The sequence below is a fragment of the Citrus sinensis genome, chromosome 8 (assembly GCF_022201045.2).
Source record: "Citrus sinensis cultivar Valencia sweet orange chromosome 8, DVS_A1.0, whole genome shotgun sequence".
In the NCBI taxonomy this organism is placed as follows: Eukaryota; Viridiplantae; Streptophyta; class Magnoliopsida; order Sapindales; family Rutaceae; genus Citrus; species Citrus sinensis.
Genome location: NC_068563.1, coordinates 12,125,202 through 12,269,380, shown reverse-complemented (window position 1 = coordinate 12,269,380; position 144,179 = coordinate 12,125,202). Strand labels below are relative to the sequence as shown.

The 144,179-nt window shown below is 36.6% G+C and overlaps 2 protein-coding genes and 1 long non-coding RNA gene across 5 annotated transcripts; 2 read left to right on the top strand and 1 right to left on the bottom strand.

Moving 5' to 3' along the window:
* The first annotated feature begins 22,748 nt into the window (after nt 1–22,748).
* Nucleotides 22,749–23,885, top strand: LOC127899224 (uncharacterized). Its single transcript, XR_008051209.1, has 3 exons — nt 22,749–22,841; nt 22,964–23,127; nt 23,600–23,885. It is a non-coding gene; the product is annotated as an uncharacterized LOC127899224 (long non-coding RNA).
* A 53,081-nt stretch (nt 23,886–76,966) lies between these two features.
* Nucleotides 76,967–139,922, top strand: LOC127899148 (uncharacterized). 3 transcript variants are annotated; one of them, XM_052432195.1, is made up of 2 exons: nt 76,967–77,254; nt 134,486–137,292. In XM_052432195.1, the coding sequence occupies exon 2, from the start codon at nt 136,318–136,320 to the stop codon at nt 137,179–137,181; it is 864 nt and encodes a 287-aa protein (XP_052288155.1). In that variant the 5' UTR covers nt 76,967–77,254; nt 134,486–136,317; the 3' UTR covers nt 137,182–137,292. The 3 variants fall into 2 exon arrangements, 2 of the variants coding, with proteins under 2 accessions (XP_052288155.1, XP_052288156.1); XR_008050982.1 differs by lacking the exon at nt 134,486–137,292 and adding an exon at nt 139,811–139,922.
* Nucleotides 115,820–121,509, bottom strand: LOC102625268 (uncharacterized). Its single transcript, XM_006478506.4, has 10 exons — nt 120,995–121,509; nt 120,243–120,312; nt 119,280–119,404; nt 118,848–118,956; nt 118,650–118,713; nt 118,502–118,557; nt 118,254–118,361; nt 117,073–117,222; nt 116,450–116,620; nt 115,820–116,282 (listed from the first exon to the last, which is right to left on the bottom strand). The coding sequence occupies exons 1-10, from the start codon at nt 121,228–121,230 to the stop codon at nt 116,049–116,051; spliced, it is 1,323 nt and encodes a 440-aa protein (XP_006478569.2). The 5' UTR covers nt 121,231–121,509; the 3' UTR covers nt 115,820–116,048.
* Nucleotides 139,923–144,179: the final 4,257 nt, after the last annotated feature.

The window sequence follows — 144,179 nt, the reverse complement described above, 5'->3', positions numbered from 1 at the left end:
GTGGTCCCTCCTGTAAGCATCCAAAGCTCTCCAAAACTTTCTTCCAAAAGCATCCTCACTCTGGTGATACGGACCCAGATGAGACCGAAAGCTCATCCGAAGACGAGTACATGAATCTCCGCTCTCCGTAAAGTTGTTTGTCTTGTTGCTTTCAATAAAGTAGTTTGTCTTGTTGTAATAATTACGTTTTACTTTATGGTTTTGTCTTGGCTTGCCTTACGCTTTGGCTTTTGCCACTTGTAAAAGTCTTTGTACGCATGCTTTAGCTTTTGTCCATTTGTCAAAGTCTTGATCGGTGGGCTTGGCTTTCTCAAAAGGTGTGCTATCGGTCATGATCACTTAAGAAGTCATGATCTAGGTTGTCGTATCTTTACTTTTGCTTTTGAAAAACAAGATAGGGGTCGTGTCCTATCTTCCCTGAGAATTCTCCTATATAAAGAGTTCTCCCCTCCTTTGTAAGATATAGAAGTTTGAAAGAAATAAAACTCGTGTTTTTTCTTACAACATGAATCCCTAAAACTCTTCTCTCTCTCTGCAAATGAAGCTCTAAGAAAGAAAAAGAATAAAGAATTAAATTTGTTCATTTTGAAAAACCTAAGGAAGTATGCTCTGCACTTGCCTTTTCTAAGGATCCTGTGCATCAGAAAACTTTTGATCATTTCTTATCTGGTTTGGTACCCTGTTTTAGACTAAAGGAAAGTCTGTTTTGGGTTGTATAACCCGAGAAAAATGTTTTAAAAGTTTTGCGAAAGTATATCGGCTGGAAACCCGAGCTTGCGGACTACTGGTCCTAAGAACAGTCTTAACTGTTGTAGTTCTGGTATAACAACGCCACGTACTTTACCCTAACTGACAACAAAAAAGATGCACCACATGGAATTCAAGAGGAACATCATGAAGAAACAAATGTAGAGCAAAATGAAGGTACTTCTCAAACACTCCCCAAGGAGTGGAGGTATGTTTCTTCTCACCCTAAGGATGTAATTTTAGGAGATCCTTCACAAGGTGTTACAACTAGATCATCTCTTAGGAACACATGTGAGCATGCTGCATTTATTTCTCAAATTGAACCAAAATCCTTTGCGGATGTGGAAAATGATGAATCTTGGATTATGGCAATGTAAGAGGAGTTGAATCAATTTGAGAGAAACAATGTGTGGAAATTAGTTTCTAATCCGGAACATCAATCCATTATAGGCACTAAATGGGTATTTAGAAACAAAATAGATGAATTCGGTGTGGTTGTAAGAAATAAAGCTAGATTAGTGGCTCAAGGATACAACCAAGAAGAGGGAATTGATTTTGATGAAACATTTGCACCTGTAGCTAGACTAGAATTTATTAGAATGGTCTTAGCTTTTGTATGTCATAAAGATTTTATTTTATATCAAATGGATGTCAAGAGTGCTTTTTTAAATGGTTATATTATGGAGAAAATGAAAAATTTCCAGATCATGTGTATAAGTTATCTAAGGCATTGTATGGACTAAAACAAGCACCTAGAGCATGGTATGATAGGCTTAAAAACTTCTTGTTAGATAACAATTTTTCGATGCGAAAAGCATACACAACTCTATTTGTTAAACATAAGAACCAAGATATACTTATTGTTCAAATTTATGTTGATGACATTATTTTTGGTTCTACTAATGAATTGTTGTGTAAAGAATTTTCATCTTGTATGAGCAAAGAATTTGAGATGAGTATGATGGGAGAGTTGAAGTACTTCCTTGGACTCCAAATCAAACAAAACGAGGAAGGAATTTTCATAAATCAAGCCAAGTACGTGAAAGATCTACTCAAAAGATTTGGCTATGACAATGGAACGGCAAAAAGCACTCCAATGAGTACTACCATCAAGCTGGACAAAGATGAGAAGGGTAAGGAAGTTGATATCAAGACATATTGAGGTATGATCGGATCCTTACTTTATTTGACTGCTAGTAAGCCTGATATTATGTTTAGTATATGCTTGTGTGCTAGATTTCAATCTTGTCCTAAAGAGTCACACATGCTTGCTGTCAAACGAATTTTTTGATATTTGATTTGCACCATTAATCTTGGCCTTTGGTATCCTAGGGGAACTCATATTGACCTAACTTATTATTCAGATGCCGATTTTTCCAGATATAAGGTTGATAGAAAAAGTACTAGTGGAACATGTCACTTCCTAGGTCATTCACTTGTCTCTTGGTTGCTGCTGGTAGTTGTTGTGCACAAATTCTTTAGATGAAACAAATCCTTAAAGACTATGGTGTTAATCTTGATCAAATACCTATCTTGTGTGACAACACTAGTGCTATTAATCTATCCAAGAATCCCATTCAACATTTGAGGACTAAGGATATAGAAATTAGGCATCACTTCCTTAGAGATCATGTTCAAAAAGGAGATGTTGTGATTAAATTTGTTTCTACTGAAAATCAACTTGTGAATATCTTTACAAAACCTCTTAGTAAAGAGCATTTTATAAAGATAAGACATGAGCTTGGAATGATGAATGTTGCATCTTGAATTATGATTTGTTGATTAAGTTAATATGTTTGTTATTGTATGCATTTATGGTTCATGCATTGAATGACTTATTGAAAAGTTTTAAATCACAAAATGGTTAAAAATTGATCAATTTTTAAGCCAAAAATAAATTGGTGTGTATAATACAAGTATAAGAGCTTGCTAAAATCCAATTAGAGGCAAAAAGTTTTTCAAGTCTAAACCGGTTACCGCTTCCTCTCCACCGGCCAACCATTTTCTTATTGATTGCTCTCTGGACAAATTTCGAATAACCAGATGTAGCAAACCGGTGAGCCAGATTAGCTTTGGTTGCTCTCGGGTCAACTTTCGGATAACTGGATTTACCAAACCGGTAAGCCGAATTTGCTTTATAAAATTTCTGGAAGAAAACCGGTCAACAAGTTAGAAAACCCGGAAAGCCGGATGCGTTTTGGAGCTTACTGGACGAAAATCGGTCATTCGGTTATGAAATCCAGAAAATCAGATTTGCAAAGCTCATTCTCTGGCTCAAAACCGGACAGCCGGTTAGCAAACCCGATGAGCCTGTTACGGCTTTACTCATTCTGTCCACTAACCAGCTAACTGGTTAGTGAAATCCGGTTAGCCAGATTCGCGGTTTTTAAAAATTGTTCCTCTTCTCTCTTTCGGTCAACCGGATAAGCTTTCTCTCTCTAAAGCCGCTTATTCCCTCTCGTTTTCTCTCCAAAATCCATCATTTTCACTTGTTTTTTTATGCAAATCGATCCATTAAACTTGTTTCCCATCTGTTCTTATGCCTAAAATCATCTTTCAAATCCATTTTCAACCTAAAACGAAATCAAATCTAGGGTTTAGCCGAATTCTTCTCTCTCTAAATTTCTTCTCTTAAGTTGTTTTTTATCCAAATTACCTCCCAAAATCTCTTTCAATCCTCGTTATCTTCCTTCTCATTGCTCTTTTTAACTTCAAATCAATCAAAATCTCCACATCAAGCTCATGGCTGGTTCGAAGAAAAGGCAAAGAACCGGTTCAACAAACCAATCGGTCACGGCAAGTAGGGAGCACCTTCAATCAATCCAATTTTGAGTCTTCACACTTTCAGGACAACCAACATTTAGCCAAACGGTTTCACCAAAGCTTCAGGACTCGTGAAGTATTCAATACATTTTATGTTTTACCGGATTGGATTAATACTCTCAATATTAACCATAGAAACTTATTTCAATTGTTGGGAGATGTTGGTTGGATTGATGCACATATGGACGTTTCCGCGGAGAACAAGACTCGAGTAATCACCAATGATGGAGGAGTTATGATTGATTTTGATGTTTCCTTGTTAAGCTCTATCCTAGGATCATCCGATTTTGGCCTAGAAATGTTTTCGCCTAGGAAATCTCCTAAACTTGATAGTTATGTTCATGTTGACGTCGTTCATAATATTTGTCGGCGTAATGATCTTTCTGTTGAAGACTGCACCATTCGTTTCCGTACTCAGTGTCTTTGTCTTCAAACTCGTATTTTGCTTCGCTTTATTCAGTCCATTGTTCTTCCTAAATCAGGGCATTTGGATGAGGTTTCCCATATGGATGTTGCTTTGATTGATTGTATTCTTAGACGTCGTCCGGTTAACTTGGGATACACCATCATCCGAGCCATGTTGACCAGACCTGCTAATGTGCTCATAATTTATCTATTATTTTAATGCTTCCATAACTTAATTTTATGTTAAATTATGTTTTATTATGTTAATTTTATCTTAATTTTTATATTTTCTTATTTTAGGTACAATATGGGATTAAAAAAGAATAAAATCGGAACATTCAGGAGGAAATCAACTTGAAGGAATCAAAAAGGGAAAGAAATAAAGAGAAATAATTGGAACAAATCACAAAGGATTTAATTTAATTAATCATTAAGCATGCATGCACGTGAGGAAGCATTGGAGAATTCACTTACAAAGAAAATATGGCAAGTCACGTGATGGATTACATAAAGCATTGACAATTGATTCACGTGCATGGGCTTAGAAAGTGGGTTAGATGTTTTTGTTATTTTAAATCCTTTTGATTTACGGATTGGGAAGCCGCAGAATTTAAGAAGCTAAGAGAGAAAAAGCTAAGGATGGAAAACAAAGAAGGCAGCTGCACAACAACTGAAAATTGGAGAGAAAACCAAGAGCAAGAAAAGAACAAGAGAAGTCGCTGTAAATCCGGGAGCAACAATTTGGAGAAGTCAATCGCAGAGATTGGAGAGAGATAGCTTCTTGAGTTTTTCTTTCTCTCTTTTCTATTATCTTGCTTGAATTTTTCCAATTAAATTAATGGATTCTCTTTATATCCCCATGAACTAATTTATTTTAATAGGGCTATGATGTAGCCTAACTATGAAGATTTAATTCCATAAATTTATGTTATTTTTAATTTATTATTCCATGGTTGAGTGTTCATTATTGTGCTTAATGCTTTTAAATATCTGGCCAATATTTGAATGATTTGAGGATACATAATGAGACCGAGAAGAGATTTATGTATTTTTGCTCTGTGTAATGGATGCCATGAATTGAACGAAAGACAGAGATGTGCCAACGTGATTCGTGCAGTTTTATCTAAGAATTTCCATAGAGCTTAATGAATCTTTTCATATTTAAATTCACATAAAGATATAGTAGGCTAATATGTGAAGATATTTTTTATATTACTCGAGAGAGGATATTGAATAGATTAGGGAAATTCACTGTCAACATGGATAATAAATTTTAATAGCATAGATGGAGGATTAAATTGGATTGGTTATGGAGAAATCGGATGTCCTAGTGTTTTAATCTCTTGGTATTTTCTATTATTGCCTACATCTTTATTTAATTATTAATTATTTTATTTTAAATCTCAATTCGCTTATTCGATTGTTCAAATAAATTAGGGTTAGAATAATTTCGGTAACTAATAGGATATACAATCTTTGTGGGATGATACTCTACTCTTATATTACTTGTGCTGACTAGTACACTTGCTAATTTACGCATCACCTGCCTTGATTACCCGCTCCCTTCTATATGGTCACTTCATTACCCGAATCCTTAAATATTTTGATGTATCGCTTCAAGAACCATCGTGTAGACCGGCTAAGGGTATAGGGGATGACACTGTATTTGGCTTAGGTTTTGAGTGGAGTAATGGCACTTGGGTAAAATTCACTGAAAACAAGTTTACTTTTCTTGCTCCGAGTGATGATCGGCCACTCAACGATGTGGTTCCTGCTAATCAACTTCCTGTTTTCTCACTCTCATTTCGGGGCCACATAAACGCCGAGATCCTCCTGTGATTGCTTCAGCTCCTGGTGCCTCTGCATCCGCTACATCACCTCCACAGCCTCCTACCTCTAAAGAGGTTACTCTTCAGCAGCTTATGGATGAGGTGCGGACATTCTCTGTGCGGCAGACTGAGTTTCAGCACAGTAAGAGCAGCAGCTCATTCATGGACAACGGTTCCTCTTTGAGCACTTCGGCATTCCGTATCCTTACTCTCCTCCACCACCACCATCCTCACCACCTCAATAGTCTCTTATGCTTGTATTTGGACACACCTACATTTCATTTACTGCTTTATGTACTTTTATTTCCGATTTTATGGATGGTTGTTATATTGTTGGATTATGTATTTGTTTTGGATGATATGGATCTGTTTTGACTGATTGTTATGTTGTTTTCTTATGATTTGGATATTTTTGAACTAATATGCTTGTATTGAGTTTTTGATGATTGATAGGGGGAGCTTTTATTCTTTTTTATGATGAAAGGGGAGAATAATATAATATGTGTTATAAAAATATGCATGTATGCAGGGGGAGCCTTTTTAAATAATTTTCGAATCAATTTTTTAACCTTGCATTGATTAAGGGGGAGCTTTTCATAACTAAATTAAATTTTTATAATGTGTTATGTCATCATCAAAAAGGGGGAGATTGTTAGCCTATATGGCTATAAATATTGATTTTGATGATGACAAATCACATGTGTTAATTAAACAAAGATTTATGAATTGTTCTTTTATAATAAGAAAATGATTTTATGAAATTAACGTGTTTTGGAAGCGAATTTTGAAGATTAAATCCACCCACATTCGAAGGCAGTGTAAATCCTATTACAGCGGACCAATGGTTGCGAACCATGGAAAGAATGATAGAAGTAGCCAAAGTGCCAGAAGAAGAAAATGTCACTTGTTTCTTCTTTATGTTATGAGGAGCGGCAGAATACTGGTGGGACTCAATTAAACGAATTCATAATGAAGAAACAATGCAATGGGTGAAATTTAAAGAACACTTCTATAACAAATACTTTTTAGAGACTGTTCGCTAAACCAAAAGAAGAGAGTTTGTTTATTTACAACAAAGAAGGATGTATGTGCTAGAGTACATCCGAAAATTTGATGAGCTCTCTTGATATGCTCCACATATGGTTGCAACGGAAGACTTGAAAAAGGACCACTTTATGCAAGAATTACGTAAAGATCTCGTAAAAGACTTAAAGGTGGCTGGAGTTCATGATGTTTCCTTCAACGATCTCATCGATCGAGCCATGGTAATTGAGCAACCAGATGAAGAAAAGAAGTCATAAGTTTCTTGGGTTTGGCTAGATACTACCGAAGATTTGTGGAAGGTTTCTGATAGCTCTATGAAAATACATTTTGCATAAACGTTCATTTTAATTTAGTCTTACTAAATTTTGCTTGATTTAGAGTAATTCGTGCTCAAATTGTGTGCTTAATTGTAGGTGTCCTGAAACTTATTTTGCACAGAAGGATTGCTGTTGCAACAGGCTCGCAAAAATGAGGAAGAATATGGCTGATACGAATCCCACAATGAAACTTTCAATCCTACGCTTAATTTGTAGTTTCAACTTCCCAAGAAAGTTCTAAACAGATTTATGGCAAACAAAAACCTTGACCCAATGCTTAAGAAAACATGAACCAAAGGTATAGAGAAGGGTATTGACGCCACACTCAAGAAAAAGATGAGAAGGTGAGTGATAAGTCTAAATTTGGAACACCACAAGAATGTAAATTCTTGATAAGTTCACTAGTTCTCAAAAGAACCAAAGAAAGAATAATCTTTCAAATTCAAAATAACATTAATCTCCTTACATACCAAGGTTGCTGAATTTAAATAGGCTAAAAGGAACCCAAGATCCTAAAAATACAAATGGAAACATTGGAACAACCCTCCAAGTAAGTTTGTCAAAAGATGTTTCAAAAGTCTTCACCAACCCACCATGATCAATGCTATCTTTGACAAACTTAATGCTAGCCTACTATAATTAATGCTATCATTGACAAACTTAATGTTAGCCCACCATCATTGATGGTAGACTTACCTTACACATTGACAAGCTTGAAACAAAACAAACAAATAAGTTGAAAAACAAAGGATTCGTTGAAAATCCCAAGTCTGAACAAGCTGTAAAGAATTGGTCATAACTCCTTCTAGAGAACTCCAAATCCAGCTCTGTAAAATTTATTGGAAAGCTAACTTAATTATCTTTCCAACGGTATATAGCTTGCATTTTAATTCTGGCTCAATCAATACAGTGTTTATTCCGAATTTGACCTTTCTGCATTTGATACAACTTGTGTATTTGGCTGCCCAATGACTTGAATAATGCCCACAATGCCTTGTCTTCTCTTCAAGCCCAATTCATGATGTCTTGCATCTTGAATTGCATTTTCAATCCATATTTTCTCAATTAATCCATTTAAAGCAGCTTGCATCTTTTTGGCTCTTGCTCTTGTAATTGGGCCTCCATGAATGTGCAAAGGATCACTTGAAGTTTTAATGGTCCCTTGATGGTTCTCATCAATGGCTATATAAGAATTGAAACAAAATTTAGAACAATGTAGTGCTGTAGCCGTTGCTGGAGCAGCCATTACTGTAGCAATCATGGAACAATGACAGAGAAAATTTAGTGCGAGATATGTGCAGAATCAAGATCTGCAGTTTCCTAATCTGACTTATGCGTGCCCTAGACTTCTGTTTACCCTAGTTTTCAGATATAAAAAGAGCATGCATCATATGAAAAAGGGCGGCGAATTAACATTGAAGCAATCAAAGGGAAAAGGAGAACAAAATCAGAATTCATGGAAAAGCAAGTCTGCACCAGTGAAGATAAACCAACAGAACTATTGTGGATTCAATTTTCATAGTTCTTTACTTTTTCCTTTACTTACTCTTTGATTGAACCGATGTATTTCATGGCTGATGTTTTGCTGTTTGTTTTTTCTTTTTCAAAGTATGAACTAAATTGATTGTAGTTAAGTGACAAACAATCTAAATGAGTTTTTGACTGTTCTTATGAATTGCTACAAGATTGTTGTAGCAATTATTATAATCATTAACTGGCAAGCACAAAATGCCAGAGCACAGAATGATAGTTTGTTGCATATCAATTAAAAAGTTGAGAAAATCCGTTTATGAACTGAACAGATTGAGACGAAAGTTGACTCCATTACTGCACAGATGCAGTAGATCCATCACAATCTTCAATCCATAATTTTGAGGGCAAGATTCTGGTGATATCAGCATAGGACTTTTCAGAGTCACTAGTGGATACTGAAGATTCTGTGTTAGACTCAGTATGGCTGTTGGAAATGGCTAGATTTGAATCAAAAGTTTGAGCAGAAGTTTGATCATCTGGAGTAGATGATGGATCTACGGTGTGGGCACTATACTGGTGCATGGGTTCTTTGTCTTTGGACTGAGTTTGAGGTTGGGATTGAGGTGGTAGTGGAGGTGTGGGCGGTGGGGACTGGTAGTAAAACCTAAAATGTTTCTTTTAAGGTTATATTACCCAAAACTGACTTTCCTTAGTCTTTAAAACAGGGTACCAAACCGTTTAAGAAATCATCATAAGTTTTCTGATGCACAGGATCCTTACTGGAAGGCAAGTGCAGATCATACTTCCTTAAAGTTTCAAAATGAACAAATTTAATTCTTTATTCCTTTTTTTTTCTCTAGATCTTCATTTGCAGAGAGAGAAGAGAGTTTAGAAATTCATAGTTTTATGGAAACACACGAGAGTTTTTTTTCTTTGAAAACTTCTATCTTACAAACGAAGGGAGAATCCTTTATATAGGAGAATTCTCGGAGAAGATAGGACAGGACCCCTATCTTTTACAAAAGCAAAAGTAAAAGACACATCATGACAGCATTAATGATTACAAAGGACAAAGTGTACTTTAATAATTATACAGGACAAAACCATAAAGGAGAACATAATTATTACAACAAGACAAACTACTAAAGCAAGCCTTAATAATTATACAGGACAAAACCATAAAGGAGAACATAATTATTACAAGAAGACAAACTACTAAAGCAAGCCTTAATAATTATATAGAACAAAACCATAAAGTAGAACATAATTATTACAACAAGACAAACTACTTTATGGAGAGCGGAGATTCATGTAGTCGTCTTCGGATGAGCTTTCTGTTTCATCTGGGTTAGTGTCACGGTTGTATTTTGGGAAAAAGGTTTTGGAGAGCTTTGGATGCTTACAGTGGGGACCACGGCAAGGTGGATAAGGGCAATCTCTTCGGTATCCCGGCTTAGGGGGTGATGACTGGGACTTGGGGCTTGGCATCTGAGTGGCCTTGTCAACTTTGGAGGGTTGGGATGATGATCGGAAATTGGTATGTTGTGGAAATCAAGGTTAGAGGGGTTTCTGGTTTTGAGAGTCTAGATAGCATATCAGGGATAAGGTTCTGGGACCCCTTTATATGCTTAACCAAAAAATCGTATTTGGAAAACCAATCTTTTAATCGGAGTAACATCTTTTTTGGGACAGTTTTACCTTTGAAATTGAGAATATTGGGGAAGGCTGAATTGTCCAGTCGGATGAGAAAATGATGTCCAATAAGATGATACTCAAATTTTTTGATGCCATTCTTTACCGCTAAGATTTCTTTGAACACGCTATGGTAATGCTTCTGTGTGTCAGAAAATTGTCCACTAACGTAAGCGATAAAGTATTCTTTGCCGTTGATTTCTTTAAGAAGGATGGCACCCCATGATTCATCACTTGCGTCTGTCTGCAGTATGCGCTTTCCATCAGTAATTAACTTTAAGGGAGGCTGATTTTGCACAATTTGCTTGAGGGTAGTGACAGCAGTTGTGTGGTCAGAATTCCACTATGGGGGCTTCTTTTTCAATAGAGCCGAGAGGTGGTGAGTATAACTGTCCACATGCGGGATGAAGTCTCTGATGTAATTGATAATGCCGAGAAACTGTTGAACTTGCTTTTTAGAAAGTTACTGATCTAGAAAGTGAAGCAACTCTTGGGTAATGTGCTTTCCTGACTGATAATGGCCGTTCTTTATGATCATACCAAGGAATTCAATGTTATCCGTGGCAATGGTGTTTTTCTTGGCAGACAACATGATTCCATGACTTTGGACAATATCATAGAATTGAGTTAACAGCTGGTGATGTCCATCATGTGATCCTGAAAAAAGCAAGATATCATCAATGTAAATTAATGCATGATGCAGTATAGGTTGAAAGATTTTGACCATGGATTTTTGAAAAATTGATGGGGCAGTTTTGAGGCCGAAGGGGAGGACTGTCCATTGATAATGGGCATTTGGGATACAAAATGCAGTTTTGTAACGCTCCGAGGGTTCAATGCCTAATTGCCAAAAACCTAATTTTAAATCAAATTTGGAAAAGATCTGGGCATTTTTAAGAAAAGTAAACATACTTTGTCGTCGGGGCAAAGGAAATTTGTCATCTTGCAAAAACATATTTAGGGGCTGATAGTCAATGACTAAGCGTTTCTTTCCTCTGACAATTTCAGAATGTTTTTCAACATAAAAGGCTTGGCAAGCCCATTGAGAACTTGTGGGCTCGATTAGACCTTGGGCTAACAGTTGTGAACATTCTTTTTGGGCTAGGAGTAAGTCAGAAGGACTCATTCCTGGATAAGTAGCTTTGGTCAGGTTAATGTCTTCATTGAGTTTGAAAGGTAACTTAATGAAGAAAGACGGGTTTTTCCACAATGGAGTTGGATGGGTGAACTCATAATGGGACTCTGGACAGAAATGCAAAAGATGGGATGAAATATCCTGGTAGGACTGGGGAGTGTTAGACAAATTGTAGAGTTTCAGAATGTCTGTGAATGGTTTGAACATGGACTTGACTCGGATTCCAGTGGCAATGATTTGGAGGTGTGTGATTTGGTGAAGTATGTCAAATCCTAACAAGATATCCTTATTAGGAAGGGTTGAACCAATAACCTTGGTCCAAATGACACAATTTGGGAAGATTTGAATACCAATGGGTTTGTTGGTAATCAAAGAGGTAGTGAAAAATTTGCCATTAACGGCCCTGAAATTTTCTTCGTACTTTGTCCAGTATTTAGGTGGAAGGATATTGGGGTTTAACATGCTGAGTTGGGCGCCAGTATCTATGAGACCAATTGCTGGAATGGACCTTTGGAATTTTGAGGGCAAGATATGGAGTTTGATGGAGGGTATAAGAACAGTAGTGTCAAGGGACAGTAATTGTTGGTGGAAGATAACTTGAGACACATCACTGTCTGAGTCATCAGAGGAATTTTGTAATGCGAACACGGTTTCATCATTGGGTTCATCTTGCTCAGAGAAATAGAATTCTAGTTCATCCGTCACAGGAGAGTAGTCTGTAGTGGCTTGAAGATGTTCGACTAGCCGGATGGATTTCTCTCGTTTGTTGGGACAATCTTTAGCATAATGACCTTTCCTCTTGCAGATGAAGCATCTGCTTGATGATTTTCGTTTGAATTCTCTGGAGGAAGATGATTTTTTTCTAAAGAATCGGTAGGGCTTTCTGGACCCGCGGGGTTTGGATGAAAATTCTAGATTTTTGAATTTCCGAAAATGCCTTTTCTTCTTAGAACTGCAATCACAATCCTTTTTCTTTTTACATTTGATCTGCAAATAGGGCTTTTTGCAGGCACTCCTAAATGGGTCGTTATCTCTCAGCAGGTCTTTGAAAAACTATTTCTGCTCGCAAAGTTTGTCAAGGCATGTTTTGGCAATCTGGAAGATTTTGCCAAGAGAGATGTTGTCAAGGATGAGATTGGAGGTGGTGAGTTGCCGTTGTATATCGGGTTGGAGCTCTTCTAGAAGGGAAGCCAGGAAGACATGCTTTAATGTTGGCTCATTGAAGCCATTAAGCTTATAGAACAGCAAGGACATTCGTTTGTAATGAAAGTCAAGATCCTTAGCATTGAGTGAGCAGCATTTCATGTTGAGATAGTCTCGTCGTGCAGCTTTAAAAACTGTAGAGGGGTCTCCAAGGAATTGATCATGAATAATCGCAAGGGCACTTGAGACTTCTGGTAATTGAACAAACTGTAATTGTCTGTATTGGCCTAAAGAATCAAACCAATCTCTTAGAGCACCCGTAAAACGAGTAGCAAATTCTCTAAGGACTGATTGAGTCGTTGCTCCTGGCCGTAGCATTTGGAGATCAATCCAAGCAGACATTTCAGTAAGTCTCTCGCGCCATTTATGAGATGGAAGATCATCAAATGTGAACCATGGACCATTTGACGATTTTTGACTTGTTAGACCGGTCTGGGCTTGGGCTGGAGGGGGTTGGTGTGTTGCAGAGAATTCAGGTATGCCTTCGTCAACTTCTGAAGGAATATCAACATATGGTTATGTGTGAGAGGTTTGGCCGTGATCAGGTTGGGCCATCAAGATTCTGGTGATATCAGCATAGGACTCTTCAGAGTCACCAGTGGATATTGAAGATTCTGTGTCAGACTCAGTATGGCTGTTGGAAATGGCTAGATTTGAATAAGAAGTTTGAGCAGAAGTTTGATCATCTGGAGTAGATGATGGATCTACCGTGTGGGCACTATACTGGTGCATGGGTTCTTTGTCTTTGGACTGAGTTTGAGGTTGGGATTGAGGTGGTTGTGGAGGTGCGGGCGGTGGGGACTGTTGTCCAGGAATGGACATGGATGGCTGATGAATTTTGACGGGACATGGTTGAGGTTTAGGCTTTGGTTTAGGTTTAGGTGGTGGTGGTAAGGGATTGTCTCTGAAAAGGGCATGAGTCATGCCAAATAACTTGGAAGGGTCATACTGTTTGATGGGGGAAAGCATAGAGGCAAATGGATGATAAGTTGGACCTATGGAAGGGATAGGAGGCGATGTGGTAAAAAGGGTAGGTCTTTGTTTTTCAAATTCAATTTGATCAAGCTCAGCTTTTAAGCGTCTGATTTCCCTTTCTTTTTGGTTAAATTCTGGGCCATAGTATCTTTGAGCAAGCATGGTTCGTAACTCTGAATCGAGTTGAGTAATTATGGATTGAAGATTGTGGTGGACCTACTGCATCTGTACAATAATGGAGTCAACTTTCGTCTCAATCTGTTCAGTTCGTAAACTGATTTTCTCAACTTTTGAATTGATATGCAACAAAGTATCGTTCTATGCTCTGGCATTTTGGGTTTGCCAGTTAAGGACTAATTCAAAAGGTTTGGGAGGTTCTAGGTGGCCAGTTGAGGTAATAGCTGAAGGGATAAAAGGTTTGGATACCACATTTCATTGGGAATCTGTGTGAGTTTCTAATGGGGGAAAGGAGGAAGAGTAGGCTGAAGAGGTAGAAGAAAACATCATAAAAGCTATTAGTTGTACGATAGGTGTTGAGTTTGGGATGGGGGATGGAATCTCAGGTTTGCAATGCTTTGCAATCCATTTGAGTTCTGTTTTGTAGATGGGTAATGGAGCTGGTGGAGGTGGAAGATCTCTTGGTGATTTGGGTTCACAGTGTTGACATGAGACTGGAGGTTTTTTCTTTACTAAATTGAAGTTTAGTAAAGGAACCATTTTACTCTAATAGCTATTATTATAATCATTATTTCGGTTGACCACCTATTTAATGGTTCAAGTTAAGATAGAGCCGCAAAAGGGCATGTCTTAGTGGAAATTGTTGGAGTAATACTTGATCTTAATTTAAGTTTCCTGGACTGAGATTACTTGAGTCCCAAAAGGGCTATATTTGAGTTAAGATTTGTGAAGAACTGGACATAGGAATGCACCTTGTAGGGTAGAGAGAGTATATGCTCATAATGCCATACCATAAGTGGGTTAACAACTAGTCATTGTTAGAGTGCTTAAGGGTATGAGAACTGATGGTTCTGTTCGCCTTCAGTTCAAACCTCCTCCTTCTGCCCCTGCCGAACCTTCCCGATTATCCTTTACCTGCTCCATGGTCCAACCTGTTGACATCATTCCAGAAGTCCTTCCTTCTGGCAAACCATTACCCATTATGTCCTTCACCTCCCAAGGTACTCCTGTTTACCCAGACAAAATTGATGGCCATTTCTTATGGGATGTTCCCGGCTCTGGCCGATGTGATCCCGGCTGTCCATGTAATGATGATGAGGATGATTATTCTTCCAGATCGAAAAAGAAGAAAATTATCTATCCTGCCTGCAAATTATATTTGCCCGAAGATGATGATGATGAACCCGATTATCCACCTCCTTTGCCACTTTACGACAAAGGACTTCAGTGGATCCAGAAACATCAGCCCAGATCATGCAAACCAGTCCGGTCCTCGGCTGGTCTTCTACCTACACCTCCTATGGTGTCCTGCATGATGTTCTCATCTGCCTCTGCCTCAGATTATAGTTCTGAGTACCCGCCTCTTGAGAAACGCTCAGACCAAAAGCACCAGGTTTGGAGCAAACCATTTGTCAACTCTCCTATTTCCTCCAGTGGACATCTTGAAGAACCCAAGCCTTTTGAAGCAGTCCTTAACTGGCAAACTCAGAATGCCAAAGTCCAGAATGCTTCTCTTACTTCCTTACACTCTAAAGTTGATCAGATCGCTCACAGATCCTCTGCTGTTGAAACAAGGGTTACTTCCCTCTCAGACCAGTTGACCAATTTGTATAATAGTCTTCATACTAAGGTTGCACAGCTTGACCGTGACCTTCGAGCCATGATTGCCCGCGGTGATAATTCTCATGAGTTCACCCGAAAAGAGCAAGAAATCAGACAGCTTCAAGCTGAAATTGCCAGAATTGATGCTGACAACCAACGGCGTCAAGCAATTCATACTGCTCCCCTATCCTATTTTCCCACAGAACCATATCACCCTCTCGGGTCCTTTTTCCCTACTACTCCAAGGGATTATACTCCTGAGAAAGTCTTTCCCATGACCTACCACTTGAACCCTCAACCTGCAAAACCTAAACCTCGACCTCCTCGACGCCCTGTTCCACCTCCTACAGTGTCTATCCCTCCTCCAGTTCGTCCTATGTATTCAAACGCATGTCTGCCCTGTTCCATAAAATTGGTGGTATCAATGACCACACCCTCAAGCATGTCTTCTTGTCTTCTTTGCCTGAAGAATTACAACCTGAAATCCGTCGCCAGATTGCTAATGCCCAGCTCGACATCAATAATCTTTCTCTTGGCCGTCTCTTCCAGCTGGCTTTAGTGTCTCTTGATTACCTCTGTGATCAGAAGAAATTCTTCCGAAACCTCATAAAAGACAAAGAAGGATTCCAAACCGCCTGCAAGAAACCCTACTTGGAAATCAAGTGCAAAGACTCTAAGCATTGTACTTGTCCCTCCACGAAGAAACACCACAAAGTCAGGTTTCACAGAAAATCTTCCAGAACTCCACAGTCACGCCCATTCCCTAGGCGTCCCAAAAAGATTCGGTACTTCAGAAGACGACAACCTTCTGAGATCCTTGACCGACGAAGAACAAAGAGCAGATGCTTCATTTGCAAAAAGCTCGGACATTTTGCTAAAGAATGCCCTAAAAACCCTAAGCGGTCTCAACGCTTAGTTCAACAGCTTCAATCCTTACATCAGTTCTCTCCTGATACTGACCAAATTGAGTTTTTATACTCTGAACAAGAAAGTCCTGATCCGGATACAGTTTTTGCCCTTGGCACTTCTGATTCAGATTCAGATTCAACTTCATCTACTGAACCAGAAGACTATTCCCCTGTCTTCCACATCCAGTCAGTACCTTCATCCTCCACTCAATTGTCAGTTCAACCCATTCCTTCCGTCAAAATCCAAATCCTGTTATCCAAATACAGTCGGCCCATTCCTGCTATTGCCTTCATAGACACTGGCGCTCAGCGCAGTATTTTAAACCCTGCTATTTTGCCGCCTGAAACCTGGATTTCAAATGAAAATCATTTCCGTGCTGCTAGTGGAAAATTGTTTTCTACAAAGCTCCGCACCAAGTCTAGAATTGGAATTCAGCTATTCCCAAAGCTCACAGTTTGGACCCATGTAATCGGATCTAGCCTACCTGACAAAGATCTTCTTCTTGGGTTTGATATCCTATTCCAAGCCCAAAAGATTCAAGTCCTTCCTACTGGTCTCAGATTCCAGTCCATGTTCCAACCATACACAGACCAGCTCAAACTCTATCATTTGGCCCAGTCCCCTCCTGATTATCAGTCTATTTCGGCCCAGTTATTAAGGTTTTGTCCTCCAAATCATTTGGCCTTTGCCCATCCACATCCTCTGTGGAAAAATCCAGCCCATTTCGTTAAGCTCCCTTTTAAGCTTAACGAAGACCTTAATCCTACCAAAGCAACCCATCCGGGTATGCCTCCTTCTGAGCTTCAGTTAGCCCAAACAGAATGTGCAGAGTTACTCGCCCAAGGCCTCATTGAGCCCACAACTTCTCCGTGGGCCTGCCAAGCCTTTTATGTTAATAAACGTGCCGAAACATTACGGGGTAAAAAGCGTCTTGTTATTGATTATCAGCCTTTAAACCAGTTTTTACAGGATGATAAATTTCCTTTACCTCGAAAAAATTCCATCTTTACCTACCTCCAAAATGCCAGAATATTTTCTAAGTTTGACTTAAAGTCTGGGTTTTGGCAGCTGGGTATTGACCCTGCTGAACGTTATAAAACTGCATTCTGTATTCCCAATGCCCATTACCAATGGACCGTTCTTCCCTTTGGTCTCAAAACTGCACCATCCATTTTCCAAAAAGCCATGACCCAAATCTTCCAGCCCCTCCTTCACCATACCCTTGTTTATATTGACGATTTACTTCTGTTTTCAGGTACTCCAGAAGAGCATCAAGTTTTACTCCAACAGTTCCATGATATCATAGCTCACTACGGTATTATGCTTTCCGACAAAAAGAGTACAATTGCCACAGATACCGTAGAATATCTCGGTATGCAGATAAAGAATGGATTCTATCAGCCTGGACCCCACATTGCACAAGAATTACTCCACTTTCCAGATAAGGATTTCACAAAGAAACAAGTCCAACAGTTCCTTGGCATCATCAACTACATCCGCGATTTCCTGCCTCATGTGGACCAGCAGACCAGTATACTTTCTGCTTTACTAAAAACGAATCCTATCTCTTGGGATTCCCGTCACACTACAGCTGTCCAGCGGCTAAAGCAGATAGCCCAGAATCCACCACAACTCAAGATCATGACAGATGGCAAACGTATCCTACAGACTGATGCTTCAGACACATCATGGGGAGCCCTGTTGCTTGAACAGATCGACAAAAAGGAATATCCAATCGGACATGCTAGTGGACATTTTAGTCCAGCCCAGCAGCACTATCACACGATCTACAAGGAGATTCTTGCCGTAAAAAACGGCATCAAAAAGTTCGAATACCACCTCCTTGGCCATAGATTCCTGATCAGATTGGATAATTCCTCTTTCCCTAAAGTCCTCCAGTTTAAAGGTAAAACGATTCCCAACAGCCAGTTACTTCGGTTGCAGGAATGGTTTTCCCGATATGAATTTGATGTTGCACATATAAAAGGACAAAAGAACCTCATTCCAGATTTCCTATCTCGCATTCAGACACCTGCCTCTCCAATCTTCTACACTTCCCCAGTCTTCCCGATCTTCATGGCTATTAGATCTACTGCTACCTCTCTGCCTTCTAAGGCTCTTACCCAAAAGACCTTCCCACGGCCTGTACAAACTTTTCCTTCCCTCTACCGCCTTCAGGAGTTTGCTAAACAATTTCTTTTCCGCTACTACATGAAAGCTTTCTTCCTTGAAGAAAACCCTCACAACCAGTTCCTCACTTTTCATCCCGAGAATCTCTTCCTCACCGGATTCTTCATCCCCTCTGTCCGGGATATCAGTGACGATGAACTCTGGTATTTCTGGTGCTTAACTGCACTCCATGCAACTCAGTTAATCATCCCCTTAGCCTACACAGTCAACACCCTCAATAATCCTTCCAAGGCTACTTCTCTGTTATGGACTCTGTTAGAATGGTTCTCTCCTATTCCTCAATGGAGATCCCAACTCCAGCAGCTTAGTCACAACCATCATCTTTCCACCATCCCTTCTCATGAAGCTGAAAAATTCACATCCGTGTTCATAGTTCACCGACCATATTTCCGTCACCCAGAGACAGCCGCCTTCTTTGCTCAACCACAAATCAGCCACTACCACACAACCCCTCATCCCAGCACACTGGATCAAGACCCCATGTTCAAAAAGGCTCTCATGACTCATCTCCTGTCCTTAAATCATGTTCCTCCACCACCACAAGACATCATCTCCAGTTCTATTGGACCTCGTCATGACATGTTCATGGTACCTAATCCTTCTGGTTCTAGCAAAGGTATTATTATCAAAGAAGAACGTCCAGATACTCCTCCACAGATTTACTACCAGGATTCTCAGGATCCTGAAGATGACTTTTTACCGCTCAGTCAACTCCTCCAAGAGTTTCAGACTCCACCAGAACAAGGCCAGTCATCACGAGTCATTTCACAATCTGAGCCCATCATCACTCATCCACCATCACAATGCAGATCTCTCTGCATTCCCGGGATTGTCCATGCTAAAGGATGTCCTCAGTATGATGGCCCTACTTATCTAGAACAGTGCACCTTATTCTGTGAACCTCATGGAGCCAATTGCCACAAAAGCTGCGTCAACTACCGCAGATTTGAATCCAGCTCCAGCTCAGATGATTACGGGATGAATCTATCCTCTCCGTAATCTCCGCCGCATGTCTTGTCTTTTATGTAAAAGATACAGTTAGGGGGTCCTGTCCCTACTTTACTTTATTAAAGTAGCTTTTATGTCTTGTCTTTTTATGTAAAAGATAAAGTTAGGGGTCCCTGTCCCTACTTTACTTTATTAAAGTAGCTTTTATGTCTTGTCTTTTTATGTAAAAGATAAAGTTAGGGGTCCCTATCCCTACTTTACTTTATTAAAGTTGTTTGCTTTTTGAAAAGATGAGGGTCCTGTCTCACTTTTCAAAATTTGGCTTTCTCCCGTTGTAATCCCTATATAAGGGAGCCTCCTCTTAGTTTTTCACTAAGGAAGAGGTGCGCCTTAAAATAATATATTGAGTGTTCTATTATCCATGTCTCTCTAAACTCCTCTTTCTTAAGTTCTATGGAGCTCTGAAATAGATAAGAAAAAGAATAAGGAAAATTTTAAAAACGAGTTTGTTCAAAACCAAGTTAGTATGCTCTACACTTGCCTTTGTATGAAGGATCCTGTGTATCAGAACACTTGAGACGGTCTTTAGCTGTTTTCTTATCTGGTTTGGTACCCGTTTTAAGCTAAGGAAAGCTGTTTTAGGGTTGTATAACCTAGCAAAGAAAACTGGTTTGAAAAGTCTCAAGTTAACGGAGTGGTATCAGTTGAGGATGCAAAATAATTTTGCCCAATGCTGTAGGAATTGCTGTAGCAACTGGTGTTAAATTAGACAAAACAGTTAGTCCATGAAGAGAGTTTGATCACTCAGCTACCTCATTCCCATTGAATTCTTTTTATTACTCATTGATTTGTTTTATTTTTGTTTTTTATTGTTTATTTCGGTAGTAATTATCGTGATTGCTGTAGCCTTTCTAGTAACATCAATCCATGTGGAGACGATCTCGAATATTCATCACTTTATTACTTGTTATGTCCACTTGCACATTGACATCAATAGCAATTGAGTTAAAAAAATAATCAACAGTTTCTCGAAGATCGCGATGCCACTGACCCAGTTGACAAAGAAAAATGCTAAGTTTGTATGGACTCCAGAATGCAAGAAAAGCTTTGAAGAACTAAAATGACGACTGATTACTACTCCAATCCTAACGATTCCTAACAGCTCTGAGGAATTTGTCATCTATAGTGATGGCTCCAAAAATGGCATAGGACGTGTCCTCATGCAAAATGGGAAAGTCATTGCATATGCTTCCAGGCAATTGAAGGAATATGAGAAAAATTATCCAACGCATGATTTAGAGTTGGCAGCGGTGGTGCACGCATTAAAAATATGGCGTCACTATTTAATGGGGGCGCATTATAAGATTTACACTTATCACAAGAGCCTCAAATACTTCTTTACACAAAAGGAGTTAAATATGCGACAATAGCATTGGCTAGAGTTTGTCAAGGACTACAATTGTGAAATAAACTATCATCCTGAAAAAGCAAGAGTGGTAGCAGATGCACTAAGTAGAAAGTCAAGCTTGTCAGTTTTAAGGATTCTACCTAGGCCATTACAAGATGACATATGCAAAGCAAAAATCGAGCTAGTAGCAGGAAAATTAGCGAACATGACACTTCGTTCAACTTTATTAGAAAAGATTAAAGAGGGGCAAGAAAACGATTCCTACTTGAAGAACTTGAAGATAGAAGCCAACTCAAAGGATATGTCGTTTAAAAAGTCAGAGAGGGGAATCATCTTGTTCAAGGACAGGATATGTGTGCCAGACAATAAAGATATAAAGAAAGAAATTCTACTTGAAGCTCACACAACTCCATATTCACTTCACCCTGGCACAACAAAAATGTACAAAAACTTAAAGAAACATTATTGGTGGCCAGGAATGAAGAAGGATATAGTGGAGTTCGTGGCAAAATGTCTCACTTGTTAACAAATCAAAGCGAAGCACCAGAGACTAGTAGGATTTTTACAATCTAATCAAATCCCTCAATGGAAATGGGAAGAAATCATGATGGACTTCGTTGTTGGTCTTCCAAAAACTACCAAAATGCATGATGCCATTTGGGTGATTTTCGATTGACTTACAAAGTCTGCTCACTTCTTGCCTATTCGAATGACGTACACCATGGACCAACTTGCAGAAATATATGTAAAGGAGATAGTAAGACTACATGTTGTGCACATTTCTATTATTTCTGACCGAGATACAAGGTTTACTTCGACATTCTGGGAAAAGTTACATAAGGCTATGGGGAAAAGATTGAAGTTCAGTACAACATTTCACCCTAAAAAAGACGGCCAATCAGAAAGAACAATTCAGACACCTGAAGATATGTTGCGAGGATGTGCTATCGACTTTCAAGGATCATGGAGCAAGTATATACCATTAGTTGAATTTTCCTACAATAATAGTTACCAAGCAACATTCGACATGGCATCGTATGAAGTTCTATATGGTAGAAAATGTAGATCGCCTCATTTGAAGTGATTGAGAAAATAGGTAAAAGAATGTAGGCAACTCAAAGTCGACAGAAAAGTTATGCCGATAAAAGGCGAAGGCCTTTGGAATTTCAAGTTGGTGATAAGGTATTTCTAAAAGTTGCCCCAGTAAAAAGATTGATGAGATTTGGGAATAAGAGAAAATTAAGCCCAAGGTTTATTGAGCCATTTGAAATACTCGATTGTGTCGGGAATGTTTCCTACCGACTTGCCCTCCCACCATGTGCTAGATTACAAGCCTCTTCAACCAGAAGAAGACTTAACATATGAAGAACGTCCAATTCAAATTCTTGATAGAAAGATAAAAGAGTTAAGGAACAAGAAGATCCCTTTAGTCAAGGTACTATGACGAAATAGCTCGGTGGAGGAGGCAACATGGGAGCGTGAAGAAGAAATGAAGAATAAACATCCTGAGCTATTCAATAAGTAAATTTCAAGGACGAAATTTTTAAAAGAGAGGAGGAAATTGTGAGGTATAATTTTCTTAAATATAGTATAATTTCCTTTTAAGCTAACAAGCCCCTTGAGTTTATAATATTTAATTTTAAGGAATAATGACATAAGCAATGACATCAGAAAATGATGACGTAAGCGATGACATAAGCGATGATGTAAGAAGAAGTGTAGAGAAAGTTAAAGAATTCTAGAATTTAGTAAGTTATTTATGAAGGTTAATCTCAACCATTGATCAAGAGTTATGGTGGCAAAATCTTAGTCATCCATTAGCCTTAAGAAATTCTATAAATAGCCCCACCACCTCTCATTTGCAAATGCAACCTAGAAATTTCATTCCCTTATATTCTAAGTCATAATAGCAAGAGTAGAGGAATCCTTAACTTAAAAAGATTTAAAGAAGTAAAGATCAAGCGGTAAGTAACATTTCAACTGCAACGTAAGGACAAAATTATTTTTATACTTAAGTTCAATTTTAACAATCCCTTTATATTATGATGGCTATTATAGTGTGATTAGTTATATTCTAAATCGTTAGATGGGTCAGCCCTGCCGCCTACTATGTGATGCTATGGTCGACTCTGCCGCCTAATATGTGATGCTATGGTCAGCTCTGCCGCCTAATATGTGATGCTATGGTCGGCTCTGCCGCCTAATATGTGATGTCATGGTCGGCTCTACCGCCTAATATGTGATGCTATGGTTGGCTATGTCGCCTATATTAAAGACTCTTATTTTTAAATAATGTTGTGTATTAATTTTGCTATGCATCGAGGAATTTCAAACGTTATAAGTTGCATTGGATGCATGCATATCATGGACAACATTATGAAGAAGACGTTTCAAAAAATGAATTTATGAAAAATAGGAAGTTGTACTACCAGGTGGGAAAGTTCTAAGGAGGGCAAGCCGTCAAAGCTAAGTTGAAAGAAATCTTTTGGGGACGGCGATACGTAATGCCCAAAAGATCAACTAATGAGGCCCAAGGGCATATTGTTTAGAGAGTAAAAGTGCTAGCCTTGTAGTGCAACATAACTAGGGCCCAAACAAAATTGTTTGTATTTTCTAAGTTTATTTTAAGAGCTTAATATGGTCATCCATACGCATCATAATTTATACATGCATCAAAGTGTTATCTTACTGAGTATTAGCTCACTAAGTCCTTACATTGTAGGTAACGATGAGTAGGGCAAGCTGGCGCCAAGTCTTAACTAAGACGAAGTGCATATGGGCATAACCGACCTTGGGATTTTATGATGGGCTCAACTTTGTGTTAATAAAAATAAGTATCTTAGCTTTATGTAATAATTAAGTTTTTAAATAAACTAAGAAATCTCTATATGACTCTTAGTTTTCTGTAATAAAGTTTTGTTGGATTGTGCTAAACTTTTAGAATTCGTAATTATATTAAAAGTAACTGTGTTTTTAAGCATTTTTTTAAGTAAATAATATAGTGGAGTGTTACATTCAATGAGTTTAAAAAACTATACCAGATCATGTCTGTGGCTACAGAAAGTGGGTAGTGTTATTGAACTAATTGGTCTGGTGTCAATATAACCATCCCTCTAACTTATGTAAAAAGTTAAGGGTTCATGGCTTTTTGTTTATGGAAATTTGAACTCTACTGATCCAAATGACAATAATCCCATACAAGCTTTATTTCAATTACCAGAATTTCACTTATTTTGGTAGTTGGTAATATTATATTTTTTTTTATCTAATTTAGTTTTTTATGTAGATATCTGGTTTTCTTCCCTAATTTGGCTCAAGTCCAAGTAGTAATATTGAGTGGGCACATACTAAAATGTTAAAGCTTGACATTGTCTCTCTATTCAGTAGAACAACATTTTAAGAACTTGGACTTATTCTACGTGGCAAGCATGAATTTCGTCACTGCATCTGCAATGTCTTTATTTAGCCATCCTCATTTTCACCTATTTCATGTGCAGTTGCTACATCTGAATTGAAAACTAGAAAGAAGACCAGACTATCGAACTTGCTACTTGGTAGCTTAGGTCCTAGAAAATATGTGGCTTCTTCCTTAACGATTACATCACAATCTTCTGTATTGATTACCTCTTCCAAGCTAATACTTCACACTTCTCAACAAATTGCTAAGAAAATCAGTTTCTCAATAGACTTTGGCTCTCTTGAATATAATCCTTTCTCCATTTTGATGTTTTCGACAATTAAAGTCTCCAATATAGCAACCTCAAGCATGATTTAGCCAGTCTCTAGTTCTTAAAGAAGGTATTTTTCCCAACAAAAATGTCTTTGCCTTCTTAAACCGAGTTTAATGCTCTTTTTATGAGTTTCATAAGTAATGCTCACAAAGTTAGTGTGAAGTGAATTACTCTTTAGACTCCCTCTTTTGATTTTAATTGAAGAGTTTTTTCCTTATTTTAGGGTACAGTGAAAAAAATTCACACTACAAGAAATATTACCTTTAACAACCATTCAAAAATGCTGCAAAAACACAATTACAAGATTTATAAAAAAGTCATAATGAAGGATGCAGTAAATAACATCAAACTTTTGTAACCTTTTTCAACTATCGTAAGAAATCCTGCATAAAATAATAATAACGACATTATTAAAATGTTGTTTCCTAGGCCATTTGCTATATGAGTAAATTGCTACAAAAATTAGTAAATAAATATGGAAATCTGCTGCCATACTCAAGTGTAAACTAAAACTCTTGCCATTAACCTCTTGCCAGGTTAATGTTTTTTTTTCCCTGACTTGTAAGATTCAAGTATGTAGTTTTTTGGCCTACTCAAACAGAATGTAGTTTTTTGGCCTACTCCAACATAATGTAGTTTTTGGGCCAAGCAACTGTGCTTCCAATTGCATCACTTATAACATGAAACTCAAATGTAACACAATATAAGGGAGTAGCTTCAACCAATGCAACTGAGTGGATCTCTTGATACAACGAGCATTTTCAATATTTTGTGAAAGTGCTTCCACATGTTTTAGCTTTCTATAATAACAAATAAAAAAAATCTTATTAGAGGCAAATAAATAATACGAAGAAATTCAAATAGTTTTTCCCAAGCTCAAAAGTCTAATGGTTCTTTATTAGAAACAACTAAAAAATCTATTCATTTTGGTGTGAAATAGAGTTTTGAGGATCAACAATAAATGATGGATAGCATTTATAAAGCTCATAAAATCACCACTTACTTTCGCATGTGAAGAGGCTTCAGAATATTTCTTCTTGTGGCTTGTCTCATTGTGATCTTGAAAATATAAAAAAGAAAGAACAATTCACATAAGCAAAATACTTGGTTTACATATTATATAATTCAAAGCTAACAGTAAAATATTAACTTACTAGTCGAATGTCTCGAGAATTTTTCATTATGCTATCTCTGTCAATTCGATCCTAAAAATATATTAAAAGAAAATCATTAAGCAAGCATTGCTTCTAACTATATTGAACATAAATTTTCTTAATCATATTTATTACCGTCTGTTTGCTAGTGTTCTCAATGAATACAACCTTGAGTTCCTCAAATAGTTTTTTGAGATCTTTTAGTTCCATTTTAATTTGTGCAATGTGAGCCTTGTTAAATAATTCTAAATTCATCAACGTTGGTGTAACTATAGATCCAGCTCCTCATACACGCCTATTACGTTCTTTTCCTAGCACATGGGTCAAAGTATCATCGTGAATTGTTGAAGCATCTTCACTCACTTGTGTCCTCTGATATTCATTAATTTTTTTCTGAATCCATGGAGAATTTTGATTGTTAATAACAAAAAAATAAGAATAAAGAACTAAAAATTCATAAATAAATTTATCACCAGTTTTTTAGCAACATCCTCATTAATTACAGTTTCGTCTTTCTTAGTATGTGCACGAATCCACACATCAACTCTAGTTATCAGTGAGTTTGGTCTCTCTTGCATCTAAAATATATAGTAGTGAACATTTGATTACTCATCTAATTTTTTGTCTAATAATAAATGAACTTAATGATATGTATTTTTCTAACCATTTCATGTCTTAAACGAGCCATCCCTTTTCGACTTGTCCTGTGGATGTTAGTTTGTTTTGATCTCATTTTTTGAAACATCTTACTCTTCAGCTATAGTAAGAAGATATGTCAGATTAATGAAACTATTCTTGTACATTAATCGAAAACTACACTTGTACATTAATTGGGAAAAGAAACTTACTTTAAACTCAACAGAAATTCTCTCTTTAATAAACCTTTGCCATTGTCGCTCAGATTTTATGTTCCTTGGTTTCAAGACTTTCAATGCCTCAAGCTTTCTTGTTACATCATTGCTTTTAACCAATGCTATGATCTTACGTGTTAAAACTGATTTGTAATTCCTGCAGCTCCTACCCATTGCACCCATTATATATCTTCTATGACTTCCATCAACATTAAATTGTTGCTGCATTAAATGGAAAAATAACATTGATAATTAAATTTGATGAGCTAAATAATATTTACCACAAAAGTAGGATGCTACCTTAACGCAAGTCCAAAGTCTTTCTCTTAAGTCTAATTCCACTCTATGCCAACTATCCAAGGTCAACGGTACCATTTGTTGCACTAAACAACCAATAAAAGAAGACAGCCTATTTGAATTTCTACCAACAGGCTGTCCATGTTATTTAAAAATGACAAACCTCCCAATATGGCAAGTCCAAAAATATCAACTATTTTTTCACATTTGCATTGTCTTTGACCTTCTCTTCCTTTTCTTCTTTTTCATTTTCCCCCAATCATTTACAAAATCTTTTACTTCATTTAAAATGTCTTGACAAGTGAGCTGTTTAGGCTTTTCTCTAGTTTCTTCATTTCCATCAAACCACTTCTTTTTAAATCGAAATTCATGCTTCGGATTGAGAAACCTTCTATGACCCATGTAAGCAAACTTTTTACTATGTACTAGCCATTTTGCCCATGTATTATAACCTCATATAGGGCAAGCTACTTTCCCTTTTGTGGTACATCCAGCTAGGTTTTCATATGTTGGAAAATCATTTATTGTCCACATTAAAATAGCTTTTAGACTAAATATAGACTAAATATAGACTTAGAGCATGCATCATATACCTTTACACCATTCCTCCATAATTCATTCAAGTCCTCTATAAGTGGTTCCAAATATATATCTATATCATTCCTAGTTTGTTTAGGTCCAGGAATTAACAAAGTCAACATTAAATTCTCTTGCAACATACATAGCGACGGGGGAAGATTATAATTCACCAATATTATTGGCCAACAACTATATTTCGTGCTAAGGCTACGGAAAGGATTAAACCCATCAGCTGCAAGTCCAAGTCTAAGGTTTCATGCATTTGAAGCAAATTACGGCCATTTTCTGTCAATTGTACTCCATGCTGGTGAATCAACAGGATGTCTCATTTTTTCATCTTGACTTTTATGACTAGTATACCAGGTTAATTGCTCAACCATTTCAAGCAATTGGAACATTCTTCTAAACCTCGGTATAATTGGAAAGTACCATAAAACTTTCACAGGAACTCATTTTTTAATTTTTTAGTCCGCCGATTAATTTCCCAACTTGAGGAGCCACATTTTGGGCAATTGTCCAAATGCTCATTCTCTTTTCGAAATAAGCAACAATCATTTTTGCATGCATCTTTTTTCTCATACCCAAGGTCAAAGGTCTTTAAAAACTTTTTGGTTGACTAGATAGAGTCAGGTAGTGTATTATTTGCGGGTAGCATACCTCGAAGGATTTGAAGTAAATCACTAAAACTTTTATCCGATAAACCGTGCACAGATTTATGTTTGTAGAAAAGTACAGCTGCTGATAACCTTGTATATTCTGTACATCCTGGATATAATGGAGATTCACCATTTTCCAATTCTTACAAAATTACTTCTTTCATTTTTTTTAGGAGATTCTTCTTCAGTATCACTAACCTGATCATAAACATCTCTATACATCTTATATGTATCTGACATTTAAGCATCTTCATTGTGTACATGCATATTTGGATTTTCTCCATAAAAAACCCAAGTATCATATGTAGGATTCATTCATGTTATAACTAAGTGCTCATAAACTATATCAACATGCTGATAACGAAGGTTTCGACATTTTTCACAAGGACATATGATATTAGCAACATATCCTGCACTTTCTTTAGCCCTATTGACAAATGTTTTAGCCCCATATCTATACTCCTCAGAAAATCTACAAACAGATATCATATTTTATCCCAAGAAAATTAACTAACATATTTAATTAAATTTAGTAAAAGATTATGGAAAAACCTTGAAAGAGACCGCCACGATTTATCCATGAAGAGCCTTTTTTTTCCGCTAATGTCTATAGTTAATCTGCATTTAACAATTATAAAATAATGAGAACTAGGCTGTAAAGAATAATACATTAAATGCATTTTCATGACTATTCTATTTCCTAAGCATGACTTCTTGAAGCATCAATAGCAACAAAGATATTAGAGTAGCAACAACATGTCCTTAAAAAATAAAAGTCTGATATGAACCAATTAGTTAGACAAAAGAAATTTTAAATTATAATTTCAAATCAAGTATAAGAATTAATCAACAATAACAATTGAAGAGTTAGATCAAAAGTTTCAAATCTCAACATTGTCGATTTAATCAAAGGTCCCAAAAATAACAAAAGAACACAGTAATTTAACCAAATTATTACAATTAAACAACTAGAACAATCTCCTTGAAATCAAATAAATTGAAATATGAAGATAGAGATTAAGAAATTACCAGAACAAGAAGCTAGAGACAATTTTTGCTTCAGTAAAATCAATGCCCAGGCTGAAATAAACTAAAATCTTAAGAAATTGAGAAAAAATAATTCTTAAAAGATTAAGAAATTAACACTTGCAGCTAAGATGATGAGAGAAGACTTACAAGAAATTTCAACTAATAACGAAGTGAATTTTATTATTGTGTGTTTTCACGAAATTGAGAAATGAATTAAATTGAAACAAAAATGAGACTAAGGATTGTGGTGGGTGCTGGTTCTGGATTTCGGTGAGCTTTGGTGGGCATTGGTCCTAGATTTTATTTGATTTTAAAAAAATAATAATAGTAAGTGTTTTGCATGGGTTTTGTAATAGGAAAAATGACAAACACACTCCCAACATTTAGGCAAAGGGACAAAAACTCCCCTAATGTTTCAAGAAAGATATTTACACCCCAATTTATTATAATTTTACCATTATACCCTTCTAGCATATAAAAAAAAATTATTAGATTATCCAATTTGTTATACCCTCATTGCCCAATGCCTCTATTTAAATTTTTATCAATAACTAATTTTCAAAAAAGACATCTATACACCTAAAAAATTGTAAATAAATTATAATTTTAAAAATAAAATTAGTTATTAATAACAATTCTTCATTTAAACTTGTACATTTATAACCAATTTTCTATGTTATTTATTATGGTATTAATAACCAATTTTTTTTTAAAATTATAATTTATTTACAATTTTTTTTAAGTAATTTAAATAGAGGAATGAGGCAATGAGGGTATATTTATAATTTTATTAACAATATATAGATAAATTGGATAATCTAATAATTTTTTTTATATGCTAGAAGGGTATAATGGTAAAATTTTAACAAATTGGGGTGTAAATGTCTTTTTTAAAATATTAGGGGGGTTTTTGTCCCTTTGCCTAAATGTTGGGGGTGTGTTTGTCCTTTTCCCTTTGTAATAAGCAAAATATATTGAATGGAGGGATGGAGGGTGCATGGAGTTAAGTGTGGGCTAGCAATAAATAACTTCTTTTGTCTCAACTTTCTTTAATTTTTTTAACGCGTTTTTAATTTTAATGCCACAGTTAATCAAAACTTAAGATTTTTTCACAGCTTTTTTAAATAAAAACCTGTCTTTATTATTTATTACAACATTTCTTCAGAGAATGTTGTATATGTGATGTCGTAAATAATAAGAACTTTTGTAGTGTCAAGCTTATAATTTATACCGAGTTCAGTTAATGAATATTCGAAAGCTACGAATATACTAAAGTTTTTAAAAAATAAGAAGAAAACTTACATTTGTTCATTTTGAAATTTAAGGAAGTATGCTCTGCACTTGCCTCTTGCAAGGATCCTGTGCATCAGAAAACTTTTGATAATTTCTTATCTGGTTTGGTACCCTATTTTAGACTAAAGGAAAGTCTGTTTTGGGTTATATAACCTGAGATGAAAATGTTTCAAAGTTTTTTGATCTCGATGCTGATCTGGAAAGTGGATGAGCTCTTGAGCAATGTGCTTTCCTGGCTGATAGTGGCCGTCTTTAAATACCATGCTTGACAGCTAAAATTTCTTTGAACACACTATGGTAATGGATTTGTGTGTCAGAGAAGTGTCCACTGGCATAGGCAATAAAGTGTCCGATAAGATGATACTCGAACTTTTGAATACTATGCTTGAAGATTGTGATTGCAGCACCAAAAAGAAAAAGCATTTCCGGGTGAAGAATGCTCAAATTGATTTGGTGAGATTGAAATCAGAGCTTACCTCTTATAAGTTTATTAATTAATATCTAAAGTTAGAGCACAACACTTTAGTGGGGTGATCAAGAACAAAGATATATAAGGAGATCTCACGCTTGAAGGAGCAACTTGAACATCGCTACAAAGCCAATATTCAAATTTACTTTTAATTTGCTCAGTTCAGGCAAATCAAGGATGAGGAGTTCTTTATAGGAGTTGATGATTGCAAGAGAGTGATCACGGCATAACATCATGAGTAGGATTTGAGGTTTGTAGATGACTTCCACTTAGAAACTCCTTCAGTTGGTAATTTTATATGGCTAGCTAAAAAGATGATTCAACTTAGGTTGCAGCGGCCAATGTACATAATGGGGTGTTGTCGCTGTTTCTAAACCATGTAGCTGGTGACGTTACCTCTGCTTTTGGCCCTAATATCGAGAAGCCAACTGACAAAAGAGAATGATCCCTTTTGAACATCTCCTTTTTGGCTGTTACTTATTCTAATGACTTGACTAAATTAAATTAAAGAACCATTCTAGCTGTAGTTCACGTTTAGATTTTCTTTCTCTTTTATTGTTATTTTTAAATTCTTCAAATTTATCTTTTGGAAAATGCTCTTATATGGAGATTTTGTTGATTATTTTGTAATAAAATAATGCTTTTTTACTTCGAGCATCTTGTGACTTTACACTATTTTACTTAACACATCACTTAAAGACATTGTTTGTACTTGAACCAAAAAGAAAAAAAAAGAGTACGCATTCTTGAAGGTTAATTTATAGGTAGTAATGATCACTATGAACATTTACCCAAAAAAAAATCTACTCGTCCTTAAAAGTATTGGAAGCAGATGACGATTACTCGTACTTGGACACACTTTTCACAATCAACTGTTATTAGTTCTCAAATCTTATTGTGCTTGGATAGTTTATATTTGAATGCCTTTGTACAGGTGGCATATGCTTTTGCACAAATGCATTTTGTACAGATTGTAATTGTTCGTGCTTGCACGTACTTTGCACTGGTGGTAATTATTCATGCTTGAATGTACTTTGTATAGGCAATTATTCATGCGTAATTGTACTTTACACAAATGGCAATAATTTATGCTTGAAAAAACTTTTAGGATACCAAGAAGTAAAATAAACTATACAAAATACAAACTAAGGAATTATTAAATATATAAGCTTTATCAAATTGGATATAAGACTTCCACCTAGCTTAAGCCGAACCTCCTTAACAAGTTGGAATCAATATGGGGTCTCAAGCCGTGAAAGCAAACATCTAAACAATGGGACAAATACGATGACTTCCCTCTAGCTTAAACTAAACGTCCTCAAGAGGTTGGCGTTGTGGTGGGGTCTAAAACCACAAAACAAATTGGAATGCAAATAATATTAACTTATTACATCTGACCCTTAAAATATGCCAACTTGATAGCTAACATATTGAAAGACAGACTGTTCATACCTTAAAACAGAACCAACAATGAAAAGAAAATTTTCCAGGTCTCGTCAAATATAGTGGTGCAAAAGGTGTTCCGAATTCCACGGATGAGCTAAACACTTGTTATCCAACTTTGCCAAAATATACATTTTGGGAAATAACCCTTTACGAGCCTTCGCAATCGAGGCCCAATACTATTTTAGTTCCAGCAGTTTCTATCTCCCTTAGTACTAAACTCCTCCTTTTGCACTAAACTCCTGTAAGAAGATTTCTTAGCCTAAATTTGGAGTTCTAGTACCTAGCAATCCTCTTTGGCACGCAGCCAATCATTCTGCTGTGCTCACCCTTCTTTCCTCCAATAAGTCTTATTCTACTTTAAGGAGTTTGGTTTTCCTTCTATTAGTAATAGATTATCCTTTGGGTATTTAGGTCTACCTCAGCTGGTGCCACTGCATCTGTGCCAAAATTTAAAGAAAACAAAATTTCTCAAGTTTGAAATACATGCCGAGGTGTGACATGTCAAGACTAAAACTGGTCACTCCCCTTTTAAACCTTCCAACCTAGTCATAAAAAGGAATCTTATGTTTCGTTACTTGCTTCTACTTGTCCGTTTGCCTGGAAATGAGTAGGAGATGAGAAGTATTTATAACCCCCAAACCACCTCAGAATTTTTTAAACATGGCATTATCGAATCGTCTTCTATTGTTAGATACAATAGTATAATATTAGCCAAATCTGTTGATGATTGTCTTCCAGACGAAGCTTATCGTTTTCTATTCTTGATCGTCGCAAGTGGTACCATTTTAGCCTATTTAGTGAAATAATCAACCGTGACTGTCAAATATCTCATTTGGCCCTAGCTATTGGCAAAGGCCTAATAAGGTCGATTCTCTATTGCATAAACAGGTGTGGACTATTGATTGCTAATAAGGTGGTTTCTTTAGAACAACCGTGTTTCTCTAATATATATCATACTTCTTGGTATAATTGATTCAATCCTTCTCCAGGGATGGCCAGTAATAGTCTTGTCTCACATGCCAACAATCTTCTAGTTGAGTGGCTTTCACTTATTCTTTCATGCACCTCCTTGAGTATATACTCTACCTTGAGAATTCTCTTTTCTTATATAAGGTTTCTCCAATAATGACATATTGTGATGCCCTCAACTTCAATTTCCTTATTTGAAATTTTCGGATAATTTTTCCTCCTTCAAGAAGTCGATGATTGGATCCATCCAATTTTCTTAGAAAGCCACTAGCAGAACAGTCTGGCGCTCAGTAGTACTAGGTAATTTCACCGTTTCAATCTTTACTAATGCAGTAATCACTTTGTGAAAATTATGCTAACTTGGCCAAAAATGTCAGCATGATGATTTTCCTCCTTGGGTATTTGTATCAAGTGTCATTCTTCAAATTTCTCAAAGAGCATCTTCCTTTGCCAAAATTGATGATGGACTTGGTTAACATATAAAGATTCATTCCACACTTATCCCCATTGCCAGCTTTAAACCAATTATCAAGGCTTCATAATCCGATCGATGATTAGAAACTTTAAATTCAAATTTTAAGGAATTTAAAAGCTGGTTTCCTTCAGGTGGGACAAGTACTTATCTAAATCCACTTCCTTAGGAATTAGTAGATCCATCTATGAACAACTTCCAAGGCTATGGTTTTATCTCCCCGCTTGGATGGGTGTAGTGAATTCATACATGAAATCTACCACTACTTGTCCTTTGATCGCATGTTGAGGATTGTATGTGATGTCTAGCTGCTTAAATTACTGCACATTTTACAATTCTTCAAGAAATTATAGGTCTTATTAACCGTTTGAGCGAGGCATAAGCGAAACTGTTTTTGTATGAGCCAAAAAGTATCGATTAATTTCCTTGCTAGGATGACTAAGGCTAACACAACTGTACGACTCAAAAGTGTTATTACTTCAAAGTATAAGAGTGTCTAGTTATAATATAACCCAGCGAGTTCGGGGTCAAACCACAGAGAATTTAAAATCTAGTAGTCAATTTGTTAAATATGAAAATTAATTGCAGAAAAATAAATTACTAGGAAACAATTTTAAAATATATTAAGGTTACGAGATCCACTCTCAGTATTCAAACTATAGTTTAAATATTCTCTTACTAGTTAATTATTATGTCATTTAATTTTTAACTAACTATGTGTGTGGATAAAAGTGAAATAATGTACCTAATGTGCCACAACTGTATTAGTGTATCGACACTATGTCAAAAAAATTAACATGACATAAAAATAACCAGAAAATAATAAAATAAACTTAAAACTCACTTGAGAAAGTAATTAATTTATTAATTTGAAACCTTGAGCTTCCCCTTCACTTCAGCTTACTGAAGGATATAGAAGAAAACAATAAAAGAAAATAAAGAAGAAATTCCTCGGCTTCACTCCCTCGTCTCTCGGCTTCTGCTCAGCTCTCCTTCTCGCTTGCATCCCCTTGCCTTTTATAGGTAAAGGATGCATCTTTTATTTTATTTTATATTATTATTTTATTTTATATTAAATATATATATTAATTGAAAAGTGTGATCATCAGGTGGCAACATGGCAACTTGACCATCACGAGCAACCAAAGCATGGTTGCTCACCTTTTAAAATAAATTGTATTAGTGTATATATTTTTATCAATTACATCTCTTCAATAATGCATTCCAAAAGGCTCCAGTAATTCTTCTTTGTTCCCGCTTCCAGTTCCAACTCCTCTTTATTCTTGAAATATATTTACAATATAAAATTAAAATAAAATTAACTTATTACAAAATTACAAATTAATTTAACATAAATATATTTGGAGAGTGTTAAAATAATTTAATAATAATGAGCGCATTAATCGACACAATAAGTGAAAAACTAATAATTTTATCCTTATTGAATGTACACTTTTTAGTGTCAATCACACCCCCCAAACCAGCTTATTGCTAGGCTCGAACAATTTAAGCGATAAAAATTTAGCGAAAGTTCAAATCCAAATTGAAATCTTCTTTTTTTTTTTGAAAAAATATGTTTACTTCTTTCATCATATTAATGACAACAATCAAATAAAAGAATAAGCATTATCTTCAGCCTAAAGAAAATCACACCCACACAAATTAGTTAAGTAAAATAATGTAAAATGATGAAGTGTTGTTCTCTCAAAAGACATCTTTTGGAATCTCATTACAAAAGAATGAGTATTCTATTTTATAATCTGAATAGGTTCAACGAACCTTCTCTCAAACATCCTCTCTTCCTTCTGAGTTACAACCTGAGCTTCAAAGAAAACTCACAACCTCTAATCTCAGCATTGCTGACATCTCTTTAGGAAAGATTTTCCAAATGGCAATGTTATGCCTGGATAAAATCTGTGAGCAGAAGGAATTCTTCAAAGATCTCATGGTAGACACAAAATCCTTCTCTGAAGCTTGTAAAAAACCTTATCTCAAGATGGAGTGCAAAGATGAAAAGAAGTGTGTTTGTTCGCCCAAAGTTGTTCGTCTCATACAGCACCTTCAACATTCTTCCCTGTTATATGAGAACGAAGATGTTGAGTCAAACTTTTCTGAACAATCAAAACAAGATGACCAAACTGCTTTCATCATTGCAGAATCTTCAGATTCTGAGGATATTTCAGTCATTTCTACAGTTCAAAATGTCAACCATGTTTCCACCATTCCCAGACCTTCACTCAAAATGTCAATCCTTCCTTCCAAGTTTCATAAACCTATTCCTGTCATCGGGTTTATTGACACTGGTGCAGATACCAATATGATTGACCCTTCTGTTCTTCCCTCAGACTATTGGGAACCTCATTCAAAGCTTTTCAGAGCTGTTAATGGAGAAACTTTTGAGACCACTTTGATTACCAAAAAACCCATTGGTATTCAATTCTTTCCGAATTGTAGCATCCAAACTCCCTGATAAAGATCTACTCATAGGTTTTGACATTCTTCACTTGGTTAAAATCCTATTCGTCACCAGTTCTGGAGTTCGCTACAAACAAATGTTCTTACCCTATACCGATACTCTCCGTCTGTATACACTTTCAGAAACACCATCTCCATACAATCATCTCTCCCATAAGTTCTTAGAGTTTTGTCCAGAAAATCATTCATAGTTTCACCATCCTTCACCACTTTGGAAGAATGAACAATTTTTTATCCATCTTCCTTTAAAACTCAATGAAGACATAAATCCCACAAAAGCTTCTCACCCGGGTATGTCTCCTTCAGATTTCTTACTTGCCAAGCAAGAATGCTCTCAGTTACTCCAACAAGGTCTAATTGAACCTACTAATTCAGATTGGGCTTGTCAAGCCTTTTATGTTGAAAAATGATCTGAATTAGTTCGTGGTAAAAAGAGATTAGTTATTGATTACCAGCCACTTAATTCTTTTCTTAAAGATGATAAGTTTCCCCTTCCAAAAATTCAGACCCTGTTTGTCCATCATCAAGGGGCTCGTATCTTCTCTAAGTTTGATTTAAAAGCTGGTTTTTGGCAACTTGGTATTTCACCAGTTGACCATCACAAAACTGCCTTTTGCATTCCTGATACCCATTATCAATGGACCGTCCTGCCCTTTGGTCTTAAAGTTGCTCCTTCATTATTTCAAAAGGCCATGACAAAAATCTTTAGTCCTATCCTCCACCATGCTCTGGTCTACATTGATGATATTTTGTTATTTTCCTCTGACCATGAGAGCCACCAGAAGCTCCTTTTGGATTTCTTTCATCTTGTGCAGGCCCATGGAATCATGCTTTCCGAAAAGAAAAGCAGCATAGGCAAGGAATCCATTGACTTTCTTAGCATGGTGATTAAAGATGGCCACTACCAACCTGGTCCACACATTGCAACTGAATTATTAAAGTTCCCAGACACAAATTTCACCAAAAAGCAGATACAACAATTCCTCGGGATTGTTAATTATGTCGGTGATTTCATCCCAAAAGTTGCAATCCACACCAGCCAGCTGTTGTGCATGCTAAAAAAGCAATGCCCTCCATGGGGCCCAACACAGACAGAAGCTGTCAAGCAGCTAAAGGTGATAACCCAATCACCTCCTCTACTCCGAATTCCCACATCTGGCCAACACATCCTCCAGACTAATGCCAGCGATGATTATTGGAGCGCCATTCTTCTCGAAGAAATCAATGGCGTGCGTCATTTCTGTGCACCTGCAAGCGGACAATTCAAAGACTCTGAAAAGAACTACCATGTGATCTACAAAGAGATTTTGACAGTCAAGTATGGAATTAAAAAATTCGAATTTCATCTCATCAGCCACAAATTTCTTATCAACATGGATAACTCTTATTTTCCCCGAATCTTTGACTTAAAAAACAAGTTGCTCCCTGACAAGCAACTGTTCAGTCTCAAAAACTGGTTTGCTAAATATGATTTCACTGTTCAACATATAAAAGGCAACCAAAACCTCATTCCAGACTTCCTCACACGTCCAGCTATAAATAAACCCTCACTCATTTCCTCAATCCAAACCATTCCGGTAATAGCCATGCATTGCCAACTCCCTTTCAAAGCTCTCAACCAGAGAAACTTCCTTATGAACATCTCTTTCCAATCGGCTTATCAGCTGCAAGATTTTGCAAAGAAGTTCCTTTACAGGTATTTCTTTAATGTTCAGACCAAAAAACTTGACCGTTTTCCTAACCTTTACATGGAACACCTGTTCCTCACCAGCCTCACTCTCTCCTCTCTGGCCATCTGTGAAGATGAGCTTTGGTACATGTGGTGTCTCACCACCTTGTATGCTACAAAGCTAGTTTTCCCCATCAAACCAGTCTTGACTCACCTTACCACTCCTGATTTCTCACCAAACCTTCTATGGACTCTCCTCGAATGGTATTCCCCACTCACATGGTGGCGTAAACAACTCCATAATCTTTGTACCTTTCACGGGTTAGACAGAATGCCAGAACATGAAGCTTAACATGTGGACTACAGTTTTCATCATCCACAAGCCCTACTTCCAGCACCCAGAAACAAGAGACTACTAGACACAAGACATGGCATATGAATGGAGAACTTACCCTCATCCTTATACCCTCATCCATGATACATCGGTCATCTCCGTTCTCAAAGCCTACCTCATGGAACTTAACAATGTTACTCCACCTGCCACAAACATTCACCACACCTCTATTGGACCATCACACACCCTTGAAATAATTCCAAAAACACAAGGCTATACCCCGGGTTCAAGTTCAAGTCCTCAAGGAATCCTTGTCATGGAACAACGCCCTGATTACACCAACATCTTATTCCAAGACGCTCAGGACCCATGGGAAGATTTTCAGTCCCTTCTCCAACCCAGACTCTCCTGCTGCATCCACATCACCGCACATGACTGACGCTGATGAAGACAAATATCAGTAAGCTGAGGTGTATCTAGACCAAAGACAGATACGTCGGCACAAGCGCCAATATGAGACAAAGACAGGAGACGTGTCACCATCGCGCTATCCATCCACTCCATAATGACAGCTTGTTGCCATCATACAACTTTTAATGCAATAAGCCCATGTGTCTCCCGTTTGCTTTGAATGCTTATGTCAAAATTCTTAGTCGGTGTGCTTTACTTTCTCAAAAGGTGTGCCTTACTTTTCTCATAGCATGTGCCTATTTGTCGCTTATAATCATTCAAGGGGTCCTGTCCTTGATGATTTTCTATATAAGGCACTTTCTGCTTCCGTTGAAGGAGGTCAATCAGAAAATAAAAATTTAAGTTTCCTTACCTCATGTTTCTCTAAATCTTTTCTCTCTTCTAGGACTCAAAGAAATTATTTGGGTTAACAAGGATACGATCACCTCTAATTTTCGTACTGAGTATGCTCTGCACTTGCCTGAAGCCTAACGATCCTGTGCATCAGAAAGGTCCTGTTTTATCCTCCAAAACTGATTTTTATAAAATGAACGTGTTTTCTCACAACGTTCACCCTCTTTGAAGGCCATGAGTGCCATGTGTTCGGGTGGTATCGCGAAAAACTGGCTTCAAATATGATTTTCGGATTTGGTATTTGATGGATAAGTGTATATCGGTTGGAAACCAGAACTTGCGGGCTACTGGCCCTAAGGACAAACTTCGTTCTGTTGTAGATCTGGTGTAACAATGCCACGTACAACTACCCACTGGTATCAGAGCCACACTTCATATAGAGGTGGTATCCTTAGTAATTCCAAATAATCTTATTTGATCTCCTAGAAGAAGATTACCTAAACATGGAAACAACTTCATCTTCAGCCTCAACACCTTTATCATCTTTATCCCATATTTCTCTTTCCTCCAGTCTCTCTCTTCCAAGATCATGTCAAAAACATGTAGCCTCTAAAATTGAAAACCTTGTCAAATATTCTTATATTCCCGAATCTGCCCAAATCAATGAATCACAGTTTCCTATCATGAGTCCCTACAACCTCTACAAACAAAAAACTTCTCTCACTAGAAGTAATAGAACCCTCATCTCCACAAAAAGACCACTACCAAAAGAGTATATCCAGTCTTCTGGACTCGATCAGTGTGCTTTACAAGCCTCTCAAAGTGAACAGTATGTCACTTTAGAAATACCCTCAGATCTCGTAGCAAACTGGAAACGAGAAGGGTATACCCATCTTCATCTTGGTGGTATTAGATTGATTATGAGTTTCCATGACTGAAAAGGCTTACCTGTTACAGCCAGAATTACTCCCCTAGACACCAGGTTCAAACAATACCAACATGCTGTTATAGGAACTGTTCTGACCACACTCCATGCCGGTAGTGTCCTCTTAACCTTTTATCCAAATTTCAACCTTTCTCTTGAGGATCCCAACTTTCCCACAACCATTAAAGTTCAGATCCAGCTCCAAGGAGCAGACCAGACACCCACATCAAAGCTTGCCACTCTTCATCACCAAATAGTGTATGAGTTTTGGTGGAAGTGCTCATAATTGGTCAGCCATTCAAGAGGCATGAGTTTGAGCAATTCTTGTTTCTGGATTTGTTTGGGAATTTGGATGATGGTTGGAATTGTGTCTGTGTCAGCAAGGATCATTAAGGCATCAGATGTGGTGTAAGGTGTAGGAGGATCTAGTGCATGATTTTGTAATCGATACACTATTTAGTGATGAAGAGTGGCAAGCTTTGATAGAGTTTTGTCCAGAAAATCCTTCACCACTTTGGAAGAATGAACAATTTTTTATCCATCTTCCTTTCAAACTCAATGAAGACATAAATCCCACAAAAGCTTCTCACCCGGGTATGTCTCCTTCAAATTTCTTGCTTGGCACTTCTTTTCATCTTTGCACTCCATCTTGAGATAAGGTTTTTTACAAGCTTAAGAGAAGGATTTTGTGTCTGCCATGAGATCTTTGAAGAACTGAAGATCCCAGTGCTTCAACTTCTACACCAATTGTTGAAGACAATTCTTCTGATGATGAGCGTAAAGCATCTCACACAGTTCTCGGACATAAATTTCACCAAAAAGTAGATACAACAATTCCTCGGGATTGTTAATTATGTCCGTGATTTCATCCCGAAAGTTAATTCTCTTACATAGCAAGGTTGCTGAGTTTAAATAGGCTAAAAGAAACACAATATCCTAAAAATACAAATGGAAACATTGGAACAACTCCCCAAGCATAGGTTTGTTAAAGGGTACTTCAAAAGTCTTCACCAACCCACCATTATTAATGCTAGTCATTGACAAACTTGATGCTAGCCTACCATAATTAATGCTATCATTTAATGCTAACACACCATCATTGATGGTAGACTTACCTAACACATTAAGAAACTTGAAACAAGACAAATAAATGAAGTTGAATAAACAAAGGAGTCGTTGGAATTCCAAAGCCTGAACAAGCTGTAATAAATTAGTCATAACTCATTCTAGAGAACTCCAAATATAGCTCTATAAAATGCATTGAAAAGCTAACTTAATTAGCTTTCCAACAATATATAGCTTGCACATTAGTTCTAGCTTAATCAATACCAGTTTTATTCCGAATTTGCCCTTTTGCATTGGATCCAAATTGTGAATTTAGCTACCCAATAGCTTGAATAATGCCAACAATGCCTTGTCTTCTCTCCAAGCCCAATTCATGATGTCTTGCATCTTGAATTGCATTTTCAGTCCACATTTTCTCAATTAATCCATTTAAAGCAGCTTGCATCTTTTTGGCTCTAGCTCTTGTAATTGGGCCTCTGTGAATGTGCAAAGGATCACTTGAAGCTTTAATGGTATTCCCTTGATGGTTCTCATCCGTTAAACCTTAATAATTTCTAAGAAAATTGCCACAAATACAGAATACACAGTATCAACATCATGAGGATAATTTACAATAGCCTTATTATTGAATCTAATTTTACAACAAGTTTGCTAACACTTGATACGAACCCCATCAAGAATTGACGCGACCCTAATCAATTTAATCCCCAAGATCGATTATACACCAGGAATTGAATGGAGCCTCGACCCAATGCTTAATGAAAGCATGAACCTTGGTTTGTGAAGACACCACAATCAGCTATGGATGGTCTGATTGATAAGTCAAGAGTTTGAACCCCACAGAAATCCGATAAGTTCAAAGAGTTCGTAAAGAACCAAAGAGAATTAACTCTCTCACCAATTGTATAAAAACTTTCCTCTGTTTATTGGATACGAGTACATTATATAGGGTTGGTTACAAGAATTTTTGGAAATAAACAAAAAATTTGATTATAGAGTAGAGCTTACAAGTACTAGACTAGCTCCAAGACTCGATGCCTAGACACAAACCAAGCGCTCCCTTTTATAGGCTTAAGGGATCCACTATTACACATTATTAGCATTATTGATCCTTATCACTAAGGAATAAGAAATTTTCCTTATTCTTTTTCTTATCTATTTCAGAGCTCCATAGAACTTAAGAAAGAGGAGTTTAGACTCCGTTATCTTGAGACTTTTCAAACCAGTTTTCTTTGCTAGGTTATACAACCCTAAAACAGCTTTCCTTAGCTTAAAACGGGTACTTTGCCACTGCTCGTAAAGAATATCTCCAAATGAGATGTTGCTCGATGCAGAGATCTGACCTGCATTATCATTTCAACTCATACCTACTTTATGTCACACCACACTCATTACACTCTTATCCTTATCCATATGGAATCTCTTATGTGCACACGTGAGGCACACATACAATTATTACATATATTATTATCACCATCGCTTCCACTGCGGGGTCCACTATGCTTTTGGTTACAGTCCTGAGTTGTCACTTGTCGGTGTGCTCCTTCCTGACAGGTTCGCTCTTTTTTCTTCCGACAGGGCTTCCATAGCATCTGCTAGCTCTTGCCAATCCACATCTTCTGGTTGTGGATCCAATTCTGGTTATGGCCATTGTTCATTGTTCAGCCAGTCTGCCATCTCTTCTAACTCTCTTCTCCATCTGTCGACTTCAGGGGTCCTCCATGGATAACCTTCGAGTTCTCTTCCATGACACATGAGATACTCTTTGTATCTTTCCTGCATGTCTTCTTCTCCTTCATTGTCGTTGTGGAGTATGGAATCTCTGATTCCTTCCCTGTAGTAGAGATCTGGTATTGTCTGGACCTGTGGGGAGATTGGGCTATGAGTTATGTAACTAGGGACTGTACCATAAACTTCAGCCAATGCTTTCCTTGCCGTCTTCACATGAGTGGTTGTGTTCCACCACCTGGACTATCGGTTCCACGAACTCCTTTTGTCTTCCCTAGATATTTGTTAGTTTCACAATCACAATAGTAGCGTGTGTGATGTGGCAACCATTAATTAGTTTGAGCATTAGGATATCTTCAAAGATGGGGGCAAACATTCGATCAAACCAGTGCCCTTTCCCATATCTTCTGCTGGTGTGGATCAGATTTGGTTCAAACAGGATTGCCACCGGGTAGATGTTTAGCCAGTACCAAAAAATGTAGTAGGCTTGTGGGGTTATGTCACAGATGACGTAATGACCCCAGTTTGTGTTCTCATCGATCACATTGTAGAACGTGCAACCTAGCTTGAAGATTATTTCATGCATATGATTTAGATCCGGATGAGGTTCAAAAGGTCTTTGACTCCTTTTGTTGTAAGAGGGCTAGAATTCCTGTATGGCCATGAGCTGCCATATCCGCCAAGTTAGAGCCCTATCATCTGGATCTCCTTTGTGGTCGATCACCTTCTTAAAAATTATTTTCTATACGTTTCCTGGGAATCATGCGATGAAGGTGTTGAGATTTTCGAGGAAGTGTGCCCTTGCTTCGTGGGCTTTGGAACTTCCTTCTTCCCATCGTTTTGGAAGGCTTCTTCTCGAGATCATGGTGACTGGCTTTGATAGGAAATCAGCTACAATGTTGGATTCTCCCTTTATGCGTTTGACATTGAATTTGAATCTGGAGAGAGATTCTGACCACCTAGCAAGCTGAGGATCTGGGATTTCTCCTTCTTTTCTTTTAAGTAACCCCTGGAGGTACTTGTAATCTGTTTTGATCACAAAGGGGGTGAGAGAAAGGAAAAACTGAAAATTTTTTATTCTTTTTACTACTGCTAGGACTTCTTTCTTTGAGGATGGGTAGTGACTCTGGGCGTCATTGAACTGGCCAGATTTATAGCTATAAACTTTCCTATTTCCCTTGGATTCCTCTATCAATAGTGCTCCCCAATAATGGTCACTGGCATCTGTCTGTAGGATGAGCTGTCCGTTGTCAGGTATCTTCAATGGCGGAAGTGATTGGCACTTTTGCTTTAAGTCTATCACAGCCTTTGTCGCTTCTTCCAACCACTCTGACTCGTCATCTTTGACAGGTTCTGGACATGATCTGCTGCATAGTTGATTATCCCGAGGAATTGTTGGATCTACTTTCTGCTTGACAGCTGGTCAGGAAATTGAGATATTTTTTCAGTAATGTATGGCTGAGGAATGATATATCTCTGCTTGATGTGTAGTCCCAAGAAATCTACTTCGTCGAGACCTATCTTCACTTTTTATTCTAACAGTGCTAATCCATGCTTATAGGTTAGAGCTTTAAACTTGGACAAGTGCTCAACATGTTCTTCTTCACTGTTGCTGAAGATAAGAGCATCATCAATGTAGATCAAACAGAATCCTGAGATGGATTTGTACGCTTCATCCATTCTGTTTTGGAATTCTGACGGGGAATTCTTTAATCCAAAAGGCATCACGTTCCATTCATAGTGCCCATGGGGGACCACAAAAGCTGTCTTGTGTCTGTCCTCTTCTTTTATCCCGATTTTCCAAAAGCCTGATTTCATGTCGAACTTTAAAAACACCTTTGCTCCTGCCATTCTTTTCAAGAGGTGTGTCCGACGTAGAATGGGGTACCTTATATCTTGCTAACAATCATTCAGCTTTCTGAAGTCTATCACCAGCCTTTTCTTGCCACGTACTTGTTCTGAATGTTTGTTGACATAAAATGCTGGGCTGGCCCAATGAGACTTGGAGGGCCTGATTAGCTTTAGATCCATTAGGGCCTGAATCTCTATTCTGCATAGTTCTTCATCATGGGGCATGAATGGATGTGAGGATGTCTGATGAGGCATGGACCATCCTTCCTTGTAAGGCAATGATACGAAGTACTGCTCTTGAGCCCAAAACTGATTTGGTATTTCTGCACAGCATTCGAAGAGCTCCCTAATTTGGTGTCAAATTTGTGGATTGGATTTTTCTTTATTTTCCTCTTTTCACCCTCTCCAAAAATGGAGTGTTTTTCAACCCAAGGTACCTGAAACAAATGGGCCTTACCATCCATAGGATTATGAATGGTATATGAAAACCCTTTTAGAAAAAAGGCAAAAGGGGCAACAAGACTAAGGAACTCTGTACCCAATAAGATATCTTTGCCGGTATGATCAAAAGCAAAGAATCCATGCCTTATGCCGAATGGTTTGACTTTAATCGGCCTAGTGTACTTTCGGCTATAGAAGTCTTCTTCGCTTGCAGAGCCAAAAGAAACTCGTGTGGGGAAGGAAGTTAGAGCAGTGAATGCCACCTGGCTCTCTTCTGTCGGACTGAGAACGATTTTGGTGTAGGGTCTGAAGGAAGGTGTAGGCTCTCTAGCGAGCTCAACCGATAATGGTTGTTTTACCGTCAGAACCGATTCCTCTTCCTCTTTAGAGCTACTACTATCTGTTTCCTCAGTACCGCTATCTGATTCTCCGCAATCGAATATTGCTCCAATTGGGTTGGTTGTCCAAGAATAGTCATCATCATCAAATTCTGCTTGCTAGATCATTTGGAGGAGTTTAGTTGGGAGTTTTTTCTTTGACTTGTACTGCTTTGCATAGTGTCCTTTCTTTCCACAGATAAAGCATCTCCCTGAACTCTTTTTCTTTGTTCGCCTTTTGACAAAGCGATATCTCTTGCCCTTGTAAGGCTTCCAGGGCTTTTTCTCTTTCTTCCGCTTCCCTAGTTTGTAGTAGCATGTTTTGTCTGAATGCTGGCATCCAAACTTGTTTGGCTTGTCATAAAAAAACTTTCGTAATGACGTTTGCTCAATCTACTTCATATACTTTTTCAGCTCTTGTAATCTGGAGTGGCCTTGGATGAGCTCAGTTGCTATTTGGTACAGTTGTGCTATGCTGTACATCTCTAGGTCTGTCACTGCATCTCCTTTGAATTTTGCTTCCATCATCTCTGCTACTGGTCCTAACATATTAAGCACAAACGTCCTGTGAATCGTGTCAGTGGGTTTGTGGAAGATATAATACAACCTTTCTTGTTCTAGGTAGTATTCTTCCATCTGCCTGACATCACAACACAACCTTCTCCTGCTATCCACGTAAAATTGATTGCCAGGATTAGGTCTTTCCATGAGGATTGGATTTGGTACTTCTTCGTCTGAAGAGTTTCCTGTTCCTGAAGAAGTATTAGTCTCCTCGTCATCTTCATTTTCCCAACCTGCTACCGTAATTGGCCATGGGTAGTAGTGGAGCATAGCTTCTCCAAAATGCCTTCTAGTAATTTCCAGATGCATTTTCTTCCCAAATATGCCATGGTTTTGTTGGCTTGCTTTTCTAGTGCCTGGATACCTTCTTTATAAAGCACTGCCTGGTTCTCTCCATCTCTTATGGGGATGCAGCTCCTGTGGCTACTATTATGGTGATAGGTCTGGGTTCTTCATAGAGTTGTGACAGTTGCTGCGTAGTCATCCTGTGGACTTTTTTGGTCATTTTTATCTGCTTCTGCAGATTGTTTAGCTCAGACAAGATCTGCTGTTGATTAATTAGGATTTCACCTAGGGCTTGGTTCTGTTCAACAGCATTTATGTTGTTCCAGTTGAGTGCCTTTTCAATTAGTCCGAACTCAGTAGGGTTTGCTTTCTGTACAACCCATTTTGCTGCAGCCAAACCTCCAGACATATCTCTGATAAATTCATTATCAAGATCAGGGGTGTTGGTCATGGTAATCGGACCCATGATTTTACAAGAAGTTGATCTTCTAGGCATATGAGTGCAAAAAGAAGGAGGTTTTCCTTCAACCTGGCACTTTTCACATGGATATAGAGGTCTAGTTTCTGAAGGGAATGAAATTGACTGTAATACCCTAATTCTCTTAAATATAGTAGAATTTATTTTTAAGCTAACAAGTCCCTTGAGTTTATAATATTTAATTTAAGAAATGATGACATAAGCAATGACATAAGGAATGATGACGTAAGCATTGACATAAGCGATGCTGTAAGAAGAAGTGCAGAGCAAGTTAAGGAATTCTAGAAGTTAGCAAGACATTTATGAAGTATAATCTCATCTTTACTTAGGTATTTAATTCTAAGTAAAGATGACATAATCTATGACATAAGTGATGATGTAAGAGAAGTTGTAGAGATAGATAAGAGTTCTAGAAACTAGTAAGGTATTTATGAAGGATAACTTCAACCATTGATCAAGAGTTATGGAGGCAAAATCCTAGCCATCCATTAGCCTTAAGAAATCCTATAAATACCCCCACCACCTTTCATTTTGAATGCAACTTAGAAATTTTATTCTCTTCCATTCTAAGTCATAATAACAAGAGTAGAGAAATCCTTAATTTAGAAAGGTTTAGAGAAATCAAGATCAAGAGGCCGATGATATCGATGTGCATTTGTTACTCGAGGATACTAGGAGGTAAGTAAACTAGCTTTCCAAACGAATCACAATAGACAATATATATGTTTGACTTGTGTGAAAAGCCTATTTTGATATGTATGAATATGGATTTCTATGTCTTTGCCCATGTGTTTATGTGATGTGTTGTTATGTGTGTTTATGGACATGGGCATACGTATGTGTGAATATTTCATAGGCATGAGCACAAAAATGCATTATGTTTTTTTGTAAAATGAGAAAGTTGATTTTAGAAAACAGAATTTTGTTTTATGAGATTTTGCATTGGGGGTCACCTCTTGAAGTTGTGTGGGGGCCACCTCTTGAGACTATGCGGAGGCCACCTCTTGAAGGCTTGAGCACCACAAAGTGCCACGCACAGCACAAAGTGCCACATTGCAGGATACATATTTTATTGAAAGAAAATGAGAAAGTTTGAAAGCGACAAAAAGAGATTTTGATGAATGTATTTACAGTATTTCCAAAGATCATGTCATATCATCCATTGCATTATGTATAAGTATGTATGTATTTCCGTATAATAAAAACTAGTTTGCTTACTGGGTTTTGTACTCATTATAGTTTATTGTGATTCAATTTCCAGAAATCAGGATTGATTCGTGAGGAGTGAGAATATAGATTTGAATTAAGGATGGTAGATGGTTTGGCTAAATTTTTAAGTTATTCCGCTGGCTTTTGTATTTGAGGCTCAAATTTTATCAGTTGTAAAGAGTTATTTAAATACATATGTGAGTTGTGGACATTTTTGCCCTTGGATTTCGGACTGGGGCATTACACTGACACTCTGCCACCTTGTATCTTGCTAACTTTTGGGGCTTCATGAATCTGTTGAGGCCTACTATTTTTCTCATACTCATTGATCCATTTTGGGGGAAAAATGAGTTGATTTTGCCTGTAAATCCTAGGCTGAATTACCCTACCTTCACCAGAGTGGTGTATTGCTAAGGCTGACTCATATGGTTTTATTGTTAACCCATTTAACTGGATCAACACTTTGATGGCATTTGTGAGGGATGGTTTGTGTAGGTCAAGGGTGAAATTAAGTTCAACTTGGAGGACAATATGGCCTTGATTGAGCCCTACTTCAACAGCAGTGATCAGGGCCTTCTCAAATGTCTGCCATCTAGTGTCTAGAATGGCGACAAAGCACGTGACATCTTTTCCAACTAGGAGCAATGGCTGTAATCCTATCTGGATTGCTCCAAGGGGTAAACCCTTGTACCCTTCTCTCCTATACCTGTTGATATCAGGAGAAGAAATGATAGGTAAGTAGGTTTCTTTTGACCTAGAGGTTATAAATTGTCATGACCCAACCTAGACCTGGCAAGATATTGTCTGCTTTGGGCCTTAACAAGGCCCGCACGGGTTTGTTTCTGGGGCGCCCATACATCCCAAAATGTGTCCGCCAATTAAGGTGTGGATCACCCCTTATAAACCCAACATCTCTCCCGTGCTTTGCCAATGTGGGATTCGCCTAGGGTGTTACATAGATTGGACAGTTATTTCGGAGGATTTATAAATAGTTTTTAGTCTAGTTTGACGGATGGGAATTATGGCTCTTAAGGCATTTAGGGTGATATTTATGTGATAGTATCTATAGGGGTCGAGTGCAGAGCATACTCGTTAAAAGAGATTGAAGTGAACTATTATGAGAACTTGTTATCCTTCCTAGGGGAATAAAGGAAAAGAGAGATTTTTTAGGGAGACATGATATTGGAAAACTCGAATTATTATTTCCAAAAACTTATCTGATTACATCTGAGGATGAATTCTCCTTATATAGGAAAATTCCAAGGAAGAGGACGAAACAAGCCATATCCTCTTTTTCAAAAAGTAAAAGCAAAAGATTCCCGACAGGAGAATTTACCTAAAGATAAAGCAAAAGGAAGATGCTTTAAAGTAAAGATAAAGCAAACACTTTGCCTTTTAGCAAAAGCAATTATTACAAAATAAAGTGCCCTCAAAAGCTGTGCGAGGGAGATAGGTTGTCAACATCACTATCAACTTCTCCAAATGGCACTTGCCACCACTGCAGGTTTTCATAATATGGTCTGGTAGGTGAGCCTGTTGGTGAATCTGTCATCATGGGTAGAACAATACTCGTAGAGGGTGCATGTGAGTCTGTTGGTGGGGCATGAGATACTTCAAAAGGATGAAGGATTGAGGTGAATTCTTCCCATGGGTCTTGCGAATCTTGAAACAGGATATTTGTAAAATTAGGCTTTTCTTCCTTGATCAAAATTCCAGAGGGAGGAGGATTATTGGATGTAGGTCACTGAATAGTTGGGATAGTCATGAGTTTATGTTATGGTCCAAGGGAGGTGTGTTAGATGTCAGTAGGAGGGGACTGGACATTGTTAAACTCAAAGAGGTATTGTTTCAGGGCAGAGACAAGGTTTGGGTCATGATCCAAAGGAAAATTATGAGGAACAGTTTTTCATTCATATGCTTGGTCCTGAGTCCAAAAAAGTTTAGTAATAGGGTGCTGGAAATAAGGACGATGGACAATAAAGACTGAGGTGAACTGTTCTCCTTCTTGGTCAGGGAGGAGAGTGATATGATGATGCTTGATGATGATATCAAGTTGTTTCCTCCACCAGGAGAGAGGAGAAAACCATTCAAAAAGAGTCCATGTGAGAGAGTGAGCCTGGGTTGGATCTGTGAGACACCTAAACAAAGGATATATAGGAAAGACTAATTTGGTGGCATATAAGACAGTGAGACACCATATATACCACAATTCGTCTTCTGTGACATCCCTGGAAGGATTGATTTTTAGTCCTGTGAGGAAGAGGTGGTCTGGATGAAAGCTTAGGAATCCGGTTATTTTGGTGCGATAGATATTCATAAAATATCAAAAAATAAACTTCTTTGCAAAATCTTGGATCTGGTAAGGACTGGAAAAAGTGAAGTTGTTAGGAAAAGGCTTTTTTGTCAAGGCTGTATTGGGAAGAGTAGGTGCCATCAAAATGACTGGAACTGAAGAGAAAGAGACTTTGAGGATATATGCTGAACGGTGAAGTCATATCTTGAAAACCAAGTCTTGAGCCGAAGGAGGTGCTTGTTTGGAAGAACCTTAATTTTTAATTGTCTAATCTGACAAGGAAATTATGACCAATAAGATGAAATTCAAATTTTTGAATTCCATATTTCACGGCTGGATTTCTTTGTAGATCACATGGTAGTGTTTTTCTGACTCCTTGAATTGTCCGCTTGCATGAGCACAATAAGATTCTTTACCATCATGTTTTTCTAAAAGAATGGCCCCCCAATATTTATCACTCGCATCAGTCTACATAATTCATTGACCATCAGTGGGGATTCTCAAAGGGGGTGGATGCTGAGCAATGTTTTTGAGGTGTTGGATAGCAGCAGTCTGAGAGGGGCCCCATGGTGGGGTTGATTTTCTGAGCACTTTTTAAAGCTGACTGGTATGAACTGCTACATGTGGAAAGAATTCACGAAGGTAATTAATAATACCAAGGAATTGTTGAATATGCTTTTTTGACAAATATTCATCTAAGAAATGAATAAGTTCCTGGGCTATGTGTGGGCCAGGACTGTGATATCCATCTTTTAGAGTCATGCCAAGAAAGGTAACAATGTTTTGGCGTAGGATACTCTTTTTGTCAAACAACATTATGCCATGTGTTTCCACTATCTCAAGAAAGTGGGAAAGTAATTGTTGATGGGAATCTTGATCTTTGGAAATAATAGCACGTCATCTATATAGACAAGTGCATGATGAAGGATTGGTTCAAAGATCTTGATCATGGCCTTTTGGAAAAGTGAGGGGGCTACCTTAAGGCCAAACGACATTACTTTCCATTGGTAGTGGGCATTTGGTATGCAAAAAGTTGTTATAGGTCTGTCATTAAGGTGGATTCCTAATTGCCAGAAACCCGCTTTAAGGTCGAATTTTAAGAAGACCTTGGCATTTTGGATATGGACGAATAAGGATTGGATTTTTGGCAAGGGGAACTTATTGTCTTTGAGAAGACAGTTAAGAGGCTGGTAGTCGATAACAAGACGTTTTTTTACCTCTAACTATTTCATACCTTTTTTCCACATAAAAAGCTTGACAAGCCCATTCTAAATTTGTGGGCTCAATAAGGCCTTGTTTTAACAACTGGGAATATTCTTCTTGGGCTAGCTTTAGATCGGACGGAGTCATTCCTGAATGGGTTGCCTTGGTTGGGTTTATATCTTCGTTAAGCTTAAAAGGGAGCTTAATGAAGAAGTGTTCATTTTTCCAGAGAGGGGCAGGATGAAGAAACTGACTATGACCTTCTGGACAATGAAGAAGAAAAGGAGATTTGAGAGGATCATATGAAGGAAGAGAGCTCGGGATGGAGAACAATTTTAGGGAATCAGTATAAGGTTGAAACATTTGTTTATAACGGATTCCTGAGGCTGTTATATGGAGCTTTTTAACCAGGTGAAGGACATCAAACCCAATTAAAAGATCTTTGTCAGGAAGATTGGACCCAACAAGCTTGGTCCAAAGAACACATCTTGGAAAGAATTGAATACCAATGGGTTTTTTGGTAATCAAATCTGTATGAAACAATTCTCCATTGGCAGCCTTGAAATATTATGTATGCTTTTCCCAAAAATGGGATGGAAGGATTGAAGGATTAAGCATTCTCTTTTGAGCTCCAGTATCAACAAAACCCATGATGGGAACTGGTTTGTCAAATCTTCTAGGGAGAAGGCGGATTTTAATTAAAGGGATAGGAATGGCTGGTTGGACTTTCTGAATCTGTTGAACAGTTTGAATTACAGAAACATGTTCTAACTCAGAATCATCTTCTTTTTCCTCAAGAACAAAAGTTGTTTGTTCATCATAATCTTCTTGTTCATAATAGAAGGATTCAACATCATCATTCTCTGAAAGTAACATGAAATCCTGAAGATGCTCAATATTCCTGACTGACTGTGTTGGTCTGTTTGGACAATTTCTCGCAAAATGTCCTTTCTTTTTACAAATAAAACAACAGCTGCTCTTGGATTTAGAGGACTGGTCAGGGTTCTTTTTTATGAAAAATCGATAAGGTTTTTTGGATCTGGAAGATGTATGGCTTTTCTTTTCTGAATTTCAGAATTTTCGGAAGTGGGATTTCGTTTTGGTTGAGCAAGTGCAATCCTTCTCACTTTTGCACTGAATCGAAAGATGAGGTTTCTTACAAGCACTTTTAAAGGGCTACTTATTTTCAATGAGGTCTTTGAAGAATTCCTTTTATTCACAAAGTCTTTCTAGACAATTGATTGCCTACTGATAGATTTTTCCCAAGGAGATTGGCTATGTCCAGCTGGTGGATTGTGAACTGTCTCTGAAGTTCTGGTTGAATCTCCTTTGGAAGAAACGCTACAAAGACATGTTTTAATGAAGGATCATTAAAACCATTGAGCTTGTAATACATCGTCGATGTTCTCTTTATTAGATGGAATTCTCTTCTGGTTTGTTCATTAGCAGCTGTATCTTCTCCAAGGAACTGTTCATAAATTACTCTTAGGACTTTTAAAATCTGTGCTTGAATCACTTGGAGTTGTCGGTATGGACCCAAACTTTTAAACCAATCTCGTAAGGATCTAGTGAACCAAGAACTGAACTCCTTAAGGACTGTTTAGGTTGTTGCTCCAGTTCTGAGCATTTGGACATTAATCTAGGCAAAAAAATCTTGAAATCTGGCTGGTCATTTTACTTTTGGAATGTCATCAAAAGTAAACCAAGGGCCATTGGAAGGCTTAGGAGGAGAATTTTCTTGATGAGGTGTAGGATTGGTATCAGAATCTGCTTCCTCAACTATAGGTGTTTGAGGAGGAGAGGATGGGGAAGGTTCCTTTAATCCTGTTGATGGCTGGACCATGAGAAGTTTGGAAACATCGGCTAATTCTTTTTCAGAATCTGAAGTAGAAAAGGATTCCTCGTCTGTAGAGGTTGGGATGAGTAGTGTCATCTGATTCTGAAATATGTGGTAGAACTTGGGAGGAGTATTGATGCGTAGGTTCTTTGTTCTTCTGAGTAGATTGTGGTTCTGGCGAAGATTGTGGATCAGAGGGTTGATTGTGAGTTGGAGGTGGTTTAGGCTTAGGAGGTTTGGTTTGTGGTTTTGGGGGAGTATGAGTTGGAGCATGCTTGAGATGGGATAGGCCAAAGAATTTAGCATAATCCACAGGTTGTCGTGAGGTGGAAGGTGTGTAGAAAGGTTGAAAGTTGGGGTATGTAAGGGTAAAGCAAGGGATTTTGCAAATAATGAAGGTTGTTGTTTGTCAGCATCAATTCTGGCAAGTTCAGCTTTCAACTGCCTAATTTCTGCTTCGTTTTAGTTGAATTCAGGACCCCCACTATCTATTTTGAATCATGGATCGGAGATTTGAGTCGAGTTGAGAGACTCAATTTTGCATGTCAAAATACATTTGTTCAAGCAGGGATGTTATTTTGTCAACCTTTGTGTCAGTTTGCTTGACTTGAGAAGCAACTTTTTCTATTTTTTCATCAAGAGATCTGAAAGCTGAGTTCTGAGCTTTGGCATTTTGAGATTGCTAGTTTAGGACAGCTTCGAAAGGCCTTAGTTCTTCAAGCTGGCCATTTGGTGTAACATGGGAATGAACAAAAGGTTTGGTGGTTACTTTTGTCTGGGTATCAGTTTGTTTTTCCATAGGTGGAAATTGCTCATGGTAGGAACTTGATGAGAACATCATACAAGACTGAACGGGTTTTGAATGGAGCATGGATTGGCTTGCTTCCTGTCTGCATGTTCTTTATTTATACTCCTTCTGTATTAGGCTTAAACCTTTCCTATAGATTGGTAAAGGCATTAGACTATCTGGATCATCCAGGGGTAGAGGAGGCTTTCTATGGCACGAATCCAATTTGTAACTTTTCTTTTTACGCCGCCTGGGACGTCTATTAAAATCATCATCATCATCTTCCTCTAAGCAAGGACAATCTGGATCACACTTATGGGAACCTGGAACATCCCCAAAAAAATGACCATTGATTTTGTCCGGGTAAATCTGATAGCCATCTGAGGCAAATCCGTAGATGGGCAGATTTTCTTGTGCCGTAGATATAGCTGTAATCATGGAGGAGTATGAAACGGAATTTATGTGTGTCGATTGTTCAGAGGGTGGATGAGAGACTATGGGTGGTGTCTGGGAAGTGGATGGTGACTGAAAAATCAACTTTACCGTTCCATCTGCTCTTTTTTCAAAATGAGCATCAGATGTTTGGACCGGTTGTGAGTTTTGATGAAATTTTTCATAATTGGAAAGCCATTCCAGGGGCATTAGTTTAAGCAATTCTTGCTTTTGGATATGCCTCGGTATTTGGACTATGGATGGAATACTGTTTGAAGAATCAGCAAGAATAATCAGAGCATCTGATGTGGTTTGAGGTGTTGGTAGATCAAGGGCATGGTTTTGTAGCCGATACACCAATTAATGGTGTAAGGTTGCCATTTTTGAAGAAACTGTTTGTTCAGCACCTTGGATCTGAATATGAACTTTTAGAGTAGTGGGGAGATTTGGATCATCTAGTGAAAGGTTGAAATTTGGGTAAAAGGTCAAAAGAACACTTCCTGCATGTAGAGTGGTCAGGACTATTCCTATGACAGCATGCTGGTATTCCTTGAAACGGGTATCTAGTAAGGCTAATCTGGCAGTGATAGGTAAGCTTTTTCTCCCATGAAGGGTGAGAATTAAACGAACTTCTCCAAGATGGAGGTGTGTGTGTCCTTCCCTTTTCCATTGAGCAACAAGCTCAGGTGGAATTTCAAGGGTGACGTATTGTTCTGCCTGTGATGCTTGGAGAGCATACTGATCTAGTCGAGATGATTGGATATATTCTTTTGGAGCTGGTCTCTTGGTAGAGATTAGAGTCCTAATACTTCTGGTGAAAGAATTAGATCTCTGGTATAGCTTATATGGGCTGATTAGAGGCATGGAGGATTCAGTAATTTGGGCTGACTCTGGGACATATGAATACTCAACAAGGTTTTCTATTTTTGAAGCTAGGTGTTTAGAACAAGACTTTGGAACAGAGAGAGTTGAAGATAGAGTAACGGGAGCAAGATTATCTGAGTTATTTAATAAAGATGCCATTCTTGTTTCAAGTTTTCCTGTATTTCCCTATTCAGAATAAATAGATCTCATATTTACCACTTCAGTTTTATGAAAGCATTATACTCAAAGATAGAAAATAATTGTACATGGCTTGTTATACCAGTAGTGCAAACTGATATAGTCCCCATTCGGGATGACCATCAGAATATATGTCACTAGTTTCCTGCCGATATACAATAATATTCTAGCTTGTGGGCAAAAAGTTTTGTTTGGCTCTGATGGTAAAACAACCATTACTAGTTGACTTCGCTAGAGAGCCTACACCTTCCTTCAGACCCTACATCAAAATCGTTCTCAGTCCGACAGAAAAGAGCCAGGTGGTACTCACTGCTCTAATTGACACTAGAGCAGTTTGTTCAATAATACGAGAAGCGTGTGTAGCCAGAGACTGTTATGTCCCCACACGAGTTTCTTTTGGCTCTGCAAGCGGAGAAGACTTCTATAGCTGAAAATACACAAGGTCGATTGAAGTCAAACCATTCGGCATAAGGAATGGATTATTTACTTTTGATCATATTGGCAAAGATATCTTATTGGGTACAGACTTCCTTAGTCTTGTTGCCCCTTTTGCCTTTTTTCCAGAAGGGTTTTCATATACCATTCATAATCCTATGGATGGTAAGGCCCATTTGTTTCAGGTACCTTGGGTTGAAAAACACTCCATTTTTGGAGAGGGTGAAAAGAGGAAAATAAAGAAAAACCCAATCCACAAATTTGACACCCAAATTAGGGAGCTCTTAGAATGTTGTGCAGAAGTACCAAATCAGTTTTGGGCTCGAGAGAAGTACTTCGTATCATTGCCTTACAAGGACTAGCTCCAAGACTCGATGCCTAGACACAAACCAAGGGCTCCTTTTTATAAGCTTAAGGGATCTACTATTACACACTATTAGCATTATTGATCCTTATCACTAAGGAATCTACTTTACAATTCATTACCTACTTTATGTCACACCACACTCATTACACTCTTATCCTTATCCATATGGAATCTCTCCTGTACACACGTGAGGCACACATACAATTATTACATATATTATTATCACCATCGCTTCCATTGCGGGGTCCACTATGCTTTCGCTTATAGTTCTGAGTTGTCACTTGTCGGCGTGCTCCTTCCTGACAAGTTCGCTCTTCTTTCTTCTGACAGGGTTTCCATAGCATCTGCTAACTCTTGCCAATCCACATTTTCTGGTTGTGGATCCAATTCTAGTTGTGGCCATTGTTCGTTGTTCAGCCAGTCTGCCATCTCTTCTAGCTCTCCTCTCCATCTGTCGATTTCAGGGGTCCTCCATGGATAACCTTTGAGTTCTCTTCCATGATGCATGAGATACTCTCTGTATCTTTCCTGCATGTCTTCTTTGATACGGATCCCACAATGAAACTTTCAATCCTACACTTAATTTGTAGTTTCAACTTCCCAAGAAAGTTCTAAACAGATTTATGGTAAACAAAAACCTTGACCCAATGCTTAAGAAAACATGAACCAAAGGTATAGAGAAGGGTATTGACGCCACACTCAAGAAAAAGATGAGAAGGTGAGTGATAAGTCTAAATTTGGAACACCACAAGAATGTAAATTCTTGATAAGTTCACTAGTTCTCAAAAGAACCAAAGAAAGAATAATCTTTCAAATTCAAAATAACATTCATCTCCTTACATACCAAGGTTGCTGAATTTAAATAGGCTAAAAGGAACCCAAGATCCTAAAAATACAAATGGAAACATTGGAACAACCCTCCAAGTAAGTTTGTCAAAAGATGTTTCAAAAGTCTTCACCAACCCACCATGATCAATGCTATCTTTGACAAACTTAATGCTAGCCTACTATAATTAATGCTATCATTGACAAACTTAATGTTAGCCCACCATCATTGATGGTAGACTTACCTTACACATTGACAAGCTTGAAACAAAACAAACAAATAAGTTGAAAAACAAAGGATTCGTTGAAAATCCCAAGTCTGAACAAGCTGTAAATAATTGGTCATAACTCCTTCTAGAGAACTCCAAATCTAGCTCTGTAAAATTTATTGGAAAGCTAACTTAATTATCTTTCCAACGGTATATAGCTTGCATTTTAATTCTGGCTCAATCAATACAGTTTTTATTCCGAATTTGACCTTTCTGCATTTGATACAACTTGTGTATTTGGCTGCCCAATGACTTGAATAATGCCCACAATGCCTTGTCTTCTCTTCAAGCCCAATTCATGATGTCTTGCTTCTTGAATTGCATTTTCAATCCATATTTTCTCAATTAATCCATTTAAAGCAGCTTGCATCTTTTTGGCTCTTGCTCTTGTAATTGGGCCTCCATGAATGTGCAAAGGATCACTTGAAGTTTTAATGGTCCCTTGATGGTTCTCATCATTCCCCCTCTCTTCAAAAGGATTCGTCCTCGAATCTTCACCTACATCGAAAGGAGAAAGATCAGAAACATTGAAAGTAGCACTCACATTATACTCACCAGGAAGATCCAATTTGTAGGCATTGTCATTGATCCGTGCAACCACTTGAAATGGACCATCTCCCCTTGGAAGTAACTTGGAACGCCTTTGTGCTGGGAACCTCTCCTTTCTCATATGCACCCAAACCCAATCTCCAGGCTAAAAAACCACTTGCTTACGTCCTTTGTTGGCTTGAGTAGCATATTGTTCAGTTCTCTTTTCTATGTGTTGACGTGTTCTCTCATGCAATTGCTTGACAAATTCAGCTTTCTTTTTACCATCCATACTAGCACGCTCATCAATAGGTAAAGGTAATAAATCCAAAGGAGTTAATGGATTAAAACCATATACAATCTCAAATGGTGAGAATTTAGTAGCTGAATGGACAGTTCTATTGTAAGCAAATTCAACATGTGGCAAACATTCTTCCCAAGTTTTCAAGTTCTTTTGAATAATGGCACGCAACAAAGTAGACAGAGTTCTATTTACAACCTCAGTTTGTCCATCAGTTTGTGGATGACAAGTAGTAGAAAACAAAAGTTTAGTACCCAACTTACCCCACAAAGTTTTCCAAAAGTGGCTCAAGAACTTAGCATCTCGATCTGAAACTATGCTCCTTGGTACTCCATGCAACCTGACTATTTCCTTGAAAAACAAATTAGCTATGCTTGTCGCATCATCAGTTTTATGACATGGAATGAAATGCGCCATCTTTGAAAACCTATCAACAACAACAAAAACAGAATCATTTCCCCTTTTTGACCTAGGTAAACCCAAAACAAAGTCCATAGAAATATCAACCCAAGGTTCACTAGGTATGGGCAGAGGGTTATACAATCCATGGGGTAAAACTCTTGACTTAGCATGTTTACAAGTGATACACTTCTCACATATTCTTTCAACATCACGTTTCATATGTGGCCAAAAGAAGTGTTCTTTTAAAACATCTAAAGTCTTTGCAATGCCAAAATGTCCCATTAAACCACCCCCATGAGCTTCACGCACAAGCAATTCACGCAAAGAACTATGAGGCACACGCAATTTATTTTCTCTAAATAAAAGCCCATCATGCTTATAGAATTTACCAAATGTAACTTTCTCACAAGCATTAAACACATTAGCAAAATCAGGATCGTTAGCATATAATTCTTTAATGTACTCAAATCCTAACAACTTTGCATTTAATGTAGAGATAAGTGCATACCTTCTAGATAATGCATCAGCCACCACATTCTCCTTACCTTGTTTATATTTGATCACATAAGGAAATGGCTCAATAAATTCAACCCATTTGGCATGTCTCTTATGTAACTTACCTTGCCCTTTCAAATGCTTCAAGGACTCATGATCAGTGTGTATAACAAACTCTTTAGGTAGAAGATAATGTTGCCAAGTTTCCAAAGCTCTCACCAATGCATACATCTCCTTGTCATAGGTAGGATAGTTTAGGGCTGCTCCACCCAATTTCTCACTAAAATAAGCAATTGGACGCCCTTCTTGCATCAAAACAGCTCCAATACCTATACCTGAAGCATCACACTCAATTTCAAAAGTTTTAGTAAAATCAGGTAAAGCAAGTAATGGTGCAGAAACTAATTTCTCCTTAATTAGATTAAATGCCTTTTCTTGTTCACTACCCCACTTAAATCCCACATGTTTCTTCACAATTTCAGTTAATGGTGCAGCAAGGGTGCTAAAATCTTTCACAAATCTTCTATAAAAACTAGCCAAACCATGAAAACTTCTTACCTCACTTACACTTTTAGGTGTAGGCCACTCTTTAATAGCCTTTACCTTCTCTTCATCAACCTCAATTCCTTTAGCACTTACAACATAACCAAGAAAAACAATCTGATTTGTACAAAAGGAACACTTCTTCAAATTAGCATACAACTTTTCCTTCCTTAAAACAGTCAATACACTTTGCAAATGTTCAATGTGTTCATCTAAGCCTTTGCTATAGATCAAAATATCATCAAAATAGACAACTACGAATTTGCCAATAAAAGCACGCAAAACATGGTTCATTAACCTCATAAAAGTGCTAGGTGCATTAGATAACCCAAATGGCATCACTAACCACTCATATAAACCATATTTTGTTTTAAAGGCAGTTTTCCACTCATCTCCCTCTCTAATCCTAATTTGATGATACCCACTTTTAAGATCAATTTTACTAAACACACAAGAACCATGCAATTCATCAAGCATGTCATCAAGTCTAGGAATAGGATGTCGATACTTTACAGTGATTTTATTAATTGCACGACAGTCAACACACATCCTCCATGTTCCATCCTTTTTGGGCACTAGTAAAACTGGTACTGCACATGGACTCATGCTCTCCCTCACATATCCTTTTGCCAAGAGTTCTTCAACTTGCCTTTGAAGCTCCTTTGTCTCCTCGGGGTTACTTCTATATGCAGGTCTATTAGGAATGGTAGCTCCAGGGACGAAGTCTATTTGATGCTCAATTCCCCTAATAGGTGGCAAACCGTTAGGGACTTCATTTGGAAACACATCATCAAAGTCCTGCAAAAGAGTCACAATAGCACTAGGCAAAGAAAAGTTAAGCTCATTAGTGTGTAAACAAGCCTCTTTGCACAAAAGTACAACGATAGGCTGTTTTGAAAAAAAAGCCCTCTTAACCTCGCTCTCTTTTGCAAACAAGTTCACTTGCTGCCTCTCTTTTCTCTCAACAATATTTTTTTGTATCTTTTCACTTGCTTTTCTCTCAATCTCTCTTTCTTTTGTACTCTCATTTTCATTTTTTGTATCACTCTCTTTTTTTATTGACATTTGATCCTCATACACTTGCCAAGGTGTTAATGGTACAAGAGTGATTTGCCTTTTATTCATTACAAAAGAATATCTATTTAAGTATCCATCATGTGTCACACGCCTATCATATTGCCAAGGTCGACCCAAAAGAATGTGTCCAGCATGCATGGGTACTACATCACATAGAACCTCATCCTTGTATCTCCCAATAGAGAATGAAACCAGCACTTTTTTATTTACTTTAACTTCCCCACAATCATTCAGCCATTGTAGCTTATATGGCCTTGGATGTTTCAAAGTTTTCAAATTTAATTTTTCAACTAAACTAGTGCTAGCTACATTAGTACAACTTCCTCCATCAATTATCATACTACATACCTTATCTTTGATGTGGCATCTAGTATGAAAGATGTTATCACGTTGTACCTCCGCATCCTCTTTAACTTGCATGTTGAGAGCACGCCTAGCAACCATCAACTTACCATCAACAGGATATTCTACACCATCATTAGCATCCTCCAAAGGTGGCATAGGATCATCATCTGATTCACTCTCGGTTTCAACATCACCATCATCCCTCAAGATCATTACTCTTTTATTTGGGCATTGAGATGCAATATGACCTGTCCCCAAACATTTAAAACACTTAATATCTCTATTTCTAGAGTGTTGGGAATCAGATTTACCTTTACTTTGGTTGCCTCCCTCTTTATGATCCTTGATTGGCTCAATCTTAGGCTTTGAAACAACCTTTTCATCTTTGCTCCATTTTGACTTCCATGAGGAAGATGAACCCAAATTGGTTCTAGTGGAACCTTTCTTTTTCAATTGTCATTCCACTTTCATGGCCATGTGAACCATGTCTTCCAACTCAACATAGTGCTGCAAGTCAACCACATTAGCAATATCTTGATTTAACCCATGTAAAAATCTTGCCATAGTGGCCTCTCGTTCTTCTTCAATGTTGGCTCGAATCATGATTATTTCCATCTCCTTGTGGTAATCTTCCACACTTCTAGAACCTTGTGTAAGACTTTGAAGCCTTTGGTGCAGCTCCCTATAATAATGACTAGGAACAAATCTCCTCCTCATAATGGCCTTCATCTCCTCCCAAGTGTTTATAGGCCTTTCACGATTTCGTCTCCTACTCAAACAAGTTGATCCCACCAAATAATAGCATAATCAGTAAATTCAACAGCAGCTAGTTTTACCTTTTTCTCCTCAGAGTAGTTGTGGCAATCAAATACTAGCTCCACCTTTTTTTCCCACTCTAAATAAGCTTCCGGATCATGTTTACCTTGAAAAGAAGGAATTTTCAGTTTTATACTCCCCAAATCACGATCTATACGTCTTGCCCTTCTATTATCTCTTCCACGCATGTCAACGGTGGCCTGGTCATCAAAATCATCTACGTCATCGCCATCTTCTTCTCCCATGACAGCACACCCTTGATTACCTCTTACATTAGGAGCTATTGGTTGTTGCCCCCTTTGTAGATTGGCTATGGCAGTGTCTTGCCTCTCCAATTTGTCACGGATCTCTCCAAACATCAGATTCATGTGCTCAAATTGTTGTTGCATGGCTTTGAGCATGATTGATTGGTCTATAGCTTCTTGATCTTTTGACATATTTGTGATCTGAAAAAAAAAATTGTTAGCAAAAAGACCTCACAACACTCCCTCACGTATTTCACTCAATTTTGATGTCACTTAACTCTCGTGTTTAACACACAAATTGCCTTTTACCACACTTAATTCTCTCTTTCAGTTCTTTATTGAACTAAATAAACAAAATCAAGAAAAAAAAAAAACCCAAGTGGCACACCAAATATGACAATCCAGCACACTAACAAAGAAAAGAAATTAAGAGGACACAAAGAATGAAAAGGAAATTGAAGAAAGGAAAGCAAGCAAGCAAAGCAACACAATTGATATGTGTAAACTATGAAAGTAGAAATACTTGACTCTTTTTTTGTAATCTTTTTTTTTTGTACGTTTTTTTTTCTTTTTTTTTTTGATAATCAAAATAAATGGTACGGATCCCACAATGAAACTTTCAATCCTACACTTAATTTGTAGTTTCAACTTCCCAAGAAAGTTCTAAATAGATTTATGGTAAACAAAAACCTTGACCCAATGCTTAAGAAAACATGAACCAAAGGTATAGAGAAGGGTATTGACGCCACACTCAAGAAAAAGATGAGAAGGTGAGTGATAAATCTAAATTTGGAACACCACAAGAATGTAAATTCTTGATAAGTTCACTAGTTCTCAAAAGAACCAAAGAAAGAATAATCTTTCAAATTCAAAATAACATTCATCTCCTTACATACCAAGGTTGCTGAATTTAAATAGGCTAAAAGGAACCCAAGATCCTAAAAATACAAATGGAAACATTGGAACAACCCTCCAAGTAAGTTTGTCAAAAGATGTTTCAAAAGTCTTCACCAACCCACCATGATCAATGCTATCTTTGACAAACTTAATGCTAGCCTACTATAATTAATGCTATCATTGACAAACTTAATGTTAGCCCACCATCATTGATGGTAGACTTACCTTACACATTGACAAGCTTGAAACAAAACAAACAAATAAGTTGAAAAACAAAGGATTCGTTGAAAATCCCAAGTCTGAACAAGCTGTAAATAATTGGTCATAACTCCTTCTAGAGAACTCCAAATCTAGCTCTGTAAAATTTATTGGAAAGCTAACTTAATTATCTTTCCAACGGTATATAGCTTGCATTTTAATTCTGGCTCAATCAATACAGTTTTTATTCTGAATTTGACCTTTCTGCATTTGATACAACTTGTGTATATGGCTGCCCAATGACTTGAATAATGCCCACAATGCCTTGTCTTCTCTTCAAGCCCAATTCATGATGTCTTGCATCTTGAATTGCATTTTCAATCCATATTTTCTCAATTAATCCATTTAAAGCAGCTTGCATCTTTTTGGCTCTTGCTCTTGTAATTGGGCCTCCATGAATGTGCAAAGGATCACTTGAAGTTTTAATGGTCCCTTGATGGTTCTCATCATTCTTTTCCTTCATTGTCGTTGTGGAGTCTTGAATCTCTAATTCCTTCCCTATAGTAGAGATCTAGTGTTGTCTGGACCCGTGGGGAGATTGGGCTGTGAGTTATGTACATAGGGACTGTAGCATAAACTTCAGCCACTGCTTTCCTTGCCATGAAGCATCCTATCCACATGGAATCGATGTCTTCACATGAGTGGTTGTGTTCCACCATCTGGACTATCGGTTCCACGAACTCTTTTTGTCTTCCCTAGATATCTATTAGTTTCACAATCACAATAGTAGTGTGTGTAATGTGGAAACCATTAATTAGTTTGAGTGTCAGGATATCTTCAAAGATGAGGGCAAACATTCGATCAAACTAGTGCCCTTTCCCATATCTTTTGTTGGTGTGGATCAAACAGGATTGCCACCGGGTAGATGTTTAGCCAGTACCAAAAAATGTAGTAGGCTTGTGGGGTTATGTCACAAATGATGTAATGACCCCAGTTCGTGTTTCTATCAATCACATTGTAAAATGTGCAGCCTAGCTTGAAAACTATTTTATGCATCTGGTCTAGATCTGGATGAGGCTCAAAAGGTCTCTAACTCCTTTTGTTGTAAGAGGGCTAGAATTCCTATATGACAATGAGTTGCCATATCCGCCAAGTTAGAGCCCTATCCTCTGGATCTCCTTTGTGGTCTATCACCTTCTTAAAAATTATTTTCTGCACGTCTCCTGGGAGCCATGCGATGAAGGTGTTGAGATTTTCGAGGAAGTGTGCCCTTGCTTCGTGGGCTTTGGACTTCCTTCTTCCCATCGTTTTGGAAGGCTTCTTTTCGAGATCATAGTGACTGGCCTTGATAGGAAATTAGCTACAGTGTTGGATTCTCCCTTAATGTGTTTGACCTCGAATTTGAATCTGGAGAGAGATTCTGACCACTTAGCAAGCTGAGGATATGGGATTTCTCCTTCTTTTCTTTTGAGTAACCCCTAGAGGTACTTGTAAACTGTTTCGATCACAAAGGGGGTGAGAGAAAGGAAAAACTAGAATTTTTTTATTCCTTTTACTACTGCTAGGACTTCTTCTTTGAGGATGAGTAGTGACTTTGGGCGTCATTGAACTGGCCAGATTTATAGCCACAGACTTTCCTATTTCCCTCTATCAATAGTGCTCCCCAATAATGGTTACTAGCATCTGTCTATAGGATGAGTTGTCCGTTGTCAGGTATCTTCAATGGCGGAAATGACTAGCACTTTTGCTTTAAGTCTATCACAGCCTTTGTCGCTTCTTCCGACCACTGTGGGACACCTTTCTTCAAGTGCTTGGATATCTGACTCGTCATCTTTGACAGGTTTTGGACATGATCTACTGTATAGTTGATTATCCTGAGGAATTGTTGGATCTGCTTTCTGCTTGACAGCTGGTCAGGAAACTGAGATATTTTTTCAGCAATGTGTGGCTGAGGAATGATATATCCCTGCTTGATGTGTAGTCCCAAGAAATTTACTTCGTCGAGACCTATCTTCATTTTTTATTCTGATAGTGCTAATCCATGCTTATAGGTTAGAGCTTTAAACTTGGACAAGTGCTCAGCATGTTCTTCTTCACTAATGCTGAAGATAAGAGCATCATCAATGTAGATCAGACAGAATCCTGAGATGGATTTATACACTTCATCCATTCTGTTTTGGAATTCTAATGAAGCATTCTTAATCCAAAAGGCATCACGTTCCATTCATAGTGCCCTCTTCTTTTATCCCGATTTGCCAAAAGCTTGATTTCATGTCGAACTTTGAAAACACCTTTGCTCCTGCCATTCTTTTCAAGAGGTGTGTCTGACGTGGAATGGGGTACCTTATGTCTTGCTAACAATCATTCAGTTTTCTGTAGACATAAAATGCTGGGCTGGCCCAATGAGACTTGGAGGGCTTGATTAGCTTTAGATCCATTAGGGCCTGAATCTATGTTCTGCATAGTTCTTCGTCATGGGGCATGCCTGGATGTGAGGCTGTCTGGTGAGGCATGGACCATCCTTCCTTGTAAGGCATTGATATGAAGTACTACTCTCGAGCCCAAAATTGATTTGGTATTTCTGCACAGCATTCGAAGAGCTCCTTAATTTGGGTGTCAAATTTGTGGATTGGGTTTTTCTTTATTTTCCTCTTTTCACCCTCTCCAAAAAGGGAGTGTTTTTCAACCCAAGGTACCTAAAACAAATGGGCCTTACCATCCATAGGATTATGAATGGTATATGAAAACCCTTCTAGAAAAAAGGCAAAAAGGGCAACAAGACTAAGGAAGTCTGTACCCAATAAGATATCTTCGCCAGTATGATCAAAAGCAAAGAATCCATGCCTTATGCCGAATGGTTTGACTTCAATCAACCTTGTGTACTTTCAGCTATAGAAGTCTTCTTCGCTTGCTACATGCGATTCTCGTATTGTTGAACAAACTGTTCCAGTGTCAATTAGAGCAGTGAGTGCCACCTGGCTCTCTTCTGTCGGACTGAGAACGATTTTGATGTAGGGTCTGAAGGAAGGTGTAGGCTCTCTAGCGAGCTGAACCAGTAATGGCTGTTTTACCGTTAGAATCCGATTTTGATGTAGGGTCTGAAGGAAGGTGTAGGCTCTCTAGCGAGCTGAACCGGTAATGGTTGTTTTACCGTTAGAATCAATTCTTCTTCCTCTTCAGAGCTACTACTATCTGTTTCCTCAGTACTGCTATATGATTCTCCATAGTCGAATATTGCTCTAATTGGGTTGGTTGTCCAACAATAGTCATCATCATCAAATTCTACTTGCTCGATCATTTGGAGGAGTTTAGTTGGGAGTTTTTTCTTTGAGTTGCACTACTTTGTATAGTGTCCTTTCTTTCCACAGATAAAGCATCTCCCTGAACTCTTTTTCTTTGTTCACCTTTTGACAAATCAATATCTCTTGCCCTTGTAAGGCTTCTAGGGCTTTTTCTCTTTCTTCCGCTTCCTAAGTTTATAGTAGCATGTTTTGTCTGAATGCTGGCATCCAAACTTGTTTGGCTTGTCATCACAAAACTTTCATAATGACGTTTGCTCAATCTGCTTCATATGGTTTTTCAGCTCCTGTAATCTGCAGTGGCCTTGGATGAGCTCAGTTGCTATTTGGTACAGTTGTGCTATGCTGTACATCACTAGGTCTATCACTGCATCTGCTTTGAATTTTGCTTCCACCATCTCTGCTACTGGTTCCGGCATATTAAGCACAAACGTCATGTGAATCGTATCAGTGGGTTTGTGGAAGATATAATACAACATTTCTTGTTCTAGGTAGTATTCTTCCATCTGCCTGACATCACAACACAACCTTCTCCTGGTATCCACGTAAAATTGATTGCCAGGATTAGGTCTTTCCATGAGGATTGGATTTGGTACTTCTTCGTCTGAAGAGGTTTCTATTCCTAAAGAAGTATTAGTCTCCTCGTCATCTTTATTTCCTCAATCTGCTGCCGTAATTGGCTATGGGTATTGTGGTGGTGGAGCATAGCTTCTCCAAAATGCCTTCTGGCAATTTCCAGATGCATTTTCTTCTCAAATATGCCATGGTTTTGTTGGCTTGCTTTTCCAGTGCCTGGATACCTTCTTTGTAAAGCACTGCCTGGTTCTCTCCATCTCTTATGGGGATGCAGCTCCTGTGGCTACTATCATGGTGATATGTTTGGGTTCTTCATGGAGTTGTGATAGTTGTTGTGTAGTCATCTTGTGGACTTTTTTGGTCTTTTTTATCTGCTTCCGCAGATTGTTTAGCTCAAACAAGATCTGCTATTGATTAATTAGGATTTCACCTAGGGCTTGGTTCTGTTCAATAGCATTTATGTTGCCTTTTCAATTGGTCCAAACTCAGTCGGGTTTGCTTTCTGTACGACCCATTTTGCTGCAGCCAAACCTCCAGACATATCTCTAATAAATTCATTATCAAGATCAGGGGTGTTGATCATGGTAATCGGACCCATGATTCTGCAGGAAGTTGATCTTGTGGGCATATATGAGTGCAAAAAGAAGGAGGTTTTCCTTCAATCTGTCACTTTTCACATGGATAAAGAGGTCTAGTTTTTTTAGGGGAATGAAACTTACACTCTGCCACCTTGTATCCTGCTAACTTTTGGGGCTTCATGAATTTGTTAAGGCCTGCTATTTTTCTCATACTCATTGATCCATTATGGGGGGAAAAATGAGTTGATTTTGCCTGTAAATCCTAGGCTGAATTACTCTGCCTTCACCAGCTAAGAACCTGGTGATTGGCCTCCCAGTACTGCTCATGGAGAACATGTGGGACTAGACGTTATAGGTCATAGAGTGGTGTATTTCTAAGGCTGTCTCATCTGGTTTCATTGTTAACCTATTTAATTGGATCAACACTTTGATGGCATATATGAGAGATGATTTGTGTAGGTTAAGGCTGAAATTAGGTTCAACCTGGAGGACAATATGGCCTTGATTGAGTCCTGCTTCTACAACAGTGATTAGGGCCTTTTCAAATGTCTGCCATCTGGTATCCAGAATGGCAACAAAGCACGTGACATCTTTTCCAGCTGGGAACAATGGCTGTAATCCTATCTGGATTGCTCCAAGGTGTAAACCCTTGCACCATTCTCTCCTATACATGTTGATATCAGGAGAAGAAAGGATAGGGAAGTAGGTTTCTTTTGAGCTAGAGGATATAGATTAGACAGTTATTTCGGAGGATTTATAGATAGTTTTTAGTCTAGGTTGACTAATGGGAATTATGGCTCTTAAGGCATTTAGGGTGGTATTTATGTGAAGGACTGTATCGCTCTTTCTCTGTTCTCACCCTCTTGGGTTTCATAATGAAAGTTGATAGAGGGTGCATTATCTGATGGTACTCTGAGGGCTAAGGTAGTGGGATAAGAAGTGATGTGGGATTCTGGTCTAGAGTTGTTTTGGTTTTCCATGGCTAGAGTGTTTGAAAGAGTTTTCTTTGAGGTGATAAGCCTAAAACACACAGCTCTCCTGGCCTTTTCAAAAGGGCGCCACACCTGGAGGGAATTCTCTCTAAAAGACTAGATTTTTGGAAAATTTTGATCAGTAGACAAGTATCCAATAGTTTTCTGATGTGGAGGATCTGAATTATTTCGGCAACCACAAAGCATAATATTGTTATGCTTGGGAAGTTTGGCTCTGATACCACTTTGATAAAACTAGATGGATATTTTATTATCACTGGTTGGTTGGTTGATTACAGAGTAGAGCTTACAAGTATTAGACTAGCTTCAAGACTCGATGCCTAGACACAAACCAAGGGCTCCCTTTTATAGGCTCAAGGGATCCACTATTACACACTATTAGCATTATTGATCCTTATCACTAAGGAATCTACTTTACGAGACTTTCAAATGTAATGATAATACAATATCCTTATAATGAGTTTTTCCCTTTACATTATTAACTTTTGTTAATTTTTATGGATAGCTCGGTGACAACAAAGATTACTTTATGGGGAATGTTAGGGGAGATGTTTGTAGGAATAAATTCTTTTTTCAAAGCTGCGTGAAGCGCGATTCTATTTCCTAGTTCTTATAATGAAAAGGAGGTGAAAAGAACAAGTTTCACTAGTCTTACAATGATTATGACAACAAATCTTTATAAGGGCAATAAGTTAGACAGCCTAGAGAGAGAAACAAACATTAAGAATCATCTCTGAAGAAGAGAAGATCACAAAACTGAGAGGAGTAGGCGAACTAGAGAAAAAACTTGGTGGCCATAACCATAATTCAATCAATAAGTATTTATATCTCCTTACTTTTCTTATTTTTCTTTAATGGATTTGATCTTGTATAACTTAGATATGCGCGAGTAATTTTTTTATTGGTTAGGTTGATAATGTGATGGAGACACATCACCAGTTTCTTTCTCATATTGTCTTTTGGCACGACGGATCTGTCTGTGATCAAGATAAGCTTTAGCTTGTAGATAAGCTTCTTCATTAGCGTGAGTCATTTCTTTTGGGGTTGATGTAGTAGGAGGGTCTGGGTCTGTGACAGTGTAATGGGGATTTTCAGTATGGAGAAGAGACTGAAAATCTTCCCATGGATCCTGAGCGTCTTTGAATAAGACGTTAGTGTAATCAGGACGTTGTTCCATGACAAGGACTTGAACTGGAACCTACAGTACAGGTTTGTGTCTTTAGGACAATTTCCAAGGTGTGTGATGGTCCAACAGAGGTGTGGTGGATGTTTATTGCAGGTGGCTGAACATTGTTGAGCTCCATTAGGTATGACTTAAGAACAAAGGTAACAGATGTGCCATGGATGATGGTATAAGGATGGGGATAAGATTTCCATTCATAGGCCATATCTTGTGTCCAGAAGTCTCTTATTTCTGGGTGCTGGAGGTAAGGCCTATGAACGATGAAGACTATAGTGAACATGTTGGTTTCTTGTTCTGGCATTCTGTCTAATCCATGAAAAGTACACAGATTTTTGAGTTGTTTTTGCCACCATGTGAGTGGTGAATACCATTCAAGGAGAGTCCAGAGAAGATCTAATGAGAACTAAGAAGTGGTGATGTGAGTGAGGACTGGTTTAACAGGAAAAACCAGTTTTGTGGCATATAGGGTAGTGAGACACCACATGTACCATAACTCATCTTCGTAAATGGTTATGGAAGATAGGGTAAGACCTGTGAGAAACAAGTTTTCCATACAGAGGGAAGGAAAACGATCAAGCGTTTTGTTTTGAACATTGAAGAAATACCGGTAAAGGAATTTCTTTGCAAAGTCTTGGATCTAGTAGGCTGAATGAAAAGGAATGTTCATGGGGAAAGTTCTCTGGTTGAAAGCTTTGAAAGGAAGTTGACGGTTCATGGCTATAACTGGGATGGTGTGAATGGAGGAAATAAGCGAGGGTTTATTTATAGCCGGACGTGTAAGGAAGTCTAGGATGAGGTTCTGTTTGCCTTTTATGTGTTGCACAGTAAAATCATATTTAGCAAACCAGTTTTTGAGGCTGAACAGTTGTTTGTCAGGGAGCAACTTATTTTTGAAGTCAAAGATTCGAGGAAAAGAGGAGTTGTCTATGTTGATAAGGAATGTATGGCTGATTAGATGAAATTCAAACTTTTTGATTCCATACTTGACCGCCAAAATCTCTTTGTAGATCACATGGTAGTTCTTTTCAGAGTCTTTGCATTGTTCGCTTGCATGGGCACAGAAATGACGTACACTATTTATCTCTTCAAGAAGGATGGCACTCCAGTAATCATCACTGACATCGGTCTGTAGAATGCATTGTCCAATTGTGGGAATTCAGAGAGGAGGAGGTGACTGGGCTATCACCTTTAGTTGTTGGACAGCTTCTGTCTGTGCTGGTCCCCATGAAGAGCACTATTTTTTGAGCATGCGGGATAGCTGGCTTGTGTGGATTGCAACTTTAGGGATGAAATCACGGGCATAATTAACAATCCTGAGGAATTGTTGGATCTGCTTTTTGTTGAGATGTGTGTCTAAAAACTTTAATAATTTAGTTGTAATGTGTGGACCAGGTTGATAATGGCCATCTTTAATTACCATGCCAAGAAAGTCAATTGATTCTTTTACTATGCACAATATGAAAGAAATCCAAAAGGACCTTCTAGTGGCTCTCATGATCGGAGGAAAATAATAAGATATCATCAATGTAAACTAGAGCATGATGAAGGATAGGATTGAAGATTTTTGTCATGGCTTTTTGAAATAATGAAGGAGCAACCTTAAGACCAAAAGGCATAATAGTCCACTGATAATGGGCATTAGGGATGCAGAAGGCAGTTTTGTGACGGTCAACTGGTGAAATACCAAGTTGCCAAAAACCAACTTTTAAATCAAACTTAGAGAAGATACGAGCCCCTTGAAGATGGACAAACAGAGTCTGGATTTTTGGAAGGGGAAACTTATCATCTTTAAGGAAAGAATTAAGCGGCTGGTAATCAATAACTAACCTCTTCTTACCACAAACTAATTCAGATCTTTTTTCAACATAGAAGGCTTGACCAGCCCAATCTGAATCAGTAGGTTCAATAAGACCTTGCTGAAGCAACTGAGAACATTCTTGCTTAGCAAGTTAGAGGTCGGAAGGAGACATACCCGAGTGTGATGCTTTTGTGGGATTTATGTCTTCGTTGAGTTTGAAAGGAAGGTGAATGAAGAATTGTTCATTTTTCCAAAGAGGTGAAGGATGGTGGAACTGTGAATGGTTTTTTGGACAAAACTCTAGGAACTTCTGTGAAATATGGCTGTATGGAGATGGTGTTTCAGAAAGGGCATACAGACGTAATGTATCTGTATAAGGCAAGAACATTTGTTTGTAGCAGACTCCAGATCTGGTGAGGAATAGGTTTTTAACCAAATGAAGAATGTCAAAACCTATAAGTAAATCTTTATCTGGGAGTTTGGAAGCTACAATCTTTTTCCAAATTATGCAATTCGGAAAGAATTGAATACCAATGGGTTTTTTTGGTAATCAATAACTAATAAAGTTTTAGAATCCAATTTTTTTCGTTTTTCTCTAAAAAAATTATGTTTCACTAATTTTAAAGTCCAAGAATTGCTATCTTGTTTGTTTAATGGTTAACTACATGAATTTGATGGTGATTTGACTGCTAGTTAGGGTTCTTGATCTGTAATTATCAAAGAAATGAACTTACGTGGTAGATTGTGATCAAGATTCTCTCAATGGGTCTTTCACTATTCCGTCTCCTATTCAAAAAAAAAAAAATACTGATTATAGTCATGAATTTTGAATGGATAATTTGAACAGAAGCAAAAGTACTCTAAATAAGCATGAAAATGTGCTAGTTAAAGTTATGGAGAGAAGGAGAAGTACCCTTGAATAGTGGAAAAACCTTAAAATAGAGTTGTTAAGGTCATGGATCTTACCGAAGTGAAAGTATGATACAAGCATTAGTCTCATAAACAACCTAAAAATAGACTGATTATAGTAATGGTTCTTGAATTGATGATCTAAAGAGAAGCAAAATTACTCTACGAATCGAAATACAAAAACAAAAATTAAAATAGACTAATTATTGTCCTAGGTCTTGAATGAATGATTTGAACAATAGAAAAAAAGCCTAGTAGAAAAAAAATGGATGATTTCAATTGAATGAAAAGTACTTTATAATGCCTAGTACTAAAATGATGATGAAAATAGTCATGGCTCTTGAATCGATGATTTAAACTTTCAGTGAAGTCTAGAACTAAGATATACACGAATATGGTGTGATAACAGCCTAATTTCACATCAGTTTTTATTACTTTCTTTGTAATTACTTGAAATTTTCATGAACTTGTTGAATATTTACTAATCCATTTATGTTTTGTTGGAGTTTTTGAGGCAAAGAAACAAAAAAGGAGTAGAAAGGCTACGAATTAGTGGGAAGAATAGGTAGATTGCGACTTCAAGGACTTGGTTTGCTTTTTGGTTGAATCTTTGAGCTTTATTCACTTTATTGGGTTATATTAGATATGTATTAAGGTTGAAGATCAGATTTAGGCCATAAAGATTGATTCTTAAAGGAGTGGTCGGATTTCTTAATTGAGTCTACAATAAGCTTATTTGGGACTTGTTTTACCACATGTACCTATCTCCTGAAGTGAAAAATCCTATTCTTACTAGGAAAAGAAGGTCAAAAATGAGTTTCACTGGTCTTAGAAGGATTTGTATAGCAGTTCTATATAAACGCAACAAGTTGAACGCCCTTGAAAAAAAAAAAGGTGAAGAATCAGTTCCAAAGGAGAGGAGAGTGCAAAGAAGAGAGGAGTGAGTAAATTGGAGAGAAAAATTGGATGCCATAGCTATAATTCAATCAATAAGACTTTGTTTCTCTTGTCTTTGATTAGTTTTCTTTATTCAATAATTTAGACATATGTGGATAGACTTTTCATTGGTTAGGGATGATTTCAAAACCCTGGGCATGGATTTTTATTATTAAGTTTCAGAATCAAAATTTGTTCATCTTTCTTGAGAAAATTTTATATTTCACTATTTTTAGTGTTTAGGTAGCCAACTAGATTAATTTGATGGTGATTTGATTGATAGTTTCGGGTTTTTGATTTGTAATTATCAGAGAACTAAACCTAAGTGGCAGATTGTGATCAAGATTATGCGATATTTTCATCTGATTGCATATGGAATATAATTCAATATAAGTCAACCGAGCTTGTGTGTTTTGTTTCTTCATTCAGCCTATATCATTCTTGATTCTAGTGCTCTCATTAAGTTAAATCTAGAAAGCTTGCTCTGGATTGTTCCTTGGAAAGAGATTAAGTAAAGAGCTTGTTTTACTTGACAGCTAAGTAAGGAAAGATCAAGATAATTGAATGATGATTCTGATAATTAACCTAAAATCCAATGTTTGGTGGTGGAGAATGATTCTTTAACCATATTTCACATCATTATTCAACTTCTTTAATATTATTTTCTACAATTTTTATTTTTCTGCTTTAAACTTTTTAGTTTAATTTACAAATAAATAAACTCCAAATCCCCCCAAATTTTGTGTGAATGTTTGTTAAGTGTGTCCTTAGTAAATTCGAAAAGTTTTATTTAATTTCGTGTAGTGTAGATAGAGTTTTTAATTTCATCTTTGTTGTTGGTCAGTTTTCACGTTTGTGTGTTTTGTGTTAATGACTTGTTAGTTGGAAAAAAACCTCTACGGGAATGACCCTTGCTTACAATCTATACTCAATAACAATAATATTTAAGGCAAGGTTTTAAGTGTATCAATTTTGGCATCTTGTCGCCAGGGATTGTTTTGCCCTAATTTGTTTTTGTTTTTGTTTATAATTTTATTATTTGTGTTGATTATTTGTTTTTCATTATTTCAGATCTTTATAATTCACCTCTTCTCATTGTATTTTACTGGATCAGTTTACAGCTTTACCACCTATACCATCATCTTTACATCAAATTTCTAGAGCATTGAATATTGCTCTTCCACCAAGTCTGATGCGAATCCCACAATGAAACTTTGAAACCCACACTTAATTTGTAGTTTCAACTTCCCAAGAAAGTTCTAAACAGATTTAAGACAAACAAAACCTTGACCCAATGCTTAAGAAAACATGAACCAAAGGTACAGAGAATGATATTGACGCCACACTCAAGGAATAGATGAGAAGGTGAGTGATAAGTCTAAATTTGGAACGCCACAAGAATGCAAATTCTTGATAAGTTCGCTAATAACATTAATCTCTAATATCATTACATAGCAAGGTTTCTGAATTTAAATAGGCTAAAAGAAACCCAAGATCCTAAAAATACAAATGGAAACATTGGAACAACCCTCCAAGTAGGTTTGTCAAAGGATGCTTCAAAAGTCTTCACCAACCCACCATAATTAATGCTATCTTTGACAAACTTAATGTTAGCCCACCATCATTGATGGTAGACTTACCTTACACATTGACAAACTTGAAACAAAACAAACAAATGAAGTTGAAAAACAAAGGAGTCATTGAAAATCCCAAGTCTGAACAAGCTGTAATGAATTGGTCATAACTCCTTCTAGAGAACTCCAAATCTAGCTCTGTAAAATTTATTGGAAAGCTAACTTAATTATCTTTCCAACGGTATATAGCTTACACATTACTTCTGGCTCAATCAATACATTTTTTATTCCGAATTTGACCTTTCTGCATTTGATACAAATTGTGTATTTGGCTGCCCAATAACTTGAATAATGCCCACAATGCCTTGTCTTCTCGTCAAACCCAATTCATGATGTCTTACATCTTGAATTGCATTTTCAATCCATATTTTCTCAATTAATCCATTTAAAGTAGCTTGCATCTTTTTGGCTCTTACTCTTGTAATTGGGCCTCCATGAATGTGTAAAGGATCACTTGAAGTTTTAATAGTATTCACTTGATGGTTCTCATCAAAGTCCATCACCAGAGGATCCTTTAATGTTATACATGGAGTTGAGCAAGAAGAGATGGTAGTAGCAAACGAAAGAACACTCAAGGAGTTGGCAGCACGAACTCTAGATCAACAACCTCTTTGCATTGAATATACTGCAATTAAAGTTGGAGAAGATCCAAACAAGTATGTTAAGGAGTTTCATGTAGTGTGTTCAAGTATGAAATCAACTGGAGTCTCCGAAGAACAAGTTAAATTAAGAGCTTTTCTATTCTCTTTAGCAGACAATGCAAAAGAGTAGCTTTATTATCTACCATCTGGTAGTATCACCACATGGAATGAGATGAAGAAACTTTTTCTTGAGAAATGCTTTCCTTCATCTAAGGCTACAAACATTAGAAATGAGATATGTGGCATAAGGCAATATAGTCGAGAGAGTTTGTATGAGTAGTGGGAGAGATTTAAAAAGTTATATGCATCTTCTGATTCAATACTTTTATGAAGGACTTTTGCCAATGGGAAGAAGCATGATTGATGGTGCAAGTGGAGGAGGTTTGGTGAACAAGACACCTTTGGCAGAAAAGAAATTGATAGAAAACACAACAGTAAATTCACAACAATTTAGCAATAGATTAGATTTGCCTCAACAAGAGGTGAATGAGGTTAATGTTGCATCTAACATTGAATAGGAGCTTGCTAACCTCACTTCATTAGTACAACAAATGGCTTGGGGTAACGTTCAACAACCGAAGATGTGTGGATTATGCTTTATTGTAGGTCATCCAACTGATATGTGTCCATTATTGGACGACAAATACTTCCAATCTTTGGTTCATGATCCAAAACAGATATTGGGGTCCAGATGATGAGAACCATCAAGGGACCATTAAAACTTCAAGTGATCCTTTGCACATTCATGGAGGCCCAATTACAAGAGCAAGAGCCAAAAAGAAGCAAGCTGCTTTAAATGGATTAATTGAGAAAATATGGATTGAAAATGCAATTCAAGATGCAAGACATCATGAATTGGGTTTGAAGAGAAGACAAGGCATTGTGGGCATTATTCAAGTCATTGGGCAGCCAAATACACAAGTTGTATCAAATGCAGAAAGGTCAAATTCGGAATAAAAACTGTATGGATTGAGCCAGAATTAAAATGCAAGCTATATACCGTTGGAAAGATAATTAAGTTAGCTTTCCAAAAATTTTACAGAGCTGGATTTGGAGTTCTCTAGAAGGAGTTATGACCAATTCTTTACAGCTTGTTCAGACTTGGGATTTTCAACGAATCCTTTGTTTTTCAACTTATTTGTTTGTTTTGTTTCAAGCTTGTCAATGTGTAAGGTAAGTCTACCATCAATGATGGTGGGCTAACATTAAGTTTGTCAATGATAGCATTAATTATAGTAGGCTAGCATTAAGTTTGTCAAAGATAGCATTGATCATGGTGGGTTGGTGAAGACTTTTGAAACATCTTTTGACAAACTTACTTGGAGGGTTGTTCCAATGTTTCCATTTGTATTTTTAGGATCTTGGGTTCCTTTTAGCCTATTTAAATTCAGCAACCTTGGTATGTAAGGAGATTAATGTTATTTTGAATTTGAAAGATTATTCTTTCTTTGGTTCTTTTGAGAACTAGTGAACTTATCAAGAATTTACATTCTTGTGGTGTTCCAAATTTAGACTTATCACTCACCTTCTCATCGTTTTCTTGAGTGTGGCGTCAATACCCTTCTCTATACCTTTGGTTCATGTTTTTCTTAAGCATTGGGTCAAGGTTTTTGTTTGCCATAAATCTGTTTAGAACTTTCTTGGGAAGTTGAAACTACAAATTAAGTGTAGGATTGAAAGTTTCATTGTGGGATTCGTATCACCAGAATTTAATCAAAAGGAAGCAGAGATCAGGCAGTTAAAAGCTGAACTTGCTAGGATAGATGCAGACAAACATTAATCTTCTTTGTTTGCAAAATCTCCTGCTTTGTCTTTGCATACACCAACCTTCAGTACATACCAACCATAGGTGGGTATCAAGAGCAGCAAGTGCACCAAAGACAAAAGTATGATCCTTTCTCCAACAAGATGGAGAGATCATCCAAACTTTAGTTATTTAAGAAGTCCAATAACAAGTCGGTCCTAATGGCAACTTTAATCAAAATCAACCAAGGCCACAACATCTTATTAATCTATGCCATAACCTATTTCTCATAATCAAGGAACATCTCTTGAAGATTTGGTTAAATCTTTAGCTACAAGTTCTGTGCAATTTCAACAAGAAGCAAGGACAACCATTAAGAACTTGTAAACACAAGTAAGCCAACTAGCTAGTACTGTGACTAACCATAATCAACCCAGGAGGGAATGCTAGTACTTTGACTTCAGGAGTGGGAAACAACTTGAGGAAGCACCCAAAAGAGCAAGATCAGCCATGGAAGAGACAAAACAGCAAGATGATTTAGTTATTGAGAAAGATGAAGCCACATCTCCTATTGAGACAACTTTAGCACCTAAGGTAACCTGTAGTATCCCAATTTCTTCTAATGTTCTTTTGTTCCTTTTTCTAGTAGGTTTGCAAATTCCAAGAAAGAAAAGCATGAAAAAGGGATTCTAGAAACCTTCCACAAAGTACAAGTTAACATACCTCTATTGGACGCTATTAAGCAAGTACCACGTTATGCAAAGTTCCGTAAAGAGCTATGCATTAACAAACGCAAGCTCAAAGGTAATGTGCTATGTATGGGGATAATGTGTTAGCTATTTTGCAAAGAAAGCTTCTGCCAAAATACAAAGATCCAGGAAGTTTCACCATTCCATGCACACCAAGTATGAATGAGCTATGCTAGACTTAGGTTCAACTATTAATGTCATTATATTTATGCTTGTTTAAATTTAGGTAAACTTAAAGAAACTGGTGTTATTATTCAACTTGCTGATAGATCTAATACTTATCCAAAAGGTGTTTTGGAAGATGTTTTAGTGCATGCTAATGTATTAGTTTTCCCCTCTGATTTTTATATTCTTGATATGGAGGATAATTCATCTCCTATGCCAACTCCTTTACTTTTAGGGAGACCATTTATGAAGAGTCCAAAACTAACACAAATGTGTAATGGAACTCTAATTATGGAGTCGATGGAGAGGTTATTCATTTCAATATTTTTTATGCTATAAGGTATCCAAGTGATTTGAATTCTTGTTTTTTAATTGACATTACTAATTCTTTAGCATAGAAAATCCTTGAGTTTGCAAGTGAGGATGCATTGGAAATCGCTATTAGAAAGAGCCTTCAGTTAAAAAATCATAAAGATCCAAAAAGAGATATGCAATTATGTGATAATATTGAGGAAACAATGGCATTTTTAGAAGTATTGCCAAAAGTTCCAAATAGATATAATATTTCCTTTGTGTCGTTATCTTTATGTAATGAGAAACTTTTGCCTTCTGTGATACAAGGACCTACACTGGAGCTTAAAAATCTTCTAAAAAATCTTAAATATATATTTCTAAGTGAGAAAGACAAACTGTCTATTATATATTTCTAAGTGAGAAAGACAAACTGTCTATTATCATTGCAGAGAATCCATGACATTTATAAGAAGAGAAGTTAGTCCATGTTTCGAAGGAATACAAAACAGTAATTGGATGGACAATAGTTGATATAAGGGGGATGAGTCTTTTTCTGTGTATGCATAGAATCTTGTTTGAGGAGGAAGCAAAACCAACTAAGGAAGCTCAACATCAATTGAACCCCCCCCCCCCATGATGGAAGTTGTGAAGAAAGAAATTCTAAAATTGTTAGATGTCGGTATAACCAATCCTGTTTCAAATAGAAAATAGGTGAGCCTAATCTAAGTTGTTCCAAAGAGATCTAGAATCATTGTAGTTAAGAATGAGGAGAATGAGGTAATGCCTACTCGAACTGGGTGGCAAGTTTGCATCGATTATAGGAAGCTCAAATCTACAACTCGCAAAGACCATTTTCCTTTGCCATTCATTGATCAAATGTTAGAAAGACTTGCTGGTATTTTTTTCTTAATGGATATTTAGGCTATAATCAAATTGTCATTGCACTAGAAGATCAAGAGAAAATAACATTGACTTGTCCTTTTGGCACATTTGCTTATAGAAGAATACCATTTGGCCTTTGTAATGCCCCCACCACTTTTTAGCAGCATGTGGTTAGTATATTTTCATATTATGATGAAAACATCATAGAGGTATATATGGATGATTTCAATATCTACAGTGATTCTTTTGAAAAATGTTGAGATAACCTTACCCTTGTTCTTAAAATGATGCATGGAAACTGACCTTGTACTTAATTGGGAAAATGTCACCTTATGGTAGATCAAAGTATTATAGCCAAGGAGTGGCTTCACCATTGGGTGGTAGTGGTTGTCCGATTGGTATCAGAGCCAAACCAAAACTTTTTACCCACAAGCTAGAATATTATTGTATATCGACGGGAAACTAGTGACATATATTCTGATGGTCATCCCAAATGGGGACTAGATCAGTTTGCACTACTGGTATAACAAGCCACGTATAATTATCTTCTATCTTTGAGCATAATGCTTTTCATCAAAACGAAGCGGTAAATATGAGATATGTTCATCTTGAATAGGTAAATAAAGGAAATTCTGAATAAAAAAATGGCATCTTCATCAAACAGTTCAGATAATCTTACTCCTGTTACTCTTTCTTGAACCCTCGTACTTCCTAAATCTTGTTCTAAACACCTGGCTTCAAAAATAGAAAACCTTGTTGAATATTCATATGTCCCTGAGTCAGCTCAAATTAGTGAATCTTCCATGCCTCTCATTAGCCAAAATTCCTTAACCCGAAGTATTAGAACCCTAATTTCAACAAAAAGACATGCTCCAAAAGAATATATCCAGTCATCATGACTAGATCAGTGTGCTCTCCAAGCATCACAAGCAGAGCAATATGTCACCCTTGAAATTCCACCAGAACTTGTTATCCAGTGGAAAAGAGAAGAATACACGCACCTCCATCTTGGAGAAGTTCGTTTGATTCTCACCCTTCACAAGAGAAAAGGCTTACCTGTCACAGCCAGACTGGCTTTACTAGATACCAGTTTCAAGGAGTACCAGCATGCAGTCATAGGAACAGTCCTGACTACATTACATGCAGGAAGTGTTCTCTTGACCTTCTACCCAAATTTCAACCTCTCACTTGATGATCCAAATCTACCAACTACTCTGAAGGTTCAGATCCAGATCCAAGGAACTGAAAACAATAGTCTCTTCAAAGATTGTAACCTTACAAAATCATGCCCTTGATCTTCCCACTCCTCAAACTACATTAGATGCATTGATGATTCTTGTGGATTCTTCAAAAAGCATCCATTCCATAGTTCAAATCCCAAGACAAATACAAAAGCAAGAGCTGCTTAAGCTCATGCCTCTTGAATGGCTTTCCAATTATGAAAAATTCCATCAAAACTCCTAGCCGGCCCAAACAACTGATGCTCATTTTGAAAAAAGAGCAGATGGAACTGTAAAGTTGACTTTTCAATCACCATCAACTTCTCAGACACCCATTGTTTCTCATCCATCCTCTGAACGATCAACACCCAGAAACTCCTTTTCATACTCCTCCATGTTCACAGCCGTATCTACGGCACAAGAAAATCTTCCCATCCACAGATTTGCCTCATTTGGCTATCCGATATACCCAGATAAAATTAATGGTCATTTTTTATGGGATGTTCCAGGTTCCCATATGTGTGACCCAGATTGTCCTTGTCTCGAAAAAGAAGACGATGATGATGATTTCAATAAGTGTCCCAGGCGGCGTAAAAAGAAAAGTCACAAATTGGATCCCTGTCACAAAAAGCCTCCTCCGCCTCCAGACGATCCAGACAGTCTAATGCCTTTACCAATTTATAGGAAAGACTTAAGGCTTATACAAAAAGAGTATAAACAAAGATCGTGCAGACAAGAGACAACCTTGCTCTCATCTCATGCTATGCCTGTCCAACCTTGCATGATGTTCTCATCAAGCTCTTACCAAGAACAGTTTCCTCCTTTGGAAAAACAAATTGATCCACAGACAAAGGTCACCACCAAACCTTTTGTCCATTCTCCTGTTACACCAAATGACCAGCTTGAAGAACCAAAGCCTTTCAAATTTGTTCTAAACTGGAAAACTCAAAATGCTAGGGCTCAAAACTCAGCTTTCAGATCTCTGGATGAGAATATTGAAAAAGTGGCATTTCAAGTCAAGCAGACAGACACAAAGGTAGACAAGATCACATCTCAGCTTGAACATATGTATCTTGACATGCAAAATTGAGTTACACAACTTGATTCAGATCTATGATTTATGATCCAAAACAAATATTGGGGTCTAGAATTTAACCAAAAAGAAGCAGAGATTAGGTAGTTAAAAGCTGCCTGGCCAGAATTGATGCCGACAAACAATAACCTTCATTGTTTACAAAATCCCCTGCTCCAACTTTCAGCACTTACCAACCTTTCTACACACCATCTGATGAGAACCATCAAGGGAATACCATTAAAACTTCAAGTGATCCTTTGCACATTCATGGAGGCCCAATTACAAGAGCTAGAGCCAAAAAGATGCAAGCTTCTTTAAATGGATTAATTGAGAAAATATGGAATGAAAATGCAATTCAAGATGCAAGACATCATGAATTGGGCATGAAGAGAACACAAGGCATTATGGGCATTATTCAAGTTATTGGGCAGCCAAATACACAATTTGTATCGAATGCAGAAAGGTCAAATTCGGAATAAAAACTGTATTGATTGATCCGGAAGTAATGTGCAAGCTTTATACCATTGGAAATATAATTAAGTTAGCTTTCCAATAAATTTTACAGAGCTGGATTTGGAGTTCTCTAGAAGGAGTTATGACCAATTTATTACAGCTTGTTTAGACTTGGGATTTTCAATGACTCCTTTGTTTTTCAACTTCATTTGTTTGTTTTGTTTCAAGTTTGTCAATGTGTAAGGTAAGTCTACCATCAATGATGGTGGGCTAACATTAAGTTTGTCAGTGATAGCATTAATTATAGTAGGCTAGCATTAAGTTTGTCAAAGATACCATTAATTATGGTGGGTTGGTGATGACTTTTGAAGCATCCTTTGACAAACCTACTTGGAGGGTTGTTCCAATGTTTCCATTTGTATTTTTAGGATCTCGGGTTTCTTTTAGCCTATTTAAACTCAGCAACCTTGCTATGTAAAAAAATTGGAAAGATTATTCTTTTTTTGGTTCTTTTGAGAACTAGTGAACTTATCAATAATTTGCATTCTTGTGGCGTTCCAAACTTAAACTTATCACTCACCTTCTCATCTATTTCTTGAGTGTGGCGTCAATATCATTCTCTATACCTTTGGTTCATGTTTTCTTAAACATTGGGTCAAGGTTTTGTTTGTCTTGAATCTGTTTAGAACTTTCTTGGGAAGTTGAAACTACAAATTAAGTGTGGGTTTGAAAGTTTCATTGTGGGATTCGCATCACCATCCACCTCACGACAACCTGTAGACTTTGCCAAATTCTTTGGCCTGTCTTATCTCAAACATGCTCCAACTCCTGCTCCTCCAAAACCACGGTCCAAACCTCCTAAGCCTGAACCACCTCGAATTTACCACCAACCCTCTGATCCATAATCTTCTCCAGAACCTCAACCTACTTAGAAGAACAAAGAACCTATGCACCAATACTCATCTCAAATCCTGCCTCACCTTTTAGAATCAGAAGAAACCTCAACTGATGAAGAATCTTTTTCATTAGAATCTTATTCTTCCTCCTCCAACTCTGAAAAAAGCTTCACTGATATCTCTAAGCTTTTGATGGTCCAACCATCAACTGGGTCAAATGATCCTTCTCCCTCCTGACCTCCTCAAACACCTATAGTTGAGGAAGCAGATTCTGATACCAATCCTACCCCTCATCAAGAAAATTCTTCTTCTAAACCTTCAAATGGTCCATGGTTTACTTTTGATGATATTCCAAGAGTAAAATGGCCAGCTAAATTTCAAGAATTTTCTGCCTGGATTGATGTTCAAATGCTCAAAACTGGAGCAACACCCCAAACAGTCCTTAAGGAATTCAGTTCTCATTTTATTGGTAGCTCCAGCTCAGATTTCGGAGGTCCTAGGAATAATTTATGAGCAATTCCTTGGGAAAGCTACAGCTACTAATGAACAAACAAGAAGAGAGTTTCATCTAATGAAGTGCTGTTCTCTCCAAATAAAAGATCTGGATTTTCACTACAAGAGGATGTCTACAATGTATTACAAGCTCAACGGTTTTAATGATCCTTCATTAAAACATGTTTTTGTAGCATCTCTTCCGAAGGAGATTCAACCAAAACTTCAAAGACAGTTCACAATCCACCAGTTGGACATAGCCAACCTCTCCTTGGGGAAAATCTATCAGTTAGTAATCAATTGTCTAGAAAGACTTTGTGAACAGAGGGAATTCTTCAAAGACCTCATAGAAAACAAGTAGCCTTTCAAAAGTGCTTTCCATTAAGTGCAAAAGTGAGAAGGATTGTACTTGCTCAACCAAAAAGAAATCCTACTTTCGAAAATTCTGAAATTCAGAAAAGAAAAGCCAAACACCTTCCAGATCTAGAAAACCTTATCGATTTTTTAGAAAAAAAGACCTCTGACCAGTCCTCTAAATCTAAAAGCAACATTTGTTTTATTTGTACAAAGAAAGGCCATTTCGCGAGGAATTGTCCAAACAGACCTGTGAAATCAGTCAGACTTATTGAGCATCTCCAGGATTCCATATTACTTTTCAGAAAGTGATGATGTTGAATCCTTCTTCTCTGAACAAGAGGACTATGATGAAAAAACAGCTTTTGTTCTTGCTGAAACAAAAGAACATTCTGATTCAGAAAATGTTCCTGTAATCCAAACTGTACAACAGATTCAGAAAGTCCAACCAGCCATTCATATCCTTTCAATCAAGATCCAGCTTCTCCTTGAAAAATTTGGCAAACCAGTTCCCATCATAGGATTTGTTGATACTGGAGCTCAGAGGAGTATGTTTAATCCTTCAATCCTTCCATTCCAATTTTGGGAAAAAATATAGAATATTTCAAAGCTGCTAATGGAGAACTATTTCATACAAATTTGATTACCAAAAAACCCATTGGCATTCAATTCTTTCCAGGATGTGTCCTTTGGACCAAGCTTGTTGGATCAAATCTTCCTAACAAAGATCTTTTAATTGGGTTTGATGTCCTTCACCTGGTTAAAAAACTCCATTTAACAGCCTCTGGAATTTGTTATAAACAGATGTTTCAACCTTATACGGATACCTTGAAATTATTCTCTATCTCAAGCTCTCCTCCTTCATTTGATCCCCTCAAATCCCATTTTCTTATTCACTGTCCAGAAAGTCATAGTCAATTTCTTCAACATGCCCCTCTCTGGAAAAATGAAATTTCTTCATTAAGCTCCCTTTTAAGCCTAACAAAGACATTAACCCAACTAAAGCTACCCATCCAGGAATGACTCCGACTGACCTGAAACTAGCCCAAGAAGAATGTTCCCAGTTGCTAAAACAAGGTCTCATTGAACCCACAGTTTGAGAATGGGCTTTGTCAAGCTTTTTATGTGGAAAAAAGGTCTGAAATAGTTAGAGGCAAAAAACGTCTTGTTATAAATTATCAGCCTCTCAATTGTTTTCTCAAAGACGATAAGTTCCCCTTGCCAAAAATCCGGTCCTTATTTGTTCATATCCAAAATGCCAAGGTCTTCTCAAAATTCGACCTTAAAGCGGGTTTCTGGCAATTAGGAATCCACCCTGATGACAGACCTAAAACAACTTTTTGCATACCAAATGCCCACTACCAATGGAAAGTAATGCCATTTGGCCTTAAGGTAGCCCCCTCACTTTTCCAAAAGGCCATGATCAAGATCTTTGAACCAATCCTTCATCATGCACTTATCTATATAGATGACGTGCTATTATTCTCCAAAGATCATGATTCTCATCAACAATTACTTTCTTACTATATGGCATAATGCTATTTGACAAAAAGTGTATCCTAGGCCAAGACACTGTCACCTTTCTTGGCATGACTCTAAAAGACAGATACTATAGTCCTGAACCACACATAGCCCAGGAACTCATTCATTTCCCAGATGAACATTTGTCACATGTAGCAGTTCATACCAGTCAGCTTTAAAAAATGCTCAGAAAATCAGCCCCACCATGGGGCCCCTCTCAGACTACTACTATCCAACATCCCCACTAATGGTCAACGTATTCTAGGGAGCCGTTCTTTTAGAAAAACATGACGGTAAAGAATCTTATTGTGCCCATGCTAGTGGACAATTCAAGGAGTCAGAAAAACACTACCATGTGATCTACAAAGAAATCCTAGCCGTTAAATATGGGATTCAAAATTTGAATTTCATCTTATTAACCATAATTTCCTTGTCAGATTAGACAATTCCTCTTTTCCAAAAATCCTTGAAGATTGGACATACTCTTTTGGAGTAGGCCTTTTCGTAGAAATCAGAGTTCTGATACTACGAGTAAAAGTGTTTCCACGTCTATAGAGTTGGTCTGGACTGATTAAGGGCATAGAAGATTCACTAACTTGAGCTGAATCTGGGACATACGAATATTCTACAAGATTTTCAATCTTGGAGGTCACATGTTTAGTGCAAGTTTTAGGTAGTGAAAGAGTAGAAGAAATAGATATAGCAGATTTATCAAAGGTAATTTGAGATGAAGTTGAAGTGCTTGAAGTAGATGCCATATTTGTGAAGATGTTTTCTCTGTGTGATTATAATGATACTATAAACTCCATATTTACCACCTCAGGTAGGAAAGGTATGGCTCTGATACCAGTCTAAACTAAATAAATAAGCAAGAATCTAAATGAAATCAGAATCCTAATCTAAAGCAAATATGAAAGAATATAAATCAAATCAGAATGTTAATCAGCTTAAATGCCTTACATCAATTAAAATAGCAATTAAAAGAGAAATAACTGATTTTTATTTTGTCACTTGTCTCCTCAAGAAATGGGAAAATATCTTAAAAGGATAGTGTATTCTCCAAATAGGAAAGTATCCAAAAAGAAAAGTAATATATTTTCCCACCATAATGTGCAGCCCCAACTTTAAGAGCCTGAATCACACATTTAGTGGTCTAAATATCATGTGCGGTTCCTTCAACGGGCCTCCACGAATTTGATTGAGCCTAAGTTGCTTGAGTCAACCCATTAAATGATTCTTTGAATTTTGTTGCACGAGCTCTTTTGGCTCGTCCGACGAGAACTTAAATAGGATCTTAATATGCCTCATCCCACGTGGTTGTGATAGTTTTGTCCTCAATTTCATCATTCCCCTCCTCTTGAAGAGGATTTGTCTTCAAATCATCATCTACATCAAAAGGACTTAAATAAAAAACATTAAAAGTAGCACTTACGTTGTACTCACTGGGTAAATCCAGCTTGTATGCATTGTCATTGATCTGTTCCAAGACTTAGAAATGACCATCCCCTCGTGGTAATAACTTAGATTTTGTTTGTTCTAGAAATTGTTCCTTGCACATGTGTAACCACACCCAATCGTCGGGTTCAAAAACTAGCTTATGTCACCCTTTGTTGGCTTGTTCAGCACATTGATCTATTCTCTGCTCGATGTTGAACTTCGCCATCTCTTGTATCTATTTAACAATTTCAGCCTTTTTCTTGCCATCTAAGTTAACATGCTCAGAAATAGGTATTGAAGTTAAATCCTATGGGGTTAAAGGATTAAAACCATAAATAATTTCAAACGATGAATACTTAGTAGCAGAATGAGTAGAACGATTATAAGCAAACTCCACATGTGGTAAATAATCTTCCCAAGTTTTGATGTTGCAACAGAGTAGACAAAGTTTTATTTGACCATCAGTTTAAGGGTGACAATAGTTGAAAACAACAGCTTAGTTCCTAACTTAGCCCATAATAATTGTCTTGGGCATACCATGCAACCTCACTCCCTAAAGAATAGGTCAGTGACATTAGAAGCATCATCCATTTTGTGGCATGGAATAAAATGTGCCATCTTTGAAAATCTATCCACAACCACAAAAATTAAGTCTTTCCCTTGTTTAGGCCTAGCTAAACCTATTTTAAAATCCATTGAAACATCAATCTAAGGCGCACTAGGCATTGGCAATAAGGTGTATAAGCCATAGGGCTGCACTTTTGATTTGGCTTGCCTACAAGTGACACATCTACCAAAAAGTTTCTCAACATCTCGTTTCATATGTGGCCAATAGAAGTGTTCTTGCAAAATTGCTGAGGTCCTTACAACTCCAAAATGCCCCATCAGTCCTCCTTCATGGGATTCTTTCACTAACAAATCTCTTAAGGAACAATTAGGCACATACAATTTATTCTCCCAAAATAAGTAACCATCATGCCTAAAGTACTTACCAACCACGGTCTTTTCATAAGCTTAGTATTCAACAGTAAAATCATGGTCAGCATATTAACTGTCAAGATTAAGACGTACCTGGGAGAAAGTGCATTGACATATAGAAAGGTGTCTATGAATTCTACCCATCGAGCATGCCACTTGTTCAGCTTGTATTGGCCTTTAAGGTGTTTTAAGGACTCATGATTGGTGCAAATCATGAACTCCTTAGGTAGTGCTGCCACGTTTCTAATGCTCAAACCAACACTTAAAACTCCTTATTGTAAGGACGCTACCCCAATTAGTTTATTATTGAAGAAAATAATTGGTCGCCCCTCCTCCATTAGAATTGGGCAGATGCCAATACCTGAAGCATCGCTTTTAGTTTCAAATGTTTTATTAAAGTTAGGCGAAGATAATAAGGGAGCATTGGTTAGCTTTTGCTTGATCACTTGAAATGCCTTCTCCTGTTCTTCTCCCCAGTTGAATCCAACATTTTTCTTGATTACTTCGGTAAGTGGTGCGGCCAATGTCTTTCATAAATCATCGGTAAAAGCTAGTGAGCCCGTGAAAGCTTCCACATTACTTTTGCTTGTAAGACTCGGCCACTCTTGGATTGCACGTACCTTCACCTCATCAACCTATATACCCTATGCACTCATAACAAATCCTAGAAACACAAGTTTATCGGTGCAAAAGGTACACTTCTTCAGATTAGCAAACAACTTTTCTTTCGTAAGCACATTTAAAACATATTTTAAATGTACTACATGTTCGTCTAAGTTTTTGCTATATATGAGGATATCATCAAAACAAGTAACAACAAACTTGCCAATAAAAGCTTGCAAAACATGATTCATAAGTCTCATAAAAGTGCTCGGAGCATTAGTCAAACCAAAAGACATGACTAACCATTCATACAAACCATATTTTTTGTAAGGGCTTTTTTTCATTCATCTCCTTTTTTCACTCTAATCTGATGACATCCACTTTTCAGATAAATTTTAGAAAATAAACAAGACCCATGTAATTCATCAAGCATATCATCTGACCTAGTAATAGGATGTCGATACTTTACCGTTATGTTGTTGATGGCTCGGCAGTAAACACACATCCTCCACATTCCATGCTTCTTAGGAACTAGCAAAACTGAAATTGCACATGGACTCATGCTTTCTCTTAAGTACCCTTTTTCCATCAATTTATTAACTTGCCTTTCATGTTCTTTTGTCTCCTTCGGGTTACTCCTATAGGTTGGTCAATTTGGAACGGTTACACCAGGCACAAAATCAATTTGATGCTCAATCTCTCAGATCGGAGGTAAACTATGTGGTGCTTTCTTGGGAACGACATCCTCATATTCCTACAAGAGAGAAATAATAAAACTAGGCAAAGTAGGGTCAAGTTCGTTAGTGTTTAAAAATGCCACTTTGTACAAAAGTACAATCATTGGCTGATGTGAAAACAATGTTTTTTTTTTATCTCACTCGCTCTTGCATAGAAATTCTTTTGTTTTCCCTTTGATTTTATCTTAATACCGCATTTTTCTTTGCTTGTTCTCTCATGTTTCTCAGCCTCTCTCTAATTTCCACTCTTTTTCTTTTGCTCATTCTCTTTCTTTTGATTACTGTCTCTCTGTAGGCTCAGTGGAACAAGGGTGATGTTGTGTTAATTAAACACAAATGAAAATTTGTTGGTGAATCCATCATTCTTTACACATCTGTTGAATTGCCAAGGTCATCAAAATAAAAAGTGTCTAGCCTACATTGGTACTACATCACATAGCACCTTATCTCCATACTACATCACATAGCACCTGCTTGTTGACTTTCGCCTCACTACTGTCATTCAACCATTATAATTTGTACGGCCGTGGATGTTTAAGTATCGGAAGTCCTAACTTCTCTACCATGATAGTACTAGAGTACAACGTCCTCCATCAATAATCATACTACATACTTTGTCTTGAACATAACACTTAGTATGGAAAATGTTTTCATGTTGCACTGCTTCATCTTTCTTTACTTGCACACTCAAAACTCTTTTAACTACTAAAGTCAATTCCCTAAGGGCTATATACTCTTCATCTTCAACATCCTTTAATGGTGGCATCTCATTTTCTTTTTGTTTCATCTTCAGTTACAATCTCAACATTGTCCTGCAATACCATAACTCTTTTATTCACACATTCACTCGCTATTTGTCCCCTGCCTTAACATTTAAAACACTTAATGTCATGATTCTTAGTAGTGGGAGTCACGATGTTACCTTATAAATTGTGTTAGGAGGGCTCGAATCTCGACTTAGCTGTAGTAGATGCTTGTGGGCTCTCATCTCGCTTTACATGGCTCGGCTTTTATGGAGTGGAACTAGCGCTTGGGGCTGCACATGTATTACCCCTCCGCTTGAGTTGCTGCTCAATCTTGATGGCTTTGTAAACCATCTCTTCAATCTCCAATGTTGCAATTTAACCATATTTGCAATCTCCCAATAAAAGGTCATTCAAGAATCATGCCATGGTAGCTTTGTAATAATCTTCCTCCACATTTGCTCTAATCATGGCAATATCTATTTCTTTGTAATAATCCTCCATGCTTTGGCTACCCTGTGTAAGACTTTGTAATTTTTGGTACAAATCTCGATAGTAGTAGTTAGGTCCAAAACGTCTTCTTTTCAACAATTTCATTTCATCCCATGTCTCAACTGGACATTCTCTATTCTGTCTCCTGTTTATAACAAGTTGATCCCACCAAGTAATAGCATAGTTAGAAAACTCAATCACAACCAATTTTAGCTTTTTTTTCTCTGGATAATTGTGGCAATTGAACACGAACTCCATTTTCTTCTTCCATTCAAGGTATCCTTCGGGTAAGATTTACCTTCAAAAGACGGGATCTTTATCTTTACACCACTCAAATCATCATCCTTATTCCTAGCTCTCCTATCCCGTCCGTCTCTCTCACAGTTCATCTTCTGTGATCACACTCATCCCAATATTAGTCATCAATCTCTCCTCTAACCGAAGCTCTCTCCCTCCTACGTGCTTGGGGAACGGGTTGTGGCTGCCCCACACATGTGTTCTCTGCTTGATTTAAACGTTCATGTATGTGCTCTAATTCAGCCCTCATCATCCTTTTCATCTCTCCTATCAATGCATGAATTTGCAAATTCTTAGTAGTTGCGGATTGATCCTCTTCATTTGTGTTTCGTTCTAGGTTGTGAGGCATGGCTAACATCACTCAAGAAAATGATTCACTCAATTTCACTTGTGTTTCACTCAAATTTATTGGCTTGTACCCTCTAATATACTCACACTCTCTTGCTTTTTTTTTTTTTCCACTTGAAGTAATTCTCACCCGGTTCTTATCAAACTAATCAAACCAATATCAAGATTTCAGTAGCAATTCACATGATTACACCAAGGAAACTCAAATTTTAAAAGCAAGAATACAATGCATGCGTGCGCCCAGGTTTCGGAAGAACAAATAACTACAATTTCGGGCAAAATTTTTCACCTATGGAGTAAAACGAATTTTGGACTCTTCAAGACATTAATGATAGAAAATGAATAAAAGATTTTAAGTGGAGGTTGAGGACTTTTTTTTTTTTAGGGAAAGGAATAGGTAAAATTTGTGGATTTAAGGAGAATTAAACCTCAAGGATGCAAAATTGATAAATAAATAAATAAAAAAAAAAAGAAACTGTAAAAATACTATTCATGCAACACTGTTCACGCGGCATTGTTCATGATTTTTTTTAATACTAGAACAAGAATGAAAAATCTCAAATGAGAATGAAAAACAATAAAAATATATTAATCTGACCTTGGTGCCTAAGCTCTGATACCAAAAATGATACGAAACCTACCAAGAACGAATGCAACCCTAATCAATTAGTCTCCAAAATCGAATCTAAACCTAGAATTGAATGGAAACACGACCTGATGCTCAAGAAAACCATGAACCTTAGTATGTGAGGATGTCATAATCAGTTATGGATGATTTGATTGATAAGTCACGGAAATCCGATAAGTTCAAAGACATAAGAATTCTCCGTTCATTGGATGCGAGTACATTATATAAGGTTGGTTAAAAGAATTTTTGGAAATAAATCCTAATCCGAAATTAAATCAAAATCCTAATCTAAAGAAAATAAGGAAAGAATCTAAATTAAATCAGAATCCTAATCTAAGCGAGTAGGAAAGAATCTAAATCAAATTAGAATCCTAATCTAAGCAAATAGGAAAGAATCTAAATAAAAATCAGAATCCTAGTCGGCTTAAATGCCTTACATCAATTAAAATAGAAACTCGGCAATTAAAAGAAAATAACTGATTTGTTTCTCCACTAGCCTCCTCAAGAAAAGGGAAAGTATCCCAAAGAAAGGAAAATAATATATTTTCCTGCCATAATGTGTAAGTCAACTTCCTATTTGATGGAAGTGATTAGAGCATGAATCATGCATTTATCATGTGTGATTCCTTCAATGGGCCTCCACGAATTTGATTGAACCCAAGTTGCTTGAATCAACCCATTAAGCACTTCTTTGAATTTCTTTGCTCGAGTTCTTGTGACGACGAGAACTTGAATAGGATCTTAATATACCTCATTCTGCATGCTTGTGACAGTTTTGTCCTCAATCTCATCAAAGAAAATCAAAAGAAAAATGCGCATAGATGCCCCTTTAAAAAAAGGAAAAAAAATTACAAATCTTGAGTTCAAGATGATAAGGTTAGTTTGACCTACTCTTCTTCTCATTCAAGGAAAAGGCTATTGACATTGAAGATTTAGAGAGAAGATTTTGATTGAATTGATTCTCACACACACATTATAAGAGTCTAATGTGATATGAGGTTGATTCTTGAATGGGAGTTAAAACTTTGCCAATATTTGAATCTTCTTCTAAGCTATATAGCTATATAATTCAATCAATAAGCCTTTCTTTCTCATGTCTTTTGTTTAGGTTTCTTTAATGAATTTGATATTCAATAATTTAGACATGTGTGAGTACTCTTTCTATATTTTAGAATCAAAATTTCAATAACCCTAAACATGGATTTTTATTATTAAAGTTTCAGAATCAAAATTTCTTCAGCTTTCTCTAGAAAATTTTATATTTCACTAATTTTTAGTGTTCAAGAAGTGCTATCTTGTTTGTTTAGGTGGCCAACTAGATGAATTTGATGGTTTAGGGTTTTTGATCCACAATTGTCAAAAAACTAAACCTAAGTGGCAGATTGTGATCAAGATTATGGGATATTTTCGTTTGATTGCATATAAGATAAATAAACCAAGCTTTGTAGCTTGTTTATTCTGTTTCTTCATTCAGTCTATATCGTTTATCGTTCTTAATTCTAATGCCTTCATTAAATTAAATCTAGAGAGCTTGTTCTAGATTATTTCTTGGAAAGAGATCAAGTAAGAGCTTAGTTTTGCTTAACAATTAAGGAAAGTTCAAGATAATTGAGCTTCTAATAATTAACCTAAAATCCAATGTTTAGTGGTGGAGAATTATTCCATATTTCGTATCATAATTCAACTTCTTTAAAATTATTTTCTACAATTTCAAATTTTATGCTTTAGACTTTTTAGTTTAGTTTACGTAGTAAATCAACTCCAAATCCCCCCCCCCCCAAAAATTGTGTTTATACTTGTTAGTGTGTCCTTAGAAAATTCGAACAGTTTAAGTTAATTTTACAAAGTCCAGATAGGGTTTTAATTTAATCTTTGTTGCTAGTCAGTTTTCATGTTTGTGTGTTTTGTGTTAGTAACTTGTTAATTATGAACAATCCTCTGTAGGAATAACACTAGCCTACATCTATACTCAATAACGATAATGTTTAAGGCAAGGTTTTAAGTGATACACTTTATAGTTTATCATAGTGATTATAGTCCTAAGTCTGTTATAGATTGTTTAAATAGATGCAAAAGTACCCTTTGGGGCCTAGTATAAAAATAACTTGAAAATGCACTAATTATGTTCATGGGTCTTGAGTCAATGATTTATACGAAGTCTAATATGAAAAACAGCGTGAAAATAAATTGATTATAGTCATAGGTAATGAATGGATTATTTGAACAAAAGAAAAAGTACTCTATGAAGTCTAATACTAAAATAAACCTAAAAATGGAATGATTATAGTCATCGGTCTTGAATGGATGAATTAAAGAAAAGAAAAAGCAACATATGAAGTCTAGTACCTAAATGAACCTGAAAATAGACCGAAAATCATGGGTTTTTGAATGGATGATTTGAACAAAAGCAAAAATACATTATGAAGTCTAGTACTAAAATAAGCATTAAAATAGACATATTATAACCGTAGATCTTTAAAGCGGATGAACAAAAAAAACCTTAAAATAGATTTATTATTAAAACAACCGTAAAATAGACTAATTACAATCATGGTTCTTGAATGGATGATTTGAATAAAGGCGAACGTGCTCTACTAAGACTAGTATAAGAAACAACCTGATTTATTATAATCATGCTTCTTCAATAGATTATTTGAACAGATGGAAAAGTACTATATAATGCCAAGTGCTAAAATGAACCCAGAAATAGACTAATTATAGTCATGGATTGTGAATGGATGATTTAAGTAAAAGAAAAAGTACTCTATGATACCTAGTGAACTTGAAAAATAAACTTATTATAGTATAGGTCTTCAGTGAATGATTTGAATAAAAGTAAAAGTACAATACGAAGTATGAAAGAAAACCTGAAAATAAACTACTTGTAGTCGGTATTGAATGGATATTTTGAATAGAAGAAAAATACTCTCTAAAATGAAAATGAAAAAAAAAATTGATTGTAGTCATCGATCTTGAATAGATTATTTAAATGGTAGCAAAAGTACTCTATAAAGCCTAGTATTAATATCCTATAGTTATGAGTCTTGAATGGATTATTTGAAGTAAAGAAAAAGTAGTCTATGATGCCTGGCACTAAAATGAACATGAAAAGACAGTAAATATAGTCATATGTCTTGAGTGGATGATTTAAACAAAAGTAAAAGTACTTTATGTTGCCTAATACTAAAATGAACATGAAAATATGTTGATATAATTGTATGTCTTGAATAAACAATTTGAATAGAAGCAAAAGTACTCTTCAAAGCCTAGTATTAAAATATACATAAAAATAGATTGATTATAGTCATGGGTCGTGGATGGATTTTCTAAACAGAAGCAAAAGTATTCTTGGAGGCTAGTATCAAAAGCAACCTGAAAATATACTAATTAGAGTCATATGACTTAATTGGATGATTTAAACAGAAGCAAAAGTATACTACAAATCCTATTAAGAAAATGAACTGATTATAACCATGGACCTTGAATGGATAATTTGAACAAAAGGAAAAGCATTGTTAAAGCCTAACACTAAAATGAACAAGAAGATAGACTAATTATAGTCATTGGTCTTTAATGAATGATTTGAAAAAAAGAAAAAGAAAAACTCTACGATGCCTAATACTAAAATAAACATAAAAATAGATGGATTATAGTCATGAGTTTTGTTGCCCTTATACCACCTTAGAACCATACAAGAATGAAGTCACATAGTTTACTGTTCATTTTCTAAGCACCAATTGACTTTCAGAGGAATCTAGCAATCTTTACTTCAAAAGCCTGCAGTTATGCATGTTGAAGTTGGAGAAATTCGAATTTCAGGTAACCTACTAAGACGTTGCAACAAGCACATCAATCTAACAATTTGTATCAAAACCTAGTCACATGTTCGATAAGTGGGCTAGTACTTTATTAACCAATCAATAGTGTGCCATTAACTAGCAGTGAGCAGTCATGTCGGAATGAGGGTACATGATAACAGAGTCCTAGGTGTCATCGAGGTGGAGATTGCTGGCCTTATAGGGTGGCCAACCTCAACCCAACAAATGGTATCAAAGCCTGGTCACATGTTCAATAGGTGGGCTAGACCATATTAACCAATTAGCCGTGTGCTATCAACTAGATATTATGTTGAAACGAGAGCACAAAACAGATCAAGTCCTAAAGTGTCACTAAGGGGGAGATTGTTGGCCTTATAGGTGGCCAACGACCACTCTTACAATTACAAAGGGATGAAGTTAAATGGTTTAAAGTCAATTCTTTGAGCACCAACTAGTTTCAAGAGGAATAAGGCAACCTTTACCTCAAAACTTTATAGTTAAAGGTGGTAAAGCTAGAGAATTCAATGATGGGTCAAGGTTCATATCAACAAAAGAAAAAGTACTATATGAAGTCTAGTGAATGAACTTGGAATAGATTGATTATAGTTCTAGATTCTAAAAATGATGCCTTGTACTAAAATAAATATGAAATAGTCATATTATAGTCATGGGTCAGGCATGAATGATTTGAACGGAAGAACTAGTCTATGATGCATAGAACTAAAATGAACATGGAAACAAACTAATTATAGTCTTCAAAAAATGATTTGAATATTAGCAAAATTATTTTATAAATTCTAGTATAAAAAACAACCTGAAAATATATTGGTTATAGTTATAGTTCTTGAACGGATGATATGAACAGAAGCAAAATGTAACACTCCACTTTAAAAAAAATTATTTTATAAAAATATTTAAAACACTGTTACTTTTTAATATAAATACAAATTCTAAACATAGTTTTACATAACAAACAAAACTTTCTTATAAAAAGTAGAAGACATATAGAGCTTCCTTAGTATATATCTCAAAAACTTTATTATTACATAAAGCTAAGATATTTATTTTTCGATTGAAACAAAGCTGAGCCCATTATAAAACCCAAGGTTTGTTATGCTCATATGCATTTTGCCTCGGATAGGACTTGGTGCTAGCTTGCCATACTCATCGTTACCTGCAATATAAGGATTTTATGCATATATAAATTATTATGCATATAGATGACCATATTGAACTTAGAATATTCTTTAAATAATATGCCCTTGGGCCTAATTAGTGGATCTTTTGGGCATTGCGTATCGCCATTCCCAAAAGATTACCTTTTACTCAGCTTGGAGGGCTTGCCCTCTTTGGGAACTTTACCACCTTGTAGTACAACAACCCATTTTTCATAAATTCATTTTCTAAAATGTCTTCTTATAAAGTAATCCATGAAATGCATGCATTTAATGCAACTTATATCATAACATGTGAAGTTTCTAGAGGAACAACAAAATTAACACACACTGGCATTTAAGGACAACAATCTTTAATGCAGGCGACAGTGCCGTCCATGTAGAGATTAAACATAATGGGATTATAATATAGGCGGCAGAGCCGACCATAGTATAATTAAGTAAAAATATCATAAATTAGGTGACATAACAGACCATACAAGGAGTAAATAAGAAAATATTATAATATAAGCGGTATAGCCGACCATATAAAAATTTAGATTATAACTAATCACATCATAGTAGCCATCACAAGATAAAAGATTAGTTAAAACTGAAGTTAAGTATAAAAAGAATTTTTTCCCTACATTGCAGTTGAAGTGTTACTTACCTCTTAAACTTAACTTCTCTAGACCTTTCTAACTTGGGAATTTCTCTAGTCTTGATGTTATGACTTAGAATAGAAGGGGGGAATTTCTAGGTTACATTGAAAATGAAAGGGATAGGGGGTATTTATAGGATTTCTTAAGGCTAATGGATGGTTAGGAGTTTGCCACCATCTCACACTTAAATTGTAGTTTCAACTTTCCAAGAAAGTTCTAAACAGATTTATGACAAACAAAACCTTGACCCAATGCTTCAGAAAAGCATGAACCAAAGGTATAGAGAATGATATTGACGCCACACTCAAGAAATAGATGAGAAGGTGAGTGATAAGTCTAAATTTGGAACGCCACAAGAATGCAAATTCTTGATAAGTTCACTAGTTCTCAAAAGAACCAAAGAAAGAATAATCTTTCAAATTCAAATAATATTAATCTCTTAATTATCATACATAGCAAGGTTGCTGAGTTTAAATAGGCTAAAAGAAACCCAAAATCCTAAAAATACAAATGGAAACATTGGAACAACCCTCTAATTATAGGTTTGTCAAAGGGTGCTTTAAAAGCCTTCACCAACCCACTCAGTTAGCCCAAACAGAATGTGCAGAGTTACTCGCCCAAGGCCTCATTGAGCCCACAACTTCTCCGTGGGGCGGTAGAGGGAAGGAAAAGTTTGTACAGGCCGTGGGAAGGTCTTTTGGGTAAGAGCCTTAGAAGGCAGAGAGGTAGCAGTAGATCTAGTAGCCATGAAGATCGGGAAGACTGGGGAAGTGTAGAAGATTGGAGAGGCAGGTGTCTGAATGCGAGATAGGAAATCTGGAAGACTCAGCATGATCCGCCATAAGAAGACGAGAAATATCAGTCAAGTGCTGTTAGGATTCATCGGAACTGAAACTATGGGGCTCAGAAGTCTCAGTGATAGAATCAAAGGTGTCGACTCCGTTAACTTGAGACTTTTCAAACCAGTTTTCTTTGCTAGGTTATACAACCCTAAAACAGCTTTCCTTAGCTTAAAACGGGTACCAAACCAGATAAGAAAACAGCTAAAGACCGTCTCAAGTGTTCTGATACACAGAATCCTTCATACAAAGGCAAGTGTAGAGCATACTAACTTGGTTTTGAACAAACTCGTTTTTAAAATTTTCCTTATTCTTTTTCTTATCTATTTCAGAGCTCCATAGAACTTAAGGACAAGGTGCGCCTTAAAATAATATATTGAGTGTTCTATTATCCATGTCTCTCTCCTTATTCTGATTTAAGTTTGCTTCATCTCCAGAGAACTTAAGAGCTTTATAATCATGGCCTCTTCTTCACAAACTCCAGTTCAATTATCTTCTTCCATGTCCCTTCCAAAAACTGTTACTAAGCATACTACGTCTAAGCTAGAGAGTCTTGTTGAGTATTCCTATATCCCAGATTCTGTCCACGTAAATGAGTCTTCTCTTCCTCTTGTTAATCCTTACCAGTTGTATCAACGTCCTTCTCGTTTCACTCGTTCTATCCGTTCTCTTATTAGTACTTCCCGTTCTACTCCTAAAGAGTACATCCAGTCTTCGTCTCTTGATCAATGTTCCCTCCAATCTACTTCTGCTGAGCAGTATGTCACTTTAGAAATTTCCCCTGAGCTCATTTCCCACTGGAAACAGCAACGATATACTCACTTTCATCTCGGTGGTGTCCGCCTTATTCTCACCCTCCATGGGCGAAAAGGTCTTCCTGTCACAGCCCGTATTGCACTCCTTGACACCCGCTTCAAACAATATGAGCAGGCTACCATTGGTACTGTCCTCACTACCCTGCATGCTGGCAGTGTTGTTCTCACTGTCTATCCCAACTTCAATCTTTCCCTTGATGACCCCAACCTTTCCACTTTCTTAAAAATCCAAGTTCAGATTCAAGGAGCTGAACAAGTCTCCAGTGCAAAGATTGCTACCGTCCACCATCAATTGGTTTACAGACTTCAGAACCACTCCCTTATCCTTCCCACACCTCCCGATCTCAGTTCAGATACACTCATGATCCTTGCTGAATCTCCAGACATCCCCACCATTATCCAGATCCCACGACAGATCCCTCGTGCTGATCTTCTCAAGATCATGCCTCTCGAGTGGATAACCAACTATGAGCATTTCCATCAAAACACCACTCCTGTTCAAACCTCTGAACCTATGTATGAGACACGGTCTGATGGTTCTGTTCGCCTTCAGTTCAAACCTCCTCCTTCTGCCCCTACAGAACCTTCCCGATTATCCTTTACCTGCTCCATGGTCCAACCTGTTGACATTATTCCAGAAGTCCTTCCTTCTGGCAAACCATTACCCATTATGTCCTTCACCTCCCAAGGTACTCCTGTTTACCCAGACAAAATTGATGGCCATTTCTTATGGGATGTTCCCGGCTCTGGCCGATGTGATCCCGGCTGTCCATGTACTGATGATGAGGATGATTATTCTTCCAGATCGAAAAAGAAGAAAATTATCTATCCTGCCTGCAAATTATATTTGCCCGAAGATGATGATGATGAACCCGATTATCCACCTCCTTTGCCACTTTACGACAAAGGACTTCAGTGGATCCAGAAACATCAGCCCAGATCATGCAAACCAGTCCGGTCCTCGGCTGGTCTTCTGCCTACACCTCCTATGGTGTCCTGCATGATGTTCTCATCTGCCTCTGCCTCAGATTATAGTTCTGAGTACCCGCCTCTTGAGAAACGCTCAGACCAAAAGCACCAGGTTTGGAGCAAACCATTTGTCAACTCTCCTATTTCCTCCAGTGGACATCTTGAAGAACCCAAGCCTTTTGAAGCAGTCCTTAACTGGCAAACTCAGAATGCCAGAGTCCAGAATGCTTCTCTTATTTCCTTACACTCTAAAGTTGATCAGATCGCTCACAGATCCTCTGCTGTTGAAACAAGGGTTACTTCCCTCTCAGACCAGTTGACCAATTTGTATAATAGTCTTCATACTAAGGTTGCACAGCTTGACCGTGACCTTCGAGCCATGATTGCCCGCGGTGATAATTCTCATGAGTTCACTCGAAAAGAGCAAGAAATCAGACAGCTTCAAGCTGAAATTGCCAGAATTGATGCTGACAACCAACGGCGTCAAGCAGTTCATACTGCTCCCCTATCCTATTTTCCCACAGAACCATATCACCCTCTCGGGTCCTTTTTCCCTACTACTCCAAGGGATTATACTCCTGAGAAAGTCTTTCCCATGACCTACCACTTGAACCCTCAACCTGCAAAACCTAAACCTCGACCTCCTCGACGCCCTGTTCCACCTCCTACAGTGTCTATCCCTCCTCCAGTTCGTCCTATGTATTCAAACGCTATCCAAAAACTCTCTGCCTGGTTAGATCTACAGATGGTTAAACCTGATGCAGAACTCTCTACAGTTCTTAAAGAATTTGTCTCCCGATTTACTGGCTCTCTCCGTGATTGGTTTGACAGTCTCGGACAATACAGACAATTACTATATCTCCAGCACCCTACTGTCTCTGCTGCTCTCATGGACATTCATTCCCAGTTTCTTGGAGAACCTACAGCTATCTTTGCCACTGCTCGTAAAGAATATCTCCAAATGAGATGTTGCTCGATGCAGAGATCTGACCTGCATTATCATTTCAAACGCATGTCTGCCCTGTTCCATAAAATTGGTGGTATCAATGACCACACCCTCAAGCATGTCTTCTTGTAACATGTAACAAAGTGGATAAAGTCCTATTAACTCCTTTCGTTTGTCCACCAATTTGTTGATGACAAGTAGTAGAAAACAAAAGTTTAGTTCATAACTTACCTCATAAAGTTTTCTAAAAGAAACTTAAAAACTTTGCATCAGTATTTGAAATAATACTTCTAAGCATCGTTAGTTTTAGCAATAAATAATACTCTTTGAAAAACAAGTTAGCAATATGTAAAGCATCGTCTGTTTTACGACATGGAATATAATGTACCATTTTAGAAAACCTATCAACGACCACTATTATAGAATCCCTACCCCTTTTTGACCTAGGTAAACCTAACACAAAATCCATAGATATGCAAGTCCAAGGTTCACTAGGTATGAGTAAAGGAGTATACAAACCATGAGACTTAACTTTTCTACAAGTAACATATTTGTCACAAATCCTTTCAACATCAGGTTTCATATGAGGCCAAAAGAAGTGTTCATGCAAAACACCTAAAGTCTTAGATATACGAAAATGCCCCATTAAACTATCCCCATGAGCTTATTTTCATGCAATGAACATTTAGGCACATATAACTTATTTTCCCTAAACAAAAAAAAAACATTATACCTAAAGAATTGTCCAAATGATACTTTCTAAAATGAGGATCATCAACATACAAATCTTTAATGTATTCAAAACCTAATATTTTTGCATCCAAGATAGAAAGTAAAGTGTACTTTCCAGATAATGCATCAACCGTAATGTTCACATAAGGAAAGGTTTCAATCAACTTCACCTACTTGGCATGACATTTATCTAGCTTGTTTTGATGCTTTAAATGCTTCAAAGACTCATGATTTATATGAATCACAAACTCCTTTGGCCAAAGATAGTGCTACCAGTTTCTAAAACCCAAATTAATGCATACATTTCTCTGTCATATGTAGGATAATTTAAAGTTGCCCTACTTATATTTTCACTAAAATATGCAGTGGGGCATCTTTCTTGCATTAGACTAACTCCAATACTTATCCCTGAATGCCTTTTCTTGTTCTTCCACGCACTTAAAACCCCACATTCTTTTTAATTACTTTAGTCAAAGGTGCAGCTAAGCTACTGAAGATGCAACCAATCCTTGAAAACTTCTAACATTATCCACACTTATAGGCTTTGGCTAATCTTGAATTGCTTTTACTTTTTCTTTATCTTCCTCAATTCCTTCAGCACAAATAACAAAATCTAGAAATACAAGTTTATTTGTGCAAAAAGTACACTTTTGAGGTTAGCAAACAACTTTTCCTTTCGTAAAATATTAAGACAAGATTTAAATGTACAACATATTCATTTAAGTTTTTGTGCTTTACTACAAATTGAATGGATTCAATGATCCATCTTTAAAGCATGTCTTTGCTGCATCCTTACCACCAGAACTTCAGCCATAGCTTCAAAGACAATTGACAGCCTTTAACCTTGACATAGCAAATGTCTCACTTGGAAAAATCTTTCAATTAACCATGCTATGCCTTGATAAGATCTGTGAGCAAAAAGATTTCTTCAAAGATCTTATTGAACACAAAGAACCCTTTGCCTCAGCTTGTAAAAAACCCTACCTTAAAATCCAGTGCAAAGATGACAAAAAATGCACTTGTCCAACCCAGAAAAAGAAACACTTCCAGAAAAATTTCCACAAATCCTCTTCCAAAAAACCAAAGAAGCCATACAGATACTTCAGAAAAAAGGATCCTTCCCCGTTTAGAAAAAAGAAATACAATCGCTGTTTTATTTGCAAAAAGTGTGGACATTTTGCCCGCAATTGCCCAAATAAGTCAGCAAAAGTTGTTCGTCTCATTCAGTACCTACATCAATCTTCCATACTTTCTGACAATGAAGATGTTGAGTCTATCTCTCAGAACAATCAGAGAAAGATGATCATATAGCCTTCATTCTTTCCGAATCAACAGATTCAGAAACATATGACATTTCTGTGATCTCCACTATCCAAGAAATTAACCAGATCCGTTCCAAGCCTACTGGTCCTTCGGTCAAAATTTCAGTCATCCCTTCTAAATTCCATAAACCTGTCTCAGTTATTGGTTTCCTTGATACTGGCGCACAGCGCAATATGGTCAATCCTCAAGTCATTCCTCCTGATTATTGGGAAAACCATACAGAATACTTCAGAGCTGCAAATGGAAAAATCTTTGAAACTTCCCTCATTACCAAAAAAACCCATTGGTATCCAGTTCTTTCCAAACTGTATCATCTGGCAAAAAATCGTTGGTTCAGATTTACCAGACAAAGATCTCCTCATAGGATTTGATATCCTTCACCTGGTAAAAAATCTCTTCATCACGCCAACATGAATTAAATTCAAACAAATGTTTCTACTTTATACAAATGTTCTCCATCTGTATACACTGTCAGATACAGCTTCCCCTTATACTTCCATTTCCCAAAAGTTCCTTGAACTTTGTCCTGAAAATCACTCACAATTTACTCATCCATCACCACTCTGGAAAAATATACAGTTTTTTATCCATCTTCCTTTCAAGCTTAATAAAGATGTCAATCCCACAAAAGCTACACATCCCGTGATGCCTCCATCTGATCTCTCTCTCGCCAAGCAAGAATGCACTCAATTGCTTCGGCAAAGCCTCATAGAACCTACTACTTCATATTGGGCTTGTCAAGCTTTCTATGTTGAAAAATGATCTGAATTAGTTCATGGAAAGAAGAGATTAGTTATTGATTACCAGCCACTTAATGCTTTCCTTAAAGATGATAAATTTCCCCTGCTAAAGATCCAGTCCCTATTCATTTATCTTCAAGGTGCAATGATTTTTTCAAAGTTCGATCTTAAGGCTGGTTTTTGGCAACTTGGCATTTCTCCCGCAGACCGTCCTAAAACAGCCTTCTATATCCCTGATGCTCATTATCAGTGGACAGTCCTACCCTTCGGTCTCAAAGTTGCTCCCTCATTATTTCAAAAAGCAATGGTTAAGATCTTCTCTCCGATCCTCCATCATGCTTTAATCTACATTAATGATATCATGTTGTTTTCCCACAACCACCAGACACATCAACAACTCCTTTCAGATTTCCTGGAAATCGTACAGACACATGGCATCATGCTTTCTAAAAAGAAAAGCAACATAGGAAAGGAATCTATTGATTTTCTTGGCATGGTCTTAAAAGATTGTCACTACCATCCAGGATCCCACATTGCAGAATTATTAAAGTTTCCAGACACTGATCTCAACAAAAATCAAATTCAACAGTTCCTTGGAATTATTAATTATGTCAGAGACTTTATTCCTAAAGTTGCGGTCCACACCAGCCAGCTATCATCCATGCTTAAAAAGAACACTCCCCCATGGGGTCCGGCTCAGAAAAAAGCTGTCAAGCAGCTAAAAAAGATAGCCCAGTCACCTCTTCCACTCAGAATTCCCACTACAGGCCAACGCATTCTCCAGACAGATGCTAGTGATGACTTTTGGAGTGCCATCCTTTTGTAATGCATTTCCAGGTGACGTCGTTTAAGAGAACAACATTTCATCTGGTGATATTCTTTTCGAGATGCTTCAGTTGATGCTGCTGGTTCTTCAATAAACTGCTCATAAATAACTGCAAGAGTTATAAAAATGGTGATATGAATCAATTAGAGTTGTCTGTATTCACCTAGACTATCAAACCAATCCCATAATGATCCAATGAATCTGGAACAAAACTCACAGAGAACATTCTAAGATTGTGCATGAGCCTTGTCATTTGCACATCAATCCATGCAGCAAATTCTTGATGTCGGGCCTGCCATTTGTGACGAGGGATGTCATCAAATGTAAACCATGGTGAAGAAGATGGTTTGGAAGAATTTTCAGAAACCAGGGGAATTGGTGGGAATCGGTTCTGTTTGGGATCCTTGGTCAGCATTATTATCATCATCAGAAGATTCATCAACAACAGGAGTAGATGGACTAGGATCTTCTGTTTTAGTGGCCATTAGAAGACCAGAAATGTCTGCATATTGAGACTTTGAGTTTGAAGAAGTTGGTTCAGATGAGCTGAGAGTTTCTGTAGAAGATAAACTGTCGTCTGAGGTTGAACCTGAGTCATTGTTTTGGTACTCAATCTGCTGATAATGGTATTGGTAAGCTGGAGCTTTGTCTTTCTTTGGAGGCTCAGGAGTTGCTTTTGGAGAGTCTTCTAGAACTTGGAGATTTTCCTTTGGTGGAGGTTTTGAGATTTTGACCTTTGGTTTGGGCTTTCTTGGTGAGGTAGGCTTTGGCGATGGAACCGGAGGAATATTTGGATTTGTGGAATGGAGATGAGAGAGACCAAAGAAGTGGTCGTAAGTTGACTGCTTAGGAGGGTTATAAAAAGGCTGATATGATGTAAATAGTGGTGCTGGTATAGGTATGGACTGTGTTTTGGTGAAAAGGGAAGGTTGTGCTTTGTCAGCATCAATTCTGGCTAATTCTGCTTTCAGCTGTCTGATCTCTACTTTTTTCTTATTGAATTCTGGACCCCAAATACGATTGTTTATCATTGTTCTGAGATCGATATCCAATTAGGAGATTCGGTTCTGCAGATTTGAATAAATTTGTTCAAGCCGAGCATGAATTATGTCCACCTTTGTTTCTGTTCGTGACATTTATGATGCCGCTTTGTCAATCTTTTTACCAAGATAGTGGAGAGCTTGATTCTGAGCACTGGCATTTTGTGCTTGCCAATTTAGCACTGCCTCATACTGCTTTGGTGCTTCAGGTACTCTAGAGGTTGTGATTGGTGATTGAACATAGGGTTGAGAAACAATTTTGGTTTGAGGGTCTGTGTGTCGTTCGAGTGGAGGAAAGGATTCTTGGTATGATTGGCTAGAAGATTAGAACATTAAGCATGACTTGATTTGTGGTTGGACAAGGACAGGCTTAGATGAGGACTCTTGTTCTATTTGACTGAGTGCTTGCTTGTAGATGGGTAAAGGTTGATCTGACTCTGGATCATCCGGTGGTCCTGAAGGATAGGGCCGACACAGAGTTTTAGGAGTAGAAGGCTTTTTCTTTCTTCTTCTCCGTCTTCTCATGTTTTCAAACTCTTCGTCGTCATCTGTGTCATCCAAGCAGGGACAATCGGGATTACACAAATGGGCCTCTGGAACATCCCATAAGAAATGACCGTTGACTTTGTTAGGATATACTGGATAACCTTCTTAGGAAAATCCATAGATTGGAAGGTTCAACTCTTGGCCAGTAGAAACTGCTGTAATCATAGCAGTATAGGAAAGTCGTGGAGGTTCTGGGCTTGGTTTATCTGGAGTCTGAAAAGACAACTTGACTTGTCCATCTAGTCTTCTTTCGAAGACAGCTTGAGAAGTCTGGACAGGTTCTGAGTTCTGATGGAATTGCTCATAGTTGGTAAGCCATTCTAAAGGCATGAGTTTGAGTAACTCTTGCTTTTGAATTTGTTTGGGAATTTGGATTATGGTCAGAATTGTATCTGTATCTGCAAGAATCATCAGTGCATCACTGGATGCTTGTGCAGTTGGGAGATCTAGAGCATGATTTTGCAATCGATACACTATTTGATGATGGAGTGTGGTTATTTTGGAAGTAGATGTTTGTTCTGCTCCTTAAAGCTGGATTTGGACTTTCAGTGTTGTTGGAAGGTTGGGAACTTCTAAAGACATGTTGAAATTTGGGTAGAAGGTTAACAAGACACTTCCAGCATGGAGAGTGGTTAGAATAGTTCTAATGACAGCATGCTAATACTGTTTGAACCTTGTGTCAAGGAGAGCAATTCAAGCCGTGACGGGTAAGCCTTTTTTGTCATGTAAGGTGAGGATAAGCCTGACACCACCTAAATGGAGGTGTGTATCCTTCTCATTTCCAGCTGGTAATCGTGAAGATTGGATGTACTCTTTGGGAAGAGGTCTTTTTGTAGAAATCAGGGTTTTAATACTTCTGGTGAATGAGGTCTTTTGTTTGTAAAGATGATATGGACTCATAACAGGGAATTAGGATTCATTAATCTGAGCAGATTCAGGAATATACGAGTATTCAACAAGATTTTCTATGTTTGAGACTACATGTTTGTGACAAGAACGAGGTAAGGAAAGGGTAGAAGAGAGAGAAATAGGAGAGGAGTTTGATGAAGCTATTCTGATAAAGAAGAGGAAGATGCCATTTTTGATAGAGTTTCTTCTAGGTCTTGAATAAGAATACTTGAGTTTTTAAACCATGATACCACCTTTGAGAAGTTCGCTTGGCTCTGATACCACTAGGGTTAGGTACATGGCGTTGTTACACCTGAACTATGATAGTGCTAGACTACCCTTTGGACCAGTAGTCCGCAAGTTCTGGTTTCCAGTCGATATACCCATAATCCCTAAGATATAAAACCCGAAAAAGCAAAAACCATTGATCACGATACCACCCAAAAACAGGTCGTCTCTGACCTTCAAAGAGGGTGAACGATGTGAGAAAACAGTTTTATTTTAAATCGGTTTTATAAATAAATCAGGACTTTTCTTATACATAGGATCCTTTAAGAAAGGCAAGTGCAGAGCATACTCAGTATAGAAAATAGAGATGAACGCTCTTAGTTTAATAACTCAAGTATTTTCTTCGTTACCTAGAAGAAGGAGAGAAACTTAGTGAGCCATAGGTTTTATGGAAACTTAGAAATATTATTGATGGCAATCTGAATTTTACAAAGACGGAAGAGCTCTTAAATAGAGCTGGAAAGCCAAGATAAGACATGACCCTTATCTTTCTTTAAAGTAAACGACAAAAGAAAATAATTCACTCTTAAAAGCATAAAAATCTGAAACACACTTTAGACAGGACAGGACCCCTATCATTTATTGAAAGCTGAAAAAGTCAAGATTCCCGGATGACTCTGTAGCCATTTGAGGCTATTATGGAGTTAAGGGAAATCTGGATGGAGACACGTCACCAGTTTCATTTTCATAGTCTTCTTTTGCTCTTTGAATTTCTTGGTGGATCAGGTAGTCTTCATCTAATTCTGGGATTTCTTTTAGAGTTTGAGTGGATGAAGAACCTGGTTCAGTGACAGTGTACTGAGTTTCTTGTGTTGGCAATAAGGATTGGAAGTCTTCCTAAGGGTCTTGGGCGTCTTGGAAGAGAACATTGGTGTAGTCAAGTCATTGTTCACGAACAAGAATTCCATGAGGACTGGAGCTGGATCCTGGAGTACATATTTGGGTTCTTGGTATAACGTCAAGAGTGTGGGAAGGACCAATGGATGTATGGTGAATATTTGCTGGGACAGGTTGGATATTGTTGAGTTCTAACAAATAGGCTTTGAGAGTGGAGATGATTGTTGGATCATGATTAAGAGGGAAAGGATGAGGGAATGTTTTCCATTCATACGCCATGTCCTGTGTCCAGTAGTCTTTTGCTTCAGGATGTTGGAAATATGATCAGTGAACTATGAATACCGAAGTAAACATATCTGCTTCTTGTTCAGGAATCCTATCTAACTGATAAAAGTTAGATAAATTCTGCAATTGCTTACGCCACCAGGTGAGTGGTGAAAGCCATTCAAGGAGCGTCCAGAGAAGTGTAGGTGCATGACCTGGGGTGGAGATATGCCTGAGGGTTGGGAGGACAGGAAAAACAAGCTTTGTAGCAAACAAGACTGTGAGACACCACATGTACCATATTTCATCTTCAGAGATGGTGAGGTTTGGAATAATGGTGAAGCCAGTGAGAAACAGGTGCTCTAAACATAAAGAGGGAAACCTTTCTGGGTTGTTTCTGTGAACATTTATGAAATACCTATAAAGGAATTTCTTTGCAAAGGCTTGGATTTGGAAAACTGATCGAAAAGTGAGATTTAGGGGAAAAGCTTTTTGGGTTAAAGCTTTGAATGGGAGTGAACGATTCATGGCTATAATTAGGATGGTTGTGATGGAAGAGATGAGAACAGGGCTTTTTATAGATGGACGGGTGAGGAAATCAAGCATAAGATTTTTATCACCTTTGATGTGTTGGACTGTGAAATCATACTTTGCAAACCATGTCTTTAAATTGAGTATTTGCTTGTCAGGAAGCAATTTGTTCTTGAAGTCAAAGATCTTTGGAAAAGAACTGTTATCCATTCGGATAAGGAAATTGTGGTTGATGAGATGAAATTCAAATCTCTTGATTCCATATTTTACTGCAAGAATTCTTTGAACTGTCCACTTGCATGAGCGCAATAGGACTCTGAGTCACAGATCTTTTCCAATATCATTGATGAGACTGAGGACAAAACTTTCACAAGCATTTGGAATGAGACATATTCAAATCCTATTCAAGTTCCCGTCAGACCCGTCACAAGAGCTCAAGCAAAGAAATTCAAAGAAGCACTTAATGGGTTGATTCAAGCAACTTGGGCTCAATCAAATTTGTGGGGGCCCATTGAAAGAATTGCACATGATTCAGGCTCTTGAAGTTGGCTTGCACATTATGGCAGGAAAATATATTATTTTCTCTTTTTGGATACTTTCCCGTTTCTTAAGGAGGCTAGTGGAGAAACAAATCAATTATTTCTCTTTTAATTGCCGAGTTTCCATTTTAATTAATGTAAGGCATTTAAGCTTATTAAGATTCTAATTTGTTTAGATTCTTTCCTATTTGATTAGATTATTATTATGATTTGATTTAGATTCTTTTCTATTCGCTTATATTAGGATTCTGATTTGATTTTTATTCTTTTCTATTCGCTTAGATTATGATTATGATTTGATTTAGATTCTTTTCTATTCGCTTATATTAGGATTCTGATTTGATTTTTATTCTTTTCTATTCGCTTAGATTAGGATTCTAATTTGATTTAGATTCTTTCATATTTGATTAGATTAGTATTCTAATTTGATTTAGATTCTTTCCTATTCGCTTAGATTAGGATTCTGATTTGATTTAGAGTCTTTCCTATTTGATTAGATTAGGATTCTGATTTGATTTAGCTATTCACTTAGATTAGGATTCTAATTTGATTTAGATTTTTTCCTACTTGTTTAGATTCAGATTCCGATTTGATTTTGGTTTAGGATTTACTTAAAATTAACTCTCACCAGCCCTATATAATGTACTCACTTCCAATAAACAAAGAAGATCAGTTTTGATGCAATTGGTGAGAGTTAATTTTCTTTGGTTATACAAACTCTTTGAACTTATCGAATTTATGCGGCGTTCAAACTCTTGACTTATCAATCAGATCATCCATAACTGATTATGGCGTCTTCACATACCAAGGTTCGTGCTTTCATTAAGCATTGGGTCATGGTTCCATTCAATTCCAGGTTTAGATTCAATCTTGTGGACTAAATTGATTAGAGTCACGTCAGTTCTTGACGAGGTTTGTATCAATCATCAAAGTATACAACCACAAATTTACCAATAAAAGCACCCAAAACATGATTCATTAATTTCATGAAAGTATTAGATGCAATGGTTAATCCAAATGACATAATAGACCACTCATATAAGCCATATTTTGTTTTAATGTAGTTTTTCATCATCATATTCTCTCGTCCTAATTTGATGATACCTACTCTTAAGATCAATTTTGGAAAAAATATAAGAATCATATAATTCATCAAGCATGTCATCTAATCTAGGAATGGAATGTCTACACCTTACAGTGATATTGTTTGTGTTGTGGCAATCAACACACATCCTCCATGAGCCATCCTTTTAAGGTACAACCAACACTGGAACCACACAAGGACTCAAGCTTTCACAAATGTACCCCTTCTTTATAAGCTTATTCACCTGACTTTGAAGTTCCTTTGCCACCTTGGGATTGCTTCTATAGGTTGGCATATTCGAAATTGGTGCTTTGTGTATAAAGTCAATTTGATGCTCAATTCCTCTTATTGGTGATAAGCCATTAGTTGTTTCTTCAGGAAATATGTCTTTAAATTCCTACAAAAGAGAAATAATAACACTAGGCAAAAATGGGTTAAGTTCATTAGTACTCATAGACTGTTTTAAAATTAAAGTCCTTCCAACACTCTCCTTCACATAGATATATATATACTTTTTTTTCTCTCTTTTCTTTTCTCACTAATTGAAACTTCATTTTCTTTTTCACTCTTTTTTTCTCTTTTTTTAGTTTCAGCCCCTCTTGATTTTGAACTCTCAGTCTCCTTTTTCAAGTCACTCTCTTTTCTTAACCGCACTTGATCATCTTACATTTGTCTTGGGGATAGAGGTACAAGAATAATGGGTTTTTCATTAAGTACAGAAGAGTATCAATTGGTACACCCATCATGAATAACATATCTATCAAACTACCATGGTCGTCACACATACCTCATCTTTATACTTCCCAATTGAGAATGAAACAAGTACTTATTTTTCTACTTTAACTTCTCCACAATCATTCAACTACTGTAGCTTACATGGCCTAGGATATTTCAAAATTGTCGAGTTCAGTTTTTCAACTACACTGGTGCTAGCAACATTACTGCAATTCTCTCCATCAATAATCATACCATGTACTTTATTATTGACATGGCATCTAGTATGAAAGATGTTTTCATGTTGTACCTTCTTATCTTCTTTAATTTATAAACTTAGAGCTCTTCTTGCAACCAGAAGCTCCATCAACCGGATATTCAACATTACTTGCATCCTATTTTATTAGATCAGATTTGGGTTATAAAGATTAATTATTGAAGGGCTAGTTGGATTTCTAAATTTGGATTATAATAAAAATAGATTTTGGAGCTATTTTGACATGGGCCTATTTCCTTGGGTCAAAAACCTATTCTTGTAAGGAAAAATGAGGTTAAAAATAAGTTTCACTAATTCTACAAGCAGTAGGACAGCAACACTACATAAAGGCAACAAGTTAGATGCCCTAGATAGAGGGAGGGGGGAAGAAAAAGGTGAATAATCAATTTCAAATGAGAGAAGATTGTAAGAAACAGAGACGTGGGCAAATTGGAGAGAAGATTTGATTGTCATAGCCATAATTTAATCAATAAGCCTTTCTTTCTCTTGTATTTTGTTGGTTTTCTTTAATGAATTTGTTATTGAATAATTTAGACTTGCATGAGTAATCTCTTTATTAGTTATTAATAAAGTTTCAAAATTAGAATTTCTTCATCTTCTTGTAGAAAATTTTGTGTTTCACTTTATTTTAGAATTTCATTCTTGTTTGTTCAAATGGCCAACTAGCTAAATTTGATGGCGATTTGATTGCTAGTTTAGGGTCTTCGATCCATTATTATTAAAGAACTAAACTATGTGATAGATTGTGATTAGGATTATAGGATATTTTCTTGATGCTATTGCTTTCATAAATTAGATCTAGAGAGCTTATTTTTTGTTTCTTGGAAAGAGAACAACTAAGAGCTTGTTTTACTTGACAACAAAGTATGGCATGATCAAGATAATTGATCTTGCAATTATCTTAGGGTTGTCATTTTTTTTAAAAAAGCAAATCAACTTCAAATCCCTACAAATTTTGTTTGGGTGTTTGTCAGCGTATTGATGCGACGGAAATTTAATGTTCTAATATTTTGTTGATTTTTTAGAATACCAAAAGAAAGAAACGGTCTAAATTCACGTTGATTCAAAATAATACTATGAACTTAGGGGGTTAAAACTCACTGATTCCATAAAATCCTGAGAATTAACTAAACTAAAAAAAACTCACACAAAACTTTGGAATCTAAAAGAGTGGGTTGTTTATACTACCAGTAATTATCATAAACCTTAAAGAAAAAAGAAAAATAAAGTCCTAAACTATTATGAAAATAACAATAAGGAAAGTAATTTAAAGTCTTCTGCCTTATTGTTTTTGTGAATTAAATCTAGAACTGAGGCTAAGTTAATGGTGCTCCTAGATTATATCTATAATTTACCTAAAAAGGACTTAATCAGTACTACACATAATAGAATAGTTATAATCAAACTTGAATTAGTATAACTTTTGATCCCATGTCTTCGAGTTATTGCTAACTAGACAATATGGGTGATTTCCTAAAAAACAGTTTGACCATCTATTTGTGGGTGATTAAACACTTTCAAAATTCAAACGAGTGTTACTAGACTTCCATAATGTCCTGTAAAAATGGCTAGGAAACCGTGCATTTCAATAAGATATAATAGAAATCGGTAAACCATGCAATCTGTAGATTTACTTAAAGAATATGCGAGCAATAGTCAAGGCACCTATGACTAGTCTTCTCATAATCTACTAACCATCATAAATATCGCACTAATCTTCTTTATTTTCTTCAAGCAAATCATCAAAAGAACAATATGAGATTGCACAGACAAGTATCTCATCTTGTTCTACGAGATCAAAAGATGTATTAACAATTTTCTCTTCTCATTCCACAACATCAATATAGTCATTAAACTTTTGGCAGCTGATCTAGATCAATCACAGGATCATGAAGAGATGAATTTGATATGAACGGACAATCAATATTCTCCTTTGATGGCGTAATAACAAGGGTAACAAAATCATTATTTACGAACATCTTTACTAACAACTTTATCAAACTCATATCTCTACCTTTATGTGTAAAAATTTTCTATTTTGAAGTTTCTGAGTGTCAAGCAATTGAATGCAAAGTCTTCAGTATTCTAACCAAAACATCTTTTTTGAAGATGAAATCTTCACGGTGACGTTGTGGTTTCAAGACTCAAATCTTTTTTTTTTTCAATAACTCACTTGTTTAAATTTTTTCTTTTCTATGTTCATTTATTTTTTTATTCTCTTTCTTTTTTTGTAAAACTCAAATATAAACTAAAGGAAAAATTATAATTCACTTGACTAGTGAATAAAGCCCATGACTATGAATCTAATTGTTTAAGGTCTGATTTGGCTGCTATTGTAGTGAGGACTGAGGAGCACAGTGGTGGGAACATTTTGGTCTAATTTGCAATGATCTAACCACAAAATTAAAACCAAGTACTGGCAAGTGTTGGGCTTAATTTCAGTAATCAATGTGTCGTTAGTAGTGAAAATTCGTCAAAAAGACGATGTTGGTGAAGGAAAGTTGATCCTTGGTGGTGATGCTAGACAATGCACAGTGGAAATCAACAAATGGCAGCATCGCGGCTTCTATTGTTATTTTTCAGCAATTTTGTGGTGGCCGATGGTGATTTTGCTTGCGATTTGGTGACTGGCTTTCTCTAACCTGGTTAGTGATCTTGATTGATAGCAAATTTACTAGATTGGCTACAAGGTGGTTATGAACAGAGGCAATTGTGGTGGTTAGCTTATCTAATTTGGTAATATAGTAAACCAAAAAAAAGAAAATTAAAGAAAAGGAAAACAAAGTGGCAGTGTTTAGGTTGTTTGGTGAGATCAGAGTTGGGGGAAGTTGATGGTGGAGTGTCTACAATAATTTCAAGTAGGTTTTCGACTCTGATACTAAATTAATGTAGTGGAAGTTTAATATTTTATATTCCATTGTTTCTTGAGAATATTAGAATAAAGAAACGATTTAAATGTGAGAATATTAGAATAAAGAAATGATTTAAATTCACATTGATTCGAAAAAGACTGTGAATTTAGGGGTTACAAAATTTTGATTCCACAGAATATCGAACAATCGTTTCAACAAATTAAAAGAATAACAAAAATCACAATTATTCAACTTCTCATAACTTTCGCCAATATCAAACGAATTCACAGCATCCCTCATGTCAACAAAACAATCCCAACCTCAAAAAAATTGACTAACTTCCAGAACTCAATATTACTGGCATCACCTGGTGGCCTTGGCAGCTTGGCGCGACCACAGATTGTTGTGCTAAGTGGTGGTTGGTGCAATCAGAATAGAGGCTTACGGCTTGGTATAGTGGACAGCGATGGTACGATTTGCTGGTTTGATTTTACGGTGGATAGTTGCGGCTTGGTGGTGGTGACTAGTGCCGGTGATGCTGGTCTTTTGGAATTGGAGTTTTGGACAGTGGTGGGCTGGTGGCGGCTTACGCTTGTGTTTCTGCGTGTATGGGTGTTGAGAAATTAGGTTTTATGTTTTTTGTTTTTTTTTTTTTTTGCAATCCGAACAAATTATCGGATTGACCCGATCCGAATACAATCTCATCGGATTTAAAAAAATCAATCCGATCAAGTTTGGCCCCCAATCCGTATCGGATTCGAACCTAAAAAATTTGGATCGAGTCAGATTGAATTGGATCAATTTATTTGCCCACCCTTACACACTATGCTTCATATAGTACTATTACTATAACCAATCAATTTTCAAGTTTTTTTTTTTATTAGGCTTCATAAAACACTTTTGCTTCCATTGAAATCATCCACTTAAGATTTATGAGTATAATCAGTTTATTTTAATACAGGGCATCATTTAATAATTTTGTTATTCTTCAAATTATCCATTCAAGATCTATGACTATATTCAAATTATTTTCATCTTTACTTTAGTACTAAACTTTATGGAATACTTCTACTTTCGTCCAATTCAGACTATTTCCAGGTTAGAGAGAAAGAGATCATTGCACAACCAAGAAGAAAGATGTGCCACAATAACTCCAAACTGCTGGAGTTTAATTTGTTTCGCTTGTGCAATTAAGAGTTCATTGATATGACAGAAAATAATATACATAGAAGAGTGTATGCATAGCAATTCTGTCTTCGTATCCTAGTCGCTGTAGCCTTTTTCTTAGTAACTTTTCTGTATACCATCACTTGGTGATATTAACCCCATCATGGCCTAAGAAGTTTTGTACTTCTATTTGAAGCCATCCAAGATGAGATCACATCCACAAGATGTTCTATGTCCTTGGATATATCTGCACGAAGAATCCTTGAGTCTACACCAAATGAGTTGCTAACTTCTTTGGTGATTGTTTCCCATGGGGTACCTATAGTCAGATTGGCAATCAGCTCACTTCCACGGTTTACTGCATCTGCCATTGCAGGAGGAACATCTGGAAGAGCCTGAAAAATGGATATAATATTTAAGATGTTTGCTTCTTTCACCAAAAAATGGACGTAATCAGTACACCCTCCCCAGATTTGCAGATATTGCATGAGAATCATCTTCAACAATTGAATGGTTCAAAGCCATAGAGATTTAGTTCACTGAATATTTGGTGCAAAGATACCTGCTGCAGAGGAAGCCCGTGGTCTCCTGGCAACATGCGAATTGACATATCTAGCATTGAACTTATCGCTGAATCTGAGCTAAGCACCTGAGCTAGAGTTGAAGTTTCATCAATTGAATCATCCTTAAACTTTATGAGAAGATTCCTCGATATGCCGTAGTATGACTTGATCTGAAACAGGTATGAAGCATAAATCACAGAGAAGCATACAAGATTTCAGAAAGAAAAATGTAGTTCTAAAACAGATGTGATTTACGGCAATCATTTTCAAGCTATTAACAAAAATGCCATCTTAAGAATCTTCTGCAAACTTATGAATGCCCACCATCAAGATGCCATGTGTTAAAATACATCTCATCACCAAAAATGCCATACATTCACCATCACATATCGTACATGGTTACATGATATAATACCAGATGATTGATCATACTTTAAAGAGTTGAATTCAATTCTTGTAGATACCGAGAAATTGAGATAGTTCATAATGGGCAATCATGTTGTTGACGAAGTAATTTAAGTCAAACAAGCAAGAAACATTAGGAAATTCTAACAGAGAAAATATATCAAGAATAAAAGATAAAAATTAACTTGCAGTGTAGACAGTTAGAGACTTAACATACAAGTCGTCGAGTTTCTTCAGGTTTTGGGGTAAATTCTTCTCTTCCCTTAACTAAGTCCATGTACAGAGGAGGGAGTTGCTCAACCAAAGGAAGAACTTGCTTCATAATTGGGGGACTAAGGTTTTCTAATTGCTTTAAAGTCATCTCAGCCTGCAAGTATTCATTAAAACAAGTAACCGGTGAGAAATTGTTAGTAGTTAGCAGACCCAGTATGAATAGCAGTTGAAATGCAACAGAAAATAGAAGATGTGTTGAGGAAAATTGGGGAAAACAAAGCAGGTAAAAATATCATACAGTAAATACCGTGAAGAGGAACACTTGAGATCAACCTAATAAATCGCCACTTAAAATTTGAAGAGACAGTCCTAAACAAGAACAATAAGATCTCAACAAGAACCAAACCATTGCACGAATCCAGGAGCCATAACACTGGTTTTATAACATTCAGAAGAAGCATCTCAGGGAGTCGAGTGTTATAAAAGTCCAATTTGTGAGTTAATCTATCATATAGTCACAATCAAACAGACCATACCTGCTCAGCTAGAACATGTAGCCCTAAGTGAGGCTCAAAATTTAATGCATTCCGAAAAGGGTACTGACAGATGACAGGGTCAATCCTTGCGGTGAACAAACAATTATGAACAGATAATGAGGTTAAGGATGATACTTTATAGGATAGTAAATAAATTGGCCAGATAGAAGTAGAAGCATCATAAGACACATTAAACTGTCTGGGAAAATGTAGACTAGACAAAGGAGACAACTAAAGGATGAATCAGAGCAAGCATAACTAAAATAGCATCAAAATGTGAAAGCCAGGCACACGGTATTGCAAGCTGGATCTAATGCCATTATTAAGCGGAAAACTTTAGGAAGGGGGTGGGACAAGCCTCCTACTGATTGCCATTGAAACAGAGAGAAACTAAGACACAAAACTGATATAAAGGAGCTCAATGCTTTAACAAAAGTTTACATTTACTAAAATGATAAACCAAATAGAGGAGCAGAATACCATAGAAGGTAAACACATGTCTTTATAAATATCTTAATCAAAGATCACTAGACGGCCTTTAGCATGAAAAATACCCAAAAATAAAAATTATAATAAAAAAACTAAAATAATGCCTGATAAACAATTCTAAATTTCTTCACAAAAAGGACCTGGTAACTTTGATTCTCACCCCAAGCCGAACTGTTGGAGATGATGCAATTTGCGATAGAAGGGGTCCAATGCTTTGGGCCATTGGGACAAAAACAGGTGAGAACAAAGGAATAGCTACACTTGCCTCCTGCAAAAACAAGGAGAAATTAATTCACCATTGAATCATTAATATAAATCGTGTAAAATAGTAAATATCTTAGGACAACAAATAGGTTGCAAAAAGCCAGAAATATCAATTAGCAGCAGGTAGGAGAAGAATTCAGGTACCCTGTTGTTGAAAGCCATTAATATATTTCCAGTTCTAGGCACAGCATACCTTGATCCTGATGACAGACAAGCCATCAGTCAAATAAATTGCAGCAAATAAAAGTGATTTCACCTTAAAAGACTGTAATATAAAATGATATTGGCATACCAATTAGGAGGTGGATTACAGATCCCAAAGAATGACCAATGCCAAAAGTAGGAAGATCTTGTACCTGCACAATAAAGCATCTTTGAGCTAGTCACCTCCAAAATTTAATATTGATTATTTGTTTAATTCTGAGGTGACTACAGGGCCACAAGCCTTAAAAAAGAAAAATAGTTCCATAGATGATAGATCGAAACTCACCGTTTCTTGTAAGAATCGTAAACACCTATCAGCTTTGAGTTGAACCTCGTCTGCAATGTAGAAGTAATCAAATCCACTTGCATATGGTGTTGCAATCACCATAATACCCCTAGATAACGCCAAAAAAAGAAAAAGAGTTAAATATTTACTTCATTTTATCCTCAACAATGCATGATCAAACCGTCAGTAATAAAAAGAGGTTAAATGGTAAATCAGAACCCTCAAATAACAACTGGACATCACAAAATGATGCACTCCATAGAAGTATTTCTACTTGCGGAAAGAATTTTGATGCACAGGATTTTGCAGTCTACAACGTAAACTATAACCAGTAACAAACAGAGTCTAACAGATTATAACCACTAGCAGCTGCATAGATTATTTGATGATCATTGCAGATAAACAACCTTTCTATCTGATAAGCCAACTCACTTTTCTGAAAGACGCTCAAGAAATAAACGGTATGTCAGCTGAGGGGCTGCTCCAACAAATATACCACCAATGAAATGGACCACTGACCAGGGTTTTGAGCTTCTTGGTTTCAGAACCCATGCTCCCTGGATGTTATAACGATGAGCTTGTTAAATAAAGTTTATAGGGAACACCTGTTTAGATAAAAACAGAAAAATTCAAAAGAAAGGCAGATATTTTTCTGATTATATGCAATTCCTGTTTGAAACAAATGTGAACATTGTCACTAAGTTTTGAACCCATGAAAATTTTTATTGACTTTCGTATATGATATTCAGCATGAATTGTCCTTCCAAAAATTTCTACAAGAACCTAAAGTGAGTTGATATGGCGGCAAAAATTTTGACTTAATCTCGTGATCATCTTTTAGCAATGACTACTTTGTTTAGCAAAAAAGTTCAAATCAGCTTCTATTCCCTATTTAGCACCAATAATTTTTGTATCCCCTTCACGCAAGAGCAGTTGGGCTTCCTGAATGCCAGAATATGCAAGCCAAAATTTACGAAAGGAATCCAGATTCATAGCAAGCTATAGAAGATTAAACATAATTTTTAAGGGTGTTAATCCTGCAAGAACTGGCATTCTTCGTATTTCAGAGATGATTATGGGGAGATATTTTACATGTAATAAATAGTTTCTCTGAAACAACTGCTCAAACCTATAGTTTGAGGATAGTCAAGTCCAGGATTACTCTCCCACAATGGGTAAAAGTGTCAGGGTACAAGCAAATGGGTACCTTTCAATGGGGTGCATAGTCTCTGCAATCCACTTACATGAAAAAATACATTGACAAGTAAACAAGCTAAAAACCAAAAGGTAGTGAGCAGAAAAATAAAAGAAAAAGAAAGTTTTGACAAGTAAAAAAGCTAAAACTAGAAGGTACTATGCAGAAACATAAAAGGAAAAAAAAAGTTCAGATTACACCTCCACTTCACTCCAGTTGGCTGAACCACCCCAAGCACCTTGCGATTGCTGCACAGTCTCCGTAAGTAATCTGAAAGCACAAAAGGTTTCCACTAGATGAATAAAAAATGAAGAACACTCTCAGTTTAGCAGCTGTTTCTCAAGTATTTGTCTATATAGTGAGAGATTATTGATCTAGTCCAGGATGCTGGACTTTATTAAAGTCCAAGAAAGCTATTAAACCGTATGCCATTAAAATTAAACCTCATGGTTTAATAGCTTTCTCAGACTTTAACAAATGCAGGATCTTGAATTAAAACAAACATATATTTCTCTAGACCTCTAGTTTAAACCCAAAATATTTTACCTACTGAACAAGCTAGCACCCATATAATCCAGTTTATGGGCACAACAATAATTCGTATTCTTAAATTATATCAGAGCTATTGGTTGGCGTGGTGGAAATTCCATTTTCCCTAAGGTTGGTAGCTTTTCTAGAAGGGAAAGAAATTGAAAAATCGCCTAATTTGCAATCAATTGATTCAATATTTCCTTTTTTCAAGGATAAATTGTCCCATATTATAACACTATTAATAAGGTAAGAAAACAAAAAATGATTAATCAATCACCAATATTAATAAGGTAGATTCTATTTCATTTGTTTTTAAAGGAGCCATCTCTGTGTGTGTGTATAAACTGTCTCTCTTTTTGGTATCAAAATACCAGAACAAGCAAACAACGAAAAATAAATATAAGCGTACAGAAGAAGCAACCTCTCTATATCACGGTAAAGTTGAATTCCAGAAGAATTAGGTGGCTGGTTCCTGCCTCTATCATCATCGTAATTACAATAAATTCTGTGATTGAGTCGATGATGACGATGACGATGAAAATAACCAGAGAAGTTGCCCGATCGAATTTGAGAAATAATTGGCTTTGATTTGTATCGGCGATAACGATGATGCTGAGGCTGATGCTGATGCGGATGAATCCACAAGCAAGTAGCCATTTCTCCAGCCTCTCTCTCTTTTGTCCTTTTCTATAGCGCTTAGTCGCTTACTCTCTTTCAGAATTTATATACTCTAGCTGCAGCACAAAGAGCGGCCACTCTTAAAACTCAACTTCTGGATTCTTGAGTAGAAAAGAAAACACATACACCTCACGAAATTAGCACAGCTTCGGTTTACAAAGATTGTCTTTTGCACCCAAATTTCTTTAATGAGGGGTCTAAGTTATAACTAAATTTCATCCGGCAAATCAACTAATTTTGCTGGGACAGCATCCCTGTTTATTTTTAAATTCTCTAATCAAATCACAGGTGGTAGCATAGTTCATTTTAGATTAAAGTGAGAATTTTAAAATATAAAATCTTGAAATTAGGAGTTTGGAATAACAGTGAGAATAGATTTTTTAAGTATGAAATTGAAATTAAAATCTAATTTATGTGTTTATATTGTCTTATATTTGAGTAAATAGTTTCAAATTATAATTTTATTCTTATTTAAAAAATTATAATTTTTTATTACAAAATTAATAAAAATATATTTAAAAAATAAATTATTCATTTTATTATATTTATAAATTAATAATAATTACTAATATTCTTAACTATGTAAATCACAATTTTTTAATAATTTTAATTATGTAAATAAAAAATTATTGATAAAAACAACACAAATGAAATATTATTATTAATAATATAGTAAAAAATTAATATTTTCTTAAAATAAAATATTTATTATTATTAATTACTAACATTAAATAAATATAGTACTGTTATTTTTTAATATAATAATATTATTTTTAAATAATTTTAACTTAGAATCAATGTAAATTATTATTTTTAACTAAATATAATAATAATAATGTTATTTTTAAATAAGTTTAGTATTATTATTTTTAATAAATGTAATTTATTAAATAATATAATACTATTTAAATAAAAAATTTATTATTTATTTTATTTTATTAAATATAAATTATATTACATTTAATAAAAATAAGGGTAAAAAAGGAAGAGGGGGGAGTGGATTCACACTCCCACCTCCCTTCATGAGAGTGGGAATCCCACTCTCCACTCCAAAAAAGTGGTGAGGACCACAAAGTGGGATTCCCACTTTTCTTTTAAAATTTATAAGTAAACACTGAAGTGAGAGGAATCTATATTTCTCATTCCCACTCCAGTGAATAAACATATTATACGTCTCCGTTTGGTACAACTTTTTAGTAGAGTTTTTATCTAAAAAAATTTAGTTGTTTGATTTACTTTAATAAGTAAGTTTTTTAAATTTATGTTATGAAAAGAATAAAATAAAATTGTCAAATAAATGATAATATTATAAATATTTTAACATTTACAAACAATTTTCAATCTCTAATTCCAAAAGCCCAACATTTAAGCTTTTGCTAGTAGAAATAACCAAACAATAACAAAAATTATTATAAGAGTTTATAAGTACTTATGACCATTAGATAAGTCGTACCAAACAAGCACTAAATAACAGTAAGTCGTGATTATTTTTATTTTTGAATAAATAAGTAAAGTATAATTTAATTTTCAATAGGGATATTTCACCCATAATTCGTGTAAATCTAGCTCATTTAAAAAAAATAATTCATAAAAATTTACTTTAATTTTTAAATTTAAGATAAATTTTTTTCAAAAAATTGCTCAATTAGATCCTTCTCATAGCCAATAAATTTCATGAGATAAATAGCATAACTTTTATAGCCAATAAATTTTATAAGATATCATGAGAAAAATATATTTTCTTAGTTTAATTGAAGCTTAATAATTATATTAATGAGAGTTTATTTAGAACTATTCAAAATTTATTCTTAATTTGAAATTATTGAAAATAATGTGAAGTTTTTATAATTAATTTCTTAAAATAATCTATAAACAAAATATACGTATGTTCTAATTTTCTTTCCTTTATATAAATACTTATTAGAGTTAAAATTTAGCTTGAAATTGAGCTAGTAGATAGGCTAGCCATCTCATTGAACACCAAAACTATTAAGTTAACCCTCAACTATTTCACTAAAATTCCAAAGTTGTGTTGTAGTAACCCATGTAATTAAAAAAATTAATTACTAAAAGTCCTTTTAATTAATTTTAGCCTTGATCTTAGACCAATAATAACTACTTAATAGACTCTCTATTTGATGATCGTAATTAAAGGTAGGCCAATGATAAATTTCTTTCCTCTATAATTACATATTTATCTCTAAGTCACTATTTGTTCTAATGAACACTTTTAATATATCCATATTTGTAAATAAATTATAAATAATTTTATTGTACTTGCAAGCGCACGAATATATTATAGTATAGATTTATGGTGACGAGTGTCAATCGTACAAAGAGGTAAATTTAATCACATGTATGGTTAAATTTCTAGCTTCGTTTGTGAATTGGTTAGATGTGATTTTTGAACAGTACAAAGATAAAAAAAAATGGCATCAATAAATTAAAATGAAACAATTCAAATGAAACACTTATGTCTCTGAATTCACACTCAACACTTTAACATGAGTTTAATATTTCTTTTTAGTTCCAATTAATTTATGAGGGGGGAATTTTCAATCCTCATTAGTTTCTAGTAAATATGGTATCAAGCACTCCTTGTGCTAAGGGAAGTAACTTTTTGCTAAATGTGGTATCAAGTACACATTCTACCAAGCGATAACAATCTGTCTATCAACAATGTGATAAGATCGTCCACTAAATAACTTAGATACGCTCTCTATTAAACAATAATGATCTTGTGTTAAGGAGCTGGTATAATGTTCAAAATCAAGACAAGATTTATCATCTATTAACGATGAGTCAAAACAATCCACCTAAATAAGAGACATAGTGAATAAACTTGCCAAATTAAGCCCATGGATCATGTTAAGACTTAATCTTCAACTCAAGCTTGAAATTAATTTAGCCACTCATATTGAACTAAGGGTAAAATAGTAATTTTATATTAAAATATGTAAATGCACGAGATAGGAAAGAAATTACATAAAAATTGAGCTCAAATTTGGATTCAGTGCTATCAGATTAGGGATGAGCCCCCTATTTATAGATACAATGAGTAGATCATACCCATTGAATGAAGATAATTTGGACGCACAAGATTTCGCAACATGGCAAGCTATAATTGGATGGCACACGTCATCAGGGTTGTTATTATGTGTATATGCACATATCATACGTGCGCTTTTCGGTACAATAATACGCTGCCGCGTAATCGATCAATACAAAAGTCAGCAAACTTTGATTTAGTGTATTGCGTATAACGTGTGCGCATTGATTCCGTATGTGTAGGTCTACAGTAAGTGCGTATGTTAATTCGAATAGGATACTACCATATCATTGGTTAATGCTACGTCAGTTGGGCTCCATTAAAAATTATGATTTTGCTCTTTATGCCCTTCTTGAGGTTTTTAGCTATTCTAAGATCAAAAATACTATTTGTTTTGCTGTCTGATAAGTGCATATTTTTTATATATTTTTCTATTAACTTCTCCATCTCTTTCTTATTTTGGTCTTAAATATTCTAGTTATTTTAGTTAATCTTTAATTTAGTAAATTATATTTTATTATGTTAATTTTTGTCTTAGTTTTTTTTTATTTTGTTATTTTAGGTATATTCTAGGATTAAAGAGAAATTAAATTGGAGCATTTAAGAAGAAATATGCTTGAAGAAATTAGAAAAGGAAATAACTAAAGATTTTTGGAAGCCAATTAATTAATTGATGCACATTCGGAAGCATATGGGATTTCATGGAGATTAATAAAGACTTTGGGAACAAGCATGCATAAAATGGAAACTTGTTTAATGTGCATGGTTTTATAAGTGCATCCAAGATTCACTTGACCAATTTAAAAAGATTGCATGTATGTCTTGCCAAAGCTTAAGTTCACGTGCAAGGGATTTAATTATGGAGAGCAAATTGAAGAAAAAGGAAATTGTCAAAGTGGGCGGCATGTGCATGGCAATTAAGGGAAGGAAATCAATTGCCTTTAAATTGGAAAGAAAGTCCATTAAGGATTCGGCATCTTGGGTAGAGAAACCGAAAGGAATTGAAGCAGAGTTATCTACTTGAATTAATCTCCCTGATTAGTTTTATCAATTCTCTTATTCCCAATTCAATTATGTTAGGTTAAATTTTCTATTTGGTTGAGGGTAAATTCAAAACCCCAAACATGTCATATGATTAATTTTTAATTTCTATCATTCAATTTATTTAATTGAGATTGTTTATGTTCTTCTATAATTAATGTTTATGATTTTATTCTATTGGCTTCTCCTAGGTCTTTTATATTAATTTGGTTAGATGACTAAATTTAGCACATGATAGCACTCCTACATTATTCCCAATTTGTAAAATATCATTTACATATAGGACTAGAGTAAACCATACTGATACGAATCCTACCAAGAACTAACGCGATCCTATCAATTTAGTCTCCAAGATCACTTCTAAACCTGGAATTGAATGGAATCGCGACCCGATGTTCAATGAAAACAAGAACCTTGGTATGTGATGATGCCACAATTAGGTATAGATGATCTGATTGATAAGTTCAAAGCGTTTGTTTCCGAAAGTTATATTTCAAAAACAGTTTTTCACAATACCACCCAAAAACACGGCACTCATGGCCTTCAAAGAGGGTGAACGTTGTGAGAAAACAATTTCTTTTTACAAAAATCGGTTTTGGAGGATAAAACAGGACCTTTCTGATGCACAGGATCCTTAGGCTTAAGGCAAGTGCAGAGCATACTCAGTTTAGAAAATTAGAGGTGAGCATATCATTATTAACCCAAATAATTTCTTTGATTCCTAGAAGAAAGAAGAAGTTTAGAGAAACATGAGGTAAAGAAAACTTAATTTTATTTCTGATTAACTCCTGCCTTTCAAAGGGGAAGAGAGATCCTTATATAGAGATCTCCAGGAGGAAAGAGATTAGGTGGGACCCTTATCTTTTACAAAAGAAGAAACATAATTATGAAAGCAAACTTTAATAAAGCAAAAGCTAAAGATTCCCATGTGTGTCGGCAATCATGGAGTGGATGGGTAGTGTGATGGAGACATATCACCAGTTTCTTTCTCATATTGGCGCATGGCATGACGAATCTATCTCTGATCAAGGGATGCTTCAGTTTGCAGATTTTTCTTCATCTGCATCAGTCATTTTTGGTGTGGAGGAAGCAAGAGAGTCTGGATTGGTGACGGTGTACGGGGTATTTTCAGTATGGAGAAGAGACTGAAAATCTTCCCAAGGATCCTGAGCGTCTTGGAATAAGACATTAGTGTAATCAGGACGTTGTTCTATGACAAGAATGCCATGTGGACTTGAACTCGAACCTGGAGTACAAGTCTGTGTCTTTGGGACTATTTCCAAGCTGTGTGACGGTCTGACAGACGTGTGGTGGATGTTAGTGGCAAGTGGCTGAACATTGTTGAGTTCCATGAGATAAGCTCGAAGAACAGATGTGACTGACGTATCATGGATGAGAGGATAAAGATGGGGATAAGTTTTCCATTCATAAGCCATGTCTTAAGTCTAGAAGTCTCTTGTTTCTGGGTGCTGGAAATATGGCCGGTGTACAATGAAAGCTGTGGTGAACATGTTTGCTTCATGTTCTGGAATCCTATTTAATCCGTGAAAAGTGCACAGATTCTGGAGCTATTTACGTCACCATGCGAGGGGTTAATACCATTCGAGGAGTGTCCATAGAAGGTCAGAGGAAAATTCAGGAGTGGTGATGTGCCGGAGGACTGGTTTAACAGGGAAGACCACTTTTGTAGCATACAAAGTTGTAAGACACCACATATACCATAACTCGTCTTCTGAGATGGACGGGTGAGACAGGGTGAGACCTGTGAGAAACAGGTTTTCCATACAGAGTGTAGGAAAACGATCAGGAGTCTTACTGTGAACATTGAAGAAATACCTATAAAGGAATTTCTTAGCAAAGTCTTGGATCTGGTAGGCTGGAGAAAAAGGAATGGTCATGGGAAAAGATCTTTGGTTGAGAGCTTTGAAAGGAAGTTGTCGATTCATGGCTATGATTGGGATGATATGAATTGAAGAGAGGAGTGAGGGTTTATTTATAGCCAGGCGTGTAAGGAAGTCTGGGATGAGGTTTTGTTTACCTTTGATGTGCTGGACAGTAAAGTCATATTTGGAGAACCAAGTTTTGAGGTTGAGTAGCTGTTTGTCAGGAAGCCATTTGTTCTTGAAATCAAAGATTCTAGGAAAAGAGGAATTGTCCATGTTGATAAGGAATTTGTGGCTGATTAGATGAAATTCAAACTTTTTGATTCCGTACTTTACTGCCAAAATTTCTTTGTAGATCACATGGTAGTTCTTTTCAGAGTCTTTGAATTGTCCACTTGCATGCGCATAGAAGTGGTCCAAGCCATCTATTCTTTCGAGGAGAATGGCACTCCAGTAATCATCACTGGCATCTGTTTGTAGAATACGTTGTCCAATGTAGGAATTCTGAGAGGAGGAGGTGACTGGGCTATCACCTTAATTGTTTTACAGCTTCTGTCTGTGCTGGTCCCCATGGAGGGCACTATTTTTTGAGCATGTGCGATAGCTGGCTTGTGTGAACTGCAACTTTAGGGATAAAATCATGGACATAGTTAACAATCCCAAGGAATTGTTGTATCTGCTTTTTGTTGAGATATGTGTCCGGGAACTTTAATAATTCAGTTGCAATGTGTGGACCAGGTTGGTAATGGCCATTTGTGATCACCATGCCAAGAAAGTCAATTGATTCCTTTGCTATGCTGCTTTTTTTTTTTTTTTCAAAAAGCATGATTCTGTGTTCCTGCACAATATGAAAGAAATCCAAAAGGAGTTTCTGGTGGCTATCATGATCAGATGAGAATAATAAAATATCATCGATGTAGACCAAAGCATGATGGAGGATAGGATTGAAATTTTTTGTCATGGCCTTTTGAAATAACGAAGGAGCTACTTTAAGACCAAAGGGCATAACAGTCCATTGATAGTGAGCATCAGGAATGCAGAAGGCAGTTTTGGGACGGTCAACTGGTGAAATACCAAGTTGCCAAAAACTAGCTTTTAAATCGAAGTTAGAGAAGATATATGCCCCTTGAAGATGGACAAACAGGGTCTGGATTTTTGGAAGGGGGAACTTATCATCTTTAAGGAAAGAGTTGAGTGGCTGGTAATCAATAATTAACCGCTTCTTACCACGAACTAATTCAGACCTTTTTTCAACGTAGAAGGCTTGACTAGTCCAATCTGAATCAGTTGGTTCAATCAGACCTTGTTGAAGCAATTGGGAACATTCTTGCTTTGCAAGTAAGAGGTCTGAAGGAGACATACCCGGAAGGGTTTATGTCTTCGTTGAGTTTGAAAGGAAGGCGAATGAAGAACTGTTCATTTTTCCAGAGAGGGGAAGGATGATGGAATTGGGAATGATTGTCTGGACAAAACTCAAGAAATTTTTATGAAATATGACTGTATGGAGTTGGGACATCGGAAAGTGTATACAGACGGAGCATATCTGTATAAGGGAAGAACATCTGTTTGTAGCGAATTCCAGAACTGGTAATGAAAAGATTTTTGACCAAATGGAGGATGTCAAAACCTATGAGCAAGTCTTTATCTGGAAGAGTGGAAGCTACAATCTTTTTCCAAATAATGCAGTTTGGAAAGAATTGAATACCAATGGGTTTTTTGGTAATCAAAGTGGTTTCAAATGTTTCGCCATTAACTGCTCTGAATAGTTTGGAATGGTTTTCCCAACTGTCTGAGGGAAGGACAGAAGGATCAATCATACTGGTATCGGCACCAGTGTCGATAAACCCGATGACAGGAACAGGTTTATGAAACTTTGAAGGAAGGATTGACATTTTGAGGGAAGGTCTGGGAATGGTGGAAACCTGGTTGACAGTTTGAACTGTAGAAATTACTGAAATATCATCGGAATCAGAAGATTCGGCAATGATGAAGGCAGTCTGCTCATCTTATTCTGACTGTTCAGAAAAGTTGGACTCAACATCTTCATTCTCAGATAACATGGAAGAATGTTGGAGATGTTGTATGAGACGAACGGCTTTGGCAGATTTATGAGGACAGTTCCAAGCAAAGTGACCGCGTTTCTTACAAATGAAACAACAGTTATGCTTCTTTTTTCTGTACTGGGAAACATCTTTTTTCTTGAAATACCGGAAAGGCTTTTTGGAGGATGATTTTTTGTGGAAGTGTTTCTGGAAGTGCTTTTTCTTCTTGGTTGGACAAAAACATTTCTTTTCATCTTTGCACTCGATTTAGAGATAGGGTTTTTTTTGCAAGCTTCAGAAAAGGGTTTCTTATCTGCCATGAGATCTTTGAAGAACTCTTTCTGTTCATAGATCTTGTCAAGGCATAACATCGCTGTTTGAAAAATCTTCCCAAGAGAGATGTCAGCTATGCTGAGATTAGTGGCAGTGAGTTGTCTTTGGAGATCAGGTTGAAGTTCTAAAGGGAGTGAGGCTATGAAGACATGCTTGGGGGACGGTTCATTGAAACCATTCAGCTTGTAAAATAGAATACTCATTCTTTTGTAATGAGATTCTAAAAGATGTCTTTTGAGAGAACAACATCTCATCTGGTGATATTCTTTTCGGTTTGCCTCTTTGGAAGCTATGCGTTCACCGATGATATTGAGTGCTGTGCCAATTGGGGATTGCATGAACTGAACTGTCTGTATTCTCCCAAGCTTTCTCTAACCAATCTCGTAAAGAACCCATTGAGCGGGCCATAAATTCACGAACACTTTCTGGATGTGCATTTGGTTTAGTTCCTTGGAGATCAATCTATGCAGCAACTTCTTGGAGGCGAGCAGGCCATTTGTAACGAGGAATGTCATCAAATGTGAACCAAGATGCTGAAGAAGGTTTAGTGGAATGGTCAGCAACTGGCGGAGGCATTTGTGGTATTGGTTCTGTTGGAGCTTTCTGTTGGTCAGCATCAGAAGAACTGTCTTCAACAATAGGTGTTGTAGTTGAGGCACTTGGGTCTTCAGTTTTGGTCGCCATCAGTATGCTTGTAAGATCAGCATATTCTGATTCAGAATTAGTAGAAGAATTGTCGGAGTTCAGGGATGAGGGAGATGAGGATGAAATGGAGGTTGAAAGGTTAGACTCATAGATAGGATCTGACTCAAATTCGGTGGAAGAGGAGTCGTGGGTCTGAACAGTATGGTAATGATATTGATCCATTGGACCTTTGTCTTTTTTGGGAGGTTCAGGAGTTGCTTTTGGTGAATCCTCTGGAGGTACCGAAGATGGAGAAACTTTTGACTGTGGTTCTGAGATCTTGACTTTGGATTTTGATTTTTTGGGTGAAGAGGGCTTAGGTTGAGGTGTTAGTTGGAGATGTGAGAATCCAAAGAACTGATTGTAAACAGGCGGTTGAGGCCTGGATGGAGTGTAGAAAGGTGCATAGGTGTCAAACATCGGAGTAGGTACGAGTGTGGATGATGTTTGGGTGAAAAGTGATGGTCGAGTTTTTTCAGTATCAATCCTGGCTAACTCAGCTTTGAGTCGTCTGATCTCTGCTTCTTTTTTGTTGAATTCGGGACCCCAGATATGATTGTTTATCATTTGTTTGAGATCTGTGTCTAATTCATAGATTTTGTCTTGAAGATGTATGTATATCTGATCAAGATGGCTGCTAATTGAATCCACCTTGGTTTCAGTCTGGGAGACCAGACTAGCGACTCGGTCAATTTTCTTTCCAAGTTGGTGGAGAGTTTGATTCTGAGCACTGGCGTTTTTGGTTTGCCAGTTGAGAACAGCTTCATACTGTTTTGGCTCTTTAGGTTGGCCAGAAGCAGTAACTGGGGATTGAACATAAGGTTTTGAGATGACTCTGGTTCGTGTGTCTATTTATTTTTCAAGTGGGGGAAAAGATTCCTTATAAGATTGACTTTGACTTAAAAACATTAGGCATGACCGTATTGGATGGACAGGTGGTTTGGGATCTGGTGGAGGTTGTGGAGGAAAGGATTTGCAAGATATTTTTGGATGAAAAGATTTTTTCTTCTTCTTTTTCTTTCTCATCATAACTTCCAATTCGTCATCAACATCCGTATCATCCAAGCAAGGACAATCTGGATTGCACATATGGGCTTCAGGAATATCCCATAGAAAATGACCATTAAATGTGTCAGGGTATACAGGATACGCTTCAGATGAAAAACCATGGATTGGAAGGTTCTTTTCCTGACCAGTTTGGACTGCAGTAATCATTGCAGTGTAGGAAAGCCTTGGGGTTTCTGAAACTTTATGAGGGGTTTGAAATGACAGTTTGACTTGGCCATTTTGTCGTCTTTCAAACGTGGCTTCTGTGGTTTGTACTGGTTCAGAGTTTTGATGGAAATGCTCATAATTTGTGAGCCATTCAAGAGGCATGAGTGTGAGCAAGTCCTGTTTCTGGATCTGTTTAGGAATTTGAATGATGGTTGGGATTGTATCGGTGTCAGCAAGGATCATCAGATCATCTGATGTGGTATGGGGTGTAGGTAGGTCTAGTGCATGATTTTGTAATCGATACACTATTTGGTGATGAAGGGTTGCAATCTTGGATGTGGGTGTTTGTTCTGCTCCTTGGAGCTGGATCTGGACTTTAATGGTTGTAGGCAAGTTGAGATCCTCAAGAGAGAGGTTGAAGTTTGGGTAAAAGGTTAACAGGACACTACCAACATGAAGAGTTGTCAGGACGGTTCCACTAATAGCATGTTGATATTGTTTGAACCTGGTATCTAGAAGAGCAATTCTTGCTGTGACTGGTAAGCCTTTTCTCCCATGGAGGGCCAGAATTAATCTAACACCACCAAGATGAAGATGTGTATATCCTTCTCGTTTCCAGTTTGCTACAAGATCTGGGGGAATATCTAAAGTGACATATTGTTCACTTTGAGATGCTTGCAAAGCACACTGATCGAGTCTAGAAGACTGGATGTATTCTTTGGGAAGTGGTCTTTTGGTAGAGATTAGGGTACGGATACTTCGGGTAAAAGAAGTTTTCTGCTTCTACAAGTTGTAGGGACTCATGACGGGAAATTTAGATTCATTGATTTGAGCAGATTCAGGGATATAGGAATACTCAACAAGGTTTTCGATTTTTGAAGCTATGTGTTTTGAACATGATTTTGGAAGAGAAAGAGTAGAGGAAAGAGAGATATGAGGGGAAGATGATGGAGTTGAGATTGAAGATGAAGATGTTTCCATATTTGGTGTAATATTCTTCTCTCTCACCAATTACATAATATTATTTTGGCATTACTAACTCTCTCACCAATTACATCCAAATTTATTTGTCCCTGTTTATTAGATACGAGTACATTATATAGGGTTGGTTTACAAGAATTTTCGAAAATAAATCCCAAACCAAAACTAGAATCTTAATCTAAAGCAAATAAGGAAAGAATCTAAACCAAATTAGAATCCTAATATAAAGCAAATAAAGAAATCATCTAAATCAAATAAGAATCTTAATCAACTTAAATGCTTTACATCAATTAAAGTGGAAATCATGTTAGTCCTGGTTAGGAGATCCATCATCCTCCATATCAAGAATATAGAAATCAGTGAGGAAAACATCCTCTAAAAATCCTTTTAGATACGCATTAGATCTATGAGCAAGTTAAACAACAACACTAGTTTTTCTAAGTTCACCCAAGTTTAAAGCAGCATAAATAGAAAAAGGCATGATATTAATAGATGAATCTAAGTCTAACATAGTTCATTTAAACTTGGCGTTACCAATTGTGCATAGAATGGTGAAACTTCTTAGACTTTTGCAATTTGGTGGAAGCTTTCTTTGCAAAAGAGCATACATATCTGCCCCACTCTTATTACCTTATTACCTTTGAGCTTGCATTTTTTGGTGCGTGACTCTTTGAGGAACTTTGCATAGTGTGATACTTTGTCAATAGCTTGCAATAGAAGTATGTTAACTTGTATTTTACGAAGGGTTTTTAAAATCTATCTTTCATGCTCCTCTTTCTTGGATTTTTCATCCTAGGGTTTTTAAAATCTACTGGAAAAAGGTAACAAAGGAACATTAGAAGATATAAGAACCTTAGAAGTTACCTTAGGTACTAAACTCTTCATAGTAGAATATGTGGCTTCATATTTCACAATAACGAAATCATCTTCTTGTTTTGTCTTATATGTGGCTCATTTTCCTCTTTTTGATATTTTATTAATTTTTTTGCCACTCCTTAAAAGTCACAACATGAACATTCTCTCTTGCATTGGATCGTAGTTTGGCATGATACTTTCTAAATCTTGTGCTTTTTAATCTGCCCAGTGCACTAGCCAATTGGTTGACTTCTATCTCTAAATTCTTAATAGTTGTTGTTTCTTTTTGTTGATAGCCAAATATTTAACCAAATCTTCAAGGTATGTTCCTTAATTATAGGAAATAGGTTGTGGCCTAGAATGATAAATCTGTTGCTTTAGTTCACTCATTGTTGATTTTCCAAATAACTAAAGTTTGGATGATCTCTTCATCTTAGATTGTAGGTGTTGGAAAAAAGATTGTGCTTTTGCTTTGTCGCACATGTTGCTCTTGATACCCACCTATAGTATTGGTGATGAGAACCATCAAGGGAATACCATTAAAACTTCAAGTGATCCTTTGCACATTCATGGAGGCCCAATTACAAGAGCTAGAGCCAGAAAGATGCAAGCTGCTTTAAATGGATTAATTGAGAAAATATGGATTGAAAATGCAATTCAAGATGCAAGACATCTTGAATTTGGCTTGAAGAGAAGATAAGGTATTGTGGGCATTATTCAAGTTATTGGGCAGCCAAATACACAATTTGTATCAAATGCAGAAAGGTCAAATTCGGAATAAAAACTTTATTGATTGAGCCAGAAGTAATGTGTAAGCTATATACCGTTGGAACGATAATTAAGTTAGCTTTCCAAAAAATTTTACAGAGATGAATTTGGAGTTCTCTAGAAGGAGTTCTGACCAATTCATTGCAGCTTGTTCAAACTTGGGATTTCCAACGACTACATTGTTTTTCAACTTCATTTGTTTGTTTTGTTTCAAGTTTGTCAATGTGTAAGGTGAGTCTACCATCAATGATGGTGGGCTAACATTAAGTTTGTCAATGATAGTATTAATTATAGTAGGCTAGCATTAAGTTTGTCCAAGATAGCATTAATTATGGTGGGTTGGTGAAGACTTTTGAAGCATCCTTTGACAAACCTACTTGGAGGTTGTTCCAATGTTTCCATTTGTATTTTTAGGATCTTGGGTTTCTTTTAGCCTATTTAAACTCAGCAACCTTGCTATGTAATAAAATTAGAGATGAATGTTATTTGAATTTGAAAGATTATTCTTTCTTTGGTTCTTTTGAGAACTAGTGAACTTATCAAGAATTTGCATTCTTGTGGCGTTCTAAACTTAGACTTATCACTCACCTTCTCATCTATTTCTTGAGTGTGGCGTCAATATCATTCTCTATACCTTTGGTTCATGTTTTCTTAAACATTGGGTCAAGGTTTTGTTTGTCTTAAATCTGTTTAGAACTTTCTGGGGAAGTTGAAACTACAAATTAAGTGTGGGTTTGACAGTTTCATTGTGGGATTCGCATCATTTGGTATCAGAGCTAGTTTCTAATCAGGTTTGAATGTCTTATTTATTTTAATTATAAAAAAAAGAGAGAAAAAACGTACAAAAAAAGATTATAAAAAGATTCAAGTATTTCTACTTTCATGAAATTGAATTTTAGTTATTCATTTTCCTTGGCATTGTTTACACACAATATCAATTGTGTTGCTTTGCTTGCTTGCTTTCCTTTCTTCAACTTCCTTTTCATTCTTTGTGTCTTCTTAATTTCTTTTCTTTGTTAGCGTGCTGGATTGTCATATTTGGTGTGCCACTTGGGTTTTTTCTTGATTTTTTATTTATTTAGTTCAATAAAGAACTGAAAGAGAGAATTAAGTGTGGTAAAAGGCAAAAGTTTGTTTGTGTGTTAAACACGAGAGTTAAGTGACATCAAATTGAGTGAAACACGTGAGGGAGTGCTGTGAGGTAACATTCTTTTCAAATATGTCAAAAGATCAAGAAGCTATAGGCCAATCAATCATGCTCAAAGCCATGCAACAACAATTTGAGCACATGAATCTGATGTTTGGAGAGATCCGTGACAAATTGGAGAGGCAAGACACTGTCATAGCCAATCTACAAAGGAGGCAACAATTAATAGCTCCTAATGTAAGAGGTAATCAAGGGCGTGCTGTCATGGGAGAAGAAGATGGAGATGACATAGATGATTTTGATGACCAGGCCACCGTTGACATGTGTGGAAGAGATGATAGAAGGGCAAGACGTATAGATCGTGATTTGGGGAGTATCAAACTGAAAATTCCTTCCTTTCAAGGTAAAAATGATCCGGAAGCTTATTTGGAGTGGGAAAAAAAGGTGGAGCTAGTATTTGATTGCCACAACTACTTTGAGGAGAAGAAGGTAAAACTAGCTGCTGTTGAATTTACTGATTATGCTATTATTTGGTGGGATCAACTTGTTTTGAGTAGGAGACGAAATCGTGAAAGGCCAATAAACACTTGGGAGGAGATGAAGGCCATCATGAGGAGGAGATTTGTTACTAGTCATTATTATAGGGAGTTGCACCAAAGGCTTCAAAGTCTTACACAAGGTTCTAGAAGTGTGGAAGATTACCACAAGGAGATGGAAATAATCATGATTCGAGCCAACATTGAAGAAGAACGAGAGGCCACTATGGCAAGATTTTTACATGGTTTAAATCAAGATATTGCTAATGTGGTTGACTTGCAGCACTATGGTTAGTTGGAAGACATGGCCACTAGAACCAATTTGGGTTCATCTTCCTAATGGAAGTCAAAATGGAGCAAAGATGAAAAGGTTGTTTCAAAGCCTAAGATTGAGCCAATCAAGGATCATAAAGAGGGAGGCAACCAAAGAAAAGGTAAATCTGATTCCCAACACTCTAGAAATAGAGATATTAAGTGTTTTAAATGTTTGGGGACAGGTCATATTGCATCTCAATGCCCAAATAAGAGAGTAATGATCTTGAGGGATGATGTTGAAACCGAGAGTGAATCAGATGATGATCCTATGCCACCTTTGGAGGATGCTAATGATGGTGTAGAATATCCTGTTGATGGTAAATTGATGGTTGCTAGGCGTGCTCTCAACATGCAAGTAAAAGAGAATGCGGAGGTACAACGTGATAACATCTTTCATACTAGATGCCACATCAAAGATAAGGTATGCACTAGTTTAGTTGAAAAATTAAATTTGAAAACTTTGAAACATCCGAGGCCATATAAGCTACAATGGCTGAATGATTGTGGGGAAGTTAAAGTAAATAAACAAGTGTTGGTTTCATTCTCTATTGGGAGATACAAGGATGAGGTTCTATGTGATGTAGTACCCATGCATGCTGGACACATTCTTTTGGGTCGACCTTGGCAATATGATAGGCGTGTGACACATGATGGTTACTTAAATAGATATTCTTTTGTAATAAATAAAAGACAAATCACTCTTGTACCATTAACACCTAGCCAAGTGTATGAGGATCAAATGTCAATACAAAAAGAGAGTGATACAAAAAATGAAAATGAGAGTACAAAAGAAAGAGAGATTGAGAGAAAAGCAAGTGGAAAGATAGAAAAAAATATTGTTGGCAGAAAAGAGAGGCAGCAAGTGAACTTATTTGCAAAAGAGAGCGAGGTTAAGAGGGCTTTCTTTTCAAAACAGCCTATTGTTGTACTTTTGTGCAAAGAGGCTTGTTTACATACTAATGAGCTTAACTTTTCTTTGCCCGGTGCTATTGTGACTCTTTTTTGCAGGACTTTGATTATGTGTTTCCAAATGAAGTCCCTAATGGTTTGCCACCTATTAGGGGAATTGAGCATCAAATAGACTTCGTCCCTGGAGCTACCATTCCTAATAGACCTACATATAGAAGTAACCCCGAGGAGACAAAGGAGCTTCAAAGGCAAGTTGAAGAACTCTTGGCAAAAGGATATGTGAGGGAGAGGATGAGTCCATGTGCGGTACCAGTTTTACTAGTGCCCAAAATGGATGGAACATGGAGGATGTGCATTGACTATCGTGCAATTAAGAAAATCACTGTAAAGTATCGACATCCTATTCCTAGACTTGATGACATGCTTGATGAATTGCATGGTTCTTGTGTGTTTAGTAAAATTGATCTTAAAAGTGGGTATCATCAAATTAGGATTAGAGAGGGAGATGAGTGGAAAACTGCCTTTAAAACAAAATATGGTTTATATGAGTGGTTAGTGATGCCATTTGGGTTATCTAATGCACCTAGCACTTTTATGAGGTTAATGAACCATGTTTTGCGTGCTTTTATTGGTAAATTCGTAGTTGTCTATTTTGATGATATTTTGATCTATACCAAAGGCTTAGATGAACACATTGAACATTTGCAAAGTGTATTGACTGTTTTAAGGAAGGAAAGTTGTATGCTAATTTGAAGAAGTGTTCCTTTTGTACAAATCAAATTGTTTTTCTTGGTTATGTTGTAAGTGCTAAAGGAATTAAGGTTGATGAAGAGAAGGTAAAGACTATTAAAGAGTGGCCTACACCTACAAGTGTAAGTGAGGTAAGAAGTTTTCATGGTTTGGCTAGTTTTTATAGAAGATTTGTGAAAGATTTTAGCACCCTTGCTGCACCATTAATTGAAATTGTGAAGAAACATGTGGGATTTAAGTGGGGTAGTGAACAAGAAAGGGCATTTAATCCAATTAAGGAGAAATTGGTTTACCTGATTTTGCTAAAACTTTTGAAATTGAGTGTGATACTTCAGGTATAGGTATTGGAGTTGTTTTGATGCAAGAAGGGCATCCGATTGCTTATTTTAGTGAGAAATTGAGTGGAGCAGCCCTATACTATCCTACCTATGACAAAGAGATGTATGCATTGGTGAGAGCATTGGAAACTTGGCAACATTATCTTCTACCTAAACATTATCCTTGAAGCATTTGAAAGGGCAAGGTAGGTTACATAAGAGACATGCCAAATGGGTTGAGTTTATTGAGTCATTTCCTTATGTGATCAAATATAAACAAGGTAAGGAGAATGTGGTGGCTGATGCATTTTCTAGAAGGTTTTCAAAGATGGCACATTTCATTCCATGTCACAAAACTGATGATGCAACAAACATAGCTAATTTGTTTTTCAAGGAAATAGTCAGGTTGCATGGAGTACCAAGGAGCATAGTTTCAGATTGAGATGCTAAGTTCTTGGGCCACTTTTGGAAAACTTTGTAGGGTAAGTTGGGTACTAAACTTTTGTTTTCTACTACTTGTCATCCACAAATTGATGGACAAACCAAGATTGTAAATAGAACTCTGTCTACTTTGTTGTGTGCCATTATTCAAAAGAACTTAAAAACTTGGGAAGACTGTTTGCCATATATTGAATTTGCTTACAATAGAATTGTCCATTCAGCTACTAAATTTTCACCATTTGAGATTGTATATGGTTTTAATCCATTAACTCCTTTGGATTTATTACCTTTACCTATTGATGAGCGTACTAGTATGGATGGTAAAAAGAAAGCATGAGGGAACACGACAACACATAGAAAAGAGAATTGAACAATATGCTACTCAAGCCAACAAAGGACGTAAGCTAGTGGTTTTTCAGCCTGGAGATTGGGTTTGGGTGCATATGAGAAAGGAGAGGTTCCCAGCACAAAGGCATTCCAAGTTGCTTCCAAGGGGATATGGTCCATTTCAAGTGGTTGCACGGATCAATGACAATGCCTACAAATTGGATCTTCCTGGTGAGTATAATGTGAGTGCTACTTTTAATGTTTCTGATCTTTCTCCTTTCGATGTAGGTGAAGATTCAACAACGAATCCTTTTGTGGAGAGGGGGAATGATGAGAACCATCAAGGGAATACCATTAAAACTTCAAGTGATCCTTTGCACATTCATGGAGGCCCAATTACAAGAGCTAGAGTCAGAAAGATGCAACCTGCTTTAAATGGATTAATTAAGAAAATATGGATTGAAAATGCAATTCAAGATGCAAGACATCTTGAATTGGGCTTGAAGAGAAGACAAGGTATTGTGGGCATTATTCAAGTTATTGGGCAGCCAAATACACAATTTGTATCAAATGCAGAAAGGTCAAATTCCGAATAAAAACTGTATTGATTGAGCAAGAAGTAATGTGCAAGATATATACCGTTGGAAAGATAATTAAGTTAGCTTTCCAATAAATTTTACAGAGCTGGATTTGGAGTCCTCTAGAAGGAGTTATGACCAATTTATTACAGCTTGTTCAGACTTGGGATTTCCAACGACTCCTTTGTTTTTCAACTTCATTTGTTTGTTTTGTTTCAAGTTTGTCAATGTGTAAGGTAAGTCTACCATCAATGATGGTGAGCTAACATTAAGTTTGTAAATGATAGCATTAATTATAGTAGGCTAGCATTAAGTTTGTCAAAGATAGCATTAATTATGGTGGGTTGGTGAAGACTTTTGAAGCATCCTTTGACAAACCTACTTGGAGGTTGTTCCAATGTTTCCATTTGTATTTTTAGGATCTTGGGTTTCTTTTAGCCTATTTAAACTCAGCAACCTTGCTATGTAATAAAATTAGAGATGAATGTTATTTGAATTTGAAAGATTATTCTTTCTTTGGTTCTTTTAAGAACTAGTGAATTTATCAAGAATTTGCATTCTTGTGGCGTTCCAAATTTAGACTTATCACTCACCTTCTCATCTATTTCTTGAGTGTGGTGTCATTATCATTCTCTATACCTTTGGTTCATGTTTTCTTAAACATTGGGTCAAGGTTTTGTTTGTCTTAAATCTGTTTAGAACTTTCTGGGGAAGTTGAAACTACAAATTAAGTGTGGGTTTGAAAGTTTCATTGTGGGATTCACATCAATTGGTTTGCTCTAAAGTACTATCTTGCAAAGAAGGACACCTATTAGTTGGATGACCTACCACAATGTATAATCTATACATCTTCTACTGTTGAATGTTACCCCTAGCCAATTGGTGAACTAATGAAGTGAGTTTATCAAGTTTTTATCCAATGTTTGATAAACTATAAACTGTATCACTTAAAAACCTAGCCTTAAATGTTATCATTATTCAGTATAGACGTAAGCAAGGGTCATTCTCATAGAGTATTATTTCAAATTAAAAACCCTAGTTAGACTTAATGAAATTAGTTCAAACTTTACAAGCTGAACCTCACAAAGACAAGTGAGACCCTGCACTCAATGAGGTCATTTCGCTAAGGATCATTTTAATTTAGATTCAAACAACCATAAAATGAAGACCTTGACTAATGCGAACCCCGCAATGAAACTTTGAAATCCACACTTAATTTGAAATTTCACCTTCCCAAGAAAGTTCTAAACAGATTTAAGCAAAACATAAACCTTGACCTAATATTTAAGAAAACATGAACCAGACATATAAAGAAGGATATTGAGAAGGTGAGTGATAAGTCTATTTTGGAATGCCATAAGAAGAGTTAAGGTCATTAGTATGTAAACAAGTCTCCTTGCACAAAAGTACAATTATAGGCTGTTTTGAAAAGAAAGCCCTCTTAACCTCACTCTCTTTTGCAAACAAATTCACTTGCTGCCTCTGGTAATGTCGTTAAGGTGCACCAAATTTAAAACCTTACCACTAATATAAATAATTAGTACAGAGCGAGTAAGGATCGATCCCACAGAGACTATGCTAGTTATATTTATTATTAACTCCAAAGCAAGATTTAAAATAAAATAATAGTAGTAATAATAATAGTAATAATAATATAAATTAATCTAATTAAAGAAAATGCCAATTAAAAATAAAAGGGGGGTTTATGAATTTTTAACTAAATAGTAAGAAATAAAGAAATTAAAATTACGAACAAGAATTTAATAAAAACTTTAATTAAAGGAGAAAGAAATAATAATGATGAAAACTTTGGTTAAAGGATCATTCGCCACCACCAAACATGCACATAATATATCAATTCTATTATCAATTTATATTGAAACTATCAACCGTAGACAACAATAAGCTCTATTAGTCTCAATCTTTCCTTAGTGTGTCGTTAGGTAAAATAAGCTCTTCACCTAATCTCTAACCATTAAATAATTTAAAATAAGCTCTTTAAATTTAAGATAATGGAAGCATTAAACAAAGAAAGATTATTTAACAATAATCTAGGCAATAAACACACAAGCTCGGATTATTTAACCTAGGTTATGTTCTTCAATTGAAATCACTAATTCCAACTGCTACTAATGATTAAAATATCAAGACAATTACGGATCAAGAATTTTAATTTAGCAATAATATTTATTCAAGTCCTATTTAATTGGCCACTTAAATAAAACAAGAATAAACCATGAACATTAATTATAGAAGAACATAAACAATCTCAATTAAATAAATTGAATGATAGAATTTAAATTTAATTGCATATAGTGTTTAGGGTTTTGAATTCACCCTTAACCAAATAAAAATCTAGCCTAACATAATTGAATTGGGAATAAGAGAATTGACAAAACCAATCATGGAGATTAATTCAAACGGCTGCCTTTTTTTCTTCAATTGAATTCCTTCTGGCGTCTTCCTTGTTTTTTTTTTTTTCTTCTTGCAGAATTGGATCAGCCCCTGCTCTCCCTCTTCTCCCTTCCGTCCAGCAGCTGTTCTCCTTTTATAATGCTAGTTGACCGAATTCTTCTCCAACAAATCCAAAGAAATCCTTTTTCAATTAGAATTGAAATCCTTTTCCAATTTAACGCCACCCAAAGCCATTAATTCCAACTTTTGAAAGTCAATTGTGGGCCCGTTTAAATGCTTTCCACTTTTGCAATGCCATGCATGTGTACTCCAATTGCCAATTGGAGAACATTAAATCTTTTAATTATTCAACATTTCTCAATTGGATTAATTGCTTTGATTTTTGTCTTCCAATTTAATCTTCATTCCTTCTCAATTTGAATTTCTTCATGCCTTTTTATTATCCACAATCTCCAATTAATTTCCTATTCAATAAAATAATACAATGAATTAAAAATAAGAAATAAAAATAACTAGCAAATATATAAAAAAAATAAAATATGTATATTAATTAATTCCCTATTAAATTAAAAATTAACTAAAATAACTAGAATATTTAAGATCAAAATAAGAAAAAGATGGAGAAATTAAAAGCAAAATATATGGAAAATATGCACTTATCAGCCTCTCTTTTCCCTCAACAATATTCTCATTTTTTTCTACCTTTCAACTTTCTTTTCTCAATTTCTCTTTCTTTCGTGTGCTCATTTTCTTTTTTTTCTTCTTTTTTTATATCAACTCCACAATTGCCTCACATGGCTACAGAGTCATCTGGGAATCTCGGCTTTTGACATTTGATCCTCATACACTTGTTTAGGTGTTAAAGGTACAAGAGTGATTTGCTTTTAATTCATTACAAAAGAATATCTATTTAAGTAACCATCATATGTCACATGCCTATCATATTGCCAAGGCCGCCTCGAAAGAATGTGTCTAGCATGCATGGGTACTATATCACATACAACCTCATCCTTGTATCTCCCAATAAAGAATGAAACCAACACTTGTTTATTTACTTTAACTTCCCCACAATCATTCAGCCATTGTAGCTTATATGGCCTAGGTTGATGCAAACCCCACAATGAAACTTTGAAACCCACACTTAATTTGAAGTTTCAACTTCCGAAGATAGTTCTAAATTTTAAGTGAAATAAAAACCTTGACCCACTTTATAAGAAAACATGAAATAGAGGTATAGAGAAGGATATTGACACCACACTCAAGATTTAGATGAGTGATAAATCTATTTTGGAACGCTACAAGATTGCAAATTCTTGATAAGTTCACTAGTTCTCAAAAAAACCATACAAAGAATGATCTTTCAAATTTAAAATAACAGTCATCACTAATTGTCTTACATAGCATGGTTGCTGAGTTTAAATAGGCTAATAGAAACCCAAGATCCTAAAAATACAAATGGAAACATTGGAACAACCCTCCAAGCATAGTTATAGACAAACGTAATGCTAGCCCACCATCATTGATAGTAGACTCGCCGAACACATTGACAAACTTGAAACAAAACAAATAAATGAAGTTGAATAAACAAAGGAGTGCTTGGAATTCCCAAGCCTGAACAACCTGTAATAAATTAGTCATAACACCTTCTAAAGATCTCCAAATCCTGCTTTGTAAATTGCATTGGAAAGTTACCTTCATTATCCTTTCAACTGTATATAGTTTGCAACTCAATCAAAACTAGTTTTATTTCAAATTTACCCTTCTAAAATCGGTTTTGGAGGATAAAAATAGGACCTTTCTGATGCACAGGATCCTTAGGCTTGAGGCAAGTGCAGAGCATACTCAGTTTAGAAATTTTGAGGTGAACGTATCATTTTTAACTCAAATAATTTCTTTGATTCCTAGAAGAGAGAGAGAGGTTTAGGGAAACATAATGTATAAAACTTAAGCTTTTATTTTCAGATTGGCTCCCCCACAACTAAGATCAAAGGTGCCTTATATAGAGGATCATTGAGAACAGGACCTCTCGAATGATCATATCACATAGCACACCTTTTTGGAAAGCAAAACATGCCAATAAGGACTTTTACAAAGGTAAAGCATACCAACAAGGACTTTAACAAAAGTAAAGCATACGGACAAGGACTTTAACAAAAGTAAAGCATACCGACAAGGACTTTAACAAAAGTAAAGCACACAGACAAAGACTTTAACAACAGACAAACGGGAGTCACATGGTTTATTGCATCAAAAGTTGTGTGAGAGCAACAAAGTGTCATTATGGAGTGGATGGATAGCGCGATGGTGACACGTCTATGGAGTGGATGGATAGCGCGATGGGG

Coding starts and splice junctions, on each gene's coding strand:
- LOC127899148 (XM_052432195.1), top strand. CDS start 136,318: ATGATCTTGAGGGATGATGTTGAAACCGAGAGTGAATCAGATGATGAT.
- LOC102625268 (XM_006478506.4), bottom strand. CDS start 121,230: ATGGCTACTTGCTTGTGGATTCATCCGCATCAGCATCAGCCTCAGCAT. Junction 118,957..119,279: donor CTTGAGCGTCTTTCAGAAAA/GTGAGTTGGCTT, acceptor GGCGTTATCTAG/GGGTATTATGGTGATTGCAA. Junction 118,558..118,649: donor TGTAATCCACCTCCTAATTG/GTATGCCAATAT, acceptor GTCTGTCATCAG/GATCAAGGTATGCTGTGCCT.